The sequence below is a fragment of the Callospermophilus lateralis genome, chromosome 16 (genome assembly GCF_048772815.1).
Source record: "Callospermophilus lateralis isolate mCalLat2 chromosome 16, mCalLat2.hap1, whole genome shotgun sequence".
In the NCBI taxonomy this organism is placed as follows: Eukaryota; Metazoa; Chordata; class Mammalia; order Rodentia; family Sciuridae; genus Callospermophilus; species Callospermophilus lateralis.
Window position 1 is genome coordinate 29638621 of NC_135320.1, and position 144179 is coordinate 29782799.

Consider the following 144179-nt stretch of genomic DNA (forward strand, 5'->3'; position numbering starts at 1 on the left):
ACAAAAGGGAGATGAATATATGCCCAGTGATGATGCATAGATATTCACATCCTCCTCATAAATGTTATTAATAACAATAGTTTTCAGTAGACTAAAAAAATGTGTATCTATGTAATGTTTTATTTATAAAGACTGGAAATTAATATCTGTTTTGGAATAAAAATGCAACACACACACACACACACACACACACACACACACACACACACACGACTTTCCTTGGGTGTATCTGCTCCCAGACTTTCTTTCTTCCTGTTCCCTGGTTCTGTCTCCATTCCTTTGACTCTTTGCTTGGTGCATTTGCTGACCCTAACCAAAGCCAGTCAACCTCCTTGTTCCACTGACATGGCTCACACACAGATTTGCAGGCATTAGAGGTTATTGGTTGGAGCCACAAGTACCCATGGTGGTCATGAGAGTATGTCATCTGCATCAACTTTCCCACAAGGGAGCAGAAGATATGGAGAAATAAAATCTACGAATAAGCATATTATATTTTTTAAAAAGTGAAAATATATAGTTGATCCTAGACTCCTGAAACTCAGAGTACTGTCCTTGAACCACCAGCACTGGTATCACATGGGAGTTTGTTAGAAATGCAGAATCACAGATCTAAAACCAAACTACTGAAACTGAATCTGTGTGTACATTAATGTTCTAGAATTATTTCTCTAGAACCATGTTTGATTAAAACTCCAGTGCTTACGACAGCGTTAGAAGTGAAAGCTAGAACACCTAAGTTTGCATCCTGTCTCTACCACCTACCCATCATCTGAGCTATTCTTTCTTAACCTAACCTCTTAGAGACTCAGTGTTCTTGTCTATAAAATGGGAATGGAAACAATACTACTGCAATAGACTGTTAATTGAATAAATGCAGTATTCAGTTTTGCAATGCAAAACCTAGGGCCTCATGCTTACTAGGCAAACACTCTACCACTGAACTATATCCCCAGCCCTTGCTAATCAAAATAATTATAGAATGCTGAGAATAGTGGCTGATATGCAGCAGTAAAGTACCATATAAGTGTTGGTTAAATAAATGTTTATAAAACTTAGCATAACATAATCAAAAAGTTTTAGATTTTTTTTTTTATGGAGTAAATTTGTGGAAAACATTTCTATGGTTCATTTGACTTCACATCCTCACTCACCACTTCCCTACACCTACTCTGGCCTGCCTCTGGGCCTTGTATATTTCTTTACTTTGTGCTTGTTGACCCTGTAATGTGATTATTTGTTTATTGCTCTGCCTTCTACACTAGACTTTGACCTTCAGGGATGAGGAAGAAAGCTTAGTATTTTGGTCCCCCTCCAATTTGGCCACAAGAAGATGATCAACAAATGCTTATAACCCCTGGCAACACCCCCCACCTCCCCACCCCCAAAATAATGAGCAGGCCTGGCATGGTGGTGTGCACCTATAAACCCAGCACCTCAGAAGACTGAGGCAGGAGGATCTCAAGTTCAAAGTAAGTCTCAGCAACTTAGTGAGGCCCTAGGCAATTTAGAGAGACCCTTTCTCTAGATAAAATATTAAAAGAAGGGCTGGGGATGTGGCTAAGTGGTTAAGCACACTGGGTTCAATCTCCAGTACCAGGAAAAAAAAAAAAAGGGCAGATATTTGGTTTATCACTGTTTCCTTATCTTTCTTAAGGCCCAGATGTTTCTTTGTTTTTCTTATGCATTCTTCACTTTATATTGTTAGAGACCAGAATATGTCATGTGACTGCAAAGGAATTTAAGACATACCATTCCAAACCATAGCACTTGGTATGTTGATCATTTTAAGCAGAAGACACTTGAGAAATAGCAAATGCACTGAGAAGCTTTCTCTGAACTCTTATCTGCTTAAAGACACTGTCCCAAATTAAATCAATTGTCTATAATCAACCCTGGGGAGTTTTGTGAACCAGGGATCAACTCCGTTCACAGGAGAGGACACCAGAGGTCAACACCTCACTAAAAAAAGGTTAGTCACACTATTCTATCTCCTATCTTCAAAAGGCCCACTCATTCTTTCCTAAAAATCATATGCTTCTCCTAAGTGGGTTACATCCCCTCTCCTTTCCTCTATTAATATAGCACATAAGCTCTCAAATCTCATTTTTTTGGGGGGGGGTGGTATTCACTTTTTTTTCCACCTGGAATCTCCCATGCATGTAATGTCAAAAATTAGGGCTGGGGATGTGGCTCAAGCCGTAGCGTGCTCACCTGGCATGCGTGCGGCCCGGGTTCAATCCTCAGCACCACATACAAACAAAGATGTTGTGTCCGCCAAATACTAAAAAAAATAAATAAATATTAAAAAAGTTCTCTCTCTATCTCCCTCTCTCCCACTTTCTCTTTTAAAAAAAAAAATTAAGTGGGTGTGCCTTTTCTCCCATTAAACCTGCCCATTGCCAGTCTGTCTCATAGACCTAGCTCTCAAACTTAGGAGGGCAGAGGGAAAACTTTTCTTCCCATATGATATCATTTCATCATCATCGATCAATATTTATGAAGAGCCCACATTTGTTTCTGTATATATTTCTTGGTTTACCAAATATGTCTTTATATTATTTATATCATGTTTGAAAGTAGTACTTAGTAGTCTTGAGAATAAACACATAGCAGATTTCTACAAGATAATAAGTCCAGGGAGGACTCTTTGCTGTAAGTTAGTTTGGCTTCTGCATGCTTCACTGAGAGTAAGATGTGAATTCCCTCAGCTGTAGCCCCTTTGGTCATATGTTACAGCTTGTGATAGATCCTGGGTATTTGGACCTAATTAAGGCATACAATCTTGACTTTAAATTATCAACAAACTATTAATAAACTAGCTGTAGGAAAAGATTGGTTTAATATCAGAAAATCAATTAATATGATATAACATATTACATTAAAAAGAAAAACTATATGTTCATCTAATAGATACAGAAATTTTTAAAATAAAATCTACTACCCTTTCATGATAAAAAAAAAACAACACTAAAAACACTAGGAAGAGAAGGGAACTTCTTCAAATTGATAAAGAGGATCTATGAAAAAGCATCAGCCAAGATCCCATTGAATGTTAAAAGACCGAGAAAAATGTTCTAAAATTAGCAGGGCACAGAGTGGCACAAGCCCATAACCCCAGCAACTGGGGAGGCTGAGGCAGGAGGATTGCTGAGTTCAAGGCCAGCCTCAAAAACTTAGTGAGGCGCTAAACAACTTTGTAAGACCCTGTATCAAAATAAAAAATAAAAAGGGCTGGAGATGTAGCTCAGTAGTAAAGCACACCTAGGTTCAATCCCCAGTACAAAAAACAAAAATCCCAAATTATATTATAGTGATGATTGCAAAACTCTGTAAATATAGAAAATCATTGAATTGTACACATTCAAACATGTAAAATTTTGTGTTAAATAAATTATACTTCAATGTTACTATTAAAAAGGCATTGTAATTTTAAAAAAATGACATGTTATAAATGGTAGCTAACCTTCTTCTGAGCACTGAGGATATGCTGAGTAGTGTACTAAACTCTTTAAATATGTTATTTCCATAATCACACATAAGGTAACGTAACATTGTTCCTATCCTTATCTTATCGATGAGAAAATGTGTGCTTAGAAAGCTTAAGTAATCACCAAGGTTACATAGCTAGCAAGTGCTAAAGCTGGGATTTGGTCTTAAATATCATCTGACTACAAGCTACAGTGGGAGCAAAGGGGAGAGACTTTCCAAATTACTGCTATTGAACACATGTTCATATTATTAAGTGTTTATGACATTAAATTCTGTGAACTTTTATAGGATTGCTTCCCTTGGCATTGGGTGGGGGGAGTTGAATTTGTAAGAAAATGCTTACCTGAGTCCTAAAATGTTCCAGAAATAGGCTGAGCTGAAAAATGGACTCAGGCTTGGGGAGGTCACACACCTGTTCACTCACCTTGCAGCAACGATAACAATATTCTATCAAGTCATCATCAACACACATATCCTAAGCAGGAGGGGGAATCAGTAGATCGACAATTACTAAAAGGAAACATGAGTGACAAAGGGGGATTTTGACTAAACTGTCCTTCCAGGATTTTTGTTGAACATAGCCCAGGGTGATCACCTGGTGGTCAGGGGAGGATGAGGAAACCAATCTGATATCAAGGGTAGGAAATTCTTGCTGAATCATCTTATCAGATTTTTCACTAAAACTGAATTTTATAAGGAAATACATAGATAGCCTAGGAGAAGTTTTAGAAGCCTGGTCAAAAAAAGAATCTTCATCACTATCTATGAGACATTTCAAAGGGAAAATAGAATAAGCTCAGAATAATTTTAAAGTGATTCTAAAAAAAATTAGGTGCATGGAAAGTACATTTTTATTTGAGTCAACAGTTTTTGTAAACTTTATTTTTGTTAGAATCGTGATTGTTAAATTCTCCAAATGACTTCTAAAATGATATAGTAAGTCACAGACTGTATCACAACAACAATAGGTGCTTATAAAAAGGACATGGAGCCTTGTATATATCTTTTGTAAAAATGTAGGGAGTCACAGAAATGAATTACATCAAGTTTTGAGATGTGCATGAAATCAGCACTAGTAGATACTGAGGATCTTCTCTGTCCTTTAGGGCAGACTTAGGAGGAAGCTAAAGAAACGTAGGCTCAGGGCCCATCATTTTCAATGTGTCCTTTGCAAGAAATTTGAAGGGGCTCTGGTAATATTATGTTATTAATTTTATATTCTTTTTTTTTTTGAGGAGAGTAATTTTATTGAAGTATAACATTACATTTTTAAAAGTCGATAATTTTGCATTATTCTTCTCCACCTCCCTAATTGTTTCAAACTGTACAGTGTGTACCTTGCCTTCTCTCCACCTGCCTCCCACTTGGGATTCAGTCCCTCCCATCTCAACTGTGGAGGCAGATGCAGTTTACTGAACATCTCCTTGAGGCCTGAGTGGTTTGGGAGCATCTTGTTTGCACTTTGATAAAGACATAAATGTGAATTCCCTCAGGTGTTGCCCCTTTGGACATATGTTACAGCCTGTGTTAGGTCCTGGGTATTTGGACCTAATTAAGGCATACAATCTTGTCTTTAAATTATCAACAAACTATTAATAAACTAGCTATAGGAAAAGATTGGTTTATATCAGAAAATCAATTAATATAATATGACATATTACATTAAATGACATGATTATTGCTTCTTCAGGCTGACATAATGAGCTCAAATTCTCAACACTAAATTTAAAAGGCAGATAGATATAAAGCTATTATTTGTGCTTTTAATAAAAAGGTACATGATGGAGGTGTTGACACAAAACAACAACTCTGCTTTAAAAGAAAATAGTTTATTCTGAGCCAAATATGAATTATGAATGACTCATTCCACCATGGAAGAAGTTATATGTACTTTTATAGGCATAGGGGAACAAAGGAAGTCATAAATCAAAATACAAATGGTGGGGACATTAGGTAAGTGGGTTACAGCAAAGGGTGGAAACATTTTCCATAATTTTCAGATACAATAGGATTCTTAGGCTTAGGGTTGGTGGAGGCAGAAGTCTGCTAAGGTTAGTGATACTTTCCACAAGTTTTACCTAATAGTCATGGGGAAGCTAGGGCAGATACAGAGGTTGAAAGTAAATGATTATTCAAGGGACTAAGACAGCTCAAGATAATTTTGGTTCTTGATCTTCAACATTCCATCTCTCCACAATCACCAAGGTCTGGTTGTCCAAGTTCAGTCTGCGGAATCTTTAATATAGATGTGGCTTCTTCAGAGAACCTCAGTTCACAGGGGAAACTGGGCTACATATCATCTATGAAGAAAGGAGCTAAATCTTTGGTTTCACCATAGACTCAAAATATCAGTAGTGATCATGTGGTTATTCAAAAGCTGTAGAGTTAGGATGTGTGCAGTCAACGGGCAGAATGGAGGGTTCACAGAGCTTAGACTATATCTTGTGCATTAAACTGTGTTCTGGGAACACTGTTTTGTTAGTGGTAGAGCATCATTTTCAAAAAGGTAAAATTACAAAAATAAGTTGGACTTGTGTCCAATATTTGATTTGACTCACTATTTTAAATCCACTTAAAATGAGACTTTTGACTTACTGAGGTTTTATTCTCTGCCACATAAAATTCATTTGAATTGTCACCAATAGAAATCCTTTTGCATAGCTACAGGCAGAAAACATTTGCACTCTTTTCCATTTTCTATAACTTAAACCCTATTTCTATAGTTTTAGCATTGCCTAGTCTGTCAAAAGCAATCTAGAAAGTCATACCCTATAGAATTAGATAACCCCCAGAGGGGCTACTAACAATGTCCTGAAATTCCCTGAAAGGAAAACAGGAATTACTTTGGCCCACTTCCAAATGTTAGACCAATTTTTCTTTAGGAAAGATGTTACTGAAGAAGACAAGGTTCAGCAGAGGGTAACTAGGTCAGCAGAAGCTCTTGAAATCACGTGTTATATGGGCACATTATAGGACTGGTGGGGTTATTTTCAGTCTGGCAAAGACAAAACACATTGATGACATTGGTTCAAGTTATAAAATATCAAAGAATTACCATGAAGCGAAGGGCTATGCTTATTCTGTGTATTTCTAAATGTTAGAACCAGGTTAAAGGTAGGTAGGGTGGGGTACAGTGGGAGTGGGGGGTGGAAAGTTAACCAAAGCAGATTTTAACAAGGAAAGTCTTGTTCAGAAATGAAAGTGCTGATTTGTGGGTCCCCTGTGATGAAAAAAAAATCCAAGAAAAAATTATGAAATTTTCTGTAGAAATGTTGTGGAGGTGATTTTTATATTTTTATGAAGTTTGGAGTAGGGAAACATTGTCCTATAGAAATATAATGTAACTTACAACTTTATAAGCTGATCATAATATGTGTAAATTTACTGTTATAACTTTAAATGTTCTTGTAGACAGATTAATCAAGTTAAAAAAAACAATTAAGTTGATTTTAATAATATATCTTGTTTAGCCTCATTTATCCAAATCACCATTTCAACGTGTGAGCAATACAAAAACAATGAAATTTTCTATATTCTTTTTGTTTATACTGCTAACAAAAATTACAGGACACTGTTATTTTGGACTAAGCTCCTGTGTAGGACCCAAACAGACCAGACTAAAAATCAAAATGGAGTTAACCATGCTAAAGTTCTAAAATTCTTCATTGTCAAACTGCCACTAATTTTTCATCTGACCTCCTTAGAATCTAGGGAGGGAAGGAAAGAGAAAGAGAGAAGAGATGAGGGTGGGGGTGGGGGGGAGAGAGAGAGAGAGAGAGAGAGAGAGAGAGAGAGAGAGAGAGAGAGAGAGAGAGAGAGGAGAAAATAGTCAAATTTCCCAAACGAGCCAGTTTTAACTGGCATAATAATAAAATTCCCTCTGCTTTAATGCTTACAAAACAAAAATCAAAACAACAGCAACAACAACAAAACAAAAACAAAAAACAAACAACAACAAAAAACAAACCTGAAGTAACCTGATGTTAAGGAACCAATTATTTTGCTATTCTCTTGTTTCTCTGACCCCACCTTAAATGGAAACAATCAATCTGCTTTGTGTTCATTGTTTCTTTCTTCTTTAGTTCTTTTCTGTCTATAATACCAACTTTTTCTGCTCACTCTATTATAGCACTTACTCTCTCTTATGAGTCAAGTATCCAACGATCCTAGAATCAAATTAAGGGCTGGGGATGTGGCTCAAGCGGTAGCGTGCTTGCCTGGCATGCGTGCGGCCCAGGTTCAATCCTCAGCACCACATACAAACAAAGATGTTGTGTCTGCCGAATACTGAAAAAAAAAAAGAAAAAAGAAAATAAATATAGAATCAAATCAAACCAATGGAGATCTTTAAATAAATTTGTTGTAATTTTGTCTTTGACATACTAAATTTCTGAGATCCACTGTTATCTTATACTTGCCAGCATGTCTCAATTTGGACTGGCCACATTGCGAATGCCTCGTAATGACATGTGGCCACTGGTGGTTCAGTACTGGACAGCACAGGTCTAGATCACTTGTTCTCAAATTGAGATTGCTAAATTGCTGGATTTAGAAGCTGATTTCCCGAGTCTGGGATGGTGCCCAAGGATTTGCATTTCTAATAATTTTTTTAGCTGATATTGACTCTGCTGGTCCAGGCACCATAATTTAAAAACCATTGATTTAGACAAACCTAAGGTACTTACCCATAAGGAAAGAACTGCTTCTTTATAAAATAAATGTATAATTTTGGCTTTTGTCACTCAGTTGTTTTGCTTTTTTTTAAACCAAGGATTGAACTCATGGGCACTAAGCCACATCCCCAGTCCTATTTTTTGTATTTTTATTTAGAGACAGAGTCTCACTGACTTGTTTAGTGCCTCACTGTTGCTGAGGCTGGCTATGAACTCGCAATCCTCTGCCTCAGCCTCTCGAGCCGCTGGGATTGCAGGCGTTCGCCACCAAGCCTGGCTTGTCACTCAGTTTGTGAGATAATGGTCCTCACACAGTGAATTGAGATTTCTGGGGTTGACTCCAAAGGATCCTGTCCTTCTCAGTCTTTAATGAATGTTTCTTCCATATCATGATCTTATTCCTGATCTCCCAATATTTTATTTGCATTTGACTTTCAACAGAAGCAGGTCTATATGTTTCACTGAGCATATATGGAAATTAATGTAAGAATAAATCAAAGGGGGTGTTTAAGATCTTGCGTTCTTATAAAGAGCATTTGATGGTGGCACACACACTTTCTCCTGTGTTAAACACAGAGGTATTAATAGTCCTATGTTTTCTTTCATTTCTGTCAGCTACTGAACTCATGAATTTATTTATACTGTTCCTTATAAATTTGTCATAATCTCTTTAAAGTTTACTAATTGCATAAACTACTTTTCATTTTTCTTAAAACTATACCTTTTAATCTCCAAGAGAAGCTTTCATAAATTTGTTATTTCAGGACTTGGAAAGCCTCATTAATATCCAATGTACTGACACCACATTATTTTCCAAATAGAAATGTGAACACATATCTCCTTGTATTCTATTAGGACCTTAAATGCCCTGCAAACATCCATGTATTAAAAACCTTGGCACTGTGGCATTATTGAGAGGTATCTAATGGAGGTATCTAATGGAAGTCGGTTAGGTCATTGGAGGTGTGCCCTTGAAGAGGATACTGGGACCTCAGCCCTCTCTGGTCTCTGTTTTGCTTCTTCATTGCCCTGAGATGAACAGTTTTCCTTTGCCACAGTTTCTGTCATGATATAGGGTGCCACCCTGGTCCCAAAGCAACTGTGCCAACTGACCATGAATTGAAACTTCTGAAATCGTGACACAAAATCAACCTTTTCTCCTTTTAAATTGATTTAGCTCAGGTATTTATTATTGCCAGTAGAAAGCTGACACATGTCTGCATCTGGCAAGGTTGTAGGAGTAGGGCTGCCCAATCCCTTTGAGGCCAAAATACCAGCAGCTTGTGTCCTATATGCCAGACATGGAGTTACAGTGTCATGTTTGCTCTGCTGGGTTTTGATCTTGCCTGGATCTGATTCCTCCTTGCTATTTTTCAATTCCTCCCTTTTGGCCCTGGGATACTCACCCTGAAGTCTTGTTGGAAGTATTTAACATATCGACTGATTTTTAAAGTGGTTTACAGCTAAGAATCTGTCTTGCATCTCAGAGGAGACTTTAGGCTTGGATAAAATTGTTCAGCAATGCTGGGACAATTAAGCCTTTGGGGACTCTCAGAGATGGACTGAATGCATTTGCACTGTGAGATGGATGTGAGCCTTTGGGGGACAGTGGCAGAATGTTATAGTTTGGATCTGGAGTGTTCCCCAAAGTTGCACATGTTAAAGGCTCAGTCCTCAGCCTGTGGCACTATTGGGAAGTGGTGGAAATGTGAGGAAGTGGAGTCTAAGGGGAGGAAGTGAGGTCACTGAGGGTGTACCCTTGAAGGGGATATTAGAACCCTGGCCCCTCCCTCACTCTTTCTTTGTGCTTTCTGGCCACCACAAAGTGGACATCTTTGCTTCACCACATACTCCCCACCATGATGTTCTGCCTCACTGGAGATCCAACGCAATGTGACCAAGAGACAATGAACTTCTGAAACTATGAGCCAAAATGAGTTCTTTTCTCCTTATAAGGTTGATTATCTCAGGGATTTTGTTGAAGCAACAGAAAGCTAACTAAGACTGATTAGTTCACCTTGGGAATTTTAGTTAGGGTTTTGCTTGTTGGTGTTTATCTATTGGATACACTACCAAAACCTACTTTCTTTGCACAAGTTATTTTGGTTTAGTTCCATAAAAATCATCTGTTAGTACCAAAGCAGTTATGGGGATATATATGTATATGTGTCGATATATAAAGAGATAGAAAGAGAGGGAATGGGTGGGGGAGGGAAGGAAGGGAGGGAAAGAAGGAGAGAGATGGGGGAGGGGGGCAGGGAGGGAAGGAAGGGAGGGGGAGAGAGGGGAGACAGTTGGAGAGAAAGATGGGGGTGGGGTGGGTGGAAGTGTGTTTCAGTCTACGGGAAAAGGAGACAGGCCTGGATATTCTTCATAGCCAAGAGGACAAAAGGTTCTTTTCAGTTGATTGGAAGAAAGACAGATCTTTATTTTCATGTAACCAAGAAACAAAAGTTTCTTCTTTGCAGCACGTTCTGGAACACAGCAGGGGCCATTTCCCACAGTTATCAAAGGCACAAGGTTTCCATCAACTCCAAATATGGATGGGCTTGGATTCACAAGTGGCCAGGAGCACAAGGTCCTCATCAGGCTTCTGCTACAGGGAGGAAGGTGATTCAAGTTGGACGAATTCCCAAGTAGGACAAGAGTTAATGGTTTAAAAATAGAAAATATAGAAAGTTTCAAAATGTTAATTAAAAATTTCTTATAATTATACTTGCCATTAAAAAAAGGATGAATTCATATCCATCGTGAGCTAGAAACACCATGTAAGAATGGGACTGTGTATTCTAAAATATATTGCATGCAAAACAATGTATTTCAGTTATTTTTGTTCAAATGCTATCTAAACAATTCTTAGGAAACCCAGAATTTTCATTCTAGAGAGTCAGATTAGAGTTTCCAAAAGATTTGTTACAGGGTTATTTTTTTAAGATTAAGATCTGGTTATGCGAATTAGTTGATAAACATTTATTGGGGGGTTGGAAACATAGCTCAGTGGTAGAGTGCTTGCTTCACACATGCAAAGCCCTGAGTTCAGTTCCCAGCATCGCCCAAAACAAAACAAAACAAAACAGAAAAATAAAAAAACAAAAAACACTTATTGAATGTCAACAATGGGGATTTAAGGATGAATAAAATGTAATCATTTTCTTTAGGGAATTTATACTCAAGTGCTAGAGAAAGTCATGTAAGCAATGATTATGATGGAACTTCTTCAAGTATAGCAAGCCACCTGCAGACTGTGGGAGTTTGGGAAGGCTTTGCAAGGAGAAATAATTTGAATTGTTGTGTAGGCCCTGAGTGGCCAAGGTAGGCTGTGGAGGGGAAGAGGAGGATTAGAGTGACAAGAGTTCTGTCCATGGGCTCAAGGAACACTGTGTGCAATACACATAGTTGGAAATAATATGGTATGGGACCAACAAGCATTTGGTTTTGGAGTTATAGAGGAGGCAGGTTCAAGCCAATTGAGATCAATCGTGTGTGTGGAACATGGGAATTTTGAGAGTATGGGACTTTCAAAATGGAGAGAACTGAAGGGAGGGATATAAGTTAGTATGTAATCATAGTAGTCAGAGCAAGAAATGATGAATTCTAATTTCTAGCATCCTGATTCTCTCTGTGTATCAAGAGGAACTTAATACTTTTTGAATGTCAAATTTCTTTTTGAAAAACAGATTTTAGTTTGTTAATCATTGATCAACATCAATTTATTTTTCAAGTTTCCTTTCTCTTCCTCCTCCTTCTCTCTCTCTCTTTTCAGGGCTAGAGATCAAACCAATGACCTTATATGTGCTAGGCATGTGCTCTACCATGAACAACAAATACCCCTGCCATGCAGCTCTTTATGGATTGTCCATCATGCTCTGGAGTCACAGAACTCTATCACTGGAATAAAGGAAGTCCTGTGATCTTCGAAGCTAGCACACTTGTTTCTGTCATGTTGGGTAACTCACACACACTCTCTGAATTTCATTTTTCTCATCTTTAAAATGGAGATAATACATCATCGAGTTGGGAGGATTGAGTAAATTAACCCAACAGTGCCTGAAATGTGTTCATCACTGCTTGGTCCATAACCCCTGCCTGGGTACAATGTGTGTTTTTTCCACTCAGTACATCTGAAATTCTTAAGTGGTGGACAATTCTTGTTTTGTACAGTTTGAGCAATCTTACAAATGCACAAATAATGAAGACATTCCTGAATATGAGACAGTAATAATAACAACCCAGGAAGTATTCTAACTAATAATAATAAAGTTAACTCAAACATAATCATTTGAGAAAATATATAGGCCATATGTACAGTTAGTTTCTTATAATAATTACATTATGTGAGTTTTTATTAAATGCCAGATAGAGTCAGTTTTGCTATAACATTACATATATACTTCTAAAAGCCGTTATGCTATGCAAAATTGGCAATAACTACTATAGGGTTTATGAAGAAAATAGATTTAGTGGTTCAGTAACTCAAAATTTTATCATTAACACCCCCCCCCCCACAAACATACAGAGGAATCTAATAAAATTCCATCAGTATGGTACAGAATAGAGGACACAGAGACAAACCCACATAAATATGGTTGTGTTATGTTAGACAAAAGTGACAAAAATATTCACTGGAGAAAAGAAGTGGTGCTGGTAAAACCAGAAATCCATATGTAGCAAAATGAAAAAACCTCTTTCTCTCACCCTGTACAAAAATCAATTCAAAGTAGACCAAAGACTTAGGCACCAGACCAGAGATCCTGTGCCTAATAGAAGAAAAAATAGGCCCAAATCTTCACCATGGCAGCCTAGGATCTGACTTCTTTAACTAGACTTCTAAAGCACAAGAATTCATAAAGGGATGGATTCAAATTAAAAAGCTCCTCTCAGCAAAGGAAACAATTAATAAAATGAGGAGCGAGCCTACAATTGGGAGAAAATCTTTACCACATGCACCTCCGACAAAGCATTAATCTCTAAGATACATAAAGAACTCAAAAAACTTAACACCAAAACAAAACAACAACAAAAAACCCCCAAATAACCCAATCAATAAATGGGCTAAGGAACTGAACACTTCACAGAAGAAGTACAATTGATCAACAAATATATGAAAAAGTGTTCAACATCTCTAATAATTAGAGAAATGCAAATCAAAACTACTCTAAGATTTCATCTCACTCCTGTCAGAATGGCAATCATCAAGAATACAGGCAATAATATTGGCAAGGATGTGGTAAAAAAGGTACACTCATACATTGCTGGTGGAACTGCAAATTGGTATAACCACTTTGGAAAGCAGTATGGAGATTCCTCAAAAAATTGGGAATGGAACTACCATTTGATCCAGCTATCCCCCTCCTTGGTTTATACCCAAAGGATTTAAAATCAGTGTATTATAGTGATGCAGCCACATTAATGTTTATAGTAGCTCAATTCACAATAGCTAGACACAATAGCTAGACTCAATAGATGAATGGATAAAGAAAATGTGGTATATATATACTCAATGGAATAATACTCAGCTTTAAAGAAGAGTAAAATTATGGCATTTCCCAGTAAATGGTTGGAGTTGGAGAATATCATGCTAAGAGAAATAAGCCAATCCCACAAAACCAAAGGCTGAATGTTTTCTCTAATATGTGGATGCTAATTCACAATAAGGCAGGGGCACTAGGGAAGAATAGCGTTACCTTAGATTAGGTAGAAGGAAGTGATGGGAGGGGAGGAGAGGGGAAATGGGGATAGGAAAGATAGTAGAATGAAACAGACATTATTAAAGTATGTATACATGTGACTGGATGACCAATATGACTCTGCAACATGTTCTCAGAAAAAAAAGAAATTATATCCCATCTATGTATGATATATCAAAGTGCGTAAATGTGTTCTACTGTCATGTATAACTAATTAAAACAAATTAAAAAAAATAAAAAGGGGTGGGGATGTAGCTCAGTGGTAGAATACTGCTGTGTTCAATCCTGAACCAACATTTAAAAATGTTATTAGTAATAACTTAGTAGTAAAATTATTAAAATTTGCTATTCTGTATTATAAAAAATGCCATCAGTTTTTTTTTTACATACATTTAATGGTTAAAAGAATCATAAATGATCAGATAAGTATGGCATTTTAACTTGGTGCTCAATTGTGAAAGTGGAGAGGTCCACAGCTTGGGCGTTGTGAAGGGATGGCAGGAGGGTTGCCTGCAACCTGATGGGAAGTGAAACACCAGGTGAGGACAGAGGTGACTTGCAGTACCTGAACTGAGGTAGTTGTGGCTATTTGAACTGGGCTCAGTTCAATTGGTTGTGGTTTTCTATTTGTTTCCTTTGTATTTTTACATGTGAAAGTGGCATAAATAAACACAGAAGCCCTAATGTGCTCAAATTGTTCTCTAATATGTTAATTTCATGGGAACTAATTAGCATTTTCAAAACAAGCATTCTAATGAATCTGACTGTACTATTCCAGGTGCTTTATCTATTAATTTATTTAATCCTCCCAATAGTCTTTTTGATTTGGTGCAATTACTGTCCTCATTTTATTAATGAGAAAATTGAGGAAAAAAAAGTTTTGATAAAGATCAGAACTTACTACGCAACAAAGCTATTATACTCTTTCTAATGTATTATATTATGTTAATGATGATAATACATTTAATAAATGTTTCCACCAGATTTTAAAGTTGGATATATTTTGGAAAGTTCCACTTTAAATAATTCTTAATATGTGATAATCATTGTATTTTATTTAAAGTTTTCATGTTGTAGTTACAGTTTATTTTTCTGACATCTTCTCTAGCAAGGTGGGGAATATAAAGTTATTGTATTGTTTCTTACAGATTCTTAAATAGAGGTCCAGTTGAAAATAGCATAGTTAGTCTTGCTTAGTGCTTAATATATTTAGCATCAAGCTCACCCTTCTCTTCCATCACGATAATGATGCTAAAAATAATGACCAGCAAAGTCTAATCAGGGGGTTCCAATCATTCTGTAAACATGCTGTGCTCCAGTAGCATTTAAAATGTTTATTGCTTTGTGTATTCCATTAGTGTTCCTGGTTCCTTCTCATTACACAAACTCTTTATGGAATAGAAATATTTAACCTAAAACATCTTGAATGCTTTTCATTTTTTAAGGAGTAGCCTTTTAGGTATTTTGCAATTCATGTCCCACGGAGATTTGGTAACAAATGTGAGAAATGAATGAATAACTACTGACACCTTGAATGGACTTTTTGGTACAATGGAGACTAATACCTGCCTCTCAGGTGCAAGGTTTTTGGGGGGCCATGGAATGAGATCTGACTTTGGAGCTGGTCAGAGATACATTCAGGACTTACCTCCTCCCTTTATTAGCTGTGTGACCTTGGTCCATTAATTCTCTAAGTTTCAGTTTCTTTAGCCATGAAAATTTACCTTTACTCATATTTTATGAATTAATGAGCTAAATCATGCTGTGCACATAATACATAATAGTGATTTAATAAATTACTTGCCAATGTAAAAACACCTCAGCCTATTGTTATTGTTTGGATGTGACGTGTTCACCAAAAGCTCACGAGTGAGACAATACAAAAGGGTTCAGGGGAGAAATGATTGTGTTGTGAGAGTCTTAACCCAATTAGTAAATTAATTTCCTGATAAGGATTAACTGAGTGGTAACTGAAGTGTTACAGTGTGGCTGGAGGAGGTGGGGCATTGGGGGACATGGCTTTGGGGTATGTATTAGTATCTGGCTAGTGGAATCTCTCTTTCTACTTCTGGATAACCCTTCGAGCTGCTTCCCTCTGCCACACTCTTCTGCCATGATGTTCTGCCTCACTTTGAGCCCCGAGGAATGGAGTTGGCCTTCTCTAGACCACTGAAACCGTAAATCCTCAAATAAACTTTTCCTCCTTTAAAATTGTTCTGGTCAGGTCCTTTAGTCACAGCAGCAAAATAACTGACTAAAATATCTAACAAGAGATCAAATCCTGGGTTGCTGGTCTGAGCAGGACAAGCCTGAGAGTGTAGATAAGGTGTGGACAAGTAACCTTGTGATGCTCAAATAAGCAGGGTCTGAAGGACTGAGGGGGCGAGGTCGGGCCATAGCATGCAGGGAGGGACTAGGGCATGCTTGCAGAGGAGGGTTGGTTTGAGAGCAAATCTCTTCAAAAGGGGCTTCTGTTCCTAAGCAGAGTCTTAAAGTTATACAAAGAATACAGACAGTGTCCCCTAATGTAAGCTATGGACTTTAATTAACAATAATGTACCAATATTGGCTCATTAATTGTAACAAATGCATCACATTAATATTAATAACTGGGAAAACTGGAATGAGGAGAGAAGGTATAGGAGAGCTCTCAGTGCTTTCTGCTTAATTTTTTCTGTAACAACAAATTGCTTTAAAAACTAGAAAAGAAAAAGAAAGTCTATTTTTTTTTAAAAAAGTTTTGGTCATGTTCTTTCCAACTTAGCCTCCTTTATTCTTTCTTTTTAGAACTCTCTGACTGCAGCTGTCAAAACTGGTCCAAAGAGGGTGGAATGAGATGGACACCATTACCCTAAGTACATGTATGAAGCCAAGAATGGTGTGAATATACTTTGTATTCAACCAGAGATATGAAAAATTGTGCTGTATATGTGTAATATGAAGTGTAATACATTTTTCTGTCATATATAACAAATTAGAGTAAAAAAAAAAAACTGGTCCAATCTATCCCTGGGCTTGCTTGGAGGAAGGGTGCTGTAGGGCTGGAGTGTGCTTTTGGATTGGTGATTGGTTCCCCACAGTGTTTCCATAAGCCACCCTCTCCTGGTGATAGAGTCCAGCGCATTGGCTCATTTCACCCACTTGAGCTCAGAGCTCAGGGTTTGGTGGCTCAGAGCATAGACTACGAGTCAGACCAATCTCAGATCACCCACTGCTTCTCTCTAAGGCAGTAGATAAGTCTGAGCCTTCATTTTCTCCTCTGATATTGGATGCTATTATTGAGCCTCTTGTGAGAATTAAAGGAAATCATCTGTGGGAAGTATTTGTCATGGTACCTGGTACATAGTAAATAATTGCTTTAGTTATCTGTGCTGCATAACAAAACAAATTAGCTTAAAACACTGATTTGTTATTCCTCATGATTTTGTAGACTAGGAATTCAGGGATGACCCAGATGGGCATCTTTTTTCTCTCTCACAGAATGGTAGCTGGGCTCACTCACTTGGCTGCATTCAGCTGATGGTTAGACTGCTGGAAGATCTTACATGGCTGTGTCTCCATCCTCTCTTTGTGCCTTCTCTCTCCCTGTGGCTGGCCTGGGCTTTCTCACAGCATGGTGGTCTTGGGGTGGAAGGATTTCTTATATGATGACTGGTTTCTGAGGGAAAAGAAGTGACCAGCCCTCTCAAAGGCTCAGTCTGAAACTGGCATATGATCACTCTTCTATATATATAGTCTATTGGACAAAACATGTCATAAAACCAGCCCTGATTCAAGAAGAACAGTACATGCCTATTTGAAGAATTATGGCAGCCATCTTTGGAAGTGATCATAGTGTTCAAGTTATTATTTCCTTGGGATTTGGTTTATTATTTTTCACAAAAGGACAGAGTGAAGAGTTTCAGTTCCTGTGGGAACTGAAGAATGGGTGTGGCTAAAGGGCCATTCTAACTTGGCCATGGCATCTTAAAATCAAAAAAGCCTCTGCATATTTAGAGTATTGCTGTTTTGCCAATAATGTATATTCATTTATGCAGATCATCTACTTTGCAATTTATTTCATGTCCTGAGATTATTTAGAGATGGTTTAACAAAATATTACTAAAACAAACTACAGATACTACTTTTGTCATTTCCCCATTTTATTAACACCATAGGAAAAAAGAAAAGAAATTTGATTTCAAAAGTGAACCTACACTGGCTGCTGTATCCAAGTTATTGTTGTTTGCTTTTCCTTGGGAGTGGAAGGTCCACTTCCTTACCTTCCTTCCTTCCCCCTCTGTGGGCAAAGGAGTACTTGCTTATCTTTCAAGACGGCTCACGTGTCACTTCCTTTATGAAGATCCTATTGACACGCCAGCCACCAGGTAAACTTGACCACTCCCTTTCTGAGGCCCCACTGCACCCTGAAAGCTTCCACCTAGTAACCATAACTTTCACTGCACTCATATATTTTTAAAGGCTAATCAGGTCACTGAAAGGCTGGTGACGTAAGCAAACTAATTCCTAAGTGCCTACCTGTGTTGCATGAAGGATACAAAGAGAAAAAAAAGATGAACCCCTTGCTCTTGGGGAGTTCATTGTCTATTAGAGAAGGTAATCAGGAAATTTGTTTTTAAAATATAATCTTAATTTCAGGGCTAGAGATCTGTGTATTATGCAAGCATTAGGAAGAGGCACTTTAACCAGCAGGGTAGGGCTTTTGTTTAGCAAAAGGCTCCCAGAGAAAGTTTTGTTTGCAATAATCATATGTTTATCAGTCACTGGTGTTGTGATCTCAAACATTCCAACATTAGTACCAGTCATTTTGGCACTGAAGGGGGTGAGTATAGGCCTCAGGCATAACTTTTACTTCTTAGAGAAGTAGTGAGAACTGTGACCAATTTTCCCTTAGAGGTGACAGGGATTTTTTATGGATGAGGGCTTTCCCATTCTTGTAGGAAACTATGATAATCCTAGTCAGGATAAGGATTTCTAAGAAGTTTTCAAGGTGAACATAAGGGCATTGTTTTAGACTGTTTAGTTTTAAAAAAGATAGACACAAAAAAAATTTGAGCAAATATAAATTACCTTCCAACTCATCTTTACCTGATGGGCTTACTGTAATAGCTTTTACTAGGTTTTGCTGCTGTAACAAATGGCCCCCAAGTCTCAGTGGTTTACAAAAAAGGTTTATATCTCACTGACATTACACATCAACTTCTAGTTGGCTATGGCTTTTATCTATGATCATGTTCATTCCAGGGATTTAGATGAAAGAATAGTGCTTTTCTTGGACTGGGTATTTTAAGGGAGCAAACAAAATGCTGAAAACACAATAATTCCTAAAGCTTTCTGCTAAAGAAAATGACATATGCTACTTCTACTCATATTTAGTTGGTCAAAGAAGGTCATATGACCAAGTAGCAAAGGGGCAGCAAATGTGAGGAATAACACCATAGCAATACAGCCCTAAGATTATAAGCTGATGTTTCTGAAGACAAAGAAAGACTAAGAAGTTGTCAAACAAAAGAAGGTTTATAACCAACTAAAGAAATTTAAAAGAAAGAATCAACACTTCTTTTCTTATGAACAAAGTTTGAAATCTTCAGAAATGGAAAGTATACCAAGGAAAATTTTGATGTCTTTCCTTCAAAACCAAACCAACAACAACAACAACAAGAACAAGAAAACCAGATGAATGAACAATGAAGGGAGTGTTTTGCATTGGGTGTAAACCTATAGAGGGACACATTTTTACTGTGTCTGAATTGGTTTTGGCAGATCACAGAAGGCATTTAATGGAGAACATGGATTCACATTGAGCACTTTCATGATCTAGCATCATTGTTCATGCCTGGAGTGTTCTGTACTCATTTATTGCCAACTCAAATTCTACTCATCTTTTTACATTTGCCTAAATGTCATCTTTTCTAGGAAACCCTCTGGATCTTTCCCATCTTTCTTAGATTTAGTCGTACTTGCATCTCTATTTAACACATTTCACATGTCTTATGTTGTAGTTAATTATTTACACCCACTTCCCACTCATCCAGAGAACTGAATTCTTCGAGGGTAGAAACAGTGTTTTATTCAGTTTGGGGTCTCTGCAGTGTCTAGTGCAGAGCAGTGCACAGGAAGGAATACAGTCATCCATTTATGGTTGAAGTTTGTGAATTACAATCCGGACAGAACGCATTTGACATGCACAGGTTAGCTCTGCCCTCTAGGTGTTCCCAGAACATAAGGTGCAAATAGAGAGAGGAAGGTAATCATTGTTTATGATTATTCGAGGGCCAAACTTACTACTAGGAGAAGAAAGCCTTGGTAAGGTAGGTTATGGTGAGAAAAGATTGGGAGGAGGGTGCCGTGTAGGTTATCAGGTGCTGTGAATCACTCTTAGTACCTCTGTTCCTTTGATATCTAGATTAGTTTGTCCTTTTAGGTATTTCTATTATATTCTCTTAGTATAATGCTAATTAGTTATATAGGACTTAGTTCTAAGAAATTGTTCTACTGATGCAGTTTGACCTTAGTTATATAAACACTAAAAGTAATATGAGAATAATTTACAGGATCAAATATGATATTACATTGTGAGGGATTAAAAACCATACAAGGGGATATGTAGAATACTTACATTCATAATATAGAGCATGAATATTTTTAGATTCTCTGATATTGGATTTAGATGTGCTTGTTCTATTTTGTAAATCCAAGAATTGGCCTATATCTTTGATCTGTGTGTTTAGGTTTTATGGTGACAGACATTTTATAATAACTAGAAATAGAAATTCCATCTTTGGTGGTAATATAGTACAGGGACCTAAGGAGAGAAGGTCTTAAGGTGCTGTTAATTAGCAGAAATCTGAAGCACACAGTCTCAAAGCAATTAAGATTGTTAATTGAATATTTGGATGCAGTGTAGAGTAGCTCATATGTGGCTGGACAGAGTATCCTGTGCTTGCTTATAGGAGCAACATTACACAAACGATGCTAGAAAGTCCAGAAAGAACAAATATGTGCCAACAAATATTTGTTCAGTAGACAACTGCAGTTTTGAATGGCAATGCATTGCCAGCTATATGCAAAATTGTCTATTAGCTGCAAAATTCAATATTAACAATTTAATATTTCAGCCTATTCTTTGTAAATATTAGGTGATTTTTCTGTCTCTTGGTTTGGTAAGCATCTTTATGTTTATGCGATACTTTCTTTAAATGTAATTGGTGGTTACACAATGGTTACAATATCACATCTATGTACACTTGAGGAAAAAAGGAAATTATTATTGCTGTATAAACTCAGATTGGTAAAGTGATTTTATTTGTGAGGTCCTCCTTTATATGGGGTTCATTAGCTGTACGGTTTGATTAATGGGTGAACATATTTCTAAAAAGAAACTCGAAACAAGTTCAACATTGCAAAAAATGTAAAGAAAAATAAGTGAAATCTTTTAAAAGAACTTCCATGGAAAGTGGTTAATAGTTTTGGTAGTACTCACTAGTTTTAATAGCTATGTCTTTAGGGTAGACTTTGGCTAATCTCAGGCTTATTGACTTGCAAAAAAGAGAGAGACTGTACAATGAAGAAGCCCCAGAAGACAGTGAATGAAGATTGGATTTAGTTTCAGAATGATTTGATCCTGTGAATGAGAACAGCTTTAGTGTTTGCAGTAAGGGGAAAGAGAAATTACACAAATGTTTGAAATCTTAAAAGCTAAAGTTGGCAAGCAGTTTTCACTTACTTTACTGAACTTTCCAGAAAGTGGTAGAATTGATTGATTTGAGTTCTTCTCACTTTCAGACCCAACCCACTTTCTGGAGAGGTTTGAAATAGGCTTGTGATGTGACTTTTTTTTGTTTTGTTTGACATTTAGGATTAAACCCAGGGGCACTCAACCCATGAGCCATATATATTCCCAGCCCCCCAGCTTTTAAAAAAAATTTATTTAGCCTTTTTTTTTTTTTTTTTTTTTTTAAAGTGAAGGTGCTGAGCAGGCATTGAAGGACAGGAGCACAGAATCCAAACATTCCCCAGATCAATCATCTCTATCCTTTTGAAAAATTAAGATTTCATAAGGATAGCATGATTTAGAACAAAGACTATTCAAATTACTAATAGACATTTTGGCGTGTGCATGGGGGCATATGAAAAACAAATTGTACTTAAGGCTAGAATCTGAGCTTATTAGGCATATAAATCTAAAAATGTGGAGTCAACCAGTTTAGGGTTTACCACCGAATAGGGTACTGGAAAAGGGGGCTGAAATCATTAAGCATGTTCAAAAGGTAACAATGTGACCGCTTTGGATCAGGAAAGTTCCTGTTATGCAATGTGTGCATTTCATTATTTACACGATTTCACTAAGTGATTGGGAGCTGTGTACACAGCAAGGTGAGCCTGTAGCAGCCGAGACTCCAAAGCTACAAGCACTTCACTAGTTTTGCCTTTGAAATAATACTTTTACATGCACAATTTCCCTCCAAGAATATCTTCGTTTCGACATTAAAACTATCTATTTTTTTTCCTGAAATGTTTTTAGGAATCCCAACTATCTCAGAAAAATTTCCACGTTCGCTTTCACTGTGTTCTAAGGATGAATTAAAAAGTAAATGCTGAGTAATAAAAAGATTCTGGGGGAGAAATTCTTTTTTTAAAAAAAAATTTTGTTAAGGGGTCTTTCAGTTGTCATTTCTTCCCTCCATCTTTCTCCTCTCCAAATCTCTTTTGGTATTTCCTAGAGTAAAGATGAAATAAATAAATGGAGAGAGCGTGTGTTCCAGGCCAGGGTGTGGGGTCCCGAGGGCTGACTTTAGGAGATTCGCGGGGGCTTTGAAAAGAAGACACGGGGGTGGTGCGGACCACCTCGTGGAGAGGACGTGGGGTGCCCATATTGCTTCTGTGCTTTCGTCCGTAGTCCCTAAGTCCTGTTTCCTGCAGTTCGCTCTGTGGGTCCCCAGGCCATTGAGCGAAGGGGGCGGATCCTCGCGTGCAGACACGCCCCAGCCGGGTTTATAAATCGCCGATCGTTTGCTTCCAGTCCTGCCGCGCTTCCCCGTCTGCACCCAGAGTCCAGGCGCGCTGCGCGGCTGGTTGCTGCAAATCCCGGGCCGGCTGTACGACCGCCCGCCCCGCACCCGCGGACACTCTCTTGCACGCGCTCCCACGTCCACGGCGGCGCGCACACACTCACACCACGCTGCACCCTCGCGCGCGCACAAACACTCCCACGCGCACCTCGGAGCGCTGGTCCTGCCCAGGCGTAGTCACCTGTGGAGAGAGGTCTGAGACACCCGGGACTTTCTTATGGCTGACCTGAGCTTCATCGAAGATACCGTCGCCTTCCCAGAGAAGGAGGAGGATGAAGAGGAAGAGGAGGAGGGCGTGGAGTGGGGCTACGAGGAAGGTAACCCATTACGCGTCTGGGTGTCGGGCACGGGTCGGCGCGTTAGTGTCCCGCGGAGCGCGTGGCTCTGCGCCCTACGGTTGTCGCGCGCGTCCACACTTTCTCACAGGGACACTGCCGTCTTTCAGGGCTAGAGGCGCTTCAGGGAGGCGTGCCCGCCGCCTGCGTTCTCCCGCCGCCCGCCCAGGTTCGTGACCTGGGAGGGTGTAGGTGTTTGGTCTTCTTGCCCCGTGATGGTTCGCACTTGCTGCTGCCAGGCAGCCGGGACTTAAAAGAGTAGCCAAGAAGAGTCACGGTACATGTTAATATTTTGAGATGGCAGTGAAACTATTTATTGCTTTGTAGTCTTTTCATGACGGATAGTAACAACGCTCAAGTCTTTAGAAAACTTAGTCCTAAGTTTCAAACTGGATCTGTGGGCTTAGGAGAAGGGGTTGACTTTTTATTAAAGAGAAATTTAGTTTCCCAAATTTATCCCCGAAGACGTAGGGTTCTCAATAGCTCACCTTTAGTACTGATGTTTACTACATATACTGAAATGTAGAATGTACAGTTTTAATTGTAAAATATTTGGAAGGAGTACATTTATGTGTATCTACTTATCCTTATGCACAGTTCACTGAGTTTGCATTTCTGATAAGACAGTGATAGTTCTTGGCTCTCACTAAGCCTATTGAAAGTTCCAGGTTATTTCCTAAGTCCTGAACTAAAGAGTCCAGAAATATTTTTCGTGGTATTTTTTAAATAGTCACTTAGAGATGACTTTAATTTTCTAGAGCCATTAATTATTATATCTATGTAGACAAAATACAGATTGTCTTAACAAATTCATTAGTTAAGGATTTTGTATGTGTATTTGATAATATCAGCTCATTTATATGAGTGCAAAAATTCACATACATCATATTTCATTGGTAGAGATGTGGTAGTCAAAACCCTCTTCATAACATCAAAAGTTAAAAGACTTTAAACTAGTTTTCACACGTTAAATTTTACTTTAACTTACTTTTTTTCTTTTTTCTTAACCTGTTCCTGATTTTTTTTTTCTTTTCATTGTGTCCTTAGGTGTTGAGTGGGGCTTGGTGTTTCCTGATGCTAACGGGGAATACCAGTCTCCTATTAACCTAAATTCAAGAGAAGCTAGGTATGATCCCTCCCTGCTGGATGTCCGCCTCTCTCCAAATTATGTGGTCTGCCGGGACTGTGAAGTCACCAATGATGGACATACTATTCAGGTTATTCTGAAGTCCAAATCAGGTATTTTAGAAAACATATTCATGCCCTCTTGAAACTAGAAGTCATTAGGAAGCTGTAGACTCTGATTTAACCTGTATGTTAACGGTACAGCCAACAAAGCTCTATTTTCAGGAGATCTTTTTATACCATAAAATACATTTTTTGGGGGGTATTCTGAAACAATTCTGAAAGGCTAAAAGGGTGAAATTATGAAGATTTCACTTGTTAGTATTTTTTTTCATGTAATATAACTAGAATTTAGTTTTGTGAACTTTGTGAAATATAAGGGAAAGTGTACCAATTATATTTTGTTCTAAATTGTCAATTAGCTGAAATCATTTAGATTTCTGAAGATAGAACTCATTGACATAATCTGGCACTGGAGATAGACTTTGCAAATTAATTGTCTCTATTAAACTAATATTAATTAATAGCACTAAAAATCCTCAAAAAACTAAAAATATTTAAGTGGCAAATGAAGCTCTTGCTTTCATTTATTTTTAAAATTCCCTCCATACCTGAACCTCTTTGAGATGAATCTGAAATATTTTGTGGAAAAAGAGTAGTTTTCAAGGAAATCAGTTTTGAGTATAAACAGATTTGTTTAAAAATTAGCATTAATGTCATTTTTTATAGTGAAAAAATAATTATCTTTCCCTCTTGGAAAGAATGTAAAATTAGAGTATTTTGAAATATTAGGACATGCTTGATAATCAGAAATTGTGTTTAAATTAGTTTCAAATCAACAAATTTGATACTTTAAGCCATAAAATGTTTAGGTTTATTATTAGGTATGGCAGGTATTGATTTCCAACTATAGATTTTTTATTGATTATGAATGTTTCTGAGGTTTAAGTTAGAACCCATGAGAGAGTCGTAGATCCACATAGTCTTCCCTGTTGTTTTGATAGTCAAGATGGGGCATCACCCTAAGAGATCCTTCGTTTTGTATATATTTCGTCATGAGACATAGAAAAACTTAAGTCAGAATTTTTTTATCTATTTCGGAACAGTATATATTATTCTTAAGTATATGGTAAAGTTATTGAATGCTGACTGTTCTGGCATATAAAAACACTTTAAGGTAGTACATGTGTATGATATGATGTGTTGATTGCCTACCATCTGAATGGGATATCCATTTGTACTTCTGCAAATAAATGTTTATAGATTCATACAACAAAAAGGTTAGGCACCATGATGAGTGTTGGTTGTATACAAATGTATAAGAACGTTCTTGAGGCGTCATGGTGAAAACATAGTTGTTAACAGTTCTAATGTAAACATGATGTGACTCTTTTGTAAAATATTGAAGCATAGAGAATGTACAAATGCCACATTGAAATGAGTGTGAAAATAAAAAATCGAGGATTGAACACAGAGGTGCTTCACCACTGAGCTATATCCTCACCCAATTTTTAAAAAAATATTTATTTTTTAGCTGTAGTTGGACACAATAACTTTATTTTATTTATTTATTTATTTTTTTGTGGTGCTGAGAATCGAACTCAGGGCCTCCCTCGCATGTGCTAGGCGAGTGCTCTACTGCTGACCCACAACCCCAGTCCCTCTCCATCTCTTTTTATGTTTTATTTTGAGTCAGGGGACAGGGCTTTACTAAGTTGCTGAGGCTGGCCTCAAACTTGGGCTTCTCTTAGCTTCCTGAGTTGCTGAGATCATAGATGTGCACCCCTACACCTGACAGGACTTGCCATTTTCTTTTTTTCTTTCTTTTTCCAAAAAATATTTATTTTTTAGTTGTAGTTGGATGCAGTACTTTTATTTTATTTATTTTTATGTGGTGCTGAGGATCGAACCCAGGGCCTCCCATGTGCTAATCAGGCGCTCTGCCACTCAGTGCTCTACCACTGAGTGCTCTACCACTGAGTCCCAGCCTGTACTTGGGATTTTCTTAAGGTGCCTTCACGATCTTGATCTTACTTCTTTACTTCATTCCCATGTAGAGACGTCAGGCTATGTCTCCACCATCTAGCCATGAGATGTTTCTTTCTCACCTACCTCTATTTTCCTTTCCTCCTTCCCAGGTTCTCTACCCTGTCCACTGAGGAAGAACTCTGTATTTCTGTCTAGGCTGATGTGGATGCACTTATTCTCTTCCTCCTTGGAGACCATCCTCCTTTAGATGCTCTGTCACCTTCCTGCCTACTTTAATGATTTCTTCCTCATGGTTTCTTCCCTTCCCTGCAAACTCAAAAAAAAAATTAACTAAAAATTTATTTCTTGACCAGTAGATTACTTTTTTGCTAGAGTATTTAAACTTCTTAAAGAAAATGTAAGTCCTTTCTCTTTACCTGTCATTTATTCATTTAAATTTTTTTAATCAAAATGGAATACAGACATATTTAAATAGCCAAATATTAGTATAGTTCTGTCTGCCTCTGCTAGTGCCCCAACCCTCCCCACTGCAACTTCTTTTCTCTAGTGACAATTGCTTTGAACCTTTTTAGTTGTTTCTCGTGAAGTTACCTTTCTCTTTCCTAATAACGTGGTTATCCTGTTGTGCTCTGGTGTTTAGGATATTTTTGAATGCCCTGCCATGGTAGATGAAGTCAATTCACTTATTACTCTTTCCTCTTGTAATTTCACTACCCCTATTGTCCTCATATACTTCAATTGTATTTATATTTAAATCAGTGCTCAGTGGTTTTATTATTATTTACAGCTAAGACTATATTCTGTTTCCTTTATCAAACAATGTATATATTTTTTTTTCATGGAGTTAATGTGTTTTTGTTCCTTTATTTATTTATTTATCATAAATTCATTTTCAAACTTTGTCCTTTCTTCTGCTCCTTGTTGTTCTTCCTCTTTGAACTGCTGGCTTCTCAGGCTCCTTTAAGGCCATCACTTGTACTACTAGGACCTCGTACCTTCGAAGTCCCTTTCTTTCCTTTGTTGGATCCCATGTTTCCTGAAGGCTGCGTCATCCGTCATCCTCTTTTGGGGTTGCTCTGTCATTTCAGGGGATTTCTTGGTCTGTTCCCTCCTATGTTCATCTTCCAGGAACTTCCTGAGAAAAAGGGCACATCAAGGGCAAATGATTGGATGCTTTGTGTATCTGCAAAGGTGTCATTATTATACCTCATGCTCCATTGCATTTGCCTGGGATGGTGCTGGTTTGGGAAATATTTTTTGGTGTCATTTGATGTTGGACATCATCACTCCATTGCCTTCTGGCTTCTAGTCCTGCAGTGGAAAGATCTAGTGCCATCTGCTTTTCGACTTCAGTCGTATGGTGTTTTTTTTTTTTTAGTGTTTAGTGTGGTGTGGTTTTTTGGTCCCCTCCTCCCGACTCTGTGCTGGGTTCCTTTTGAGTCCTTTCAACCAGAATAATTGTATCTTTTATTTCTCAGAAATTTTCTTATATTTCTTGTATCATCATTTCATGGATACATTTTAGTTTTTTTCTTTTTCCATGTGTTTATTCCTACCTTTCTCTTTACCTTTTTCATCTGCTAGATTTCCCCAATTTATACCTTTCAGTTTTTCTGTTAACTTTTATTTATTTTTTTTTTGGTTCTCATTTTTAACTTCTAAAAATAGGTGCTGATTTTAGGGAAAAAATATTTAGATTTTTAAAATCTGGTATCCAGTATTTCATGAATGTGAGTTCTTTCTTCATCCTTTTCTGTATTGCTCCTTTCCTGAGTCCAAAGTGTGTCTGTTCATTGTGGGTTCCTTCTTCTGTTTGTTCTTGTCCTTCTCTTTTATTTTGGAAGTGCTCATCAAACATCTAGTGATTTTGGTTCTTTGTTCATATTTAAGAATGAGTTTTAAAAAGTGATCTGTAAGGGCTGGGGTTGTGGCTCAGTGATAGAGCACTCACATCGCAGGTGCGGGGCCCTGAGTTTGGTCCTCAGCACCACATAAAAATAAATACACAAAATAAAGGTATTGTGTCCAACTGCAACTAAAAAATAAATATTAAAAAAAAGTGGTCTCTAAACTCTGCGCGTATAAGCAGGGATTGAGGTGTGTGTTGACTTCTTGGTAATGCGATCAGGCAAGGACCTGCCCATGTGGAGAAGGTTTTGTAGATTCTCACACTTTCTAGGAATTTATCTGCCTTTTGCTTGTGTTTTGTATTGGGGGATGACTCACACCTGACTGCCCACATTCTGACTGTTGGCCCAGACAGGAGAGTGGCACTGTTTGGCATGTTGACATTTGCTTCATCCTTTGTCAGGGAAGGTGAATGGTAGCTGCCTGGCCCTGGGGAATGAGATCCGGAGGCCTGACTGCTTTTTTAAAAGAATTTAAATCTACCTTCTGGTTTTTTCTTTCCTATTCTGTACCTCCACATCCTGAAATCCCTAATGCCTGTACTTCTCGATTCTTTCCTGGTGTCTTACTCCATTTGGCTGCTATAACAAAAGACCTCAGACTTGTCTGGGAAGTTTAAGATCAAGGTGCAGGTGAATTCGGTGTCTGGAGAGGGCCTACTCTTTGCTCCATAGATGACACTTTTTGGCTGTGTCTTCATGTGGCAGACAGACAAAAAGGGATGAATGGTTCCCTGGAACCCCTGTAAGGCACTAATCCCATTCATGAGCACAGAACCCTCATGACCTGATTACCTCCTGATCACTCTAGCTTTAAAGCTGTTGTGTTCTGGAGAGGGCACAAGCATCTAACCATAGCAACCAGATTCTGTGATAGACTTGTCCACTTCTTGTGGGCTTCCCCTTCTTACAGCTTTTGTTTTGCTCAATCATTTATCTTTTAGGACATTTAACAGCTCCCTGGAGTTTTTGTTTGTTTGTTTGTTCAGTTTTCGTTTTCTGCATTTGTGTGCTGTTCTCTCTACTCTTGTTCATTTTACTACTGCAAATTTTCACTCTTTTAGTTTAGTGAGGATGGAGAAGGGAGGGAAGATAAATGATGGAGTACAATCCTCCTTGTCTAACTGGAGATCTGGAGATGCCCCCTTCAAATGCAGTGCACTGTCTTTTTAAATTAAAAAAATGCATTTTATATGCACAGTTTTTTTTTAAAATTAAGGCCAAATTTGTATGCCCCACTGTGCTGAAACCTGAGACTGTCAGTGGCCTGGGATCCTTAGATTTTTCCTTTTCCTTCCTCCCTCTCACCTTAGCTCTTTTCCTCCTTTCTTCCCTTCCTTTTTCTCCTTCCCTCCTCCTTTGGTCTTTGTGTTCATCTGAAAAAAATTATAGAGAATTACCCAAAAGGGTTACAACAATTGTAGCATATTTTAAACGCGTATACTTGCCAAAGTAAAGCTTGGTTTGGAGATATGATCTTACTTTAAATTTGAGGCATTTCATGAGCATGTGCTTGCTGCTTCATCCAACTACCCATAGTTCTGCTGGAACTTCTCACACTAAGGTCACCGGTGACCTTATTGTTCCCTAAATCCAATGGGCACCTCAATATTCTTGCAGTGCGTTCGTTACCTCTGCTGCCTTTGAAATTTTTGGAACTCCTCTCATGTTGGTAGCTGCGAAACACACTGTCCTGACCTTTCTTAGTTTTGATCGCCTCTTTTCTGCCAGGTCTTCATCCTCTATGATCCTTAAATAATAGGGTTCCTCAGGATTTGCTCCTTGACCTTCTTCTCTTCTTATGTTGCATGCACTCCATAAGCAGCACTCCCATACAGAGTGTGTGCTACTTTATCCAGACAGCCAATGCATTTAGGAAAGGGTCTGCAGTTACAGATTCTCCATGTGAAACAGGTCCCGGGAGGGCAGTCAATCAATCTCCCTTCTCAAACCGTCTGGCAAGGTTTGGGAACATCAGCTTGAACAGCTTAGGGACGGAAATTCATTTTGCATTTGAGCAATTCCAAAACTCAGAAAATTCTGTCATCTTTCCTGTTGCTTTCTATTTTAGGACTCTGGACCTACATAGAATAAATATAATTGTATTTCCACACAAAATTCATTAAAGTACTGACCATTGTCATGGTACCACACAGTTGCCACCTTTTTCCCTTGAAGACATTTATTTTGATCATTCAACTGATATGATAGTCCTTCATCCCTCAAAAATTATTAATAGTAGTTAAAAATGGACTTGTCTCTAAGAGCTAGACAGACACTATAAATGTCAGCAGCCAGGCAGGAGAAGATTGAAAATAGCTACTGACTTTCTGCTTCATCTGTGATGTTGGGAGTCAGCATGGCCAGGAGAAGACTGTGGGAAACGGGCAAGCTTCGGAGAGCATGCCTGGTTTTCCAGGTGTTTGATTGCCAGGAGAAGCTGGAGATGTGTACCTGTCTTGCATGTTTCTTGGTTTCCTATGGCCCTGAAGGTTGGAGCTTGCAATCTTTGTTTCACCATATGCAAGGCGTTATATTACTTTAGGTAAGGTAAACCTAAATCATACCCCATACCTATCCTCTGGGAGGTTACACTGGAAGGTCATGGAAGATAGGTATACAGGGAAAGATGATTTTGAGTGGGAAGGATCAGGGAATGGTTTGTGGAGAAGGTAATATTTGAAATGGGTGAAGAGCATATGGACATGGTGGGAGGAAGAGACAGCATGCAGAAGAGACATGAACGTGGGAAGGGTCCAGATCTGGACCGTGTGAGGAAAGGAAGATCCTTTAGTACAGCTAGGAGGGAAGATTCATGGTAGAGGGAAATGGTAAAGGTAATGGGAAATGTAATAGAGAGGGTGTGTTGAAGCACATTCATGAGGGGCCCTGAACAGACTCTAAAGAGTACAATATATTTTTTTTTCCTGTAGAATAAACTCACAATTAACATGTTGCTTTAGGAAAATTAATGTGACAGTATGAAATGAAATGGTATCTGAGAGAGATTGGGAGCTAGTTTCAAGTTCAGTGCAAGAGACTGAATTACCCAAGACCGAAGCCATCACGTGGAAAAGGAGGGGTGACAGAGATTTCTGAGGTGCAGTTCAGGGAACTCCAGGAATTAGCCATGTGGAAAAAGGAGAGGAAAGAATCGTTAGAGGTGTCTGCCTGTTGTTCTTGCCACCTTGCCTTTACCCCCACACTGGGCATATTTTAAGACAGCCGAGTCCCTCTCAATGTGGAGTTGAACCAAGCATTGTGTTCTGGGGGTGACCTGACCACACCACTGGTCCTGTTATCTCCTGGAATGGGGAGAAGTTTATTAAGGCTGCTCTATGTGTCATTTTATTTCTCAGTAGGACAGGTGAATCATTGTATGCAGGAATCTTAACATTTAAGGTTCATAGACAAATTAAAGTTGAACATATTAATGGTATGAACAGTAGCATAAATACAAATATATAGTTCTAAAAATATAAAAATTATAGTAATCCTTACTTATTGATGAGTGATATGTTCCAAGACCCTCAGTAGATGCCTGAAATGGATTATACCAAATTCTACATATACTATTTATTTCTATCTTATATACCTATGATAAAGTTTAATTGATAAATTAGGTATAGTAAGAGATTAACAGCTTTAAATTATAATAAAATAGAACTATTACAAAAATATACTGTAATAACAGGTATGTGAATGAATCTCTCTTTCTAGAATTTTCCGTTCAGTATTTTCAAGTTGTGTTTGACCATGGGTAACTGATACCACAGAAAATGAAGCAGCTGATGATTGTTACTGGTGTATATATTTCTAGCCTGAATGATTAGATACTTAGGTAGTGAGAAGGTGGGGGACTGCCCAGGCCTGTGCAGTAGCATGTGATTCCATCTGACTATTAGGAGTATGTTAAAGTAATGACATTTTTAATGGGCCATCAGTATGGGAGAATTTGCTGTTCAGGAAAGGTCATTTTTTCCCTTTGTGGAAACTTATTATAGAAACTTTAATTAGGAAATTTTACTTCTGGGTCTTTTACAATTCTCAATACTAATTTTAGGCTAGATGATAATTATTAATCACACCCTTCCCCCAAAACAAGACACCTTTTTATGGAGTTTCTTAGCAACCTTGCTGATGCAAAGATGAAGTTGTCAAAGATACTTTGACATTGTTTTTGCTGAAGAGGTTCTGTATTTTTTATTTATATGAGAGGTCAGGGTTAAATTTCTTTGTGACTATCTTATTTATTTGGAGAACTTGAATTGCCTGGACAGTTGCTTTAATCTGCTTCACTTTTCCCAGTGTGACCAACTGACCTACTATCCATGCTATTGCTATGATTTCTATTTTTTTTTTTTTTAATGCTGGGGAACAAATGGAAGGTCTCATGAATGCGATCTCATGAATGCAAGGAAAATACTTTAATACTGAGCCACACCTTTAGCCCTGATCTCTGCCTTTAAGAGCTTGAATATATGTATATGTGTACATATACATGTATGTGTATATGTGTGGATACACATACATATATTGAACAGCAAGTAGTTTGTTGGTAAGTACACGTTTTCAATAGCTGTCATCAATTCACTTGAATAGGAGACAGTAATTAAGTCATAAAAATAAATGCTTACCAGTCATCAGAAAATCTGTGGCCACTTAGGCTGTCACATGGAAATCCAGAATCGCTCAGAGTTCAAATCTTAAAGAAGTACCCTTCTCTTGTTCATCCAGGTATAGTAGGTTTGTAGAACCTGGATTTTGTAGAATTCTGTAGATTATCACCTTCTAATTAAATATTGCCCATTGGTGCATAATTATGGTTTTTAATGAAATCTGATGGACTAGTAGTGAGGATTTTGTCTTCTTTCAAACAAATCATTCTTTTACCAATGTTTGATTTTGGGTCACTTGGGCTTTTTGCAATCACAGTAGCATCTCTTTGGATACCATAACAATATTGGCTAAGATTTTCTGCAGGACAGTTTTTGGATTTTGAATTGTAGGGCCCATTGATGGTCTGGAGCACATTACAACACCACCAGCATATTCAATTCTCATGGGCTCATAAAGCCATGTTAAATAGTATAGCCAACAAGTTGAAAGGTGTTGCCCACAATACTATGAAGCACAGTTCTATGTCATTTCTGCCATCATTTGGCAATAGGTTTGTTCCACAACACATTCAGTTTTTAGGGTAGTTGCAGGGTTTACAGAAAAACAATCTAAAGCATGTTTAAAGCCTGTGTGGGTGATCCATGGTTTCTAGACTCCTCTGACCCCAAAGAATCCTGGGAGATCCTTACACAAGATTCAGACAGGCCTTTCTCTGAGAGCAGAAGATATTTATTCTTTATATGAAATAGAAATATATACTAAAAAATGAGAAGAGTAAAAAATATTGATCTTTGCTTTAAAGACTTAAAATGCTAAAAGCAAATATTTCTTTTGGAATGTTTAAGAGCTTGAATATATGTGTGTATACATATACGTGTATGTGTGTATGTGTGGATACACATACATATATTTTACCTGAGGTTATAAAATCTTTAGACCTATTAAGAATAAAGTGTTTGAGCCTTTGGGTCCTTCAAGGGATGTGTCAGGGACCCGCTGGCCTTTCTCCTCTGGTTGCAGTCTGGATCTAGCAGACTTCGTCTCCTGGCCCTGCCATCTTCACCTGGGCCGCAGCAGCAGCTTTCTCACCGGTGAGGCTTGCCCTTTGGTATTCTGATGTGTGTGCAGACCCTGGAGTCGTATTTCACCATGCAAAGACAGTCATGTTAGTTCCTTGCACAGAAGCCCTGGATGGTTCCCTGCAGGATTAATTCCAGCTCCTAGGCTGCAAATCTCCTTCTGGGGTCCATGTTATGAACCTGCCTCTGACTGTTGGTTACCTCTCTTTTTATTTTTTCTTGGAACAAAGTTATGCTGTTTCACATCACTAAGCCTTTCTAAGCCTCTTTGCTTCAGTTGCACTTTTCCACTTAGCATAGCTATCGTCGTCTTCAGAAAGTCTCCCCAACTTCCTGATCCCCATTTGTTTTTGACTTGGCTGGGCTCCCTCTTACTACCTGTCCACGTTCCTTTCCTGTCCCTGATGCCTCCTATTTGGACTACTAAGTGTGATTTCTTCAGCAGTTTGAATGCTTGGCTAGTACTAAGACTGGATCCCTTTACTTTGTATATTCAGTGGTCAGCACAGGACCAGGAATGGAGTTATCTTGTGTCAAGTTCAAGTGAAATGAGCATCAGCCTTCAAATTATCTGGTAAATTTGTTTTTCAAAAAGGATCATAGAAGCTTAGATTTAGGTAAATATACATACACCAAGTCTTTTTGTGATTCTCACATTTTGCAGGAGATTCTTCTGGGAAACTTCTCTTTTTAAGTCTCATAAGCTTAATAGCCATGCTGTTAAAGAGCATTTAAGAAAATGAGGTAGTAGCGAAGACATCAATTTATTACATAATTCTTTTCACAAATTTGTTATTTTAAGGATATTTAGCATGTTGTTTCATTGTACTTTTATTGAGTCTAATGTTAACGTAACTAATAAGTAGCCATATAGTAACCAAATATCATTCAGCAAAATTTGATATTCATTCATGTAGGAAAAGAGCACCCCTTTTGGTATGACTGGTTTCTTTATAAAAAAAGATGTAAGCTATACAGAGAGAGAATAATACTTTAAGAGGATGTTGCCAAATGGATAAAAGTGAGCTGCAATTTATTTTTAGTCTACAAACAATCACTCTTGGGGGATGAACAGGTAGTGCTTTTACCTGGCACCTCATAAAACTCTGAATTCCATATTTGTCCTTTTTTTTAAATGGCTTTGTACAGCCACATGATTTTAATGTGATTTAACTTTGGATTATTCATCTGTAGCAAATGAAAGATACCCAGAGCCTGATTCCTGGCTGAAAGCCACCTCATTGTCCCCTCTCTCTGGAGGACCAGGTCTGGGCAAAGAGCTTCCCTTCTCTTCAGCCTCATAGAATGTAAGATCCATAAGGATCTGTTGTTTCGTTGAAATTTTATTGAACATAATAACTTTGCAACTAATAAACTTGTCATGTAGAGACCGAATAATATGCAGGGAAATTTGATCTTCATAAATTGTTGAGTTTACATTTCAATAGAATGTAAGAACCATGAGGTCAGGGATTTTGTATGTGTATCATTGTATCATGTATCAGTGTGTGATTCATGCAGTGCTTGGCACAGTATAGTAGTTGATCAGGAAACATTTATAAATGACCCCTCTTGGGGCTTTGAACTTCTCCCTATCAAAACATGGATCTGTGTAGCCTGAATTTCCAGATATTTCAAATAAAAGCCTTATCTCCCTGCTTTAAACGCCTTATGGCTTTTAAAGAATTATTGGGCATTGGGAAGTCAGATGGGAAATATATTTTTGTAAGGTGGATCTCTTTTGGGTTCCCTGAAATCACTGTTAGGATTAGCTATAACTTCCATTTCCCTAAGAAAGTACTAGGATAACGCTCTCTAACAGTTAGTTTCAGAGAGAGATTGAGAGCTAGAGAGAGAGCATGTGCTTGAGTATATGGGGTGAAGATTTTTTTTAATCCTCTTTCCCATTTCATGTGTGCTTCATTTGATGACACTTTTTTCTTTCTATGCAACATGGAGCTGGGCCTCCTCTAAGAGAGTTTTATTGCTGCCTTTTAAAAGTAGAGGGTTACAGAACTCACTGGCTGAAGCCCCAGCATTGTCATTGCTGTCTGTGATGAAGGGAAGGGTGTATTTTCTCCTTCTGCTGACGTGGGCTGGGATGCCTTGTGAATCAGGAAAATCCTCTCCCTCTTTGTTTTTGTTCTTTCTGGGTTGGGTTGTAATATAATGTGTGGAGGGTAGACTTATGGTCTCCTTCCTGATTTTTCTTAAGACCAAGTTTGGACAGCTATGGCAAAGGAGGAAGTGAGAAAATTGTTCAGAATATGTGGCATCTATTTGAAGTAAAAACATTTCACACATTTTTAAGTCCACATAATGTGATGTTTATTGAAGAGGAAGATGGAGTGAGCCTGCACCGTAGCTATGAATGTGTAAACCTTTTTGATCCATGTATTTAGATATTTTTTGGGTTGTCTTGGAAAATAAGATGAAATGTAGTTCTCAAAGTAGGAGCTGCAGTTCAGAAATCTAGGCTTCCAGGATTCATTTTTAGTTCACACTTACGGATACTATCTCTATGTCACCCCAGGACGCAGGCCAGGGGATTCCAGCTTGGGTCTTGGTCCTGGGCTTGATAACACTGACGCCTTGGTCTTGGTCCTGGGGATGATAACACTGACGCCTAGGGCTTGTCATGTGACCTAAAGAAGGCCAAGCATGAGCAAGAAGACTGAAATCCTGTGAGGTGACCTGATGCTGATGGCCATACACCTTGCTTTTGTCTACTTGAAAAATTAAAATCAATTTTTCTTATGGATACTGTTTTCGTTTCTTGTTCAAGCTGCTAGAAAGCTAAGAACCAAAATTTTAGGGTCTTGTTAATAAGGAGTTCATGTCCTTCATTTTCTTTCTTTCTTTTTCTTTTTTGTGGTGGTGGGGGTATCGGGGATTGAATCAATGGCACTTGACCACAGAGCCGCATCTCCAGCCCTATTTTGTATTTTATTCAGAGACAGGGTCTCACTGAGTTGCTTAGCACCTCACTTTTGCTGAGGCTGGCTTTGAACCTGCCATCTTCCTGTGTCCACCTCCTGAGCCACTGGGATTACAGGTGCATGCAGCATGCCTGGCATGTTCTTCATTCTCTATGATAGATTTCTCCATCTATTCTCAGTTTGCCTCTTTATTTCCCTCTGTTTTTTCTACATAACTTACACTTTCTGGCTCTGTTTTTTGTATGTGGATATAATCAACCTTAAATTCTGTTTATAATAAGGCAGAAACTAAGAACCAACCAAACAAATAAATATCTCTTCATCAGTTTGCTTTTTCATCCATTGAATTTGGGGATGAACAGCTGTTCCTCAAGGTCAAGGCTCTTTTTTTTTTTTTTTTTTTTCCTTCTCAGAGGCAACTCAAGTGTGAATAATAATCTGTTTCAAAGATCCTACTTCTAGGGTGGTGGTGGTGAAGTTTGTCAGCTCTTTGACCAAAAGTAACCTAAAATTCTTAGCTACTACTGTTTAGAATTGGGACTAGCTAGAGGAAACTTGCCCAGAATTAAACCCCCTTTATTTGTGTTGGAATTGGCCTATGTGTTTGTAATAAACTTTATTTCAAGATTTTACATATGATATTAGGGAGTGTTTAGCTAAATTATGTTTTCAAAACATGTTGTCATGCAAATATGCTTTTCATTATCATTTGATGTGCCTTTTTTGGGATAAAATTCTGAAACATATCCAGAAATGAGAAATAGGGATAGGGTCCCATAGAACTGTTGTTAATATTTTGCATATTTTTTATGGTTTATCAATATTTAATTTGCATTTGTTGTCTATATGATAATGAATGGTTATCTGTTTTATAAATATGATTTCATTATCAATTGACTTAATGCTTATTCTCTTCAAGAATCTTTTTTTTTTTTTTTTTTATTTGTATGTGGTGCTGAGGATCGAACCCAGCTCTGTGCGCATGCCAGGCGAGCATGCTACCGCTTGAGCCACATCCCCAGCCCTCTTCATGAATCATTTTGTTAACCTATACCTATTCTCTAAATAAACGCCTGCCAGTGCTGATCAGTGATGTGCAAGTGTGGTTTAATTTATTGATAGGTCTGTAGCAAATTATTGGAGACTCAGATCATCTTCTTGTCTCCTGACCAGAGCTAAGCTTAAGTCTCAGGAAGTTTGTCTTTCCTTCTCTGCTCCTGGACTGAAAACACCATGAGAAGTTAAAATATACATATTATTACCAAGTTTTTTAGGGATTTTGTTTGTCTCCTGTATCTGAATGAGCATTTCGAGAATTTTAGACCAACCCAAATATTATAAATTTGCTTCAGAGTTGTGATATATTTCTCATTTTTTCTTTGTAAATTTAATCTATAGAGCTCATAAGAGCTTTTTGGCCAAACAAATACTAACAACAAAACCTGAAAAACCTCTAGTGATTATAATGCTGTGCTAAAAAAATTTGTGGTGTAATTCAATAAAATTTATTTTTCAGTTCTCTCAGGAGGACCTTTGCCTCAAGGGCATGAATTTGAACTGTACGAAGTTAGATTTCACTGGGGGAGAGAAAACCAGCGTGGTTCCGAGCACACGGTTAATTTCAAGGCTTTTCCCATGGAGGTAAGAACGATGATCATTGTGTAAAAGTCTTGTTGTTCAGAAAAGTATTCAGTAACCAAAGAATGGTTAAGTATAAATGTAGGTGCATAGCTCTTGAATTTTGTCAGTTTATATTAAGAAAAAAAAAAACACTTAACAAGATATAAGCTTGGGGCAGCAATTGAAGCTCCTTACCTGCTTTACTGGGCTTGGAGTGTGCAGGTGAGCAGCTGGCCATAACAGTGATCCATGCTAGAATTCTTACTGTTGTAGACATTCTGTGGTCTCGGCAAATTCATTTGGTCACTTTTGTAGCTCTGGGAAGGTAATGAGCTAGAAACACATAACTGTTGGAAGAAACTCAAGAATAATTAAAACTCTAGTTTATTTAAAATTGCTCCCTGAGCTTTTGGGGACAGGGAGATGTAAGAGAGTGATTCTTTTGTCTAGTCTTCCCTCCCCCACTTAACCTTCTTAGTTGACTCCTGCGCTGTCTTAGTACCCAGTGTCATGTTCCTTCTTCCCTAGGCAGAATTTACCTCCCACTCTTTGTGTACTAGATAGATCATGGTAGGTCAGTGCCATGCGCTGATCCCGTGGACTGGCACCTGTCATGTCCGCTGTGTCTTTCTTGTTGACTGAGGACTTCTGAGGAGGATCATTTCTCTCTCATTCCCCTGTTGACTGTGTCATTTAGGCCACTGTCATTTAGGCATATCATAGATAAGCAGTCCGTGTTGGTGAGGTTGAGAGGATGTCCCTGTTGGTCCAGGTCTGATTGATGTTTCTTCTTATAAGGAACCTCAATTTCCTCCAGGAAATTGCCCTTCAGTGGTATGCACAAGTGTGTTTTCCTTTCTTCCCATCTACCTGCCTTCCTTACCTTCCTTACTCCTCTCTTTCCTCCTCCCTCCCATTTCCCCTCCTCTTTTGCTCTTTCCTGTGTGATCTATTCTATTTCTAAGGCTTTGATTCTCAACTATATCAACTCCAGATTTTATCTTGTTCCAGAGTCCTATAGTCAACCGTCTAGGGGTTTTTTGACTTGGATGCCTAGTAGAGATGATAGATTAAAACGATATAACCCTTAATAATAATAAAAAAGATTATATTGTGGGGACTGCAGGCATGCCAGTCTTCTGTTATTCCCATCTGAACATATGCTTAATATTAAATATGGAATTGCTCACGACCAGATAGCAGGTGCAGTATTGCCTCTGTGACTGGAAATCACTAATGTACAATTTTGTATAAATGATATGTGTATATTAAAGGATTAGATTGGAGTGTTTCTGAGCATTAGTGTAATGATAATTTTTACAAATCCCTTTGAAGCTCAGGATATCCATTTTATTAAAGAGGCCCAAGTCTTAAAAGTGAAATGTGAGATGTTTTAAGGATGGAGGGGAAGAAAACTGCATTGAGGTCTGTTGAAATTGAAGGCAGAGAGAGGACTCTGAGAGGGGACAGCTCCTGGGGGGGCCTGAGTGCTGAAGGTATTGATGGTCTTGTAGGGAGCTGCCCTCTTGGTTGCCAAGAAATGTTCTCTCATTTCTGCTGTCTTAAAACAACTCTTGTGTCACCTCTTCCTACTGCCCTGTCCTCAGCCAACCTCAGAAGGAAATGCTTACACCAGAACACATCAGAGGAAAGGGTTCATTTGAACCTCCTGGGTGGTGGAGGGCCAGGGGGCTGGCCAGACAAGCCCTGTCCTCTTTCTTTGGGTTTCAAAGGACATTTCATGATTTCGTACCAGTCAGTCCTCAAATAATCCATGAGTTCAGGGGGAGATGGGCACGATGGGGTAGGTAGGAACTTCTGGATGAGGATTCGGTGCCTTTGCTTGTGACATAGTTTCCAGCCTTGAGAAAGTTTAATTAGATTAGGGGAGTCAGTGACCTGTGCTCTTGGCTGTGTTGTGAGAGAGAATTTCCGGACCAAATGTTCAGACTGGTCTGGCTACTGGGTGGCATTTTAACTGCTCCAGACCATTAAGCACAGGTAATGGATTGTTTTGAGTGAAGATTAAATTCTGGTAGTGAGGCTTTGTGTAGAAATATTTATATTTAGGATAATGGAATTCTGACTGTAATTTTTCCCAAATAGGTAATGAGTAATATTTATATTCTTTGTTATCCCAGATAATCCTTGATATAATCCCAGATACTTTTATCAGTCATCTGACATTTGTTTTAGGGCTGTAACTGATTGAATGCATAAATGTTGTGAGGGTACAGAATTAGAGGGAGATTCCTGCAAACCAGTTTTTTTTTTTTTAATTTTTAGTTTTTTTGAGGCTGTGAATTCTGAGCTGGGTTTTAAGGAGTATAGAGCTCTCGTGTTGTAAAGATAGAGAAAGGGACTCCAGGTGCAAGAACATTCCAGGATTGATAATGAATTAGCAAATACAGGGTTGTTTAGATAGCTGACTGCTGATCACCTGGTCTTGAACAGCCACCCAGGATCACCTTAAACACAAGAATGTGGTCAACAGAATGGTGAAGAGTGAGATTCCGACTAGGTATCTTTTTGAGCTCATGAGATTTCTCAATTTTTTTTTTTTTTTTTGGAAATTTCCAAAAAAAAAAAAAAAAAATGGAACTTTATTTTACTTATTTATATACGGTGCTGAGAATCCAACCCAGTGTCTCACACATGCTAGCATGCTTAGACAAGTGCTCTACCACTGAGCCATAACCCCAGCCCAGGTTTTTTTTTTTTTTTTTTTTTTTTGTAGAGTGTCCATAAAATAAAATATTTACATTTTAAGACCAGCTTTAATGCCAGAACCACATACACATTTGCTTATTTCCCTTTTAGTTGATTTCACTTATAATTGAATGGCTGTTTTATTAAACAAATAGTATAAACAAATATTTATCATGCCTGTGACCTGTAGTATATAGAACAGCTTTTAACAGAAATCTATCAACCTCTTTCCCCTTGACTTTTTAAAATTACTAGCTGAATGTATAATAACAACTCTGAATGCATTTTCCGCTACCTGGAGTCAGCACCAACATTGCTTCAAAAGTTAGCGCAGTTTGTGACTTCTGACCCTTTCAGTGCAGCTCTTTCAAGAACAAGATGGACAAAGCCCATGTGTGTGCTTCACTTTCTAGAGATTTATGGTTTTCAGCAACACACATGCTTCTACAGCCCTCTGACACTTCTCATTAGGCTCTCATCTTCAAGCTGAATTCTGTTATGAATTCCTTAGGTTTATGCCTAACTCTCGGTCCCTTAAAAAGAGAAAAAAAAAATGCCATGTTTTCTATCCTGGTACCTGAAAACATGGTGGACATACACATGTTAAATATTTTCTTACAAATGTCTGGGTTGTATTTACCAGCTGGAATTTTTTTTCCTTAATGTGTGTGTATTTTGCCTTTTGTTTGTTGATTTAAGACAAGTTTGAGATCAACTAAAACTGATTCTTATCTGTTTTGCTGGCCATGGGTAATTATTTTTTTGGACATCATTAGATATCTTAGCTTGTGAGGTTCAACTTCAGTATTATGAACTTGGCCATTTCCCCCTCACTGGTGTGCTCTGTGCATCTACTTTTCCACTGGAGTTATTTATTCCATTCACATAAATTTTTATTCTACATCTGGACCTTCAGGGTATTCACATCCTGCATTTAGACCGTATTTCTGTACTTTGTGGACACTGTCATTTCTTTGCTGCTTCAAAGTAGCCCAGCTCTGTGGTTTGCATAATTCTTCATAAATGATGACCAGTCTTTTTTTTTTCAATAAAACTATTCAATATAGAAACATATCACATTTAGTTTACATTAATATTATTTTCCTTCACATGTTTATTTCATATATTGCATGTGGGAAAATAAAGTTCATCTTTAATAAACAGACCAAAAAAATAAAAACCACCTCTATTCAAAAAAAATCAGGCTGCAAAACTGATTTGGTTGAGGTGATGTAGTTTGTCAATCATGATGACCATTCTGTATACTTAAAGAGCAACTCTCATAACTTTAGGGGGGAGTGCATTCCACATATTTTGATTTTATAATGGGTCAATACATTTTTTTTAAACTTGGGGAAAGACCAGTGGTATGGCTAGATTTTAATGTTTTCTCAGTAAGAATATTGCTCACCCTCTGCTGTTCCCATTATTTGATAAAAGGAGGATCTTTAATAGCCAAATGTAGGAAGGACATGGTCTCAGAATAAATCATCAACTGGATATTGGATAAGTTAAGCTTTTGAAAAAGTCATGATATTTCTGTTTTGCTCCTTTTACTACAATGGATAGTGGTTTATTAGGGACAGAAAAGTAATCCTAGCCACACTAGATCATGTGTGGGAAGTGACTTTCTTGCTCTATGGGCCCAAAAGTCTGGGTTTAAGAGTGACTCACCCAGCAAGAGATTCAGCTCTGTTGCAGGATACTGGCTTATCTTTATTTATATTGTATTGAGAGAGTTGCTATTGCTCTTTGTCCTCTGAAAGCCCTCAGAGATAAACAAGCCACATACCAGCTGTTTGTGGGAGATTGAGTGCATTAGGTAAATAGAAAAAAAAAAAAAAGAAGAAGAAGAAGGTCTCCTTGTGCAGAGCAGGGTCTTTTGATTGTGAAGAGTCCAAGCCTTGGTGGCAAATTAGGTAAAAAAAATAATGAAGACCATATTTCATATGAGAGTTCATCATAAACATTCCATTGCCTCTCCCCACTCTGCACTCTCCCCTAAGTGTGCCAGCTTCCCAAATGTTCTACATTTCTTTTCTTCTTCTCAGGCAAGTGGGAGTGTCTACCTTAAAAGTGTTCTTTTGGTACAAATGACCTGGTCTTTAGGGTTGCTGCCTCCCAGATCATTTGCATATTCACCAGAAAGAGACACATTTTTTTTTTCTTTTTTGCTTATTTTACTGCCCTGAGGAGATTCCACAAATAGTTTACCTGGTTAATTCTAAATTTCGGACCTTTTCAAAGTTATTCTACTTCTAGTAATGTCTCAAGTAGAACTTCTGGTTTACGAATCTTTTCTAAAAGAGATCCTTCCATTGACTTTCCAAGGAAATGTCATAGGAAAACTTTATGAGATAGAATATGATGAGAATGAGACATATAAGATAACATGATATAAGCATTTTAGATTTAAAAGGAACTTTCCAGATCGCCTTGTCCAAGTACCTATTTAGCACAGGAGAAATCTGAGGATAAAAACTTCAGGCCTCATAGAACAACTTGTAGAAAACCAGGATGTATGGTCTGATTGAAGAGGAGTGCAGGATGGTTAATTATGTATTCCATTTAAGGAAGAAGTACCTCTACTAGTGCTCTTTTTTGCTAATGGATCAGATGAACACAAACAACACAACAGGCTCCATCCCCAGCCCACTGCCCCTGTGAGGGGCTATTATGTCTGCAGGTGCCCCAAATGCAGAGGGGGCTTAACCTTGCACAGAAGGGCAATAGTGACACAGACTTTGTGGAGGAACCCCAGGGTATGATGTCACTAAGGTGGGCGCCCTGCTGCTCCCTGAGAACTGGTTGTCTAGTCTCGCCTGCTTTACCCAAGTGCTTACCCAGGTCTGGAGAGGGAGGCTATTAGCTCAGAGTCACACCCCTCAGAAATAGAGGTCCATGAACTGACTTCTGTCCAAGAACATTTTCTTTTTTAATTTTTTAGTGCCAATTTTTACTGGGAAACTCGATTCTAGTTTGAGTTTTTATTTGTACCTGTAGTTATTATTTTGGAATGAAGTTACTTTAGGAGCAAAGAGCGATTGACATTCAGAGGAAGTAAGATTGATGCTAAAGGAAACAATTTGCAATTTGAACATTCAACTTCTCTGGGCAGTTTTATTATTTTCACCCAAAGAGGAACATCAGTTTTTAAATATAATAATAATTATGATTATTTTTGTTGGTACCCTGGAGTATCCCACTAGGCTGTGGGATTGAACCTTGTGGCTAAGCAGAGGAAGGAATTAGAACCTTGGGCTGTGACCTCTCCAGTGGCCATAGTTGCGGAAACTCTCTCTCTCCTCTTGGCAGGAAAAAGAAAATGAAGAACAAAAAACAAATTTTATGTTTCCTGAATTCTAATGAACACTTGCAATTTTACTACATAAAAATCATGGCTCCTGCTTTGATTCAGCATGTTTACTTTTTAATTTATTAAAATGAATTTTGTGCAGAAACCTAACAGTTTACTGAATAGAAAATAAATTATGATGTTAAGCAAATAAAAATGTTCTTTTAGCTATACCACGTGACAGGGCAGTCTGCCATCCCTACTCAGAGAGACATGGGGATGAGGCCTGTTTGACCTTTGCACAAAGGTCACTTTGCAGTCACCTTTGATTTTTAAAAATATTTTTTTTTTTGTAGTTGTAGATGGACAGAATGCCTTTATTTTGTTTATTTTTATGTGGTGCTGAGGATCGAACCCAGTGCCTCATGCATGCTAGGCAAGTGCTCTGTCTCTGAGCTTCAGCCCCAGTCCCTCACTTTTGAGTTTTGCATTTGTTGGTATTTCCTGGGTAGATCATTCTTTGTCATCACTTGAAGATACACAAAAGGTTATTTTGACAAACTAAATTTGAAAGAAGTGTTTTTATTACAATTGGTTTTATAACAAAAGGCAAAATCGTACTAAAATTAAAAATTAGGTACTACAGGTGAATAGGATATTAATTAATGCATGGGTAATTATATACTTGGGTTCTAACAGATCTAAATTCTACCATAAAATATCTAATCTCCCAGTATACTTTCAGGTCATAAGCATACCCTGATTGGAATATACAGTCTGTACCTTGTGGCTGTCTCCAAACTCAAACCCATCTATTCATCCTTTTGTCTGTCTATCCATCTGTTCATCCCTCCTTCCCTCCTTCTCTTCCTCCTTTTGTCCCTCCATTCATCCAGTAGACAGTGTGTAATTACAGCCCACTGTTCAGGCCCTTGACTAAGGAGACAGTGATGTGATTTGTCCCCTCTTCCCCTTTTTCCTAAATGGTTGTCTTGAGAAGATGTATTTGAGTGATTCTGTGTTCTAACCTGTCTATGGAATATGCAAATTGTGGTCACCAGAAGTTAATAACAGGGAGATTTGAAGAGATTTATTAGAACATAAATGTGTCATTAGAGATGCAAATGATTGTCAACCACATGAAATATTTGTCAGCTGGGATGTCAAAGGTACTGTGTGAGGTGTAACCCACTCATGGGTACTTGTTGGCTAGATTAACTTCAAGTAACCTAATGGTCAGAACCAGTGAGCCAGGATAGGAACAGCATGATAACAGGGAAGTATTAAGAAAGATGCGGTTCTGGAATGCCCCCAGTGAATGCCGGATCAGTGTAAGTATCTCAGTGAGAACAGCATGGTAGCGAGTTAGAAAACCTGGATTTGATCCAGGCTCTGCAGTCTTGGGCAATCTAGTAACTCTCTCTGATTTCGACATGCCTTCCTAAATAAAGGGCTAGAATTTAGCTAAGGTGGGCGGAGTCAACCCTTCTGTTTCTTATGACAAGGAAGAGATGGGGAACATCAAAGGGGAGATTATGGTTGTGATGATAAAAAAAAAAAACATGGGAAGATGTTCTGAAGGGATATACAAAAACTTTTTTTGCTACAAATAAGAAATGTGGAGAATCTGAATGGAGAAAACAGTGTGAAGTTTTTTTTTCTTTTCCTCCCCCTTTAGTTAAATATATTATCTTTTAAAAACTGATATATGGTTTTGCCTGATTATTTTTCCTGACATCTTTTCATTATAATTATTATGTATGCATATGCAATAGAAGTTTTATTATCAGCTTATTACATAGTGAAAGTAAAGTATATGCTGCTTTGAGAAAGATAATTGAATAACTGTATAAAACTTCTAATGGAACCAAATGATGTTAGGATATTTTTAACTCTGTAAGACCTTAGCCACTATAACAGCCATGTGAGGTTTTTTTTTTTTTTTTTTTTTTTTTCTTAGTGTTTAAGAATGACATCTTACACCTGTGACTTACGGCAGGGTGACGCAGTGGTAGAGTGCCTGCCCAGCCTGCACAAGGCCCTGGGTTTGACCTTAGCACTGTGGGATGGGAGTTGGTTCAGGGATGTAGGTGTTCCTTCTTGTTAATGCTTTGATGTGCTCGAATATACCTTTTCTTTGAGCTTTGTAGGGCTCCACACAACAAAAGTGCATTGTAGAATCCTAGAGCAACATACCATACGTTCTCAGGGAAAATGCTGGACTTTGCTGGGACGAAGTTCCATAGGTGGCAGCCTGTGCTGGTGAGATAAATTGTTAGATATGCCTCCTGATTCCCCTTATCTATGATTTTTGCCATCTGACTTATCTTCAGATCTTAGTGGCTTAACATCAATTTCTTCATCGATACATAAGGACAATAAAATTGTTCCTACCCTTATGAAACCTAGGGAGACGCTATAAAATTAATAATGTAACATTGGGAATACCATATACCACATTTCTCATATGGTGGTGGAAAAATGTTGTTTTTAAACAAAATCCAGTTTGCACTAAACAGTGCTTTCTAAAAGCATTTTATGGGCATATTTAGGTATATTGGGTATAAAATGTGTAACAGGGTAATAGGGTTATTTTATTTTATTTTTTAGAAGCCTTGAAAGAAATAGAAAAAAAGAAATTGGGATTTTTTAAATTGTTGAATATAAATACATTATTAAGCGTAGAAGGAAGACATTTATTCTAAGACTTGACAAACGAAGGGCAGGCCTCTTTTATCCATTAATGCCTGTACTTGAGGACCCAAAGGCAAATAAATTCTCTGAACCCAGCTTAACGAATCACTTGCCCTCTGGATGAATGAACTTATTCAGTGGAACTGATTTATTTGGCTCCAGCATAATGTATTGCCCGTGGATATTCCTTGGGAACTGTACGTTGGTGAGTTCTCTGAGGAGACTCAATAAAGAAACCCCTTCTCCTTAGCCCGCATTCTGAACAAATTAGGAAATAAGCCATAACTAGAGTCCTCAGATGGAGAGCAGAACACCACCTTTGTTGTGGGTAGGACTGTGTGGGAGACAGCTCTGTGTGAGAGAGGACAGGGTCTCCCCAGCACCCGATGGTTGCGCCCATAGTCATAGTCCATGGGGTGGGTGGTATCCCAAGTAGGATTCATGAGTCTTCTCCCTAGGAATAGCTTGGATTTCACAAGAGTTACAAATAAAAGGAAAAGAGGGAGAGGTTGTTTGAAGGAGGAGAGAGGAAGGCCTGCTTTGTTTAGGGGAAATTCCTCTTTATAGAAACCTGGAATAGGGAAGAGATATTTCCTGTTAATGACACTCTTAAAAATTTCCTCCTTACCCTTTTGTTTTGGGTACTAGGGATTGAAGCCAGGAGTGCTATCCCACTGAGCTACATCCCCAGCCCTTTTTATTTTTTTATTTTGAGACAGGGTCTCTCTAAATTGCTTAGGGCCTCACTAAGTTGCTGAGGCCAGTTAGAACCATGATCCTCCTGTCTCAGCCTCCTGAGTTTCGGGGCTCACAGGCATGCACCACTGTGCACAAGACACTAGCAAGAGGACAATGAATCAGGAAATGAAATACCATTTTTTTTTTTTTTTAATTGCAGCTGGGGTCTCATCTCAATTATCTGAGACCATACACATCCCTTCTTACTTGCACTCTTGTACCCAAGAGTCACACAGTTTTCCACTTTCCAAAAAGATTTGGGGGTGGGAAGATCGAGCAGGGGTTTTGAATTACAAAAGTGTTTAGATCCTTTATTTCTCATTTCTTAAGTGGGATTTTTGCTCAATTTGTCACCCCAGCCGGGGCCAATCACTGTTTGAACCAGGGAAATACCTAAGAGTAGTTTATAGACAATTTACTTTTCAACCGCTGTGTAACCCTACTTCAGCACTTAAATCACTAATCCTCTTCTAAATTTGGGTTGCACAGCACTTGAAATATTCAGCAATGATTTTATAAAACAAATATCAGCTTGTCCACCTTGTTATGGAGAACAAATATTACAGATTTTAATCAGTGGTCATTGTTCCTAATTAACTTCATCAGCCCTGACTGCTTTGTTTAATGGTGTTCCTGCCCTTGCTTTTTTTCTCCTTAATTTAGGGCTCTCTGCATTAAAGGGTCCTGTGAATGGCGACAGCATGGGGCATAGTGGAGTAAGGGCCACACCACTGACAATGGTGCCTTGCCTTCCTCAGCTGAGCTCTATCTGGCGGCTGCTTCTCTCATAGCTCTTTCTTTCCAGAGACTATTTGCCCCACAATCAAATGAGAAGAAAAATATTGCTGAATTTCGAGTGTGTTAAGGAAGGAAGATGGTAGAGGGGAATACACCATTCAGTTACAGATGTTTAGGTTTCTTTGTTTTAAGCCACACCTTAGGAGAAACATGAAGTGTAAGAAAACAGCGTTTGTTTTTGATGACTCCAAAGTCTGTTTGGAGAGATGGAAGTAAGACGTGTGGGAAAATTGGGACTGAGCAGTTAAATGAAAGTGTGAATCAGTTCAACATGTGTTTAGCAAACCGCTGCTGTGTATTTGCTGTCATGCCTCATGGTGAGGGTGGGTGTGACATGGAATGAGAAGTCCATACTCCCTACAGGGAGACAGACCTATGAACAGACCTGAAAAAGGCCTCGGGGGATAGGATTATCAAGGGGAACAGGGATTATGGAATGGTAGATTGCTGTTAGGCTCAGAAAGCAAGGGACTTGGGGGCTGAGCATTGATTCTGGAGCAGGAGTTCGATGGATAAACTAGGCTGGGGAGGCCATTCCACAATGAGAGAGAAGCATGAGCCAGGGCAGAAATTCTGCACTCCTCACAGTGTGTGGGAAGGGGCACTGGGGTCTTGTGGAGCTTGGCTGGGGAGATATTACTCCTGCCTGAGGGTTAGACTTCATCTTCTGGAGGCAACACCAGGAACTGCTAGCACATTTTTTTAAAATTCTTTTTAATAGTACTAGTGATTGAACCCAGGGTGCTTAACCACTGAGCTACATCTCTAGCTGCTAGCAAGTAGATTGTCAAGTGCTATAATCCAGTGTGACAAAATTGGAATGGGTTGGGGGGAAAGCATACAAAAAAGAAGAGGTGGATGTGAGAGACAGGGCAGAGGATAGATGCATAGGGCCGGATGAGGGAGAAGTGGAACTTATATAATGGAATATTACTGGAATGGAATTATTAGAATAATGATAGAATTACAAGCTGAGTATCCCTTATCCAGAGTGCTTGCGACCAGAAGTATTTCAGGTTTTTTAAAAAAAACAATAATATTTGTATATGCATAGAGTGATATGTTGGAGATGGTACCCAAGTTTAAACATGAGATTCATTTATGTTTCATAAACACCTTATGCATATAACCCGAAGGTGTTTTGTATAATAATTTAAATAATGTGCATGAAACAAAGGCTCATGGTGTGGAATTTTCCACTTGAGTCATGCTGTTGCTCACAAAGTTTTGGATGATTTTGGAGTATATTTTGATTTCACAGTTTTGAATTAGGGATATTCAACTTATAGTAGGAAAAAAATGAAAAGGAATCAGAATGCATATAGGTACCATGATGTCCACAGAGTGGACAGGGGTGTCATCTCACCCTGTTACAGTCCACATTTTGCTTTCCCACACTTTCATATTACATAAAGAACAATTATAGTTGGGTAAATTTGTAAAGCTGCCCTCATCTGAAAGTCAGGTGGAGAGATAAGAATGTGTGAAGCTATACTGAGCCTTAAATAATTTGAGTCTTAATCAGAACAGTGCTAATCTCTCTCCATCCCACAGAAGAGTGAATTAAACTAATGATTACTAGATTTCAGCTTTTATTTATTGTTAATTGGAGTTGATTTGAATTCTTAGGGGGGAAAATTCAGCTTTGGAATTACCATTCCCTTTTTAGTCCAGTGGTCTTAATTTTACTGATTTTCACAGGGTAATATGTATTTCTGCTCAGGTTTCCTAGGCAACATGCAGCAGAAACTCTCTTATCTGGTGGTGTTTTCTGAAGACCTTTGTGTTGAGATCCACGCTCCCTGAAATTGCCTCAGCTTGCCATTGTCAGTTGCTGTTCCTACAATCTCTTTTGTTGTCGTCCACTTCCCGTTGCCTATGGTATTTTTCAACATATATGTTCCTATCCTGTCAGTATGCCCGGTGTTCTCATAGCTTTCTGTATTTTTATAAATTAAAAAAAAATGGTAGAAAATAGGTCTCAAGTTTATTGACTCTGAAAGCAACAAATAAAGATGTATCCAATTACATGGATAATCTGCATTTACATATATCTAAATTTTTATAAAGATTTAATTTTGAATTTGATGTGAAAACCAGTTTTGTGTCAAATAACACAGATTTCTTTTTTTTTTAAAGATTATTAGAATTTGGGCTGGGATTGTGGCTCAGTGGTAGAGTGCTCACTTGGCACATGTGAGACTCTGGATTTGATCCTCAGACTCACATAAAAATAAATGAATAAAGGTATTGTGTTCAACTACAACTAAAAAATAAATATTAAAAAAGATTATTAGAATTTGTTTTACTGGCATTATTGATGTGGGGTGAGCTGAAAGCTTTTGGAGTACTAAACTTTTGCTTCTTGATTTCAGTTAAATTTGATTTCTCCTTACAGGAAGAATTATACTTGTGGAGTCTAATTTCCGAAGCATCTAGATTGTGTCTGTTATTGAATGAACATTGTCTTCTGTGAGGCAAAGATTTGAGAGAATTTCAGATGAATTCTCTCCCAACTTTCTTTTCTTGAAGGATTGGGAGAAGATAATGGGTGTAAAATTGGGATGACCAAATGCTATATGTTGTTTTCAGAATGGATTTCAGTGAGCATGTGTGTAGTGTTAGGCATTAGTTGAGATTTTCGAGTGTGAAGCTTGGGAGCATTGTGTGTTGTTGAATGACATGGATATTCCAGGAGGCAGAGGGAATTGGAGGAAAGTTAGTCAAACACAGTCATGCTGAAGTTCAGATTGATAGCGACTTTTATGTAATTAACCTCAGATGTAAATTCTAGTGATTTTTAAATTCAGGAGTTTGCTTTGACTTCTATTAGAATTTTAGTTCCTGGCATGCCGTGAGCTCTAATGAAATACAAGCAAGTGGGTAAAAGAAAGGATGAGAACACTTTGGACATAGTGCCGGGTGCTGAGGATGCAAAGAAGACAGAAGTGTCCTCCCAACTAAAGGACTTTGTGCTTGCCATCTTTTGTATCTGGAATGTTTTCTCCCCAGTAGTCACAAGGTTTGCTCCTTCAGCATCTTTAGGTCTCTGTTCAAAAGTTGCATAATCATTGAGGCAAACCTTAATTTCCCTAAACCTTCTTGGAGTCTGTATCCCCCCTCTCTGTTTTATTTTTTTCCATAACCTTTTATAGTAATTTAATGGTACATAAATAGAAATATAACTACATATAAGTATATACAGTTACATAGTTGCTTATATTTATGCTACACGTTATAAACCTAGCAGCTATTTTATAGTAGTCTATTGTAACTGGAGTTTAGGGTATCTGGAAACTAAGTAGCTGGAGATAAAATGGAAGAATAGCAGGTTGAGGACAAATAGTGGAAGCTTCTGAATGTCAGATTTCTGACATTCTGTGGTCAGATGTAGGTTATGTAGGTGGGGTTTGACCAGGAGCTGTGGGGGTATTGCTGCTCAGCATTTCACAGGATAGACTTTCTCATACGTTAAATATTTATTGAGTCCCTATGTTCTAGGGAATTTAGGAACTGGGAACACATCAATAAAGAAAGAGGTAAAAATCGCTTCTCTTGTATCACTTTCTTCTGGTAAATTGCAATGAATTTCTGTGATCAGAAGAGGTGATGCCCTTTAGGAAATCGTTGCAAAAGGCCAGGTGTGATGGTTCATATGGCCTCAGTTGGGATGATGGCTTTGACAAGGAAGAGAAGGGAACATGAGAAGCAATGTGCAAAGAGAAGCTCTGTAGCTTTCAGAGGGTCTTGGTAGTTAAACTACCAAGATCAGGTAAAGAGAAGCTCTTCTAAGATGAGATCCTTGGGAGATAGAAGAATCTTGGTGCTCTTAAGGAATGCCAGAAGGGGGTCTATTTTGATGGTAAATGATTGTAGCATATGATTTGAAATGTTTTGGATTTGATGGTTGCCATTCATCCCATGGAAATGCCCAGGAACAGACTGGAATTGTAGATTTGTAACTCAAAAGAGAGGTCAGAGACTGGGATTTATTGAAGCAACTAATATTTACTCATTTATATATTTAAATCTGGCTCTAGGTAATACACAGCATCTTTTCTTCATCCAGTGTCATGAGGTAACAGTTGAAACTTTAATTTGGTGTCATAACATCAGTGCTTATCAGTCTCAAAGGAATATGTACTGTTCCCATGGTAGGTTAATCATGTGGTCAATACTTTATCAAAGGGAAATTATATTCCTGATCCTGCATAATGGCTATTTTATGTCCTTAGTTTCCATATTATGATTGTGGCTGTAATAGTAGCATATGTTGTCCTTATCCACATCAATAATCAATCCATTTTTGAAACTTATGAAGCTGCTCCCAATAATAAACTACTGCTAATAAAATTTACTGCTTGATTATTAGGAAATGTTGATGCAAGTGAAAGAGGTTTGTATTAGATTTACACTCTTAAAAATCTCCTTAGTTGATGATATATTTTATGGTTTTCAATAACTGACTTAACATTCCTGATGTCTTTTCTTTAAATATTTTGAAGTAATGGTAGAAAATGGTAGTAAAGGTAGAAACTGCCTCGTAGAATATCTTTGAGAAAAGCTCTAAATCAGAGCAAAAGGAGCTGGATCTCCTTGTCTACTCTTAGATACCACTTTGTTTTCAATAGATGCTACCTTTTGTCTATCAGAAGACCTTGTTTAGATTGTAATGTATTCTTTTATTTATGAAGTTATTAATGCTATGTATGGATATAAGATTTGGTATAAGTAACTTAGACATGGAGTACTTTTGCTCATCATTTTACATCTCTTGCAGGACTATGTAGTTCTCAGGTAAGTAATGGAAGACCTAACTGGAAAATAATTAGGACTACTTCTCTCCACATTAGAACTCCTAAAGAGCAATTCAAGGTTGGTTAATTCAAGTTCCTCAGCCATATTTCCAAAGGCCCAGTTTTTTTTTTTTCTTTTCTGTTTTTCTCCTAAGCTAATTCAGTGCTTTGGCTTTTCCCATTTGATTTGTTTACTTGTGGTTGCAAGATGACTTCATCACCTGTAAACATCAAATCCTGACAAATTAGTGATTAAAGATGATGAGAGGAAGGACTTTTTTTTCTCTTGCATTTTTATAGTAGGTAGCTTTGTTGAGATATCATTTATACGCTATGGTTTTAGTGTATTTCCAGCATTTTGCTTCCATTACCATACTTTCTTTACCCCCCAAAGAAATAGCCCATTTCCATTCCCTCTCCTTCAGCCCGAGGTAATTACTAACCTGCTTTCTGTCTCTCTGGATTTGCCTGTTCTAGACACTTCCTATAAATGGAATCATGTGTTATATGGTCTTTTATGACCGCATCCTTTCACTTAGTGTAAAGCTTTCAAGGTTCATTCCTCTATGTTGGGACCTGTATTAGCACTCGGTTCCTTTGTATTCTTGGAGAGCATTGTGTCACATGAGTACATCATGTTTTACTGATTCATCCATCAGTTTTTGGATATTTGATTTATTTCTGCCTTTTGACTTTGATGAATAATGTAGCTGTGAACATTGAGCACACGTTTTTGGGTGGATGGATGCTTTCATTTCTCCTAGATGTGCACTCTCAGAAATGGAATTTCTGGGTCATATGATAATGTATGTTTAATATTTTAGAAATTGTTAATCTGTTTTCCATGGTGACTGTGCCAGTTTCCAATCCCAGCAGCAGTGTATGAAGGCTCCAGTTTTTCCAAATCCTAATTGCTTGTCTTTTTTGGTTGTAGCCACTCTAGTAGCTCTGCAGTGATATCTCATGTTGGTTTTGACTTGCATTTCCCTAATAACTAACTATGTCGAGCATATTTTCATGTGTTTATTGGCAATTTATATATATTTCTATTCAAAAACTTTGCTTATTTTTAAAAAACAATTGGGATGGTAATGTAGTTCTGTGGAAGAGTGCTTACCTAGCATAAATGAGGCCCTGGATTCAATCTCCAGCACCCCATACATAAATAAATAGAAATAAAAAATTGAGTTATTTGTCTTATGATTGAGTTATAAGAATTCTTTATTCTGGATACAAGTCTCTTATCAGACATATAGTGTGCAAACATTTTCTCTTATTCTGTCCACTACCTTTTCACTTTCTTGATGGTATTAACTTAAAATGTGAAAGTTTTTATTTTGATAACTTCCAAATTACTCAATTTTGGAACCATCTTTATTTTAAAAATTTTTTTTAAATAGACACAACATTTTTTATACCTTTATTTTATTCATTTTTATGTGGTGCTAAGGATCAAAACCAGTGCCTCGCACATGCTAGGCAAACGTTCTACCACTCAGCCACAACCACAGCCCTATCTTTGTTTTTTAAAGTTAAATTTTTATAAATTTTAAATTTGAGTTAAATTTTTGATTATAAATAAATTTGGGCACAGAAAATTCCCTAAATTATAAACATTCAATTAAATTTTACAAAGTAAATATACTTCTGAAACCACTATTCGGCCTGAACACAGTCTATATCCCAGCCACTCCCTCCCAGCTCCTTCAAGGTCAATTACAATCTTGAGTTCTAGCATCATTGATAAGTTTTGCCTCTTTGAAGGTTTTATGTGAATTGAATCACATAGTACACATTATTTTGTGTCTGGCCTTTTGTCATTTAGTATTGTGTTTATAGATTCATTTATGTTGTGATATGTGCTTTTCATTTGTTAATTTTCATATGTAACTATTTTTAGTATGTGAATTTTCCACAGTATATTTTTTTCTGCAGTTGATAACATTTAGACTGCCTTCAGGTCCTATCTACTAGAATAGAGTTTCTCTGAATATTCAGGTCTTTTAATGAATATATATCCCAAACTGGAGCCTAGGTTATGAAATATTTCAGTGCAAATAGTTAACCCAAGAGTTTGCACTGAATCACATTACTAATAGCATTATGAATCTTCTTAAGAATTAAGAATCATTTCCCCCAAAGTCCTTACTCCATTTCCCACAGAATTTCCCTTATATGTCATTAGCCAGAATTTCGGTACTTGCGGATTCTTTACACAATCATTTCAAGGAAAATGACGAGGCTGTAATAGTGTGGCTTCATCAGGACCCACCCTGCAGGGCTGAGAAGGGGTCTAGCATTCTGTACACACTTTTCTGCTGGTTATATCAAATGCAGTTGGGGTTGTGGTAGCATGAAGGTCAGAGGATGGGAGGGGACAGTGGGTAGAAGTGTGTGCTGGAAGAAGGAATATCCAGATTAGATATTTATCTGCAAATTAGATGCATTTCTGCAAAAGTGACTTTACCAAGTAGAGCTTCTGTAATTATTTTGAAAACTACCTGATCTTTGGTTTCAGGTTAGTAAACAAGAGTAAATGCTCAATCAATATTTTCTATAATAATTAACTTTTATTTATTTATTTATTTATTGGTATTAAAGATTGAACCTGGGGTGGTTAACCACTGAACCACTTCCCCAGCCCTTTTTATTTTTTATTTTGAGATAGGGTCTCAGTAAGTTGCTTAGGGCTTCATTAAATTGCTGAGGCTGATTTTGAACTTGTGATCCTCCGGCTTCAGCCTCTAGAGCCACTGGGATTACAGGTATGCACCACCATGCCTGGCTACATTTTTCTTATTTTAATTTTTCTAACATTCTATTTCTTTTTAAGCCTGCCATTATAAGTTGGATATATGCCCATGTACAGTAGAGTAGTCTTCATTTTTATATTCTTAACTTATGAAAATGTACCTTGTAGTGGTCGACAAACAGTGGTTATCATTTTCCTCTAGAAATAATGCTTTTTAAAACACTTTCATTCTTGGAGCTGGGGTTGTGGCTCAGTGGTAGAGTGCTCACCTAGCACATGCGAGGCCCTGGGTTTGATCCTTAGCACCACATAAAAATAAGTAAATAAAATAAAGGCATTATGTTCAACTACACCTAAAAATAAATAAATAAATAAACAAATAAAAGACTTTCATTCTTTTAAAAATCTTAACCACATATTTATATACAGAGTTATGAAAAATTGTGCTGTATATGGGTAATAATGAGTGTAATGCATTCCACTATTGTCATATATTTACAAAAATAATAAATAATAAAAAGTAAAAAAAAATCTTAACCACATATTAATTAAAAATTTCTAATACTGCATTACATAAAAGCAAAGATAAAGTCACTCAGAATTATCTTCTGAGTTACGTTACAGTAAAGCAAGGATGGTCCTTGATTTTCTAAGAGCTCATCTCTATGACTATATATGCCAAGATACTGCATTGCTCATTGATATATTTCATTTGTCTAAAGCCAAGGTGCAATATATAATAAAAACTTTTGGAAAACAATACATTCATGCACTGCTTAATGATGGGAACACATTCTGAGAAATACATGGGCATGTGGGCCATTTTGTTATTATGTGAGCTTGATAGCGTGTGATTGCACATACCCAAGTGGAAGGTCTAGGCCAGTCACTAGACATGGCCTCTCCCTGCAGTCAGGAGACACAGCAGACATGGGATGTGTGAGGTTGCTGCTGGTGTAACACAGCATACAGTTTTACGGTGAACTTTTAAAAATATAAGTAGGTGGAGTGCATGGCAACATAATGAGAACTATAGCATAGAAAATGCATGCATTCGTAACAGTTGTTTATTGTCATCATCAAGTATTATGGGCTGCCCACAACTGTATGTGCCTCACCTTTATGTCTGGCTGGTGGGTTTGTTTACACCAGCATCACCACAAAGGTGTGAGCAGTGCGTAGTGCTGTAATATTATGAGGGCCATGACATCGCTAAACAATAGGAACTTTCAGCGCTGCAGTCACACATGCTGTCCATTGTTGATGAAAATGTCATTCTGGGGTGCACAACCGTAATTTTGTTATTTAAATTTATGTAGGGTTTATGAGAATGGTTTGGATGGCTAAGATAATAAAGGGATCCACTAGGGCAGCATATGTACTAGGTAGTCAGCCAGGACTGCAAAGACCAGGGAAATGGAGAAGTGCAGTGCCGACCCAGCCCAACTGGAGGAAGCAGGCCTGGGGCAGGCAGGATCGGGTGTGCGTGCAGAACGCTTCCTGACCCCTGTTCCCATATCTGCCCTCTGAACATTCAAAGCACTTGTGTTGATGATGATGACGATTCATTTTGGATTATGTACAAGATGCAGTCATCTTGTTTTAGAAGTGTTCCTGTCCAGCCCTCCACATCAGTATGAACTGTATAAAATTGAAAGGTACCACCACAAAAACGTAGGTAAAATTTCCTATCTGAATTGTGCCTTTTCTGGTTCACGCCCATTGATGCCTTTCCTGTTCCTAGTTGACCTCGATTTTACCCGAGCTGTTTGGGTACAGGTTCCTGCTCAATCAAGGAAAGTGCTGCTTTGGCTAGTCATCACATTTAACAGGAACTGGACTGTGTTTTAGGTCAGTAGTATGTTAAAGTACAGTTTCTTAGAATGTCCATTAAAATAACTCGATTAGTTTTGGGTTGCCTAAAGCACTGTAGGAGCAGGAGTGTCTTAGCAAATCTCAGGGAAGCACAGTCCCCTTTAATTAACACTGGGAGTACCCATAAGAGTGGTTTATGGTGAGTTTACTGAAGAATGATTCTTTGTGCAACTCTTGAGCAACAAGTAAGTTGGATTAGTTTGTTGTGATTTTAAAGTAGTTACCAAACTTACATAAATAAGGAAGTACTTTGTGGGAAATGCATAGGTATATATTTTTACAGAGCTTTTTGTCTTTCAGATCAGGGTAGCCCCCCTCAGTTTCATGTAGTTGTAGGGAGAGAAAGAAAAAAATCTCTATTCCAGGGGATTTTTTTTTTTTTTTTTGTAAAATTCTACACATGTTGCTTTATACACTTTTACTTGTTCACCCGGTCAGAGTTCACTCTTATTACAATATTTTTGAAGATACAAGGGTTTATATTATTGGAAAGTTTCATATTCCTTGTATTCTCTCATGGCCATGGGGTTAGTGCAAGATGAATTCCCCAGGGAACTGTGGGAACAGCATTAATGCTTATGTGCCAGGCACATGCCACATCTTATTTAATCTCTTCTTGGTAAGATATTTTAATGTCTGTTTTTCAGCTGGATAATCAGGTCAAGAGGCATTAAATAAGTTGCCTAAGGTTACTTAGGTAATGGCTGAGACCTGGACCAACTATTATTCTCTTTCCTCTACACTCTTCTCATATTTCTGATAAAATGGTTCTGAGCTTTGCTTTAGATAATTTCAATTCAAAAAGTGAAAGCCCCTGAGTATGCTATGTTAATGGACAAATACCTTTCCAGGTACAGTGAGAACTAAATTAAAATGAAATGTTTTCTTTTTTTTCAACATTTTTAAGATAAGTGCACTTTTTTGTAAGTTGTAATATTTTGACTATTGCAATTTGGTTTTAAAAATACTGTTTCAGTATTTTAAAAATACCTGAAAATCAGGTTATTAGGAATTGCATGAGGTCTAAACCTTACTTTTTTGGAGTGAGAAAACCAACAATGATATTTCATAAAGAAATCAAGTATTGTTGGATTTTAAAATCCAATTAAAATTGCTTTATATGCATTCTTATTACTAAAAAAAGAGCTTATTACTGTAATTATGACCCACATACCTGAAACAGTATAAAATAAACCATATTTGACCCCCCTAAAGACCACATAGAGACATTGTTTGGTGTATAGCATGTTGAGGGATTAGACTGTACCATGCAGGCAGGATTCTGAGGAGCAGATTTGCACTGTGTAACTGCAAGGTAGAGAATGCACTTAAGAAATGATTTGGAGGAAGGAGACTAGCTAAGAGAGTTAGGCAGCAAGTCTAGTGATAGATTATGGATATCTAAGCTAGAGGATTGGGACTAAGCCAAGTGGGTGAATTTGGGAGATTTTATGGAGGTAGACACAGCTCTTGATTGATTGTAAGGGAAGATGATGAAAGAGATTTCTGATTTGGGTTCCATCACTGAAACTGGGAAGCAAAGGAGACAGGCTGAGAGGGGTAATGGAGGGAATTCAGCTGTGGAATGCCAACTATAAAATATCCCTCTGGAGATATATATATCTATATGTATGTATGTATGTATCTATCTATCTAGATATATTTGGGTGGAGTATCAGGGATTGAACTCAGGGGCACTCAACCACTGAGCCACATCCCCAGCCCTATTTTGTATTTTATTTAGAGACAGGGTCTCACCGAGTTGCTTTGGTCCTCGCTTTTGCTGAGGCTGGCTTTGAACCTGCGATCCTCCTGTCTCAGCCTCCCCAGTTGCTGGGATTATAGATATGCACTACCATGCCTGACCCTTTGGAGATATTTTATTAAGCAGTTTAATTAAGGGAGTTAGACTGAAGCAGGGATTTTGGTAAAAGGTGTTGATTTTGGAATCATGGGCATCTTGGTGACAATTGAAGACATGCAAAGTAATAAGAATATGCTCAGTGAGAAGGGGAGAGAAGAGGTAGAAGATGGAACTCTGACAGAAGCACAGTTGAGGGGGTGGGGGAAGAGAGCCATGGAGGAGTCTAAGACAGGAGAGGGAAACCAGGGAGTGGACACCCTGGAGCCCAGAGGTGTGAGATGGACACCGGGAGTGTAGATACTACAGAGGAGGCAAGTATGCTGGGCTGGCACTGTGACTTTGCAGGCAGATGACCCTGGTGAACATGGTGAGTGGCGATGAGAGAGCAATTACAGTGGATCCAGTCTGTCCAATTTCCAGGAGGAAATGGACATGGAGGAGGTGGTGATGGGGAATACAAGAAGTTCTTGATGTCTGCTGTGCAGAGAAGTTAGTAGGAGAGTATATGAGGTCAAGGCAGTGTGTGTGTGTGTGTGTGTGTGTGTGTGTGTGTATTTTGGGTAAGAAACATCTATTCACGTTTAAATGGTGATCAGAAGACACTTTCAGAGAGAGCGACATCAGGCCGAAGACTCAGAAGAGAGAAGAACTGATGGACCAAAGACCCTTAAGTGGGCAGCAACAGAATGGAGCAGAGAGCAGAGGCTGGTGTTGGGAGGAAAGGATGGCAGGAGGTTCTGGTGGGAAGCAGAGATGGATCATTCTGGTGGCTTAGTTTTCTCTGAGCTTTAAATGGCCTTGGTATTAGAGTATTAGTGATGAGCATGAGCCTACCTGGTGGTAGGTTTGGGGTGCTAGATTTTAGGATGGCTTCAGCTGGCACTGGGTTTTATGATTGTTGGAAATCCACACCTGAGGGAAGGGCTCCATCCTTGCAGGTTTTTAAAGCTCTCCCCATCACCGCTTCCTGGAGGCATTTGAAGTTTTGATTTTGAAGAAGGTGGCAAGCATCATTAGTCATCTCTACGTTTTAAGAAAGTAAGTTAGTTGACACAGCCTCATGAGGAAATACCTGAGGAAGATAAGTGAGTGCACCTCTGTCTTCAAGGACCAAGCTCAGGATGATACGACCCTGCCTGCCCGTTATGGTTTGAATCTGGAATTCCCCAAGAGCTCATGTATTGGAAGCATGGTCCCCCATGTAGCAATGTTCAGAGGTGAAAAGATTTAATGAATAGCTGTTACCTCGTCAGTGGATTAATCCATTTGATGAATTAATAATTTGCCCGAACCACTGTGTGCTACCTGTACAGGTAGGCATGGCTGGAGGGTGTGCTCTTGAACTATATCTGTCCTTGGTCTCCCCCCTTCTCCTCCTCCTCCTCTTCCTCCTCCTCCCTCTTCTTCTTCTTTCTCCCTCCTCACCCCTCCTTCCTGGCTGCCATGAGCTGAGCAGCTTTCCTATGTCACTCCTTCTGCCATGATATTCTGCCACATCTTGGCCCAGAGCAATGAAGTCAGCTGACTGAACCTCTGAAACCTTGAGCCAAAATAAACTTTACCTCCCCTTAGTTATTCTTGCCAGGTATTTAAGTCACTGTGGCGAAAAACAGATTAACACACTAACCTTTCTACTGTCATTTCCTGCTTTCTCCACTCCAATTAAGTTCTGTCCAGCACACATTCTGTATAACCCAATATAATCTCTGTATTTCCAGAGAATATTCCTTGCCCTTGCAGTGTCTTACTTGATACATACTCTGGTCTGTCTTTTGTAGCTGAGTCTCAAAGAGATCCCACGTAGATTTCCTAGGAACTGGTAGCCAGAGTGTCTGCTCACCCTGGGTATGCCCTTGGCATCTGGCACAGTCTTTCTGGATTTCTGGTCTTCCTCTTGTTGCACAATCTCCAGACCTTCTCCTAGTTTTTCTTGTCTCTACAGAGAACTTTGTTTGTCATTCAGCTATGCTTTGAGTAAACATTCATTCTGTGAATTCCATTCTTCTCACTTTTCCTTGATGCTCATTGTTGGGGATGAAGTAGCATAGAGGAGGTGTTCAAATCCCAACTCTTGTCACTTCATAGCTTTTTGACCCTGAGAAGGTTATTTTATATTTTGTACCTTTATGACCTTCTGTCTTGTTAAAGAAATGACTGTCTTAGGTTATTTTCTGTTGCTGTAACAGAATGCCTGAGACTGAGTAATTTATAAAGAAAAGAGTGTAAGTAGCTCACATTTCTGGATGCTGGGAAGTCTAAGAACATGGCATTGGCATCTGCTCAGCTTCTTGTAAGTCCTTTGTGGCAGGTTACAACATAACAGGAGTCAAAAGGCCAAGTGAATATTTGTGAAGAGGCAAAGTACAAGGTGAGCCCTGGCTTTGTAACAACCTGCTCTTGCAGTAGCTCACCCAATCTTAGCAGAAGGAGAGCTCACTACTGAAAGAGTTAACCCAATCCATGAGCAAGTCATTAATCCCTCTTGTAGACCTGGTCCTCTTTTATAGGCCCCACCTCCTAACCACCACCACTGTAGCAATCAGATTTCAAAATGCATTTCGGAGCAGACAAACCATGAGAGTGATATTCATAGATGCTACCATTAGAGAGATGTTAATGAGGATTGAATGAAGTCATGATTGTAAAGAACGGTGCCTGGCAGAGAACGCAGTATCAGTGCTCATTAAATCAGTACAAATACCCACAGCATCCTCCCTCATTTTTACTGCATACTCACCCTTTTACTCATCTTTTTCTTCCACTGTGCTATAATACTTATTTTTGCTTATGCATACCCTGGATCCTTTTTCAAAAATTATTTGAGGTCTCTGTATTTCTGATGTTGAAAGGAATAATCTCTAAAATCCTAGATACTGTTGGTGCTCAATAAATGCATAGAGGAAAGCTGCCGTTATTTAAGAACTCTTGTCAAATGTGATTCTCATTTGGGGTGGGAAGAGAGGACTCGCAGCCATTATTCACTGATTCACTACACAAAACCAGCAGGTCCAATCCTATAAATGGCTTACTATCTACAACCCCAAGACCCTAAAGTTAGCTGGGTACAGTTAGTCCATTCAACCAAGGGTAAATGGATTAGGTTACAGCTCTCACGATCGAATCATTTCACCTTTGAACATTCCCACATTAATACAGGAGCTTTAGGGGGATACCTCATAGCCAAACCGTAACACTGATCTTATATTAAATATAAAATATTTGAAAATTACCTTTATTTGACTCATAACACTCCTCCAACAAGGCTTTCTGAATCTTTCATAATGAATTTCCTAAAGGAAGGTTCATTTTCGGGAGAAGAGCCTTCTAGTTAATGATGCCCACAGAAGGCACAATATTAAAGTAAACAAAAGGAAATTAATCAGCATACAGAGAGGACATGATTCTGCTTTGAAAGAAAATCTTTCATTTCCTAAAACTAGTGCCTATTTAATTGAAAAGTCTACACCCTAAGAATACTACAGATACCCTTTTTTAAACTAATATATTAATGGATGAAGTTGTTCTGAAACACTCTAACACATTCTCCCATTTCTCTTTTGCCTAGGTAAGACGATACATAATTAAGTTTAGGCAAACATAACAAGTAGGTGACAGCTAGAGATAGAATTTCAAATAATTCATTTTCCATTCCATGCTTTAGAGCACTTTGTCACTGTTCTATCTGTCTACACCTTGAATGTCCTTCTCTGAATAATAGCTGCATAATATATTGACAATGATATCTTAAAGTGCAGCAGCACCTGAAGATAATATGCACTAAATCTCGATTTATCTCCAGATGAATGGGCTGCTTCACATAATTAAGAGTGAATTGGAGAGAAATGTCACTTTCTTTGTTAACTGTTTTCCAGTTATTTAATGCTCCAATTTGTTATTCAAACATTTCACTTCCAATTTCCTTTTCTTTTTTTATTTCAATGCTTAATATCTTCTTTCTTTCTCTCTCCAGTATCAGAGGGATGAGATGCAATATTTTTTTTTCTTTGTAAAAAAAGGTTCTATAGCTCTCCGTGCCTAGCAGGTGTGCAGCCCTGGGTTTGATCCCCCCACCCCTCCTCAAACTAATTGTACAGATCTTCCCGAGTGCATTGAGATTGCATGTTTTGGATGTGGTAGAGCAAGGGTGAGTGAGATGACTTGGCTTCTGAAACTCATGATCTGTTGGGACACCAGCTACCATTCTCCATAGTTGAATTTCTTTGGCTCTGAGGAAGACAGGCAAATCAGGACACAGAAATCATAACCTAGCTTTGATGGCTCCTTTTCCTCTTCGAATCTTTTCTGCATAGTGGCCTAGCTCAGAGGAAAATTTTTAATGACTGCAGATTGTGAGTAAAAGTGGCATTTCCGGTTTAATTATTTCAGAGTTCATAGGTTGCCTTGAATGCTTATGATTTTTCTAAATTTACAGCAGCACGTGATTCAGGGTTTAACTTTGGTCCATTTAAAGAATAGATGAAAACAATAGTAAAAGTCAAAAGTGCACTTGGCTTAAGCTTAGGCATTTTGATTTTTCTTAATTTTGAAAAAGTCAATTAGCGCTCACTTCAACTGCCTTCTGATTTCTGGTTTCTGATAATCTGGCCCACCTTCTAGGATGAGTGGCCTTGCCTTACTTTTATCCTGATGCCCTTGCGTTCTGCCTCTGTGCTTTCCATTGATTTGAAACTGTTTTCTCAGTAGTCTTAAAAATAATACTTGCAAAGTCTTTTTCTGTCCTTGTGTTCCTCTGCTGCTTTGCAGCTATTGTAGCTTTATTCTAGAGAGTCTCTTCGCGGTTGTCCCGTTAGCACTCTGATTTTGAGTTTCCTCCTGTGCATTTGTTATTTCCCTTTCCTTCATCTCATCATGTTCCATGTTCAGACGTTCATGGCTCATGGCACATCTCACAAAGTGGCCCACAGGTGGACTGATGCTATAAGCTACATCTCTCTAGGGACATCTGCAACCTGCACCTTTAGCCTCTCCTTCTCAAGCAGCTCTAGTTCTGTCTCTCTCCTGAGTGGGTGTTTTAGTCAGCCTTTTTGCTGCTGTGACTAAAGGACCTGGTCAGAACAACTGCAGAGGAGGAAAAGTTTATTTGGGGGCTCACGGTTTCAGAGGTCTCAATCCATAGACAGAAGGCTCCATTCCCCAGAGTTTGAGGTGAGGCAGAATATCATGGTAGGAAGAGTGTGGGGGAGGAAGCCAGCTCATATGATGATCAGAAGGGGGAGAGAGAGAGAGAGACAGACAGACAGACAGATACTGACTCCACTCTTCAGATGCAAAAACCTCATAACAATGCCCCCACTGAACCACTTCCTCTAGCCACACCCCACCTGCCTCTAGTTACCACCCAGTTAATCCTATCAGGTATTAATTCACTCAATCATTTCTCCTCCAAACCTTCTTCCTTTGTCTCACATATGAGATTTTTGGGGTACAACACATCTAAACCATAACAGTGGGGGCTGCAGGTTTAAACTCTTATCTAAAAGTGAACTCTCCTTACTTTAATGTGATTTTGGTAGAAATTCAAGTTATCCCATTTTTCCTCTGCTGTTTCCTTCATGGATATCTATTCTGTATCTCCCATCACCCTCCATCCCCCACCCCTCATAGCTAATGTCCACTTTGCAACCTTTCTGTCCCTGTAATGCCTGTGAAGGCCTAGGGGCATTTGTACAGGTGTTAGGACAGGGTGGGGAATGGTATTCCCAACCGAATGGGGGAAGTTGTGGTGAGCATTTGGGACCAATTTAGGAAGGGAAGGATGGGGTTAGAGACAGTCAAGCCTGTTATGGTAGGAAATAAAGGGAAGTAGAGATTTTTGAACAGAGGAAATGTGGTGGAAGCTGGTTTCAAGAGAGATTAGTTGAGCTTTATAATGCAAATGACCAGAGGGCCTGGGAAGGCCTTGTTGAGTGGGAGGTAAAGGGTGGGCGAGGTCTCAAGCCTGGGAGGTCTTCTAAGAGTCAGGGAGAGGGCACCTTTGAAGGGAATTGATGTCAGTTCTAGAAATATTTAGCTTGAGGTGACAAGAAGACATCTGAAAGGAAATGTCATTAAGCATTTGCAGATAGGAGATTTCACCAAACTTGTATGACTGCATAGTGCTAGGGAAAGAAATTCGTGAGTCATAATTGCCTTTTCAGTTTTTACTACTTTTTTCATTCCTCATGATTCATTCTTTTGTACTTTAATGCTGTCATGTTATTTATGTTAATAATAAACCTCATTTATCTTGAAGATAGCTTTCTGTTAAGCTGCCACAAAATCTTCAAACTTATTTTTCTCAGTGACAAATAAATGATTATAAGGCTATGGCTTGTCACAGTTTCATAACTTTGGACAAATTTATCTATTGCTGTGAGTTAAGTATATTAAGATTAACGTTTCCCAGGTACTAATGGTAAAGCCACATAATCAATGGCAGGAAATTTGAATTTGTGAGCCTTATAGCAAAAGCTCAGCCAAAGATTTTCTTGGAAACTGTCAAGAGGCACTTTGCAGTAGTTATTCTATGGTGGTATTATTATTATTATTGTTGTTGTTGTTAGAGGCACTTTGCAGTAGTTATTCTATGGTGGTATTATTATTATTATTGTTGTTGTTGTTGTTGTTGTTGTAGTAGCAGTACTATGGATTGAACCCAGGGGCTTACATGCTAAGCAAGTGCTCTACCACTGAACTATATTCCCAGCCTTTTTTATTTTGAGACACATCTTACTAAGTTTCTGAGTCTGGAACTTGTGATCCTCCTGCCTCAGTCTTCCAAGTCCTGGGATTACAGGAGTGTACATCATGCCTGTCTGGTCTGATTTTTAATAGAAAGGCACTGTGACTGGTTATCCCAATGTTAGCAACACCATTGCTTCTTTGTAACACGTTCCTCATGGTGAAGCTGGGGTTAGATGAGGAGGGTGGAGAGAGAGGTGGTAAGGAGTGAGGAAAAATGTGGCTGATTTAGAGAAAACCCCTTTTTCTTTGACAGGCCCATTTTGGAAGGAAGCCAAAATGTCTGCCTTTTGAGAGAAAGTCACTGGGGAGTATGGGCCCTGCTGATGGTTCAGTTGTAGAAATCTCACTCCCCATTTCTCAACCACTGCTATTGCAGGAGTCAGCAGCCCTTCGGTACCTGCTATACTCAGTGTTCACAGGCTCCTGCTGGCCGTGGTGAAGCAGAGTCCTGTCTGGGGGTATCTTTGGTTCTGTGGCCCCTAAAGCAGTTAGGTAGTCCTGCACAGTGGGCTGTGTCCAGGTAGAGACGGTGATAACACCATCCAATCCTTGGACTCCTTAGCAACAGCAAGCAGCGTGGGCATGCTTGGCTAGCCCCTTTTCCTCCTCACGTTGCATCCCCCTGCTTGCATTTCTTGGCTGGCTACAGACAGCTAATGCTATTGTGAGCAAAATGTCATAGGAATATAGGGATAAAGAGAGTACTGGAGGAAAACAAGCAGGGCGTGAACAGTCTGAGCTTATGAGATGCTGCTCTCCTTGTGCTACAGAGATGGATGTTCAAAGGAGGTAGTGACTCTGAAGTTCACAGAGCTAAAGAGTTGTGGAAGTGAAATGAGAATCAGGGACCCGTGACTCCTAGCTTGGAGGTCTTCTGTGAGCACGCAGTGCCTCTGAGAATCACCAGTGGATCTGTGGAGGTGTGCAGTGTGGCCGCCTCTGCACTCAGCTGTGCCCTAGCTCAGCCACGCCCCAGAGCCAGTCTGCACGGTTGGGCTTTGAAGCTGGTCCTCTGAGGCCCCTTGGCTGGTAATAGCCAACTGCTTGGAGACGGTTGGGAAGACTGCTTCCCTCCCTTGGACTTTGCTTCATTGTTTTCTGAACCATATCCTTGGTATCGTATGCTTTTCCGTTCCCATGTATTTGTGTCCATGTGTTCTTGTTTAACCATTTCCATTGGAATAAACTTTGGAGCAGATAGCCTTACTATGACTATATTTCAAAATAATATGTCCCTGCATTAATATGTATAGAGCAATCCCCTATTTCAAAAGGGGATATTTTTCATGACTTTCGGTAAATGTCTGAAGCTACAGATAGTACCAAACCCTGTCTATATTATGTTTTTTTTTCTATACATGCATACCTGTGATAAAGTTTAATTTATGAATTAGGCAGAGTTAGAGATTAATAAAAGCTAATAAAAGAACAACTATAATAATATACTATTTATTTAAAACTCATGAATTTTTTTTCCTTTGACTTATTCATTGAATATTTTGACTGCAGGTATCTAACTGAGGAAAGTAACAATATTGGTGGTGGGAGGTGGGGGGCCACTCTTATACATATTATGTGTTTTGTGAAGCAAAGGAAAATTGAAATAAAAGGCATCTCATAGAAATAAAGTAGAAGGTCTGACATGTTCCTTCTGATCATTTGAGGGATTTTTGTCCCCTGATTCTTCAGTCTAGTCTTAGGGAAATAATGACCAAATGTTCACTTTAATTGTTAGGGGCCTTTGCCTCTCTTCCTTTATTATTAGCCTTCTTCTGGGTTGGACCTGCATTTGCCACCAAATGCAGGGTCTGAAGCGGCCCCAAAGAGGGGGACCTCTGCTCAGGATGGCCAGGCCCTTGACATAGATTATAGAAGATAATTTCAGGTGGAGGCACAAACAGATTTATTATGAAAGAAAGGAGGATGCATCCACAGGAGAACATGGGCCATCTCAAGAGAGCAGTGCTGTGGTGTCTTGGGCTCTTCTTAGAAAGGAAGCTTGGGGAGGGGTGTGCATGGGAAGTATCCAGGATGAGCTGCATCAAAGACCTGCCATCCTGAGATAAGAATGACATTAGTCTGGTGATCATAGATGGTTTATAGTGACCTGGCAATTCTCAGGATCCTTAAGTTGACATCGTCTCCATTATCTGATCAATAGATAACATTGGGTAAGAACCCTGGGTTTCTGTTCGTTCAGTCTATCCTAAAAACACATGTATTCATGGGCTTATTACAGTGCACAGGAAAGTGACAATATTGGTGGCGGGAGGTGGGGGACGGCCGGTCTCTTGTCAGGGACAGACTTAGACATGTGCTCAGAGTTCTTTGTATGCCCTTGTGATTTTCCTATCTCAGTGGCTCTACTTTATGGAACAGAACAAATACTAACAAAAGGCAAAATGGGATAAGATTATAGGAACAAGGAAGGGGCTACAGGAGAACAGAAGTAGATTTGGATAATCCAAGGTTTTGTAAGTGGGTCAATTTCTAGTAACTTTAAGATTGTGAGTGAAGATTTGTAGATTTCCCAGCAATTTGGAAGTGACGGTCTGGGGAAAAACTAGGTTTGACAGTGAAGATATGAAGAACTTCAGCACAAGGCTTTCAGATTAAAGTTATAGTCTCCTCCTCCTTCCTTTTTCCTTCTTTCTACCTATATTTATTTTCTTTTATCCTACTTCACATGGGTCTTCATACATTTTTATTTACACAAACTGTATTAGTCAGGGTGCTTCAGGGAAACAGGAAGGTTGGGGGAGGAATAAAAAAGATTGGGATTTAAATTAAGGAGCTGGTCCGTTTGATTTTATGGCTGAGGCTGGAAATCCATGCAAAAGTTGTTGTTGCAGTTTGAAGGCTGGAAAGTCTGGGGGAATTTTGATCTTGTATTCTGGAGACAGAATTCTCTCTTCTCTGAGGGACCTCAGTCTTTGCTGCTAAGGCCTTCAACTGATTGGATGAGGTTTACCCATAAAATGGATTACAGTCAACTTTACTCAGTCTGTTGACTTACATGCTAATCATATCTAAAAACGAACTTCGCAGCAACATCTAGACTGGTATTCTATAGCCTAGCCACGTTGACACGTAACATTTATCATCCCATATCCCTGTCTTAGTTTTTCAACTGATACTCTCTGGCAGCTGCCTAGCTTATATTCTGACCTCCAATCCATCCCCCATTCTCCAAAAAGAAACTTTGAAAGGAAGGAGGTTATTATGGGGAAGCTTGACTAATACTAAGCAGCATAAGTAATGATACTCACTGCAATCGTATATTGCTTTAGTGTTTTCCAAAATCGAATGATGACAGAATCAAAGCTTTGAGCACCCTGACCTTTCTACTTTTGAAGCGTCATCTCTTGTCAGGGACAGACTTAGACATGTGCTCAGAGTTCTTTGTATGCCCTTGTGATTTTCCTACCTCAGTGGCTTTACTTTATGGAACAGAACCAATACTAAACAAAAGGCAAAATGGGATAAGATTATAGGAACAAGGAAGGGGCAACAGGAGAACAGAAGTAGATTTGGATAATCCAAGGTTTTGAGATTTGAGGAGTGGTGGGGGGAAAAACAAGCTTGCTCTATTTATTTATTTATTTATTTATTTATTTATTTTGGTTTGTTAATGTGTTGTTTCAGAAAAGGAAAAAAAATAACCCATGATATTGCTATGAGAAGGAAGAAAAATGTCAGTTTGAGTTTTGTCATCTGTTGGGAAAAACAAAAAACACAACAACTCAACCTTGGGCCTAGACCTTCTTTGTTGATTTAATGAAAGCAGTCAGTTCTTATCTGTATCACAAGGACTTCTGTGCTATTGTTGCTGCCAGAGAAGGAAATAATAAAGTTAGTCTTTTATTATTAATTGAGAAGTCATAGGACATTGTTATCTTGAAGGCGGTGCCTTGACAGTTAGCATTTACTGTTTGCTTCCAGACCCTGTGAGCTTTCCAGGCAGCCTGGTCTTGGTGTGTTCTTTTCCAGGATTGCCGGACTTTATTATCTCCCTCTAGTGGTCAGTTTTATAATCTCAGATTCTATTTGGACAAATTTAGCAGTGAAAACAAATCAAAGTTTTGACAGTCTGTGTGATAATTAAAAAAAAATTAGATTCTAAATACATAAATATTGAGTTTTATCTATGTCTTTTTAAATTAAGAACTAGTTTTTAAATGTGGTACAAAGTTTTAAGGTGGTAAGGAATTAGCTTGATGAAAAGGTGTACTAGTGAAGATGGTATTCTAGGCACAAGGTTTTAGCGAGCTGCTGTCATACCAAGAATCTCTGGGGCCACTTGATTTTTTTAGTGTGGGAACTAGACTTGGCTTCTTGCAAGTGTTTGTTTATCACTGCTGTAGGAACAAGTGCATATTCTAGATCAGCGTGAAAGCTACAAAGCTGTATGAGGATAGGAGGAAGAGACCCTGAGCATTGATTATCCTTTCTTCATAGATAAAATTTTATCCCAACTGTAGGAAATGAACTTCTTTTGGAGATTTACATCGGTATTATTTTACTATGGAATACTTGAACAAAGGACAGTACTTAAATTTTTTTTTCTATCATATGTTATCTCAGGATAGTTGAAATAATTTACTAGAACTCGAGAGTGGCTTTGCACATTTCCTGATGGAAATACTGTGGGTTGGTGATACAGTGTTTGATTATGTGAGTACCAGTCCTTTGAGTGAGTAGTGTTTGTGTCCAGACCTGGAGTTTTGTTTCTTTGAGCTCCAGAGGGAATGTCATTTAAGGAAAGACACTAACTCTCTGTGAAATCGGTGAGTCTCCCTCACTGAGCTTCTCCTAAGTCAGGACTAAAACTGAGAACTCAAGAGGCGGTGACCTGTTGCTTCTGTTCAGAGAGGCAAAGGAGGGGATTCCTCCAGAGACCTCCTGTGGAGGCACTAGCCTGTGTGCATTGGTGACCCCCTGTTGCATAGGAGACCTTGTAGATGTAGTGCAGTCGGTGATGTGGTTTTGTTTTTCTGAAGAGAAGGACGTTAGAAGTGACCTGTGCATTGTTGCCTCCAGCTCCATCTGATCCACTGGAACTCCACTCTGTTTGGCAGCATCGATGAGGCTGTGGGGAAGCCGCACGGAATCGCCATCATCGCCTTGTTCGTTCAGGTAAATGGTCTGCAGTGGTTATTGTGCTGTTCACAGCTGCTGCTTTCTAAGTCATTTTGCAAGATGGTTTTCCATTCTCTCCCAGTTTTATTACTTTGAGGTGAAATTAAACACCTTTACAGAGAACACCAATAATGTAAAAATAGAAAACTTGATCTTTGGAGTTCATGAGCGTTCAGCCATATTCCTTGATAGAAAAGAGTTCATTTATTTATTAGAAATTTTCTACAGGGTGGGCATTCAGCATCTTTGGAGAAATGATTTTGAAAATGTCTCCTGAAGGCAGAATTCATTTTATTTATGAAAAAGCATTTCAGAAAATGTTTTTAGACTCTAGCTTACTGCAAAATCTAAGAAAAATCAATAATATAATCATGTAGTGGATTACTTTAGCTCTTCATTATTAATAATTTTCACTTGAAGATGATTTGAAATTCTTTATAGAAAACACTGATAAAATAAGACTGCAAACGATGGAAGATTTAGCTAACATAAATTTTAGATTTGAGCTGTGTGGTGGGCAAAGATTGTGTATAAATTTAGCCAAACATACAAAAATGGACCATATGTTCACACCAATAAAATTTTAATCCAGTTTTTACCGAGGTGAATCTTTTTAATTTTCTCTTATCATCTATGATAAAAGATTCAGAGGTAAAAGGGATCATGGAAATTTTAGACATCCCTTGACCACCGATCTTAAGAGACATCAAGGCTCAGAGAGCCTTGTATTTAGTCATACAACAATGTATTCTGCCAATCAGCACCAGAACTCAGAGTTCCAACTGTGTATGGTTGCAGGTTGCCTCTTATATAAACTGGATTACAGCAGTAATATTAATGCTATGGTTTTTAGTTACTTAATTTTCCAAAAAGAGTTGAGCCTTGAGTCCTTTCAAATATGCTTTCTTGTAGCATATTTACCAAGAATGTTATTAATTACAACAATTTTTTATTATACATCTACAGTTTTTCTTTACTGATGTTTGAAAGTAGTCATCCAGCTTTAGCCTCTTAATATTTTAAAACCAGTCTTGAAAGCATGACCCGTGCCATAGTACTTAAAAGCAAACCTTTCCCTTTTAAGAGTAATATTTTTTACTGCTTACTTCATCACTTTTCCCACAGGCATAGCCCTATATTCATTCTGTTTTATTTCTATGTTATATAAATAGAGTAGAATTACAAAATACCAATGAAAAATATTTGTACTAATACATTTTGATAATCTTTAGTCTTTGAAGACATAATTTTAAAAGGTCACTTTGGTAACCTAAAAAGTTAGTACAGGAACATATTGGAGATGTCGAGGCAGTAGAAGGCAATATCTTATTATTAAAGAATCAGAATAAAACACAAAGTGAATGCAGATAAACAACAGTCATATACAGAAGGGCTATGTCACCATCCTGGAGGCCTTGCATGCTGGGTCTTGCTCTCCATAGGCTTCCTAGGAGGAAAGGTTCAGGTTATCTATGTGAAAACACTTTTCCCAGGAGAGAGCAATGTTACAGAATCTGTGAGAACAAACTTTCACATTATAGGAAGGACACATCCAGTTTCAGACCAAGCAGAGGGGTGGAGCCAGATTCTACCACAGGGGCTGGGCTGGCACTGGAGCCAGAGCAGCAGAGGACTGGAGGGAGGGTGTTGGCAGCAGTGAGAGTGACCAGCAAAAGGTGGACAGGGTCATTTTAATATTGGTGATTTTGATATTGCAGTTCTTTGTTTTTATTTTGAGGAAGAAGAACTAGTGCAGATATAGAGTTAAAAAATATATTGGTAAGAGAAGGGATGGCTGTAGCAGAAAAGTCCTGGAGGAGATGGGAGGTCCTAGGGGAGATGGGAGGTCCTGGGGTGGAGAGCTGATATAGCTGGCCTAACTTGGACAGGAGGGGACCGATCTACCCCTTCTCTGAAATAGAGGGCTAGGAAAAAGGATGGCACAACAGGGGCCAGTGTGTAGGTGCGGATAGGCAGCAAATTAGGGGGCTCTTGCCTGATGACTTTCATTATTTCTGAAACATGCAAAGCAAAATTATTTACAGAGCAAGGGAAACGTTGAGTGTGGGGTTGGGCTTTGAAATATCCAGAGGGGGTTCATATAGGCATGGCAGTGAGTGAGGGAAACCCACCTGAGGCAGAATGTCAGTGTTGTCCAGGACAGTGTTTGGTAGACTGGTCGGTATCCAGGGAGAGGAGTAGCGCTTCCTAGCAAACTGTTGTGTTGATCCTTTGCAGAGCAGATGACTTGGGAGAAAGGGATTGAAGGACCCAGAGTGGTGGAAGAGATGCCATTCAGTCTGCCCAGGAGGGCAAGGGATACAAAGCCAAGAGGGGCCTGAGAGCTTGGGCTCCTAAAGATCAGTAAAAGGAAAGAGAGGGAACGAAGAGACGAGAGCTCAATGGATGGGGAAGTTCCATCAGACAGTGGACTTGAAGTTTTCAGAATGAGAGCCATTGCAGGGTGCAGTCTTGGAATTGGTTTGCTGAGGTGAAGTGTCGCTGAAGGCCACGGACTCATGGGGTGAAGAGACTTAGGCCAAGGAGGAGAGAGCCCTCCAGGATGACAGGAGGAGGTGATGCCTAGGAGAGAGTGACCCCATGCATCAGTAAGTGACGAGCGGGGCATGAGAACGTCAAAAGAGGACAGTCCACTCAGAGAAGGTCAGCCTTGTGCATGTAGGTCAGAGATACTAAACTGAAGGGCACTGACCATAGTCTCCATCCTGGGAGACTGCCCGGTTTTTATGGAAAGGCCTGAGAGCTATACCTTGGACACACACAGGGGGTTCTCATAGACCAGGAGGTGGTAGGAGAGCTTGTCAGTGACATAGCCATCCTGAGTCCAGGGAGCACAGTGGGAAATAAGGCAAGAGTGAGGCAGAAATGGAAAAAAAAATAGATGGAACAGGGCTTCAATTCCAGGAGAGGAGGCTCACGAGAGTGGTTTGCATTTTTGGTGGTGGTGAAAGATGGCAAAGAGGAGAAGTAAGAAAGTGACAGATCTCACAGTCCTGGAGGATTCACCGGATTGTGTTGGCACAGGAGCTGCTGCAGGATTTTAGCAGTTGGGTGTGGAGACTGTCATGTGTACTTGGATTTTGGTGGTTATGACTTTTTCACATATGAATTTATTTGGTAAAGAAGGAAAGTGACCGAGCAACAGCTGGAGTTTGTTGCAGGGTATAAAGTTTTGCTTGTAAAGTGAAGAATCTTCATGAATAGAAAGGCCATGAATAGTTATGAAGTGCCACTATATGTGAAATCTGTTTGATGCTCTACAACATCCCGCAGGTTAAGCAGGATAACGAGTGACATGATCTTCAACCCTATCACTTTATCCTTCCCACTTATGGGTGACAAAGGACATAGAAGTTAAGTATATGTACACACACATTTTTTTCTGTCTTTTCTTTTTATTTTGGCACTGGGGATTGAACCCAGGGGTACGCAACCACTGAACCACATCCCCAACCCATTATTATTATTATTATTATTATTATTTTTGTATTTTATTTAGAGAGAGGGTCTCAGTGAGTTGCTTCGGGCCTCGCTAAATTGCTCAGGCTGGCTTTGAACTCATGATCCTCCTGTCTCAGACTCCCCAGCTGCTGGGATTACAGGCATGCACCACTGTGCCTGGTGAGGTTAAGCACATTTGCCCAAAGTCACATAGCCAAAAAGTGGCAGGGTCATGATAAGAATCCAGGTAGTCTAACACAAGGGAGCTCACTTATGACAACTGTTATGTGACCTTACAGTACTCAGATTGGAATCTTCTCAAAGAGTTCATGGTCTGGCAGGAGCTGCATGAAGTGAAAATAGACCACAGCCAAATGTGCAGGCATCCAAATGTTGCCTCCGAGTTAAACCAGTAAGATGAGGAGGGTCCATTTCTTCTGAAGATGGGGTGAAGGCTTTTGCCCAAGATCCAGCCTTCTACACTCATGGGGACATTTTTCTTTTCTTTTTCTTCTTCTTCTTCTTTTTTTAACTTCATGAAATTTATTTTCTGTTTTTAGAACCTATTTCAGGAATTGCAAACACTTCAAAAATAATGGAAATCTGATTACACTGAACAGATTGACCTATCTTATGCTAGGCTTTTCTTGTCTTTTTTTTCCCCCTAGCATATTTTGCAGTTGGTTGATATTGAGAAAAATAGAAAATGTGTGCATGTTGAAAGTTAGTCCAGCTTTTCATAGGTCATTCTTCAAAAATGTATGTGGAAGAGAAGAAGCTGAGGGATAGCAGTGATTGTTACCTAAGGTGATAAGTGATCTCTGCTATTACTTTCTCCATTGTCTTGGACCACTGAAAGCTTTGGAAGTGTGAATCAGCTGGCACTTTAGATTTGCAAAGTTAACATCAAGGACATTAAATATCAAAAAAAAAAAAATAGTTCAAATCTCAAATTTCTTTGGAGTACTTTGTATACCAAGGATATGTGTTATTTCATAATAGAAAGCTATTGAAAGCATATTCTTAAGATTAAATAAAATGATGGCTATAACAATTATGATCGGTGGTAATTAAGAAATGTCTTGATTTTGGTAACTTTAATATAGGACATCACATACCTGCTCTTCAGAAAAAAAAATTCAGCTTTGGGAAATATTTATAATAATGATCTATAAACACCAGAGGCAAGAATGCAAGAGTTTGGATATGCACTGAGTAGTTTTAATTAAAATATATGCTTGACACTTTTATATAATAGTCTTGTTTAATTTAGTATTTGAATTATGGCACAATGAGTGACACCTATGCATAGAAATATGAAGCCGAACGGGTTCTTGGGTGTCATAGCTACTACTTTCTTGTACTAGCTGTTACAACTTTAAATACCTTAAGTAGATATTGACCTGGCCATAAAAGGAAAGGTCATTTAATCCCCCAGAAAGGACATGCAGGTGGGTTGGAACCTCACTTCTGGTTACTATTTTGAATAAAAGTAAAAACTTTTAAAATATTGTGTTTGTGGTTTATGCTTTATACATTTCAGATAGGGAAGGAACATGTTGGGCTCAAGGCTGTGACTGAGATCCTCCAGGATATTCAATATAAGGTAAGTTGTTCTTTAAAACAGAAACTCTCATGTCTAAGAGGCCCCTGGACCAACTCTTGATAATTCTCTAGAACCCACAGGACTCAGAAAAGCTGTTCTATTCATGGGATAGGACAGTGCAAGGTTACAGTTCAAATCTAAGTGAAGGGCAGAGGCACATGTGGGCTGAAGTTCAGGGGGAACCTGAAGAAGCTTCCAAGTATCACCTCCCAAGGAGGTCTCATGGGGATGCCCCAGTTCTCCCAGCAACCAAGTGTCAGGTGCATATTATGCTGCCAACCTGGGAAGCCCATCTGAGTCCTGGAATCTAGGGCTTTTATTAGGGGTTGGTCATGCAAGCATGAAGGGCTTACCTAACCACTTCAGCTCATCAAACTCCAGGCTTCCTCCCCACACCCTAGGAAAACCAGGCATCCACAAATTACATGGGCAGTACAAACCTGCCAAGTGCAGCTTGGCCCAAGGCCCAGGCATCATTAGGAGTTCACCATAAATACAGCAAGACCCAGGCCCTCAGGTCTCTTATGGGGTAGAATATCCCAAGGGCCCAGGAGTTATCTACTAAGAGCTAACCAAGGGCTAATACTAAAGACAGGATGTGCAGAGTTTGGGCAGCCTTGGCCTACTGAGTTAACCCTTACTGTTTACTTATTATAGGAAAGCATTATAAATGAAACCAATGCAATTTTTGGAACCAGACTTCAAAGTATGTATGTTAAGTAATAACAACAACAATAATAATAGTAGTAATAGAAGTACACATAATCCATATGATAATATCCCAGAGAAGGCGACTTAGATCAATATGACCCTGTAATGTCATGACACACAGCATTGCTGGGAAGTTAAGCTCTGTTTGAAACAGGACCTTCTATGCCTGTGCTGAGTTGAATGTCAGTAATCTTGGGCCAGGTAGTAGTTTAGTCCTGTTTGGCCACTGGAGATACAGAGCAGGCATTGAGCTTGCTTGACTTAGGGGTTCCAAGTACCCAGTGACAATTATGAGATCAGTCTGAGAATCAAGTGTGACTGTGGTTCTCCACCAGCATGGGGAAGGAACAGGTCGTCCTGAAGGCTGTGATAAAGAGCCTCCAAGACATTCAAAATGAGGTAAGGCTATATGTAAAATAAAATAGAAAGACTGGTTGTATAAGAGATCTCTGAGACCACCTCCAGGGCCTCTTGAATCAGGGAGAATTTCACTTAAGTTCCACTGGGTGGGCTCTTAAGGAACCCAGCTACTGATGGAGTCCACACTAGTCAAAAGAAAACAAGTATAAAGAGGGCGAGGACACTTTTTGAACTGATATTTTCCAGTAGAAATGCACTGAGGAAATCTCTCTCATTTATTTAGCTAACAGGACATCAATCTTTATGGAATACAGAATCTGGGGTAGGACAAAGAAGGCTGGATTCCTTAAAGTATAAAATAATCCCATGAAGAAGGGAAGAGGCTTCTACAATGTTGTTTGTGTATTAATAGACAGAAATCCAACTGTCCTCCTGCCTCTGAGGCCTAAGCATTTGAATGACGCAATTTAAAATAAGGATCATAAGTGTCAACTGTTGAATAAGGGTGCAGATATTTCCCTTAAAATTTAAATCTTGCTTTGAAAAAAGTTGTTTGGAATAGAATATTCATATCTGAATTTCATCTCTCACATTCTGGATGAGAAGATCACCCAGAATAGTTCTTAGAGTTGAATTTTCAAACGCACATGGGACAAAATGACAAGTTGGGTGCCAGATTGTAATGCCCAAGAGGTTAGGAACTGTGTTCCAAACAGGCAAGAGGAAAGTTTCTGAGCCAGGGCTCTGTGTTTTATACCAAGTCTTGGGTATGAGTGTGATAGAAGCAGAAAAAGTAGTTGATATGGGACAGATGGACACCAATTGTAAACTCCACATGAGGAATCACAGGGCAATCGGAACTGCAATAGCAAAGAAAATAGCCACAGACACAGGGTAGAAATGTCTTGTTTACATCTCAATCTTGTTCTGATGAGAAAGCAGAATGATACACCTACAAATCTAGGGGACCCAATGAGGCCATTCAGAAAAGACTTCAATCTAGAATTTTAGTTCGAATAATATTTTTATTTTTTTTAAATTAGAAATTTTACATTGACATGGAGTAAATTTTTTTCCCCCAGGGGAAGTCCAAGACAATACCCTGCTTTAATCCTAACACTTTATTACCAGGTAAGCAATTTTTTTTTTTTTTGTTACTGCTCATTGAACCAAAGAGTGCCTTACCACTGAGCCACATCCCCAGTCCTTTTTATTTTGGCATAGGGTCTCGCAGAGTTGCGTAGGGCCTTGCTACATTGCTGAGGCTGGCCTTGAATTTGTGATCCTCCTTCGTTAGCCTCCTGAGTTGCTGAGATTATAGGCATTGTCACCATGCCTGACCATAAAATGAATTTTAATTATGAATATAACTATACTATTTTTCTCAGAATATATATATATATGTGTGTGTGTGTGTGTGTGTGTGTGTGTGTGTGTGTGTGTAGTTATATATATGGTTATATATGGTTATTTATATGTATAATTATATCTTATTAGTTAATAAAGTTTATTTGCAATTGATATTCTCTGTAGTAAATACTAGTTTCAGATTTCTCCAAATATAGGAGTAGAGACTTGAAACAATAAAAAAAACATTGCTACTAGTTCCACTCATCCATGAAGAACTTCCTTATGTCTGTCATCTGTAAAAATTGATACCTTTTGTGTAAAGTGCCTGCATGATAAAAGAACCTTGATGAACCTTGATATTCTTCTAAGATTGGTCAGTACTTATTAATCTCTAGAGTGAAATAAACTTTGTATCTAATTTCATAAGGTTACTTTATTGTAGTAATACTTTTATCTAGACATTATTCCAATTGTGCTTATGCACACAGGTAATAATTATGCACAAAATATGCACAATGAAACTTGGATTTCAAGGTGATTTTGTATTAAATTTCAGTCTTCACATTTCTCTGCCTAAATTATATTCTGTTTCATAGTGTTTCAAACAAAACCAGATAATTTATTTTGTCCTGCTTTCTACATTTAATTGCTCTACAACCAGCCAATTTCTGTCAAATCTAAACATTTTCCCATTATATTTAATCATGAATTCCTCTAATGCAAAGCTAAATAATTTAATGAGAATGAAATATTTCCTTCTATATTATGGTTTTAATATTTTGCTGTTGAAGAAACAATATGAACAAGGCTAGAACCACGGTTAGAAACATAGGCTTTAGCCAGACTGCATGGATTCAAGTCTGGTTCTGTCGGTTATTAGCTGAGTGACCCTAGGAAAATTCCTAACCTGTGGTTCAGTTTCCCCATCTGAGAAATTGGACTAACAGAAGAATCTGGAGTATTAATTTGATGTGAAGATTAAATGAATGAATGTTACAATGCTCAGAATAGTACCTGCCATGTAGTTCAATAAGTATTAGGTAGGAGTGCTGGGGCTGTAGCTCAGTGGCAAAGCACTTTCCTAGTATGTGTGAGGCACTGGGTTCAATCCTCAGCACCACATACAAACAAAATAAAGGCATTCTGTCCATCTATAACTACAAAAAAAATTCAAAGTATTAGATGTGAATCTATGAAGTAAATCCTCTAAAATGAAAATAGAAACATGGCTGTTTTCTTCCTAGATTAATTAAACCTGATAGACACATATAGTAATTTGCTGATAAAAATCACTATAAACATTCATCATGTTTTTCATTAGTTATTTTCTTGATGATGATTAGTTTAAGAACATGTATGTGAGGCTCTGACTTAAAACTGTTATGCCCTTCTGAGAAGCATCATGGGGAGATTTGTATTTCTGAACACTGCTGTTGGAGTCTTCCAGATCATTGTCAATTAACCTGCCTTTTCCTGACACGTCCACGTGGTCACACAGACCCTCTGCTGCGGGACTACTGGGTGTACGAAGGCTCTCTCACCATCCCGCCTTGCAGCGAAGGTGTTACCTGGATACTATTCCGATACCCTTTAACTATATCCCAGCTACAGGTGAGCACACTCTTAAATCTCTCAGAGTGAAGTTCTGCGTTAAAGGTTAGATATTGTTTCTGTAAAAGGAAAATGTCTGTATTATGTTTTTGCTCCCTTTAGATCAGTCATACCTTTTCAGATGAAAGTTAAATGTCTCAAGCCAGTGAAAGCAGTGGAAAGGTCAAAGAAGAACAAAAATCCAGCACTCATTCATAGATAATAAAGTATTTTAAAAGTTAGTTTTTACAGAGTAAACAGAAGTCACTGAAAGAGCCAAACTTTTGATTAGTTATTCCTTTATGATGTTTTCTCAGGTGTGGAGAGGAGAAAGTTCTGGAATAAAGTGAGAATGCTGATTATTTCTGTCAGCTCCTTTTCACTCCTTCCCTGACAGTAACAGGAGCCTTCTATATGTGGAGAGGCTAAGAAGCCAAAAGAATGCCTTGAAATGTTCTAGATTGTTCTATGGCTTTACTTTGGGTTATCCACTGAGGCCTTGAAACTCTATTAAAGGTGCTCCCTAATGCGTACTGGTGCAGTGTGGCACACCTGTAATCCTGCTATTTGGGAGGCTGAGATGGAAGGATCCTTTGAACCAGAAGTTCAAGACCAGCATGGACAACACTGCAAGATGTTATCTCTAAATAAATAAATAAATACATAGATGCAGTGCATAGTGGATGGGAACACCCAAGTGAATTGCCACTGGGATGTGAGCTGGTTGAACATGAGGCAACATCATTATAAGGAATTTGAACAATGATTTTGAAGGGACTGGGAATATAGCTTAGTAGTAAAACAATGCCTAGCATGGGTTCGTTCCTCAGCACCAAAACACAAAACAAACAACAAAAACCAATGATTGTGATATTATTACAAGAAAGTTGCTTTAAATATGTTATGGTTTAGATGTGAAGTGTCCCCCCAAAGCTCACATGTGAGACAATGCAAGAAGGTTCAGAGGAGAAATGATGGGGTTATTAGAGTCTTAACCCAGTCAGTGGATTAATCCCCCTGATAGGGATTAACTGAGTAGTAACTGAAGTGGTAGGGTGTCACTGGAGGAGGTGGGTATTAGGGCATGGCTTTGGAGTATATATATTTGTATCTGGCAAGTGGAGACTCTTTCTCTGCTTCCTGATCACCACGTGAGCTCCTTCCCTCTTCCACACTCTTCTGCCGTAATATTGAACTCAAATCCTGCCTCACCTTGAACTCTGAGAAATGGAGCCAGCCTCTTATGGATGGAGACCTCTGAAACCATGAGCCTCTAATAAACCTTTCCTCCTCTAAAATTGTTCTGGTAAGTCACAGCGGTGAAAAAGCCGATTAAAACAAAATATCTCATGTCCTCCAGAGACCCATCCAATGGACATATTCTAGAAAGCTATTTTCACTTTATGATCAAGCTCAAAAAGGCAATACTTAGAACAAACTAAGTTTTCTTTAGTAACATTTTACAAATTTTTGATATCTTACTTCATTTTTAGAAGTTAAGAAGCTCAAGTTTCCTGCCAGCTCATTCAGGTCTCTTTTTATTTGTCCTTAAATCTTTAAAATTCTTTTTTGAGCATTTTATAGTTTTTCTTCTTTTCTAGGGATTAATTTTAAAAGTTCCCCATCCAGCCTTTCCTCTCCATACTCACCATTATCTTATGGACTTTTGTCACATAACTTCTGAGTCTTCATATTTTCCACATGACAAATCCTGATTCCTTTATTTATTTATTCATCTATTTGTTATTATATGAAACGTATTCCTGAGTGCCAGCTTGGCATAGAGGATACAGAGATTAAAGCAGATTAAAGTTTTCACTTTCAAAAACTTTACCACAGAGTTGGGGAGGAAAATAGTCATATAGGTAATCATAATTATAGTAAGTAAGGTGGAAGAAACCCAACCCAGACTGAGAGGTTTAGGGAATAATTCCTGAAAAATATTAGAAAGTTAGTCTGGTGAAAGAGAATGAAGAAGTTAGAAATTTGAGTTTAATAGTAAGAATAGAGAGTTGTGCTAATGATGTCTAGATTTGAGATTTCAAAGCAAAGATGGTAGCTCTTAAAACAGATAAAACTCAAGATTTCAGTGACGTACTGTGGATATCTATTTCACATGAACATTTCAACATATATGTTACTGATTCACACAGAAGAGTCCTTTTTTTGTGCAGCCATTCAGGAATCCAGGGTGAAGGAAGTTCATCCACATTCAGTGCCTTCCTCTCAGAGGTGCTCTTGGAAGGGGCTCTTAGCCAGCAGGAAGAGTGTAAGATCTCAAGAGAGAATATTCAAGGGCTGGTCCTAAAAAATGGTGAACTCCCCTTATGCTTACTTTCTGTTGGCTACAACTAGTCACATGACCACACCTACCTGGGGGAAGGCTGGGAATTGCATTTTTATGTCATGTTCAGGAAGAATGAATCCAGTGATCAAATCAGCTACTGATTGCTGCCACCATGGCTGGGGTTGAGTATTAGTGGACATTGCCAGCTGGTGAAAAGCATCTGCGAAGACTTGGAGCCAACAGAAAGCAGAGGGCATCTGGGGAGTGCCCATAGTTAGCCTGAGGGCCTGTTCATTAGAGGAGGTTGGAGAAGAGAGCAGGGGCCTGACTTTTGCATCCAGCTTGGTGTTATATTGTGGAAAGGTGAACTTCACCTGAAGGTACTCTAGAATCCCTGGAATGCAGCAAGGAGGAGACATGACCAAGTGTCAATTTTGAGAAACATTTCTGTAGCTGCAGGATGACGGTGTGGATCTGAGTTACCATGGTGGCAGTGAAATGAAGGGAAGGGAATAGCTTTAGAAATAATAAGGAAGTAGAATCAAAACTTGGTGGCTGATGACATAGGAAGGGTTTGTGAGGAGGAGAGATCCCTCTGTTATTCTCTGGATGTGGCTTGGTGAATATTAGGTGTCACTTTTCAGCATAACATGGAATCAAAGAACAGATTCTATGGAGAACTGTGAGCTCATGGTTGTAGACATCTATACATGGTGGGTGAAGCGCTAAGTGTGGAAGAGGAGACCCTTCAGGAAGAGAAAAGAGGTGATCCTGGGAACTGCAGACTGGCAGGGTACCAGGGGTCTGCTTTGTAAGAGGTGTCCCAGAGAATGGCTTGCGAAGCAGGAAAGTCAGGAGGCAGATGGGACATCTGGAGGGAGTAAAAAGATCATGAGTAGCAGATTCTGCACACACAGCAGTTAAGGGCTGAAATGCATGAATTGGGCTTAGCCCCAGGGAGAAGTGTTAGACCTAGAAATGATATAGGTCAGCTGAGTTTCTATAGTGACATTTGTTCAGCTTTACTTTGTTGAGGGGAAATTCTATAATACTAGTTCAAATCTTTTAGTGAGAAATAAATACTTTTTCTCTGTGACTACAAGTTTCATTTTATTGAAAGTTGGTTGGGTCTAACCTTGTTGAGCCTCAAAAATTCTTTGTTCCTCTTAGACCTCTGTGAACGATTCCTTACTGGTATAGCACTGGGGATGTTCATGCTGAACTCCTGAGAATGCTAACCGAAGTCCCGTGGACAGGATATAATATTTTACTACCTTGTTGACCCATGGGCTATTCTGAGATCAGGGATAAACCATTGTTCCTTTAGGTCTCTGGCTTCAAAGAGAACATCGGTCTGTTATGCTTTTGAATAAAGGCAATGACCTAAGTCTAACCATATCTTCCTTAAGGGGAGCCAAAGTCAAAGGAATGTGTATTAGAGAGAAAAATCTCTACTGCCTTTGAAAATGGATGACTTTCCAATTAGCTGTAATCATTCAAGAAAAATGATTTAGGTGCTCTTAGCACATGGCACCATTGCAACATCTTTTTAGAGGGCCAGAGTGTTAAATATAGACAGTGTGCACACACAGAGAGACACAGGTTGATGTATATTAAAATGCAATTTAGAGTGATTTAGAAAAACAGTATGATCTCGGGAGAGTGTAAATCAGCCTGTCCTTGACTCAAAAGGCTTCCCTTGGTGCTGCTGCTCATATCATTTCAGAAAAAGCAAGGCAAAAACTCAAGAGGTCCAGAGAGGGCAATGAAAATGAGAGGAACCAAAGGGAGAGGGTGTGATTTTAGAGTCTAGATCAAGAAAAGTTGAGACGCCTTATAATATTGTACTTAAAGGGGGAGGAGAGGCAGGAGGCAGACAGGGAATGTGTGAGAGAGAAAAAAAGAGCTAGCAGAGCGAGAGTGAGAGAAAGAGGAAGGGAGGGAGAGAAAGGGAGGGAGAATATATGGAATATGTGTGTGAGAGAAAATATATGAAATATTATAAAATAATATATATACATATATATATATATATATATATATATATATATATATATACATATATATAATAACAAAAAGAATAGTACATGGTAGGTGGAGTCTCTACCTAGCTGAATAAACTGAGAAAAACATAAAACCTTGCATTGAATTAAAGGAAAATGTCTCCTATATCATGGGTTAATGTGTAATTAAGCTGCTGAATGTTGTTCCGGAGGCAGTCGGTGTCTTGAAATGCATCATCTGCTGTAAGATAATAGTGTGTGCACTAATGACACTGAAGAGGGGGCTCTGGGTCATGATGCTTCCTATTAAATGTGCAGCAGCTTGGATTCAAGGAGGGGGAGACTTCTGCTGAAGTACAGTGTTGATAATTAAGCCCCGAGTTAAGGGTTTACATTGTCCTGAGCACCCTGAGTCTAGAATCCAGGACTGGAAGACCTTGCTTAGTTGAATTTTTCATTATTCCTGATTTGCATTCAATATACTCGGGTGGGAAAACATGACTGGATGGATTTGAATGAATGTTATTTTCTTCTTTCTAAGATCTATAACCATTAAATAAATTTAAGATAAATAATGGTCTAAGGATGAGGAAATCAAAGTAGAAATAAACAAACATTTTCTTTTACAAATGGATTGTTGCTTGGAAATGAGATGCCATGATTAAAATAAAAATACCCAAACTTCGTCAAATCTGACAACAGAAATTGTAAGACACATCCTGATTTCTCAGCCATGGAAATGTGCACCAATATTCATCCCAGAATTGATAGAACGTCATTACGTTTTTCTCTCCTTTTCCTGCATTTCCCTCCTACTTATCCATTTCAGTTTCTTAGCTTATCTGTATTCTCCTATTAGCTGTCTGTCTCTGATTTTTCTCTTTCATTCTAAAGTAATACCAGTGCAATGAAGGAACATGAATGTGTTTACTGTTTTTCACAACATGGGCATATGTCTCTTGGAACTTTGTAAACAATTGTTTTTTTTTCTTTTCAGTCTTGCCTTCTCTTTATCCCTTCCCCATTCCATAATTCTATAGGTTGAAACATGGGTCTTTTCATGGCCTTGAGAGTCCAAGTTAGGACACTTATGTTCCTGGTCTGTGGGTTGGGCTCTAAGCCTCTTCTTTTTTTCTTTCCTTTTTTAAAATTTTATTTTATTTTTGGTGCTGGGGATCAAGCCAGGCCTTGCACATGCTGAGCACACACTCCACCACTGAGCCATGCACCCAGCACTGTCTTGTCAGCCACCACCAGAGCCTTCAAGGTCCTGCTCCCAGTGACCTAAAACTTCCCACTAAGCCTCATCTCTTAAATTTTCCTCCACCCTCCAATAGTGCCAAGCTGGAGACCAGGCCTTTAATATGTGGGTCTTTCAGGAATATTCCAGAACTGAACTATAGCAATCATAGACTGGGTGATTTTTAATGAATTTGTTTGACTTGTAATTCTGGAGGTTGTGAAGACCAGGAGTATGGCACACACATCTGGTGAAGGTCTTTGTGGAGAGCAGAAGACAACGGAGGGTGGGAGCAAGAGAGAGCTGAGCTTACTTTTGTAAGAAACCCACTCTCACAATTACTAACTCTTTCCCATATTAACAGCATTAATCCATTTGTGGGGGAGAGTTCTCATGACCTGATCACTTCTTATTAGACCCTACCTCCTGCACAACATAAGGAAACATATTATTCTAGTTCATTTGTTTTCATTATTAATAAAGAAAAATGGGAACACTGACATTTTTGTTAAAGTATTTTATTAGTATGATTGACCTACAAAAGCTATACGTATTAAATATAAATCGCACACAAATATATGCATTAGGTGAATTTGGAAATAAGTAAATATACCCATGAAACCATTGCCACCATCAAGGCCATAGACATGTCTGTTAGCTTCCTTCCATATTCTGTATAATGGTGGTGGTGGTGGTGGTGATGATGATGATGATGTGTTTCTTTGGTAAGATCGCTTAATGTAATATCTATTCCCTTAGCACTTTTCAAGTATATAATACAAAAAAAGTATATAATACAGTATTGTTAGCTGGAGGCATTATGTTATATAGTATATCTCAAGAATTTGCTTATTTTTGCATACCTGAAACTTTGTACCTTTAACTATCTCCTCCCCATTTCTGCCTCCTTATATCTCTGGAAACCACCATTCTTCTTTTCTGCTTTCATGAGTTTGACTGTTTTAGGTTCCACATATAAGTGATATCCTAAGTATCTGTCTTCCTGTGTCTGACTTATTTCTCCTTCTGGAAATAAAATCCAGAGCCAAAGGAATTGAAGTCATATCTTAAAGAGGCATCTGCACTCCCCTGTTTATTGCAGCCAAGACATGGAAATAACCAAATGCCCATAGAGAGAAGAATGCCTGGAGGATACTGATTTTCTGTATTTCCTTTTTAATAAGATGACACATAAAATATGGTCATAACAACTTGGTACCGCTTATAAGTTAATTTGTGTCAAACTATGAACCCTGGGAATTAACCCATTGAATGCATTCATAAAGAAAGCTGTTTTAAAGCTGAACAGGAGTGAGTAATCTGATTTGTTAGTGAAGGTTGAACAAATGTCTTAGATCTGCTGGAGTGCCTCTCTGATTCAGACAATAGTGATTGTTCAATCTAATACCTTTAGAAGACTTCTTCCTGTAGTGTTGGACCGCTGTCCAATTTCTCTTTCAAATTGGTTAAAAACAAATACCGTATTGTAATAGAGAAACCTTAAAAATCAATGCAATTGCATGTTCAAATAGATATAATATTGATGTTTTCTGCAGTGCCCTGACAGTTGAGTTTGTTGGAGACTCTTATCCTGAGATATGATCCTCATCATTTGGCTCAGTCCCTCCTTTCTTAGTGGGCTAATGCAGCATGCACTTGAAACCATTTGAAGGGACTAAAGGGGTTTGAAGGGTGGTTACTTCAGAAAAATTGCCATTTCAGAAAGATGCGTTTTTGCCACCATCCTTGTTGATGTTTGAATCCTTCAAAGCATGGCTGTGATCAGAGAACAGCATTTCTTGTGGAATCGTTTTCTTAGCAAGCAGTGATTTGAGGCTGACTGTTGATTTAGATCTGCTTTTCCTGAAGTAGTTTTCACAGAGTGTGCCTCAGGCCAAGCCCTGGGGCTTGAAGAATGTGACTTCTGTTAAAAATATGTAAATATAAAACTCACCTAACTTTAAAGTAAGCTTCAAAGTCAATAAAAATGGAGTCTTTTGTATAGCACATTAGGGAGTTAGGTGTCTAGTCCACATTGTTCATCAGTGACCGTGTCTATGGTCGGCTCCATAGATTCTGGCTACAGGTGTAACTTACAATTGTGTATAAAGTGAATGCTAAAAGAGATGACTTTACATTTTCTCAGTGAATTGGTTTATTATCAATTGTAGCTAACTATCTCAAAATGCTAACGGTTAGACTTCAAAAGAACTTGTTGTGGTAAGAGGGCTAATATTTATCCAATATTTTCTATGTCTTTGAAACTATTCCAATGATTTTCATGAATTTTCTTACTTGTTATGCTATCTTTGTGAATTTTTAAAATTTTAATTACCATTGCACATATGTGGAAACTGAGGCTTGAGGAGGTAATGTCATGTGGTCATTTGGGTCACAAGTGGCAGAACCAGGACAGGAATCAGCCTGTGAATATAAAACCCATACAGGATTCCCTGACTGAGGAGGTTCCTTTCTACTCCACACTTAGGAAAACTTTTAAGGAGAATGCACAAAATTACAGGGAATTCTCATGAAGATCAGTTCTAGAAATTTCCCAGCTGTCACATGTAGTGGGTGCTGCCTACATTCCTACTTGAAGACCCTGAGAAGATCTAGTGAAAGCATATTATGTAGATGAAATAGCAACTGACACTGCTGTGTAAATACAGCCCCTAGGCATTATAGAAAAATTAAACAGGACAATCCCAGTTGGGTCACCCTTACTTATCCTACCTTGGGAAATCAATCAGTATTTGGAGACATGGAAAAAGGAAACATCAGAAGTCAGCTTTGTAACTTGGTATCTGATCTAACAATTTTTTTCCACATCTCTGTGTCTCAACATGTATGTGAATAGGTGGAATTAGAATCTTGTGGAATTCAACTTTTTTGGAGTCATGGAGCCTCACCTTTAGAAACTGCACATATACAATTTTTATTATCATTTAGGGGTTTCATGGTCTCCCTGAAGTCTAGACTTCTTTTTAGATCCCCTGAATTAGTTAATCTCATTCATTTCTTTTCTCTTTATGAAGGGAAGAATTATTTGGGCTTTGTCATATTAAGGACCTTTATAGAATACAATCTTGTGATACCCAGTTGGTGAACTTTTGGTGGATTGATGCTATTCAAATCACATTTGCTCAATACCTTGGGATGGTCACGTATAACTAATAGAAAAATTAATAAAAATTAAGATCAAATAGAAAAATCAATACCTTGGGATGTGTGCAGGATACAGGTTATACAGATTTGAGTAGAATTTCTAAAGAGGTGGCCGTGGAGCTGGGATAAAAGCAGGTGGACTTGGAATTGTCTGACTTCTGCTACCAACTGATTGCGAGATCTTGTTAACCTCTAAAGCCTCAGTTTCTCCATTCTGTGTAAAGAATGAAGAATGGCTGTTTTATGTGACATAAAGCAGTTCAGTGAAGTAAAGGATGATGAGCCCTGCAGGTAACAAATGATTGGAAATGAACCTGGGGAATGCTCATCACATTTTTGTTGCTATAATACTTCTCAGAGAATTCTGTCTGGCAGGCTGCAGGTTATTAGGAGGCTCAGACCTGGCAAGTCAAAGAAACTATAGTGCCTCTAATGGTTCCCTCAGGAATCTTCAAATCTCTTCACATATCACAGGTGAACCACAGGCCTCCGAGAAGGCAATCAGAGGAAGGGAGATGAAGTTGGAGATTGCTATTGCTAAGAAAGGAAGTTGGGCTTAAACTTTTAGAAGCTTGGAGTATTCTTTGGATCTGTGTCCTCTAAAGATCTAGATAAGCAGCAAAGTATTTTGATGAAGAAATCCTCTAATTCACTTAATAAATCTAATATCTAATCAGTGTTGACGGGCAGTTACATCAGAATGTGTTAATTTAAAATATACTAAGGGGAGCATTTAAGACTGTTTACACATTTGCTCACCATGTGGTGTTGCGGACAGGCATAAATGCTTTTTTCACATTCACGAAGGTAGTGTTTCCAGGGCTACTGGAGTTGTCTGAATACCTCTATCTTTAATTCTATTGTCTTCTTGTACAGGGACTTTTTCTAATGTCTGTTTTCAGGTCTGGAAGAATTAATTCTGTTTTTCTCTTTTTGAAGTTTAATTTTCTCTTTTATGTCACTGTAATTTATGCATATTCTAAGTCATTTGTGAAACCCCAGTTTCGTTAATGTCTGATCAATGATGAGCCTGTTTTGTTCTGCTTTTGGTTTTCAGATAGAAGAATTCCGCAGGCTGAGGACACATGTTAAGGGTGCAGAACTTGTGGAAGGCTGCGATGGGATTTTGGGAGACAACTTTCGACCCACTCAACCACTTAGCGACAGAGTCATAAGAGCTGCATTTCAGTAACCAGAGAGCAGGAACAAGCCCATCTTCATCAGGGTATGTGCAGATTGAGAAGGAAAATGAGGTGCACAGTTACCTAAACCCAGCATCCCGAAGTCCCTCTTGCGGTTAACCTGCTAATTTAGTAATAAAACAAGTACACTTGATCTTAATAAAATTTAGGACATATTCTTATGCCTCATTAGCAACAAATCAGGTAGTTATTTTAATTTCATGCAATGTGCATGAAACCTATGAGTCTCATATTTTCCCACCAGAGCAGCCATTAATTCCATTTTACTTTAAATATTGGTTTTCACTGGAAAAGCACATGAGAAGAACAGGGCTATGCCAGGAGCTCTTCAGTAACTCACTATGTTGCCTCCTCCTGAAACCATAGCCATCTCTCTGTACTCTCCATGATGGAGGAGCACAAAGGAAGGGACTAGAAAAGCATGCGAGCCTCTACATTGATCCTCTTGTCAAATGCAGATCTGACTGTCTTATTTGTTGGGTTATATAGGGCAGATGTAGCATGAACTGAAATACTGTCCTATTTAAGTCCTTTTTATCTGCTCAAGAAGCATGTGTTAATCTTCTGGAAAGGTAAATGTTTTATAATCTACATATGTTAATATATTGAATTGCCAGTATATATATTCCTTACCCATTAGGAGCTAACAAAACAACATCACAAACATGGAAAGGAAAATACACAAAGATGACTATGTGCTGGACTATTTCTTTACCTTGTGTGTTGCCTTAGCATCTGGGTATAGTGCAGCAGGCCCCTGCTTCCCCTGAGAGGAGGTATCTGCTGGAATGATGCTTAGGGAGGCAGGACTAGGCCTAGATAGACAGTGTGGTGAACTGTTGAAGGTGTGGACTTCCAAAACCATGTCCAGAGGAACTTTGGACTGGGGAGTCATGCATGAGTAGAAATCTCTCTCCTCAAGGAGCTGAAAGTTTCACGAACTGGACAAAGCACATGGGGATTTTCAAAGGGGGTCATTTCGTCCATGTGTTGCCCAAGAATTTTTCTTGCCTTTCTATTATCCCTATACAGTACTCTATTCACCCTGCCTTTTATCTTTGGTGTGTGAGCTTTGCCAACTGACTTCCTCGCTACCCCAAGGCCTTGCTCCAATACCATTCTCACCAGATATCTCTGCTTCTTTCTTTGATCACACCTCGCATTGCATATTCTTTCTTCCTTGCAGCTATTTGTGTAAATATTATTATTCTCTCTTATTTCAAGCTTCTTAAGGGCTGAAATGCATTTATTTTACTATGAATCAGGTGAATTAGAAGTTCCTTAGGACTCTGCAGGTTGTATCCAAGCTCACCCCCTTTCCATCCTGCATTTTCCTTTTCTGAGTTCCTCTTTCTAATTTTGGACTTGGTCAGGGTTGGGTAAATTTACCTTTGGTAAGAATGAAAAGAAATTTTCAGTAATACATATATGATAATGAGAAAAATATAAGGGTGCTTTAGGCTAAAGCTTGTAATGGAGGATAGTCAATCAGAAGTCATTATTGAGCACCTACTGTATGACTAGGTATTACAAAGCTGAGAAGGAAAGACATGGTCTCTGCTCTCATGGTGCCCAGGATCATAAATTGTAAACTGTAATGAATTCCATGAATGAGAATAACAAAGCAATGTGGGGAAAGAACTGCCAGATGGGGGAATAATTTTTTTTTTTGACAAAGATCCCAAGGTAGTGCTCAGGGGAAAAGAAGTAAGAATTTGATGCATTGTGGTGTCTGAAAGAAAGCCCTGTGAGTCTGGCATGTAGAAATCAAAGGTGTGAAACCAGCAAAGCACAAATCCCAGACAGTCCTGTCAGCCACATTAAGACATCTTTATTTCGTTATTGATGAATTTGAACTCATGTATAGTTTTAAAGGTTGGTCCTACCTGGAAAATTGAATGAATTTGATTACAGTGGGCCAGGGCAGGAGTAGAAAGATATTTTACAAGTCCATTGAGTAGCCAAGGTGATAGACATGGAGGCTCAGACCCTAGAGTAGAAGCAACAGAGGTGGAGGGATGTTAATTTATAGGAAATAGAAATTGTAGGTGGTATCTGGTGATGTATTGGGAGAAGGTGCAAGGAAATGGAAATGTGAAAGAAAACTGCTGAGGTTTGGGGCTTAAGGAAGTGAGTGAGTTAAGAGTGCTGTTGAGTGACAGTTGGAAACCTGGGGAAATAGTTCCTCTTGGGGTTAGAAATATACAATTGAGTTGGAGCACATTGAGAGAGAGGGATGCCCGTCTTTCACAACAGTGAGCTTGTTGTGATTGTTAGAATTTCAAGAGTAGAGACCAGAAAAGTGTTCTGGGCTGAAATATAAATGTATTTAGCACAGAGATGATTTATCTCTCTATGAATGTGTATATATGATATTCTAATGGATCTGGTGGGATTAGCTCATTAAATGTTCATAAAAACTTGTGTGAGGCTTTTCAGAGGTGTTAATTTAACCAAGATGCAGAAGTTAGGTCATTTCCCAGAGTAATACAGTTCTTGAGCAGCAAAATCTGGAAGCCTGACCCATGTAGCTTGACTTGGCAGGACAAGTTTTCTTAACCAGAACATGGACAGAGGTCAAAGAGGGCCCTCAAACAGTGGTCAGAGCAGCATAACAATGAAGGACGCATGCTGCTTCAGGCCGAAGGTGATAGGAGGGAGGTGTTGGAGGCACCAAATCCTGGCCACACTTGACAATTTAGTGGAAGGCTGCAGCCATGGAGGACCTAAGAGGGAAAGAGGCCTCTTTATTTCGTTTTATTTTGGGAAGAACAAAACAAATACCATAACTTGTCTATCATGGTACAGAAGGAACATGTAGATAGGAAAATGCTATTTCTTGTAGGGGTTAATTCTACTGGTGAAGCCGCTGGAGGAGTCTCAGCATACGGGAAGACTTGTTTTTATTGAGGGAATAGACACATTCTATGCTGGAACAGGAGGGAGGAAGGAAGTGATGGTTTAATGATTGAATGTGTTCATGGGATGATGTTATTTTTTAATGAGAAATGGGATAGTGGCAGGGAGGTCTTAGCAGGCTGGTGAACAGTGAACTTGTGAATTTCTCCAGTCCAGAGTTGATTTCTCACTGTAAATGTCTGTAACTGTAAATGACTCTTTTGATGGAATAAGATTATTGCCTTCAATGTTTGATCCATATCAGGTCCTACTCCAGAGTTGTCTCTCTCTAAATATCTTAATAACCATCACCATTTAATTTCTCTTTCACAACACACATATACACTTAAATGTTGTTTATGAGATTATGTATGTTATAGATAATGCATTTTATGAGAATGGACTAATGTATAATTTTTTCAAAAATTTGAATTAGTTGCAATTTACATTTTTTAAAAGACAGATGAATTTAAGTTCATATCTTAGTGACGTGAGATTAATTAAAAGGGGTAATTTCCCCCACTCAAACTTGCAAGAATGGCATAGGAATTCTTTCTAATGGGGCTCCAATTCTGATTTCATCCTTTTATGAATACATTGTTTTTATCCTTTTATCTTGAAATGTGTAATACAAATCTAGTCATAGTTCTACATAAAACTTATACTGGGAAATCAGACTTATGGATATGTGCTTTTTATTTGATATTTAATAATGCCCTAAGGCAGGTAATTCAAATTTTTATTAAAGTGAAATGATTTGACACTCAGACTTTGAATTTAATGCATGAATGTTTCATTTAAGCTCTTGGAACTAAAAAGGGGAAAAAATTCCATAGTAGTTAGCTCTTCTCTAAAAAAATGTTTAAAATATTTTAGATTTATTTTAGCTCTGTTTTACTGAAATAACTTTAGTTTTTGGACATAAAATGACAGGGCTTATTTTATTTTTTGCATGAATGTCTGGACATCTGGAGAGCTTTGATAACCAAGATTTACGAACAATCTGAGACTTTTTAATATTACCATTTAAGAAGTATGAACTGTGGTTTTGTACTTGTTAAAAGAATTAGCAAGTAGTTGGCCAGTGTGCTAAAAATTCTTTAGTTCAGCAGTGGTAGTTTAGTATTTTTGGGAGCCACTTGCTATTAAATGATTCTTTATTCAATGAATTTTTATATGACGCAGAAAAACCAAATCATAACAACAACCAACAAATAGTAACACCAAACTTTATGACTGGTTTACAAGTTATACTCGGTATTATAATATTGGTAGTAATCTTGTGACAAAGTAGTTTCTATTGGCCTATTTATTTCATTAAATATTGGTCCATTTTAAAGGCAATTCTGATGTTTAAAAAACTATTTCATCTATGACTCAAACATCATTAAACAGTGCACATGCTCACAAGAACTCTATTGAAATATAATTTTTTACTTTAAAAAAAACAAACCAATGCTACAAGTCTCTCTAAATAGTTTGCTTTTCCCCCCTTAAAAGAGGAAAAATAAATTTGCTCCAAATAAATTAGGAGAAAAGAAGAAGAAGGAAAAGAAAGAAGGAAAGAAATTGGCATGTGCAAATATATCCCTTGGTCAAAATTGTCCTCTTTTTTCTTTCTTGGTCTTTGAAGTCTGGGTCTTGATTGTGTTGCATTCTTCCCTATAAATACTTTTGCAGTTAGTACTACTGTCTTCTAAACTTGAATAAAGCTATATGTAGTGTCAATTTCATGTTCTCTTTTACAACCTAAAAGAGCTATATGTCAGAAAAGAAGAAAGCATTATGGGAAAGGAGGGGGCTGTGTGGGGAAAGTGAAAATGTCAATTCTAAATAGTTAGTAAAAGCTGTTAACCTTCTGGGATAAATGAAAAGCCCAAAGCCACCTTTTCAGTCAGTAGAACTTAGACTTTCCTCACTGTAGTCATCTAATATGATGCACACTACATTAGGGTGAGAATCGAAAGCTCTACAGATATAGCTGCTTTTTATTTACAGAATCATATAGATAGATGCCCTCAAAATGGAATGTATTTCGTAAGTGATCACAAAATGAGTTGAGTAAAATGCTAAAGCACCAAGGATACTCAAATGATCTAGTATGCTTTGATTATGTGATATAAAATTATTATTAACCCAGGAATGAAAAACATCAAAGCTGCCAAGGCTGTCTTCAGAATTACTGAACAAGGAAAATGATTTCTGCTTTGAAATATCTCTTTTCCATTTTAGTTTTAGAAGTGTTTAATTTATTATGGATGAAAATTCCAAATTGATTTGACTTTTTCTTGTCTGATGGATTCAAACAAAATTGTGTTTGAAAAGAAGAGGAGGACATTCTGCAGTCATGTACCAATGTGTAAAGTTAAGCATTAATATATCTTGATGCCTTAAATGTAGTAGATTTCATGATTTTCTTCCTAAAGAGTATATATATTTTCCATAAGAAAACCACTGTGGCCAATTTATGTCATCTAAACATGTTCTGTTATGTCTTTTACCCATGTAGACACTCGAGGTATTTATTGATATAAAAAATGACTTTCAAGTATCAGCAAAGAGGATTTGGTGTAGCTAAAGAAAGAATTTACTTTTAGAGGCTACATGGAGGACTTTTTAAAATAGAGAGATGGATTGAATCTCAGATTCAACTTTCAAGGAACACTGTGACATTGAATGCTTCGAGTTCCTGGATGGTTTAGGTGGGAGCCTATATGGACAGGAGGATGCTCTGAGAGGCCTCCCAAGGTGCCTTTGACTGCTGGCTTGTGTGATGAGTATGCTTCTGTCTCTGTTCACTTTATCATGGAAAAGAAATACGAGATAGAATAGGCAGCAGGTAAATGAAGAAGAAAATGAAATGAATGCTTTCTTATGAATAAGGTTGTCTTAGTCTCCAACTGGAAGAGATAAAGCTAAAAGATTGATTTGAAGAAATTACCAAAAAAATGCTTAAAGCAAGTGTGGAAATCATTGGAAATGATGTACAATTATATGAGTGTAAGGAGATGTTTCTTTTTAGATAATGAATCTGGTTTTAAAAAATATTTCTGTACCTTCTAAAATGTAGGATATTATAGGAACAACAGTTATCAAAAAGAACCTATATGACAGCATTCCATTAGGATCAAGAACCTTAAAAATGAAAGTAGAGGGAAAATGAAACCAAAGTAGGATTAATACTTAGATTGATACTTTTTACAATTAGAAAAACTCAAAAGTACCTAAAAATCTAATTCAGATTATGATAAGGAATTGACTATTAAAAATTAGATTGTTATTAGGCAGATATAAAGAGTTCATAGCAGACTATAAAAGATGAAACAGAAATCTCTGCTGTTTCAGTTATATAAGAATTGTGACTATTAGGGGGCAATTATCATTTTATTTAATTTTCAGTAACATTTTATCTGACCTGCAGCTTTCTGTTTGTAAGTTTCTCATTCTTTTTTATTTCTCTGAATTCTTGGCATTTGACAGAATTTGCCTGTCTGCCTTATTAGGTCACTCTAGGAACTTACCATTCTAATGTGCTCCTTTCTGTCTTTTGACTATTTAAATCCTATTTAGATTTGAAGGACCAGGTTTTATCTCCATGACATGTTTTCCAGGTTAACTGGCCTGCCTTCTTTTTACTTAGAGTTTATTTATTTATACCATATTAGTTTAGTTCTTAATTCTTTTCGGTCTCCTAATAATGTACTTGACAATAAGTGTTAGTCCCACTTACTCCACTACACTGTAAATTTCTAGAGTCAAATAAGTTTTTAAAGTATGGTTATCAAGCTTTCTTCATGAAAGACTTCTTAGATCCTTTAATAGGCCAGGTTCCCAGAGAGTCTGGTATTCAGCACTGTACAAATTTATTAAACTAGAGAGCTATACAAGGATGCAGGATGTATTTTGGTAAATGAGTGGCAATCCATAGTGTCTGCTGTGATTTTGGAAGACTTGACGTGGAGAAGCGTAGGCAGAGCAGATGTGAGACCAGAGTCTCTAAGTACTCTTGCCTCTTCTTCACAGACCCTCAGTGAACAAAGGGCAGATACAGAATATATCTTGAGATTTGGCTAAGCTAATTTGGACACAGTATGAAGTAAGGGTAAATTAAAAGATTTGTGATTATTCTACACTTTAGTTAAAACCTAAAACCCTTCATAAAGACCTTCCAGTAGTAATAGTCATCTATTTTCAGTAGTGGGACTGTGCCAAGCTCAATGTGAGGTGGCTCAAACATGTGTCATCTCACCTCCCAGCAACTCTTTAGGATGGGCATTTCTTTTCAAAAATCTTTTCAATAAAGAAACTAAGATCCAGAAAGTTATCTTCAACCAATAAAATTAATAGAAACACTCACTGAAAAGTGATGTGCTTGAAACTACATGCACCTGTTGTCCTTGTATCAGTGAACCCTGATCTGTCTAATCAGCTTCCAAGGAGGTGATTATATTTCCTTTATAGACCAATGTGAAATTTCAAATTCCCAGTTTAGGAAATAATGAAGTAAACTTAGTTGACCAATCTAGAACCTAATTGAGTATTTTACAAAGCGTAAATATTTGTTAATTAAACGAAAGTACATACTTTCTTCTGTGAACTTTATATTTAACTTTGAATCATTTGGAGATGGTGAGTTGCATTGTGATTGTATGTATATTGTTCCTTGCATTTATTAGATATTATCATTTAATGACATGACAAAATAAGTGCCCATGTTTTTTTTGCTAATCAACGGTGAGCATCTTTTTAAAAACTGTTTTATTTGTTCTTTTTAGTTATATATGACAATAGAATGTATTTTGACATATCATACATACATGAAGTATAACTTCCCATTTTTGTGGTTGTACAGCATGTGGAGTTACACTGGTCATCTATTTATATATGAACATAGGAAAATTGTGTCTGGATTTATTCTGCTGTCTTTCCCATTCCCATCCCCTTTCCTTTTCCCCCAGTTCAGCAGACCTCCCCAGCCCATTGTGAGTCACCATCTGCATATCAGAACATTTAGCATTTTGTTTTTTGGGATTGGCTTACTTCACTTAGCATGACAGCCTCCAGTTCCATCCATTTACTGGAAAATTACATAATTTCATTTTTCTTTATGGCTGATATTCCATTGTGTATATATACCACATTTTCTTTATCCGTCATCTGTTGAAGGACACTTAGGATGGTTCTATAACTTAGCTATTATGAATTGAACTGCTATAAACATTGATGTGGCTGCATCACTATAATATATGATTTAAGTCCTCTGGGTATGTGCTGAGGAGTAGGATACCTGGGTCAAATAGTGGTTCCATTCCAAGTTTTCTGAGGAATCTCTTATATTGTTTTCCAGAGTGATTGCACCAATTTGCAGTCCCATTGATTAGCATCTAAAGGGCACTAAATATCAAGGACATTTCCAGATTTCATCTTACTGGATCTCTCAGCAGCCTCTGATATTGACTTCTTGTCATATTTTGTCCATAACACCAATTTTCTTTTTATTTTTCTACCTAGACCATCTTTGTATCCCCTACCTGAATGTAGGAGGCCACTTAATATTGTGGTCTTTGGGGTTCTAATGTCTCTCTGGGTGAACTTGTTCACACAGCTTCAGTCACTACTAAATGTATGTGACTTACTCCTTTCTATACCTAGCCGAGGTATCTCAGTTAAGTTCTAGAATTGACTCTCCAACTGTCTGTATAACTTTCTTTTTGGGTATGTCAAATGCATCTCAAACCTAACACATGCAAGATGGAATTTATGGTCTTCTTTCACAGACCCTCTTCCAGTTTACTTTGAAATCCGAGTCACGCGTGACCCCTTGCTTGCTCACTTCTCCAGCATTCCCACTTTATCATCCATGTCTGCACATTTGCCTCCTGACATCTCCCAAAGCCATCTGTGAGTCTCCATTTTCACCATCAGGACCCATAAAGTTAGCATCATCTCATCTAGACGATTGCATGTCTTCTATATGAGACAATTAAAGAACAGTTTATAAAAAGACATGGATGAGGGCTGGGGTTGTGACTCAGTGATAGAGTGCTCACCTAGCAAGTGTGAGGCACTGGGTTTGATCCTCAGCACCACATAAAAATGAAATAAAGGTATCGTGTGTTCACCTACAACTAGAAAATAAATACAAAAAAAAAAAAAAAGACATGGATGACATACAGCACTCAAATTTGTCTGCCAGCTCTGGTTAGTTGCTATTAGCTCTCTGGAGAGTATTGTAAGGGATTCTGAATCCACATGTGAACACAGGGGGAAAGGGTGATGTGACCAAAAGGCAGTCTCTGCCGTGGGTGGGAATGGGTATTGCTATTGCCATCAGTAATGTAAGATCGTCTTATTGGCATCTGATTTTAAATGTCTTAGGTATGAAGTATGAATGAGTTTTGGAAAATTGACCTGTATTAGATCTAATGGTATGTAGCCAGCCATTAGCAGTTACCCAAGGAAATACAGAAATATGGCAAAAATGACTCAAGTTCCCCAACTACCCTTGTCAGTCTTTTCTTCTTTGTGTACAGGTTATGATCCTAATGTTTATGTGTAGTAAATTACTTTCATATAGCAAAGCTTAGAGAATCTGAAATCTCAGAATGGAAAAGAAATAGCATGAGGGTGAAGGAATTGACCCAGACCTCTTTATTAGGGATGGAAGCCCTCTCCTGAAGAAGGAAAAGGGTGAATTCAGTATCTGCCATTGAGGTTTCTATAACAAAATAAACTGCCTGGCTTCTAAACAAGAAAAAATGTGTTTCTCCAGCTTGGAGGCTGGGAAGTCAACTTCAGGATACAGTGCCACAGTTCAGTGCCTGGCAAGGGCCCACTTCTTGGTTCATAGAATGGTGCCTTGTCACTGTGTCCTCATCTGGAGGAAGGAGCTAGCTTGTTCTCTGGGGTCTCTTTTATCAGGGAGCTAATGCTAATCATGAGGGCCCTACTAAAGATATTATCACCTCTCAAAGCTGTTACCTCCTGACTCTAACACCTGGGGATTAGAACTTCAGCATATGAATTTGAGATGAAATAAGCATTCAGACCATACCAGTAAGTTAAAGAAGAAACCTCACATGACATGACCCTCAGATGAGAAGCATGCTGGGAATCAAACCCAGGGCTTCGTACATGCTGGGCAAGTGTGCTAGTACTGAGTTATATCTCCAGCTAAAAATATTTTTAACAAAATCATACCAAACTTTTTATTTAGCTATAGGTTTTAATAATAAAACTATAGGTTTTATTATTGTTATATTAGTTACATATAAGTCTGCTTCATTCTTTTGGCTACTTCAATTTTATTTAAACATTTTAGTTAAAATGTGTTTTGATAATATACGAAGCTAAAATAATTTAGCTAATGCCCAATTCTTGAGACAGAATCTGAAATATTTGTTAGACTATATGGAGGCATCTTCAATCAAGAAATTTGCCATTAAGTAATACCTTCTCCAAATACTTTATTTGTTAAAATGATTGTTAAAACCATTCTGGTTTTGTATGGGTCTGTTTTCCATTATAGTGCTTCTTAAAACAAACCTTTTCAACATTTCTGAATTTCTTGTTGTTTTGAATTCCTGTTGTTCATTCTTTTATGAGTTTTATTTGAAACTCGGAAAGGTCTTTAGGGCTTTTCTACAGAAAGTATTTTCAGAGACATCTTAGAAGCATGGTGTTGAATTGGATTTCAAGAAATTCTTTAATCTAGTCTTTTGCCTGAAGAGGTCTTCAACTAAATTATTCTAGAGGTTTACTCCCCACACCTAGTGGTGGTGGGGGGAGAAGCAAATAAAATATCTGTTCTCTGAGAATACCTATTTCAGCATTTCCTTACTTCTGTATAATACAAAAATGATTTTAATAAAACCCTCATGAAATACTCTTACTATTCAGTGTTGGAAGGCTATTTTGATGGTAATATTCTTATTTTCTGTAGATAACTATTTTTGATGAATATAATTGGTTATATTTCAAGTAATAGTTTTTTTCCTTCTGTTAGCAGTATGTAGAAAATTCCACCAACCTTTATGCAGCAGAGAAACTCATGTAATTTTTTTTTGCAGATATGAATGTTCATTCTGATTTTAGTATAAGTACAACCAATAGTTCTCTAATGGTATCTTTTCTTTCAAGAATGATTATATTCAGTGGGTCCCAGCAATAAAATTACTATAATGGGGAATAAAGATTGTAAGTAAGAATAACAATGTTATTAATCATTGAAATTAGTCATTTATGGCACATTACTGTACCTGAAATATTTCTGTAGGAAACAAGACTAAAACCCACATTTACTTATAATTAGACACAATACAAACCTTCTCTCATTATAATAGTTGCCCAAATCCCAATTCAACTTAATTTCATTGACTTTGATTTCTGGACTAAAGCATTAAGCTTGAACTAGTGAAAAATGTGTAATATGTGCATTCAATTAAGAAGTAATTAGATACTCAATCACCCTTACAACACACCAGGGATTAGGAAAGAAGGAAGAAAAATGTGACTCGCTGTAGTGTATAAAACAGTTTTGTTAATTAGTTTAGTGCTAATTGAGATTGAGAAAGTGTCAGAGTATCACATGAGCTTACTTCTGAATAACTTTAAAAGCTAATTTTAGTGTTATATAATATGTTTTTTTTCTTTAATTTTTATTGTTGGTTGTTCAAAACATTACATAGTTCTTGACATCATATTTCACACTTTGATTCAAGTGGGTTATGAACTCCCATTTTTACCCCGTATACAGATTGCAGCATCACATCGGTTACACATCCACTGTTTTACATATTGCTATACTAGTGTCTGTTGTATTCTGCTGCCTTTCCTATCCTCTACTATCCCCCATCCCCTCCCCTCCCATCTTCTCTCTCTACCCCATCTACTGTAATTCATTTCTCCCCCTTGTTTTTTTTTGTTTTGTTTTTTCCCCTTTCCCCTCACTTCCTCTTGTATGTAATTTTGTATAACCAATACACAAATTACTAAGTTACGTGATTTGGCCCTAAAGATTGGGCCACAGTTTATATACATGAGCTAGTGAATGGTATGCATACAGAAGGAAGAGACACTATACTGTACTTTATCTCATTTAATCCTCATAATGGTCCTGTGAGGCTTCTACTTTTATTTTCATTTTAGAAAGTCAAGTAACTTGCTCAAGGTCACAGCCAGTAAAGTGCAAATCAAGGTCACAGACATAGGTAGGTCTAACTCTAAACACTGCATGTACCTTTTTCACTATGTCACATTTCAAAATAACAGAGAGCAAAAAATATACACTTCTTTGTATATCTCAGCTTCCTTATCTGGAAATAAGATTTCTGGGAACAAAAGACCATACATGCTTTCACTTTCTGATAATATGTTGCTGATACTTCTATGAAAGGTATACTGATCTGTGTTTTCAGCATTGATTGAATACTTTATAAAAAGTATTTGAACCAACACTTGTCAATCATTCAGGATACTTTCTACCTCTTTATCGTTTTCTTCTTACCCTTCCACTTACTGAAATGTATTCATGTCATCAATTGAAATTGCTGTGCTAAAAGTTTCCTTTGATTTTTCTTTGTTCTTTGTTCCCGTGTCTTCAAATATAATACCAGTTCATGGTGGAAAATACACATGGTACAGAACAAAATGAATCAGCAGCACACATCTCTGAAACACTCCCCTCAGGGAGAGCCCTCACCAGCACCCAGTGTTCTGGTGCACATGGAAGCCCTGGCAGGGATGGGCAAATGTCTCCACTTCCATTCTCAATTATCATTCCACCATTCAAGAGCTGTGTGACTTTGGAGAAGTTAGTAATGTCTTTAAGTCTCTCTCTCTCTCTCTCTCTCTTTTTAATCACTTAAAAAAAAGGTCATGATAGTGTCTATCTCAGAGAAGATACAATAATATAAAGCAAATAAAGTGCTTAATGTGATTTGGGTCTGCAGTGTAAGTACCCAATAAACATTATCTTTATCATTTTTTTTTGTGCATTTGATCTGCATGTGTGGGGGGGAGAGGGAGGGAGAAATGGCTGTGTATATATAATATATATAATATTCCTTATGAGGTTATACTGTGCATGCTGTCTTTCTGTTGATGTGAGCATATATCCATTAATGTCATGAAATAACTTTTAAGTAGTTACTCAGCATACGTTAAAGCATGCATAAAGATTTATTGAGCTGTTCCTCTATTACTATACATTTTAAGGTCATTCCCAGTGTAATGCTATTATCAATAATACTTTAGTTAACATACCCACTATTTCCTTTAAAAATTCTTATTACTAAGATTACCAGATCCATGTTTTATTGTAACATGTATGCAAATTGCTCTACACACAAGTTGAATCAATTTATGTTCCCACTAACAGTGCACCAAACCCTTCTCTTCATTTCACTAGTGTTAATATTTTGAATCTTTTCATCATTGCCAACCTGATTATGAGTCCTTCACACTGTAAGTCCTGACTTATTCCTGAAGTCTTTCTTTTCTTCCATTAATCTGTATGCTCATGATCGTGAACCACAAGGTTGGTGGCATTAGTGTCTCTTTCAGTGCTGGGTAGGAAAAGACCCCTTACAATATTTTATGCAGAATTTTTTCATATGTAATTTTCCCAGATGAAGTATAGAACATTTTATCCAAGGATAGAAGTAAAGAACAAAAGAGAGGGTAAGAAAAAGAGAATGAAGGTAAAACAGAAGAAATAAAAAGAATCCTGCTAAAATTTGTCATTCGCATTGCATATAATTTGAGGGAATTGGTATGTTTATAATGTTGACTCAGTGAAGCAACAATGCATAGATCTTTGTTTACTACAGGATTTTAAAGTAATCTATACATTTAGTCATTTTCTCTTCTCTCTGAACTTACTCTGGATGGCCTGTTGGGCTCTGGAGTCAGCCTGGGGGGTGGCTTGGCAAGGAACAGAACCTCAGCTTGCTGCTCCCTCATTGGGAAACTAGTCTTTCAGCCTTATTTTTTTCAAATATGAAGTGGAGACACTAAGAATCATAACTTCCTAGGGATGTTGTAAGGATTAAATGAGATATGATAAAATGTACAACACAGCGTTAAGCAGAGGGCTAGCATTCATTAACTTTGAAATATCACTATTATTAATCTCATCATTGACTTTGACTAGTGTCCTTTTTCATTGTGTTTTTACATTGGTTAGTATTATTTTCATTTTCTTTTTTATTGTGGTTCTGAGAATTGAACCCAGAGCCCTGTGCCTGCAAAGCAAACAGTCTACCAACTGAGCTATATCCCCAGCCCCTATTTTTTAAAATATTTTTTAGTTGTATATGGATACAATACATTTATTTTATTTTTATTTTTATGTGGTGCCTTGGATAGAACCCAGTGCCTTGCACATGCTAGGCAAGCGTTCTACCACTGAGCCACAACCTCAGTACCCCAAGCCCCTATTTTAATTTATTTTCATATTTTGTCCCTGGCTTTCTTTTGAAAGTAGGTTTCTGTTGATTATTTTGAGTTTTCTAGATAGACCATGATAACACCTGTAAATAATGACAATTTTATCTCCTCCTTTCTCATTTGCATAACTTACTTCATTGCACCCCTGAGTCCTTGCAGAATAATGTTGAATAAGTAACTGTGTTTTCTGGAACCCTTCTCCTGTTTCTGATAAGCTTTGATTTCTAGTTCCAGTGGTTTGTTTTTTAGTCTATTTCCTTTGTATCTTCAAAAGCATTTGGCACTATCCATCTCTTCCTTTCTCTTTCTTCTCTCTTTATTTTTCTTCTTATGTTTGGATGCTGTTATTAGTAGGTACATTGAAAAAGGTGGCTACATGCCCTTGCTTTTAATAGAAGGGCATTTATTTTTAACCTTCTACGGGCTGTGTGACAGTATTCTAGGGACTCTGAAAATATAGACAGAAGCAGACATAGACTTTCTCCTGAAGGAGCTTCCAGCCTAGTGTTGGATCTATAGATTCATAGTTAAATAGGTCTATAGCTGCTCAGGTCCATGGCTAAATCCAAACCTGAGCAGCATGTGCCGACTGCCCCAAGGAATTGTCCATAGTTCAGGAGAAAGAGTACACTCTAAAAGAGAGCCCTTATTTGGCATATTACTATCCTAAAAGCTTCTTATTTTGGAAATGTGATCCTGAATTGTTGTACTTAAAGAGGGATGCTTTGAATGGGTTGTTTGTTAGCTGATCTGGACTTCCCAGACAACATGAGCCTGTGACCTGCAGCTGCCTCTGGGGGTAGGATGTGTGTGCACATGTGCTTTTTTATTTTTAGTAGCTTTTCAGGAAATTCCCCAGTAGGGGTTTGATTTGCACTCATTCCCTAGGGTCTCTTCATAGAAGATAATTTAAGGTTCAAAACAGTCGTATGAAAGATGACATCTGTTATAATTGCACTGAAATAGCTGATGACTTAGAAGACTCCTTAGGATGTAGCCATCCTTTAAGGTCATCATTATGAACAATGATCATTGCATAATAGAAATTTTCATTTATATTTAAGCTTTCATGTTTAGAGTTAGATAAATGGGGATTTGGAAGAATTTCCAAAGTGATGAATGTAAACCTTTGTTTTTCAAAATGTCATTTTCTTTTTTTCCTTCCCTCTTCCTCCTCCTCCTCCTCCCCCTCCTCCTCCTCTTTTCTTCTTTTCTTTTTCCAGTACTGAGGATCAAACCCAGGGCCTCATATGTGTTAGGCAAGTGCCCTATAATTGAGCTACGTCCCCAGCCCCTAAAGTGTCATTTCTTTAGATGTTTTACCTAATACATTTATATTCTAGTTTCCATGTATTTCAATTATTGGAGAAACTTCAGAAAATACACAGAATGCATGAAAAGGAACTTCTGGTATAAATAATGATCATCCATTTAATATAGACAATTAATTTTGTTTCTAATAAAACCTGCATTAGAATAACAGGAAAGAGATTTTTAGGTACACAAACCCACAAGGATGGAGAAAGCAAGAGGGGAGACAGAAGTGTCCGTATCTTGGAATCCGGAAGCAGATGGTTGTGTGGTAATGGATGAAGCAGATGTGAGGAACAAGCCTGTTACTCTGATAGGATCGCTCCAAGTCCCAGGAATTGGCAACAGGTATCTCTAGACGTTGGAATGAAAGGAGGCTCACATCCCCTGTATTGGTTAAGAGCTGTTTCAGAAGCAGTTACTTCTTCAAATCCCCTCTCAAGGCCTGGCAGATGTCTGGAGATACTCTTCCTCAGGGGAGAATGAAAAGAATCTCTGTATGAAAGAATATAGGCACAATTGAAACTCGTAAGACATCAACACCACCATCCCCGCCAGAAATAAAAGGGTCAATTAGTAATTTCCTCAGAATTCATGCTCCCTTCCTCTCCACTTGGCCTTCAATACTACTTCCCATACAGAAAACTGGAGAGACCTTCTGTGCAGGATCTGATCAATCAAAGGGCCAAAAGAGCCCCATCAGATTCATCCTGTGGTGAACTTATGACAGACAGGCCTTCCCAGGGCCCTTCATTGTTGCAGTTGTTCTTCTCTCTTAGATATGAGTAGTTAAGAATTGTTTGCAGAGTGTCTGTACTATGAAATACCCAAATTAGAAAAAAGGCAAGTTTAAAGAAATAAATACTTAACAGGAAGCAGAAGACTTCAAAATGTCCTATTTTCAGAGAGGTGAGGAAAGAAATAGCAACCATATAGAAAGAATAGGAGGTTTTTGGGGGGGAAGAGGGAGGTAATAGAGATTGGACCCAGGGGTGCTTAACCACTGAGCCACATCCCCAAGCTTTCTTATTTTTTGAGACAGAGTCTCACTGAGTTGCTTAGGGCCTCACTAAGTTGCTGAGGCTGGCCTCAAACTTGTGATCCTTCTGAGTTGCTGGGATTGCAGGCATGCACCACTGTGTCTAGCAAGATGATTAAAAAAATATATTCATGAAACAAAAAGCTTTCAGAATTTGAAAACATGGCAGCACATTTAAGCACTTTACTACAAAATCTTAAAAAATTTGTAATGTTTTAGTATACAGGGAAGGCTAAATGATGGACCATAGTAGAGAATAAGGAGAAGTAGAGGATTAATCAATGTGATTTATTATTAATAGGGAAACTAGAAAGAAAACACAAAATGAAGGAGAGGAACACAGCAACAGAATCAATCAAAACATTTTTTTTTCAGAACTTGGGGACGTAAATTTACAGATAAAATAGACCCAGAGGCTTTCTAGCACAGTAGATCAAAATATACCCATATCAAGGCACCACCATTGTGATATTTCAGAACACTGAGAGAGAAATTAGGAGAAAAAATAGGTAAATATCAAGGAACTAGAATTTGACTTGTGAGCAGAAAAGCTAAAGGAAAAAGTCAGTGATCATGACCCTCAGAAATCTGCAGAAAAGTCTAAAGCACCTAAGGAATTCCTTGCCGAAACTCCCCATCAAGGGTGTAAACAGCATAGTCATTTTCAGATATCAGGGTCATCAAAAACTTATTTCTCAAGAAGCTACTAGATGTGTCTCACCAAAGTGAAGAAGTGAGCCAAGGAAAAAATGTCATATCCAGAAAACAGGAAATCCAGCAAAGCAGAAAGGCCAGGGGGAATGTCCAAGATGATGGTGGAGCAATCCATGGGCATGGAGGGCATTAAGATGTGAACTAGGGAGAATGCTCTAGATCAGCTTTCTCCCATGATACGATGCTGGGTTTGTCTTAACTCGAGAGTCAGGCACTTGGTAAGTAGTTTTGGTTTGAATCAGAAAACTAGATATAAAAACCCAAGATATTCAAAACTAGATATAAAAACCCAAGATACTTATTCATTCTGACATAAACAAAACATCTTTCATGGAAGGGAATTTGAATGAAGACATGTAATTCAGTTCTAATAATATTATATTAGAACTGAATTACATGTCTTCATTCAAATTAATAATAATAAAAACTGAATATATTTTTCTCAAAACAAAAACAACCATATTTATTTCATGTGTTCATTTGTCACATAATTCTCAGATAAGGATTAGGTAAACAAGATTATAAACTAGACTTATTTATAAACATAACAAGTCTCAACAAAAATGACTGCATAACTATTTGGAGGAGGGGGTGACGGGAAGGGTTTATGTGTGTCTGGAGTGGAGTGTGTGTAAGGGTGCATGCACACGTGGTAAGGGAAGCTGACAGGAGGGAATGAGGGCAGATCTTCAACCTCCACAGGGAAAGTCGGTATATAATATGAAAACAAATTGAATGGTAGTCAACAACCATGCCGTTTGGCTCTAGGGTATCAATAAAATAATCAGAGAAAAGAGTAGAGTAATATGAAATTGGTTGACACATGGGATTGGGAAAAGATAGTCTTTATAGCAAACATATTAGAACTATTTAAACGTTTAAACTATGTATAATTTTGACACAAAAAAAATCAAAAGTTCAAGCAGGAGTACTTGCTACTGTTTTCCACTTTTCTACACACCACTCACACACACACACACACACACACACACACACACACACACACACACACGTTTTCTTGGAGTGCCTGCTTTGGATAAGATGTTGTGCTGGGTCTTAACAACGCAGATGAGACCACACATATTTCTATCACATGGAAACTGTGGGAAGTAAATTTCAAACAAATGACATGGGAAATAATGAGCCATACTTCACATATTATACTCAGCATATTATACCTATTGTCATATTCTCACACACTCCCTAGGTAGTACTTATTATTATTTGGGGATCCGAAGGGTCATGGGCATTGCCTAAAATCTTTCAGCAACTTGGTGGAGGATCTGAAATTTGAACAGGGTTTCCCTGGTTCCAAATCCATACCCTAGAATGTGATCTATTGAAGTGTATTTCCAGGTAACCTATACCTGCAGTAAATGACATCAAGTGTACATTTGGGAGGAGAACTAATAGAAAGATCATTCTCAGAAAGTCTTGGCATTGGGGAGTGTCATTTTCTCTGTTTAAACAATATTAGAGTGTGAAAACTCAACATCATAGTGTATTATTTTTAGTTTCCGCTGTGAGAGAAATTTGAGGTGAGCAAGTAACCAAATTCACCAGCAGATTATACACCCAGGTAAATTAGAATTCCTTTAGCATACCCTGGGAACCCCCTGAATCATGTCCTTGAGCTTCGAAAATGAAAGGGACATAAGTGCGCATGTGTATCTTTTGACCTGTAGGTGTGAGCTAAGTGTTAAAATGTTGCCTCTTTGGGAAGACCTGATCTTGGTGGTTAGAATAACTGCACATTTGCCCACCCATCTCTTCACTGATATTTTGGACCCTGGTAGCTTAAGTTTTGAAAGTTTGGATATAGTCTTAAAATGAAATTATGTTTCATAACTTAGAAAATGTACCTCTAGACCAGCCATTCTCAGGTGAGCTCTGCAGTGCACTGGCCCACCAGGGTTATGTGTTAAATCAGGAGGGAATGGCCATGTGTGTCTGCAGATTTCCAGATAGAATATCCTCCCTGTGGATATTTACAGTGCACATTAGCAGATTACAGACTGCAGTGGTTTTGAATTAACTCTACTTTACCAGAGTCTCCAGTTTTGTTTTTGTTTTTTGGGGAGGGGGTAGCAGGGATTGAACTCAGGGGCACTCGACCACCTAGCCACATCCCCAGCCCTATTTTGTATTTTATTTAGAGACAGGGTCTCACTGAGTGCTTAGCACCTCCCTTTTGCTGAGGTGGGCTTTGAACACGCGATCTTCTTGCTTCAGCCTCCTGAGCTTCCTGAGCTGCTGGGATCACAGGTGCATGCTATTGCACCTGGTGATTCCGTGGTACATGGATTCACTTTTTTCAATCAACTTCTTGTGTTATATGGAACACATTTTGGGAAATACTGGGCTCAGGACTATGTACTTTTTGCAGAAAATTCATATAGTGTGACTTTCAGGCTCCACTTACCTCTGAAATGCAGTGATTTTATAATTTGATTATCATTTTTATATCATTTTATAATTTGTGGACTTGTAAAAATATATACACAATGTCCTCTTTTACCTTTGAAAACCTCTCTTTGAGGCTCAATCTTACAGATCTGATTCCAGGAGACAAAGCTGGGAAGAGGTTGGTCAAAGTTTACAAACTTTCATTTAGAAGGAGACAATATTGTATTCTTGAAAAATGCTAAGAGAATAGATTTTAAGTGTTTTCACCAAAAAATGACAACTATGTGAGGTAATACATTAATTTGGTTGATTTAGCCATTCCATTATGTACACAAACACATTCATACCTATATATTTCAAAATGTTGTATAAGATAAATATATACAATTTTACCCTTTAATTAAAAAAATAAATTCTTAAAATTTCTTAAAAGATTTCATCAAGACTTGCTATCCTATTTGAAATGTGTTTTGGAAATATATACCCAAGATTATAAATATTTTCTGAGAGATTATTTTAGAAGCTATACATATACACATACACTTATGTACATGTGAACAAGCAAATCCACAGATACACATCCTAAAATACTTCAGTGTATTGTGATTTATTAAGGAAGCCATTTGTTTCCACTTCTCTATTGTGAATATCCTTTCACATAAAATCTTTGTATGATTGGATGATTTTATCTGTATTGTAACTTGCCAGGAGTATAATCCCAGGTGAAAAAGTATATGCTTTGGAATTTCATAAGGTGCTTATTGTCTAAAAGTTTGGACCCGTTTACATGAGGCATCTGTAGAAGTGTCATGTTCCCACTCTCATTGCTGGTGATGCAAGTAGAATGTTGGTGAACTAAAATCTTAGCCAATGTCCTTTCCTTAAGTAGGAAGCATGTTATTCATGATCTCAAAAAGTGCTGGTGTCTTATAAGTTACTTATTATTTGTCCATGTATTTAATTGAATTTTAAAGTTTGTAGACAAAGAAGTGGTCTTTGTGCTCTTGGATTACCATTATATGTGATTCTTATACATGAATTTAATGGCAGTGATTTAAAACCTTATTTTTACTTAATAGATATGCAAAGCAATTTTTATAAAATAGTTCAAACATTAATTTATTTATTTTGGTAGAAAATATTAGTTTCTGTGAAATTTTGTACCCATTAATCTGTCATAGAAATAAAATCATGGTGAACTTCGTGGAAAAAAATGCAGAGATAATGAACTTGAACATCAAGATTTTTTAAAAATTTCTTATAAATTTGTTAGCTTTTCCTCTCTATGATTGGACTGTAGAAAGACTTTTCAGTCTGCTGTGGAGGAATGTCTCTAACATAATTGATTCATTCTTTTTGCCTACAGGAGGAAGACAATGGTCCTATGGTGCCCTTGGATGAGAAATGGAAACTTTTGAGCTGCAGCTTCAGTTTATCCTCAAAGCCTGCATTGTTTGTCTTCCTCTAATCCAGTTTTGATGGACATCTATGACAGTTTCCTGTACAATGCTGTAATGAAATATTAGAAATGGCTGTACATTCAAAAGAAATCCCATATTATATCCACATCACTGCTGCTAGTATTCATATTTTTGCACATACTGTTTATTGCTAATGTGTAGAAGGAATGAAACTAGTTTTCAGAGTTGTTATTAATATGAATATATATTATGTATTAATATTGAGACAGGAAAAATACATTACCAGCGTTAGCAGTCATTCATTTCCTGTCTCCAACAGAAAATTCACTCATTCAAAGATGAGTATAATTCTTGGCAATAAAATAAGAATTATGATCAAGAACAGCCTAGAGCTTCAAAATGCATTGTAAAAAATTAGTACAAATCATGTCTCATATTATTTTTCAATACTCATACCACAATATCAGACTGGTTGTCATGGAAAATATTTTGGGAATTAGTTCAGCATCATACCTTATACATTACATTCTTAAAGGATTTAATTGAACATGTGAATGCAGTCATATTTATTTGACATATCTGAAGCTGTGGTTTCTAAGAATTTGAGAAAAGTATAAGAAACATGATTTTAAAAAGGTGGGTACAGTGTACTAGGGATAGCTTTATTTTCCACAAACAGAAATACAAATTTAATAGTATCCAGTATTAACTTAGTGCTTTACACTTTGTTTTTTCAGAGTGTTTTGTTCTGTGGATTTCACCTCTTTGTTATGTTAAAAACATTTCTTTCAAAAATGAGCAGCAATATTCTTGTTTTAATTCATTTTAAGTACTACTAGTAAATTGAAGTATATACTTAGTTGCAGTTAAATGTGATAGAATTAGATAATTTATGTAAAGAAGTAGAGTGCCTGATAAAAAGCAAGTACTCAATAAATATTTGTTGTTGTTATAATTGTTGTAAAATGAATGACTTCAATAACAGCTCCAACTTGAAGGCACTTTGTGATATAAAATGTCTAAGTTAGAAAGGTATAGAATAACTATGAGTTCAGAGGTTTTAGATGTGTTGGGTAGAGGTGGTATTAATAGGAGCATTAATACAAATAAAAATCATACCAGCTGGATGCCATGGCGCATGCCTGTAATCCCAGTGGCTCAGGAGGCTGAGGTAGGATGATCAGAAGTTCAAAGTCAGCCTTAGCAACCTATCCAGGCCCTGAGCAATCTAGTGAGACCCTGTCTCAAAAAAAAAAAAAAAAAAAAAAAAAAAAACAACAACAACAAAAAAAACCAAATGGGCTGGGTATCTGGTTCAGTGTGGTTAAGCAACCCAGTGTTCAATCCCTTGTACAAAACGAGCAAATAAAACCAGATTTCACTGAGAATGGAAGCGAGAAAGGTTCTTCATGGAGTAGTGGTCAGGAGCAGAAAGGACTAGAGCCACAGCAATGAGGAGAGCAGAACTTGCAAAGGGCTGGGATATCTCTGTAGCCCTTGACCACAGTAGGGCAGCAGTAGGAGAGCACGTGTAGATGGACAGAATATCTATTTATTTATTTTTGTGTGGTGTTGAGGATTGAACTCAGTGACTCACGTGCAAGAAAAGCACTTTAGCACTGAGCGACAGCCCCAGCCCTGGATACTTGCTTTTTGTAATTCTTGATATTCAACATGAGGAGTTAGACAAGCTTTTTTTAAAAAAAAATTGTGGTATAAACATTTACATCTTACAGACAAGTACTTTTACCACACATGTGCAAACGTGGGCTGCGGAAGGTAGCCTCCTGTGTAATTAACTTCTGAAGACTAAATCTGAAGCCCTTTTATGACCAGTCATGTGGTGCTACTCTTTCTCCTTTGGTAGACCCTCTTCAAGACCTGGGAGAAAACAGTACAGAGATGCTGGTCTCTTGTGCTCCTAAACAGCCAGGGTCTGTGCTTGAACTTAACTTCTCAGGCTTCCTACAGTCTCCTGCCATATCTCTTTGAAATATACAATATAGACAAACATAACATAAGTGACTTCCATGGCGATATCTAGGTTCCCATATTTCATTCTCCAGGATGTTTTTCTTTTCTTTTCTGTTCTGTTCTTTTCTTTCCTTCCCTCCCTCCCTCCCTCCCTTCCTTCCTGCAGGGGGGAAGCAATCAAATTTATTTTCTGTGAATTTCTGAAATGCACTATTTGATTCAGATGGTGAGATTGTGTGGAGGGTTAGTATTGTTTAATATGGAAAACCTTTTACATCCCAATTGCATACCTCAGACTCAGAATACCAGTATTTGTAGGAAGGGCTTTGAAAGGGCAATTTGTCTGTCAACAAAACTGTAAATACTGATTTCTCTTTTGTTTTGACCCTAGGTGGGCAAAGAAAAGTAAAAGCTATGCAATGGGACTTGAAACAGGAGAGGGAGCTTCTCAGAGCAAAAGGGGAGGTAATTAGCTGGGAATAATTGACAAATTTCACACATCTTGAAATTTGACTTAGGGTGGGTTTTGTTCACAAAAACAGCAAAAGCTTTTCATATAGCTTTCAGATATCACCTGCATCTGCATGTGTAAAGTAATATTGTTCTCAGAAGTTTTGTCAGGTAAGATAATTTGAGTCATCTTATTTTTGTTGTTGATCAGCCTACCTAAAGGCTTACCAATTTTGTTGACTTTTCCAAAGAACCAAAATTTGATTTGGTTGGCTTAATCTATTGCATGTCTATTCTCTGTTTTCTTAATCTTGGCTCTAATCTTTATTTTTTCATTTTCTTACTTAATGTTTGCCTTGGTTTTATGTGTTTTTCCAGTATCTTGAGGGGGAAGGTTAGATTATTGATTAGAGGTTTTATTTTTTAATTAAGGTGTTTATAGTTATACATTTTCCTTAAGCATTTCTTTGTCTGCATCCTGTGAGTTTTGGTATGTTGTTTTGTTCATCATTTCTTTTTTTGCCCAGGGCCTTACCTATAGTTCAGTATGCTGTCTTTCTATTTTCATTCATTTCAAGTATTATCTAATTCTTTTTTTTTTTTTTTTTGGCAGTAGGGAATAATTTGTCTTATGGTTTATTTTTGACCCAATGTTGGGAGTGTATTGTTTAATTTCTGCATATTTACAAATTCCTAAAGCTTTGTTATTGATTTATATTTTTTTCTATTGTGATTCTGGTCTTGAATATCAGGATGGGGTCCTTTTCCCCTTGATATTGAAGATTAAACATCTGAGAAGTGCCAAGGCAAGAGTAGAAAGCAAATTTTATTTAAGAATAGAAGACAGAGTGGGGAGGTGGGAGGGAGAGAGAGAGAACAGAGAGAGAGTGGCTCCTGAGAGGAGCCTGGACCCAGAGGGGGTGACTGTGGGAATGGTGGTGTCTTACCCCTAGATTTTAGGTTTCCTTTCTTCTCATGACCCCTCCTCCTCTTATCTTGTCTACATGGCCACAGGCAGGAAAGAAAGTAGCCCTAGGGGATAATCCCAGGTGTTGGAAAGTGTGATCCTTGCCCCCCCCCCCCCAGGTGTTAGCAACTGGTCAGTGAGGAAATGCTGTCTACCCCTTTCATTTTCTTTGATAACCAGCTACCTGTCCTTTGCCCCTGTCTCAGTAGTCAGAGAACATACTTCATATAATCTTGATTTTGTTAAATTTATTAAAGCTTCTCGTGTGCCCTAGCATGTGGTTTGTCCTAGAGAACACTAAGTGTGCACTTACGAAAACTGCATATTCTACTGTTGTGGGATCATATGTTCTATAGATGTCTGTTAGATCTAGCTGTTTGATAGGGTTGTTCAGGCCTTCTATTTCTTTGTTAATCTTCTGCCTATTTCAGTTTAATATTGAATGTAGAGAATCAAAGTCTCTATTATTGATGAATCATCTATTTCTCCCTTCAGTTCTGTCATTTTTTTTTTCCTTCATGCATTTTGGGTTTTGGGTCTCTGTTTTGGAAATGTGTGTGTGTGTGTGTGTGTGTGTGTGTGTGTGTGTGTGTGTTTACAATTGTTACATCTTTTTGATGGAATTATTTTTTATCATTATTATAAAATATCCATCTTTTCTCTGGTAACACTTTCACTTTAATATATACTTTGTCATATACTATTATAGCCACTCCCTTTCTTATAGTTGCTATTCACAGGATACGTTTTTAAAATTCAGATTATTTATATTTTTGAATCTAAATTGTGTCCATGTAGTCAGTTTACAGTTGGATCATTTTTTTAAAAATTCAGTCTTACACTGTCTCTGCTTTTTGGTTTATTTAACCCATTTACATTTAATGTTAATTTGTTTGATAGTTGGATTTATGTCTATCATTTTGCCTTTTGTTTTTAGCATGTCTTTTTTTTTTTTGTTATTATTCCTCTGTTCCTCCTCTACTGATTTTTTTACATTAAATGAATATTTTTCAAGCATAAGGATTCAATTACTTTTATGACATTTTTCACTTTTTGAGTTTATTTTCTTAGTGATTGCTCTAGGGCTTTTCATGGACATGCTAATTTATCAGAATCTACTTCCAATTTATATAAACTTGGTTACAGTGAGCTACTTAGTTACCTCTTAAATAGTTCTATTGTTCCTTCCTTTTTTGTGCTATATTGTTGTACATATATATTTACATATATATGTATGTGGGTATGCGTATCAAATTCAATAATGGATTTTATGATTATTACTGTACATAATTATATGCATATTAAATAAGTTACACAAAGAAAGGAGAGTAGGCATATGTGTATAGAGCTTTTTGTATTAGTCTTCTTGTTTATTGCTTCTGGTCTTCATTTGGTTCTGTGCATTGAGGTAACCCTCTGTAGTTGTTTTCTTGCTCTAGTACTGCTTTGCTCTCAGCTACCTTCTTTATGCTGCTATTGTTAAATACATCTGTATATGTTTTGGTCTAATGGTATAATTGTATCATATTGCTTTATACAACTTTTTTTTTTAAAATAAGAAGTAAGAAATGTGAATTTACTCTTTTATAATTACCTAATTAGATTTACTTTTGTTGTTGTTATTGAGAACTCAGATTAGTGTCTGGGATCACTTGGCTTCAGGCCAAAGTCTTCCTTTTGTATTTCTTAAAGGACAAGTCTGCTAGCAAGAGGCCCTCACATGGAATGGCTCCATTTTTACCTTTATTTGTGGAACTTGGTTTTGCTGGGTGTAAGATTCTTGATTAACAACCTTTGGTTTTTGATATGACATCTCGCTGCCTTCTGGCCTCCATTGTGTCGGCTCAGATATCATCTTCTAAACTCAATGGAGCTCCCTTCCACATAACAAATCATTTTTTTTTTTTTTTTTTGCCTCCATCAGAATTTTCCTTTTCCCGCAGCATTCTTACTATGACAGGTTGATGTGTGAATCTGTTTATAGTACTTGGGGTTTTCTGAACTTCTTAGATGTGTATGCTAATGTTTTTCATCAAATTGGAAGAGTTTGGGCCATTGTTTCTTGGAATAACTTTCTTCTACATCTCTCTCTCTTCCACTCACATTAATATTAATGCACTTAAAGGACTCCCATATTTCTCTGAACTTCTGCATTCTTTCTGATCTTTCCCTTCTTCACCTCCCGGGGGTAGTTTCTGTTGTTGTTTCCTTGTTTATTTTCTTAGTGACTTAGATGTACTATTTTTTTATTAAGTCTACTTCTCCTGCAATGTGAAGCCTATGATGTGGTTCCTCAGAGACCATATTCCTAGACATGTTCACAGTCACCCTGAGTTGATGGTATTTTAATGTGTGTTTTCCTTGGCTATCGAAAGTACCTGTTAGATTCTGCCAGTTGCTCCTGGCTGCTGTATTGTTTTGGCAGTGCCTTGAGACATAACTTGTTCTATATCTGATTCAATGCAATCTGAGCCTCTTTTCAGGGGTAGCTTTGAGGCCTGTCTTTAAGGTTTGTTCTAGCCACCTGAGCGGGGTGGTAGTGGTAGTTGTTTTTGTTGTTCTTTTTTTCTCATCTTCCTCCTCCTCATTGCTTACTCCTTTCTCCTTTCTCCTTTTCTGTTTCCTCTTCTTTTTCCCTCCCCTCCCCTTCCCTCCCTTTCCTTCCTCCCTTCCTTTGCTGCATTATAGTCATATTTGTATTTGTTGTTACGTATTTGTACATGCACACAATGTAATTTGGTCAGTATCATTCCCCAGCACTTTCCCTCTCCTTCCCACCTCCTGGTTCCTCTCCTTTACTGATTTCCTTTTGATTTTCATGAGATCCCCTGCCCACTTCTTTTTCTTTATCTTCTCTAGCTTCCACATAGGAGAGAAAACATGACTCTTGACCTTCTGAGTTTGACTTACTTTGCTTAACATGATGGTCTCAAGTTCCATCCATTTTCCTGAAAATGACATAAATTTTATTCTTCTTATGGGCTAAATAAAACTCCATCATGTATGTATACCACATAATCTTCATCCATTCATTTATTGATGGACACTTAGGCTGGTTTCACCATTTGACAAGATGGCAGACGAGAGGAAGGATGCATTTCTAGTTCCACTCGGGGGTTCTTCTTAATGGTCTTTTCCTGGCTTTCCCTTGATAAATTAGCTGATCTAGAGCTTACTTTGTTGCTCTAGTATAGCTAACAGCCTCCACCTAATTAATTGCCACAGAAATCTTCATTGTTTCTCAGTGCATCTTTGGGCTTGAATTTAACACACTTTTTTACTAATAAAGCCAGGCTTTTGCATAGAGCTGTGGTGCTCTATGTTCTTATCTACTGTCTCTTGCCCAGTGAAAAATCTTTGAGCCACAGTTCCAGAGCTGTGGTTAGGAATGGTGGCTTGCTTTTCATGGAATGGCATTCTTCCCAGCAAACAGGGAGAGGGGTGGGGATAGTAGCCTCAGGACTTTGTGACTTGCTGTTCCCATGTGGAATCTCTACCATATGAGTCAGGATCAGGGTGTTCCAGGTGCCAGTATTTTCAACCTGCTGTATAGATTGGTCATACTCCACCCCCCACCTCCCACCCCCACAAAGAGGTTTAATCGCACTGAATTGTGATAGGGAAAGAAAGGAGTGGGTTTGTGGATCAAATTTCAAATCAAACACCTTCATTCTTGTTACTGAGATTTAGCAGATTTTCTGGGATAAATGTTTCTCCATTTGTTGCACGCCCTTAAGGACATTTTCCAGACAACCAACACACACACACACACACACACACACACACACACACACACACACACATATGCACTTGCTTGTACTCACATGCACACACATTTAATAATTCCTACCAGTTGTGGTGGATTCACTAGGGAGCAGTCTGCAGAGTTCCTCACATTGCCAACCTGCCATCCTGGATGTAATTCTGGGGCATTTAAGATGGTATGTTACTTATAATGTCAGACTATTGGTTCCTTTTTGAAATTTTCACCTGAATAAGTGTATATTTTAAAAATTTGTGTCAAGCGTCATCATTACAGTTGAAGGTAGGTTCACACACTTTTCATCATTTAAAGTCTAAAAGGGAACGTTTCTTAAAATAACAATGAAGTCAACATAACCATATCAGTCATTAACTTATTGCATTAATTACTCTGAAATTATGTTTTTCCATTTTGTTTCCATTTTGCCTAATTAACTAAAAGTGATTAATTAGTACACGATGGTAAATGATGTTTGAGTCATAACTCTACAACCAACAACAAGATGGCACATGAATAGAGAGACACCCAGGAAACCTCACTTTCTTTCTTTTTTTTTTATTGTTTGTTCAAAACATTACAATGCTCTTGACATATCGTATTTCATACATTTGATTCAAGTGGGTTATGAACTCCCATTTTTACCACGTGTACAGATTGCAGAATCACATTAGTTACACATCCATGGGAAACCTCACTTTCCTTAGAATGCTATTCATGTCCTTCTATTAGTATATTAATATAAGCAAATATTGAGATGATAAAAAGCAACCTTTGTTGGTTAAATGCAGTGCATTGTCTTGGGTCAAAGTAGAGAGTATTATGATAAAGATAAGGCATTTCACAGCAATGATGTAATGTAGCCCTAAGGATATGCACAAAGAAAGATGTTTTGTCTCTTTTTCTGTGTTCCCTTCCTTTCTCTAGAGTTATTTACGGTGGTGCTTTTGTATGAAAGTACACCTGACACTCACAGCAATGGTCAGGTGGAGAGTTGAAGCTGACTCTTGAAAGGTTTTTCAGAGAGACAAAAGGAACACAGAAGAAAGTGTTTTAAATGGTAAACCTTGTGCTGAATCAGATTTTGTTTTAATACAGTACACAGAGGTTTTAAACCTCAAGTTATACAAGAAAGATCCTTTAAGAATGTACCATTGAGTTTGAAGAAACTTTTCCATTTCAAAAGGCTGAATGAATCTTCAAAATGTGTTACCCACTACTGGAGTTTTAGTGAATCAATAGAACTCAAAAGTCTTAGAGCTGCTCCAAAGACTTAGTTTTACTTCCTTTGGGCCTGATTTATTTCCAGGATAACTCTATCACATAATTCCTTTGATAAAGTTTAATTGCTTTCAAATTATATTGGAATTCAGTCAGCCTCAATAGGAATTTTTCTGTGAACTTATATTAGAATCTGGTCAAAAGGGATTTTTTTTTTCAAAATGCAGATGGAACTCTTCATACATTATAGGAAAAAATTTTTTTCTTTGATACCAGGAAGATGCTTCTTTCTGGCATACAGAAAATTTATGCTATTATTACAACACAGGACTGGGATGAAAATCGACCCCTTGCCATTTCAGTCACATTAAATAAATTTCCTTGCAAATATGTTGTTGAACAAATCTCATTTGAATGAAATAGTCTTCATAAACTCCCCCCTCATAATGCACATGATTTCTTTTTCCTTTTTTTCCTACTTAATTATAGAAATTATCTTCATATGAAATAGTCACAAATATTAAAGAAACATTTGGAACTCCTCTAAAAAATTCACACTCAAGTCCAGTGAAATCTCTTTAGGATGATTTTGAAGAAAGGAATCTGCTTCCATTCTCACGCTCTTAGGCATGAAGGCCAGCCTCATGCATGTTCAGTAACAGGCAGTTGTTTGGGAGAAAACAAAAAGATATTAAGAAAAGTCTAATTCTACAGATTTTTATTTTCTGAGTCCACAGTTCCTGAACAGAGGTCATATTGTGAGTAAACTGGTCTCCCCAAGAAGAGGAATTCATGCTTGTAGAACACAAGGAAATGATTTTTTTTTTAACTTATACAAGTGTGAGCAAATGTACTAAGTGGCACTGCTGTGGGATACAAGTAACAGGTGAGCAGTTAACTCTGAGGAAGGGCACATCTCACATAGGTTAGGGCTGGATTCCTGGTAGTGTTGCACAAAGCTATGCATTTGAAGCATTTTGTGGTCATTGAATATGCCTATTATTTCTCAATGCAAATTTGATCCTTGGGCTCCAGCCTTGCATTCCTCTGATCTCACAGTGTCTGCGAAAAGATTGTTGGGTCCATTACTATCAACTGAGAGATATTTGGGAAGAGAATATATTTTCAGTACTATCTATATAGGCCATACTTATTTTTACCTCTCTATGCATTTATATTTATCAAATATATCCTTATCATAATCATGCTATTACAAAATTAGTTCAAAGGGGGCAGGCAATTTTTGAGCCCAATTTGATTTCCTTTCATTATTTCTTAATCACCTTTTTAAAAAACCGGCCAGATGAGATGACAGAATTGACTTCTGGCATTTCTTAATTCTATCCTCTGATTTATTTAAGTGAAACCTTCCTTGGGTCTCAATTTCTTCATCTTTAACTGCAAGACAGGAATCTTGAGATTGTTTGTTTTAATTTTAGAACTCATGGGCATGTCTAAGTATATACTGTTATTCTTCCATCACTCATAGGAATATCCAAAACGTGAGAGAAGCCCCTTTTCCACAGTTCTGTTTTAATGACTTACAAAATAGCTCATTCACTCATTTTACAAGTGTCTATCAAACACATAAAAGTTTCAGGCACTGTGTTAGGCAGTAGTAATTGTCAACCAAAAAGGCAAGTTGAGGCACACTGAGTACGAGAACAAAGTTTATTTTAACTAAAGTGAGGATGGATGCCTACTGGACAAAAAGCTCAAGTTTTAGTTGCCCAGAATAAGCTAAAGTTTAAAGATTGGAACTAAATACATCATGAGACTTTGGGATCCAGGAGGGCATGACTGCTGACCCATAACCCATGTTCACAGTCCTGATAGGAGATTGCTGACCCCTTTCTTTTATTTATGTATTCACAGTATAGCAATGCGAGATAAGAGCACAAGCCTGACCCTTGCAGAATTGAGAGACATCAAATGGGTAGGCTGCCTGGGCGACCTCAGCTGGCCAACCCACGCCCTGCTCTTTCTGGAAACTGTAGCATACATTATCCTGTAGTCATCTTCTCGCACCCCAGGATCCAGTGCCAAAAATAGCCTATTTTTTGAAATTTTTTTTATCTTCCCAGATATCATTTCAGATCCAAGTTGATGGACAAGGATGACCTCAGCTTTTCATTCTTAGGTCAACACCAAGAAGTGGGTTTTCTCTAACTGGTAATATCAATATGTTGAAATAGCAAACATGAAAACTCTCATGCCACTGACTAAGATATGAAGACTAAAGAACTGCTCAGTGCTTTGACTGCATCCCTTGCGTGGCTTGTATTAATCCTCTAATAAGCATAGAGCTGTCTGGTTGTATGCCAGGTGATGGCCGGCATGTCCACATCTTCACTGATAAGGGAAATGCTGTCATGCACACCAGTGACGCAGAGCCCTGGGCTGTTGGAATCGGTGCCCAAGGTCCCAAGGACAGCCATAACTTGTTTCTCTTCTTTCTCACTCACTTGTTTCTTTTTACCAGGAGAAACATTCCGGGGCTAATCTATTCCACCAAGGGACTTCAGCACAGACCGTCATGAACCCCTTTGTAGTTTATGTTCTGTTAGAATGTGCTCATTCCTCTCTCAGGAATCCCACTCCCCAAGACAGTCTCACCTGAGCTGCTTCTCACCTCTTTTCCTTCCCACACAAAACCACTCTAAGATTTCATCTCACTCCAGTCAGAATGGCAGCTATTGTAAGTGTTGGAGAGGATGTGGGGAAAAAGGTATACTCATACACTGCTGGTGGGACTGAAGATTGGTGCAGCCAATATGGAAAGCACTATGGAGATTTCTTGGAAAATTGGGAATGGAACCACCATTTGACCCAGCTATCCCTCTCCTCGGTCTATACCCAAAGGACTTAAAAACAGCATACTACAGGGACACAGCCACATCAATGTTTATAGCAGCACAATTCACAATAGCTAAACTGTGGAACCAACCTAGATGTCCTTCAATAGATTAATGGATAAAGAAAATGTGGCATATATACACAATGGAATATTACCCAACAATAAAAGAGAATAAAATCATGGCATTTGCAGGTAAATGGATGGAGTTAGAGAAGATAATGCTAAGTGAAGTTAGCCAATCCCAAAAAAACAAATGCTGAATGTTTTCTTTGATTTAGGGAGGCTGATTCATAGTGGGATAGGGAGCGGGAGCATGGGAAGAATAGATGAATTCTAGATAGGGCAGAGGGGTTGGAGGGGAAGTGAGGGGGCATGGGGTTATTAATGATGGTGGAATGTGATGATCATTATTATCCAAAGTACAGGTATGAAGACACGAGTTGGTGTGACTATACTGTGTATACAACCAGAGATATGAAAAAATGTTCTCTATGTGTAATAAGAATTGTAATGCATTCTGCTGTCATATATAAATAAAAAAATAAATTTAAAAAAAGCAATTGAATTCCTCACGCAGGTTCAACCTAGAACAAGTGACTGAATAGGGACATTCTTGAAGGAAGATGATGAAATAATTCATCCAGGATGGGCGAAACTGTGAAATGAGAAGTAAATACAACTGACTGTGTTTTGCATGCTGTTGTTTATTGAGTCAGACAATTAAAAGAGTTAACCATGCCTGATTCTTCTACAGTTAGGCAGAGGGACTAACTTAAAAGTACAATTTTCTCTCCTTCTTTGGAGGGACTCCTTGTAAAGATGCAAATGTAAGCAGCTAGGCTGTTTTTTTGCTTGGGCAAAGGGTGCAGCAGGAACTTTTGTGGTCTTTGTCAAGGCTACCTATCCTCTGGCAAAAATAGCTTTGGTTGAGGGGTCGAAGCTATTTGCACAAGGGACTATAATTCTTCTGGGAGGGAGGGAACTAAGAATCTTAACCAAGTTTTAAAATTTAAAGGGAAGCCACAAGAGTTTGCTCCTGACAAAGCAATGTACCCCCACGGAGGACCTGGCACACCTGTTGGCCCCTGATGAATGCTGATATCTAAGAGCTGTTGGTTAGGACTGGTCCAGCAATTGGGGGCGCTGAGGATGGAATCTTATCAGGGTCTGTTTTTCCCCCCTAGCTTTGGATAACTATGCTGAATATGAGTAACTCTCAGGGCCTGGTGCCCTCCGAACTAAACTCTGGATGATTGGACAGCTTCAGGAGGAGACAGAGAGAGAGAGAGAGAGAGAGAGACAGACAGACAGACAGACAGATGGTGGGGTGGGGAGAGGAAGAGAGAGAAAGACATGGAATAGCCTTCTGGCAAAGTGCTTAGATTTCCTATAAATAAGTTTATGTTGAGGTGATACCAGAAATTGTGTTGTGCTCTTGGCTCTTATATTCCTGTATGAAGAGATGTCAAGCAAGACGTGAGACTTGGTAGAATTATAGCAAAGTTTACTAGAAGGAAAAGAAGAAAGGCAAAAAAGATACTTTCAAAGGAGAAAGTGGGTCCTCTCACAAAGGAGAGGGACAACTCATTTCCTTTATCCCAGCTTTTACTGGTGTAGGAGGAAGACGACTAGAAGGTCCCACCCATGAGTCACCTCTCAGCTCTGGATTGACTACTACATTAGCTAACAACCTAGGGGCAGATCTTGATCATCTTGGCCTGGCTGACAGGTCCTAAGTGGAATTGGTTTTACAGAATTTGTGACTGGTTGGTTCTAGTCTTAATCATCCTACTTCCCTTGGCCTGGGAATCTCTGGTCTGTGTTGATTGTGCAGGGTCTTGCTTAAGATTTCTTAGCAATTATGCCTTTTGAGCACATATATCCTTGCCCTTTGGTTCTCACCCCCTAATTTTATCTATCTTCCTTCTGTTGTAAGTGGAATAGTTTATAGGGCTGAGATCAGACAATGGTCCTGAAATAGCTCTCTTTTTAGACCTTGAAGGGCCACTGAGGCAGGACTGTTGATGAACTAATTTGCTCCTAAGTATTTTCTTAAACTCCTGACCCTCTGTTTATATCTAACTAACAGAGGTATGAGTCCTTCATTAAAATAAGAGTCCTGTCACCATTTTTGATGCCCAAGCAGGTAAAGAAAGGCATACCTATTATTTACAACAAACTATAAAGAAGTTAACAGTGGACTGGGTTACAGTTCCCCAATTCTTCCTCACTGAGGAAGTATCACTAGCCCTTAAGCAATGTGGATGAGGAATCATGTGGTTCTCTCTCGATTCCTTCCTTTTTTTTCATGTTGTTTTCTTCTATACCAACTGTTTGGGGATTCTGTGTTTTTCCTCATGATAATTTTCCCCTCAGACCATTCTTCGTTTCTTGCTATAGTAATTGCTCAAGTGCAGATTTTAGTCTTTTTCAATAGATATCTCCCCATTTCAGTAGATTGTTTTTTTTTCTCTCTCGTGTTTCCTTTATAATGTTCTGTGACATGATAGTGACTCAGGGACCTCTTAATGAAAATGGCAGCAGGAAGCCTCGGCTCTCTGCTGCTCTGTGTCCTGTTGACTGTAAGTGTGTTCTCTGCGGTAGCTTCTTTTCTCTTGTGATGCTGACCTTCTTCACAGTGTAATGACTGATGGCACGTGAATCACTTATCTGATTAGAGAGAGTCATTTTCTGCTTAGATCCAATTGGAATAATCTCCCTAATTCCCTTACAACCCACCAAACTTCTTAGGTAGTAACATAGAACCCGGGTGATGTGGGCATTATATTTTAACCAATTAATTCCCAGATTTGTGTATGCTATATAATTTTTTAGGATAAAAATTCCTAGGCTTTCTTTTCACAAGTGGAAATATAATTTTTTTTTCAAGAGACATTTAGATAAGAAAAAATGAAATCATTTTGAAGGTAAGTGAACTCCTACCGTGGACTTCCTGTATCAACACTCATGTTTTTTGCTTCTAATATATATATGTATATTAGAAGCAAATATATATATATATATTTATTATACCAGGGATTGAACTCAGGGGTGCTTAACCACTGAGCCACATCTCTACTCCTTTGTATGTTTTATTTAGAGACGGGGTCTAGCCAAGTTGCTCAGGGGCTCACCAAGTTGCTGATGCTGGCTTTAAACTTGTGATCCTTCTGCCTCAGCCTCCGGAGCCACTGGGATTACAAGTGTCCACTGCCATGCCCGGCTGTCTTTTGCTTCAATAGTCAGTGTTTAACCTTCTGTTGCCTTTTCATTGCCCACATTCATTAGGCATCTCCTAGGGCCAAATGAGTGGACAATAGAAAGATCCTCTACTGCTCACCTTCGCTATGGATCACGTTTTCATGATGGAGCTTCAAAGGCAAATGAATGCAATGCATGGAGTCTTTGCCTCATCTTGGGGTGTGCAGAAAACCTCTGAAACCACCCCTCCCCCCACCCAGAGGCAGAGTTTTTGGCTACTTCTTAGTTGTCACACAAATATACAACTTCCCCAAGTTTTCACCTGTTAACACTCTAGCAAAGTAAGATAGATAGTCTTTTAATGATATGAACCGTAGGCTACTGTATTCAAGCTAGTTCCAGTACATTAAGATTTTAATAGTATTGTTTCAACCGGATTTTAGATAAAGTGCTTTCACTTCTTAAAAATAAAAATTGACAATTACTAAATGATTGAATTCACAGTTAGGAAATGGGCAGGGCTCATTGCAGCAGCACATTGAGTACAGAATTAAGTGACAAGGAGACTTAAGGGTCACTTAGGGACTAAAAATCTCATTCAGTTACACAATGGACAAGTCTGTCCTTGGACAGGATATTGGTTTGTGGGAGTGATTTAGAATATAAGTGTGAATTAACAATAGTTCCTTTAATTCTTTTCCCCAGCAATCTTAATTTATCACACCCTTTTGGATTACTGCCTTATTTTATGTTCCTTTATAAATTTATACCACAAAAATCCATTATAGTATTACAATTGAGAAATTTTCTCACTGTCTCACTGTCTTCCAGAAAATTCTTACTGAGTTCTTACTGTGTGTCAATCACTGTATTGGAAAATTCAATACACGTCCTAAACACACCTGATTATAATACAGAGTATGTTCTAAAAACCATATAAGTGGCATAAATTATGTGTTTAAGAAAAAGAAGAAAATCATCTTGAGGTGATCAGGGAAGGCTTCATGGAAGAGGTGACACAAAACTTGAGGATTAAAGAGGGTAGCTGAAAAAGCAGGTGTGGAGAAAAGAAAAAAGAAAAAATGTGCATACCAGTGTGAGGAAAGGTGTGAGGTGTGAGGAGGCCTGGTACGGATTCAGTAAATGGATCATGTTAGCTGAACCTTAATAGAATGGAGAAAGGTTAGAATAAATGGCCAGGTGAAATGTAACTTTGAGAGTTACATTTTTTTAATTTGAAACTTTATCTATTTACAGGAGATAATGAACACACTTTGCAAGTTAATGAGCATTTAAGTAGCAGACACAGTAACAGACACTGGAGATATTGGAAGATAAATAGGACTTCCTCCAAATAGAGACAGCAACAAGGCCTGGCAGAGGTTTGAAAGTGGGGTAGATGTTTTCCAGAGATGGGCTGCACACATCATTCATGGTGGACTAGCATGGAGAAAAGCTGAGGGTGGGCAGTCGTGTCTCCCAGAGGTGTGGGCAGTCTAGAGAGAGATCAGGGCGAAGAAGCAAATGGAAAAGGTGCCTGCTCTGCCTCCTGACCCGAGCTGGTGTCCAAGCCTCCTCCTCCTCTTTATTCTATGCTTTTCTCCTCTTCATAAAGGACTCATCAGGCATTTAGATAAGTCCAGATGTACAGAAGCCGCTCACTCTCAGCTTACCTTTAAGGGAGAATTATTTTTTAAATTGTTACAATGTTTCTGAGACTAAGAAATATTTTCTAAAAAAATCTCTCAGGCTGTAAGAAACATATTTCAGAAATTTTCTCTTTTGTTCTGTCTCCTATGCCACCCTGGATCTTTTTATTTTTTTATTTTTTATTTTTTTTAAATTTATTGTTTAGTTGTAGTTTGACACAATACCTTTATTTTATTTATTTTTACATGGTGCTGGGGATTAAACCCAGGGCCTCGCACGTGCTAGGCAAGCACTCTACCGCTAAGCCACAACCCTAGCCCTGCCACCCTGGATCTTGATTGTAAATTGTCCTTCAGAAAACTTTGTGTCCATGTCTGATCTTCCCAGGTGACATTTAAACCCCTCAGGGTAGCTAAGAATTAGTTTTCCATCTCTGACAGTTCTCACAGCATCTTGTTTCTCCATACACCTTTGTTGTCTGGCAGATTTTCTAATGAGATAAAAGATTTTGAACTTATGACAAGACACAAACAAATCCCAGTAACAACTTAATACGAATATATTTATCTTCTGGAACTGTAAGACATGACGTGTGCGTTCCCCCCACCTTTTCTGGACAATCATTGCTGAATCCATCATTTCATAGTAAGAATATTTTAAAATCTGGAAGTTATCCAGCAGGTTCTTGGCCTTCAATGTTATCCTAAAACAACATCACCATTTTTAGCTTGAGGACAGCACAGTTGTTCTGGGTCATACACTCAGGATGGGAGTGTCTTCTTGAGAGAAGCTAAAGGATGTGTGGTTGTCTTATCGGCTTCTGGTCTTGTTTCTGGTTCTAAAAGTGTTCTCCAGAAGGATGCAAGGGTCAACTGGAACACACCCAATGCTCTCCTCAGCTCTTCCTGAACATCCCTTATAACCTTGTAGATCTCCATTGTCTCCAGGACTGCACAAGCTTATCCAGATAGTGTGAAGCAAATCTAAAGACATTTAGATTGTCTAAACCGGTAAACGGGTCTCTATAAAGCAAAGCCCAGGTAGTGGGTGCTTGGTGCTCCTCTGCCCTTGCTTGCATAGCTGGGATGACAGCTGATTGCAGGGATTCCCGGAAATAGGGCTCCACCCTCTGATGGAGGGTTACCTACTCTTGCAGACCAGGGCTAGACCATGCGTGTCCACAAACAGCATTACCCACCACCTCAGAGTGTCTTCCATTACTCTTTTCCTTTTATTTTTTTAAGCAACACCTTTTTTGACTATTTGCATTTCTTTAAAACATTGATTCATTCTGTTTCAGGGCATCACGAGTGATCTTTCTTTTAATGTAAGCTAATGTTGTTTCTCCTTTTGACGGGGATTTGTCTTCAGAATTAATTTCAGTCATTTATTCTCTCTTTATCTTTAGTAATTCACACAAACATGACTTTGAAAGACTAGTTTTGAGGAGTCCTTGGATCTTAAAAACACTATTTTTTTTCCTGTTCCCTAATCATGAAACATTATGAAGTTATATGTTTTTTTCTCATTTAGAATTTAACATGAAAAAAGTGTTTCTTTATATGTTAAATACAGGAGGAAAAGAGATATCAGGATTACTTTGTTGTGTCCACGTATTTCAGTGGTTTTTCTGTAGTCTTTACAAATACAAGAGCAGTACTATTATTTTTTTTTTCTTTTACTTTGAACCTACCCGAGAAAAGATAGAGCCTCAAGTAGTTTTTCAATTAGCTAGATCTTTCTTTTTACAAGAAAGCTTCCAACCAGAGTTTTGCGGGAAAATCTCCTCCCTTCATGTTGGAGTGATAAACCGTGCCTGGTGCAAGGTACTGCTTTTCTGCGACATCTTTTTCTGCACAAGTGTTCTGAAGTGACTCCGATGGATGGACTGTCTTAAAAGGACAGCCTACTGTTATTCGTAATCCCAGTACTGCAGCAGTGGGCATAGCTTTTTCCATCTTTGTGTGAATCGTCACTCAAGCATTTAAAAACATGGAGTCCGGTTCTTTCAGTGTGAAGCACTCCTATTAATGTTAATGAAAGTCACACATTTATCTCAAAGTCAGAAAGGATGCCTTACCTTTCCCCCAGGAATCCTAGATTATAAAGAAAGATCTATCTTTCTTTCTTCTTCTTTTTTTTTTTTTTTTTTTGTAGTGGAGCAGAATGGAATAATGCAGCCTAGGCAGAATCTGGCAACATTTAAACTAAAGCTCTCCATTTGTTGACGCTAGAAGAATACTTTAGCCTCCTCGTAACATAAATGGAAATGCTTCCATCTATCCTTGATACTTTTCAGATTTGTCTTTCACTTTGAAAATAAAGTAAAAATCCTTTTGATTTTTAAAAGATAAAACAGATTTTTTTTTTTTTTAAATACATTCACAAGCACTCATTTCCTCACTAATTCAAATCAAGAGTCCTTACAGGGTAGGACCTGAGAAAAGGAGAGGAGATGAAACAGAATAGATGAAAGATAAGATATAGTAACCGCATAATGGTCCTGTCCCGTGTTTTAAGGAAGCATATTCCATCATTATTATTGAGCTAAACTGCCTCTGATGTTGGTTGACTGAGTGCACTGAAGATGTTTTATTTTCAAAGTATTAGCAAGATCAATTACCAAATCCTTACCACCAATAGTAAGAGAAAGCAGTGGACCATAGAGCAAGAATTTCAATTTTGTGTTTCAGATTTCTATGTCAGTCTACAATGGTGAATCCCATTCACTTTGAGAGTTTTGGTAGTTCAGCATTTTGCTCAAAAAAATATGGAAGCTATATGCATATCATAGGAAGGATATGGGTTTGGGGATTTAAAACACAGGCTCAAGTTTATTGAGTCAGCACAATTCATATGCTATACTTTCAAGGGCTCAGTCTTCTATTTATGAAATTTTGTATACAGAATGAGTTTTTCTGAACTTTGGTATTGTGAACATCTCTCACATTAAGTCTGCCCACCAATTTCTTTTAGGAACAACTTCTCTCCTACTTAACAAGACTGTCAATATGTTACTTCCTCCATCATGTGACTCAGGCTGAGAAATCCAAATATTTGACTGAAATGGCCACAGTGATTAGTTTGAGGTGGGACACTTGTTTCAAATCAGGCTCATCTGGGAAATTTTCTGGAGCTTCCTAGAAAAATGAGATAGTGAACTCTTTTCCAGGATCATAAATTATAAGGATATCATTAATTCAGAACTTTCAGATACACACTTATAAGAATAAATTTCAACTCACAGAGAGGGAAACTCACAGGGCTAGAGAGCAAAAAGCCCACATGAGCACTCTGAAAACAAGTTTCCAATCACTGGGTCTAAACTAACCTAGATCCAGCTTTGGACATTTAGTTATGTGGGATCAAATATTTTTTCTCTTTTGCTTTTTGTTGTTTGGTTTTGCTGTTTTGTTTAGACTAGTTCAAGTCCTGGAAAGAATGCTTTGGAAATAAAGGCTTTGTAAAGTATTTTTTAAAAATCTGTCTTACCTTTTAAGTGGTAAAATTGGAATTATAATAGCTTTTTGGTTAAGAAGGTGTTGTGATGATTGAGAGTGTAGGTGAAAGGGAAATACACTTTATGTGTGATGTGCATCGCTGGGCATGGGTGAAGGACAGGGTATGGTCCCACTGGATTGAGGTGAAAAATGGGAGCGTGAGCGTTCTGTTTAAGGTCTTCCATGATCTAGGGAGGTTATTGTTTCTTAAGATGAATCTTGGTTTTCTTTAAGGAACCATTATTCCATGTAAATTATACTAACAGGAAAGTTATACTAACAAGAAATAAATGAAACCTTTATAGTCACTAGTATCCATTCATTCAACAAATATATATGAGTCTGTATATTAGGTGCTGGAGATACAGCTGTGAATATACTAGATGGATTTCTGCTCCCATCGTGCTTACATTTTAATAAAAATGCAAGACCCTAACCAAAATACACTCAGAGTGGATTTTGGGTCAGTCTTTAGTATCTGAGAAATATGAATAAGAATGTCAATTCCTTTACTTAGCTGCTTATGTTCCTGGTAGGAAAACACTAAGAGGTTAAGAGCCAGGTAAATTGATTTCCTTTCTTCAGTTACATAAATGTACATTTGAACCACATATGCCCTGATCTTTCTTTTCATTAAATTTGACACCATGAGAAGATGTGTGTGTGTGTGTGTGTGTGTGTGTATGTGTGTGTGTATGTGTGTGTGTGCCCTCTGTATTCAACAACTGCAGAGTGAAGATATTAATTGAACATGTACACACCTTTTTCTTGTCATATTCCCTAAACAATATAACAACTATTTACATGACATTTGTATTATATTAGGTATTATAAGAGTATTTAAAATGTACAGGAGAATGTTATAGGTTATATGCAAATACTATACCATTTTATATAAGATTTTGAATATCCTTAGATTTGGGTATCTGAGAAGGATCCTGGAACTAATCCCTTCTGGATACAGAGGCATGACTCTGTGTGTGTGTGTGTGTGTGTGTGTGTGTGTGTGTACGTGCACACTCACCCTCATATTACCAGGAAGAATCTTGCTTGGAACGATGAAAAATAACCTTCTTTCACAAAAATACATCAAGTGAGTTACTGAAAGGTTAAGACTTCACCTTAGGTCCTGTGTTGAGTTTGACTTTAACTGTGTTTCACTCATTCTAGCATTGGGTACCTAATACAGTTTGCAAAAAGCATTCTAGTATATTTAGGGGAAGGATGTAAGCTTTGGAATCAACGATATTGATTACAGTCCCAGCTCTGTTATTTGGCATGTGGAAAAGAAGCTTTCGTGGTGCATTTTTAAGGTCTATAAAAGACTTCCTAAACTTACACTGTGTATTTCTGTAGTTACTCTTTCCCTTTTCATTCTAATCATCTCCCATCCAAAGTCAAAGTCTCTTTAGAACCTACAGAATGGGAGAAGATCTTTGCCATCTGCTCCTTGGATAGAGTATTAATATCCAAAATATATAAAGAACTCAAAAACTTAAACCCTCCAAATAATTAATAAATGGGCAAAAGTACTAAACACACACTTCTCAAAAGAAGAGATAAAAATGGCCAACAAATATATGAAAAAAAGTTCAACATCTCTAGCAATTAGGTAAATGAGCATAATTGAGTTTCATTGAGTTTTATCTCATTCCTGTCAAAATGACAATTTTCAAAAATAAAAATAATAAAAAGTATTGGGAGGACTTAAAGAAGGAGGTACATTCATACATTGTTGGGAAGGATTGTAAATTAGTGAAACCACTCTGGAAAGCATTAAGGAGATTCCTCCAAAAACTAGGAATGGAACCACCATAGATTCAGCTTTCCCAGTTCTCAGTATATATACAAGATTTAAAATCAGCATACTACAGTGACATGGCCACATCTATGTTTATAGCAGCACAATTCATAATAGCCAAGCCATGAAACCAACCTAGGTACCCTTAAACAAATGAATGGATAAAGAAAATGTGGCATATATACACAATGGAGTATTACTCAGCCATAAAGAAGAATGAAATTATGTCATTTGCCAGAAAATGGATGAAATTGGAGACTATCATGTTAAGTGAAATAAGCCAGATCCAGAAAGCCAAAGGATGAATGTTTTCACTGATATGCAGAAGCTAGTCCAAAATAAAAGAAAAAAAAAGAGAAAAGAAATGGAGGTGAGGGAGATTTGATCAAAATAGAATAAAGATCAATAAAGAAAGGGTTTTGAGGGGACAGATGGGATAAAGGAAAAACAGTGGAGTGAATCTGACCTAACTTTCCTATGTACATATAAAATACACCATAGTGAGTCTCACCATATGCATATCTACAAGATACTAATTAAAAAATATATATAAGTTAATAGCAGAAAGATCAGTAGAGGAGAGGAAATAGAACAGGGGGAAGGGAATCACTGGGGACTGAATTACAGTAAATTATATTCTATGCCTTTATAATCACTTCAGAATGAACCCTATTATCATGTAAAACAAATATGAACCAATAAAAAGTGAAAAAATGTTCTGTCTAGGAGACGGTTTATATAATCTGATGGGAAGGGGGTGGGAGTCCACACAACTATCTTAAGAGGGCTGTGCAATCAGAGATACTTAAAAAATTGCCTCTAAGTCATATATATGCCTTGTATGCTACTATTTTTAATATAAAGATATAATACTGAATTAACAATTAAATCAGCTCATTTAGAAATATTGCCTCATTCAAAAGAGCTTTGTGTAGTTATTTCAATCACTGGATGAAAATGTATAAGTCATGTCGTGTAATTTGCTGGATTTGCTTAAACTTCAAAGGGAGATCTCAAAAAAAATCATGAATATTCAAAAATATTTTTCCCTATTTATTTTGCTCTTATTATTTTGACCTCTTTCTAACACTTTGCTTCCTCTTCCTTTTTCCTTCCCACTTTTTTGTCTCTCTGTATAGGATTCTAAGTCCAAAGTCTTCATTGGTTAATACTGAATAGTAAACTGAAAAAAATATCGGACCTTGTTTTTTTTCCCCTTGACTTTTCTTTCCAAGAGTGAAATTCAGGTTTGTAAGTTGTGAGTACTTCCATACTGTGCCACTAAAATATCCTTTCAAGATATTTTTTAAAATTCTCTCATCTGAGATTCTCCTTGGGGGTTCACAAGGTACACTTCAGTCTGTCAGTTCTGTTAAACCTACATCTAGATTCATAACAGTGTCCACTCCAGAGACTCCAGGCTATGAAATGCATTGAAATCCCTCCTGATCCCAGCTCCAGACATAGGTCACATGAGGTCACATTCACTCTGCTTGAATCTGATCATGATCCCAGACCCAGGCCATCACACATCCAAACTACTAAAAGTAGGTGCTAAGCTCCTTCTTTGAGCATATTTTTATTTTATCCTCATTTAGTAAGTTTTAGATTTTAAATCTATAAAACTTATCATATTTAAATAAATTTTACAAGTTTAAAATTTTAGGAAGTTAAAATAGCAATAATAATAAAAAGTGAGAAACCCTCATTTCCCCACCACCAAGAATTAACTGTAAAATAAAATGTTGTATTTGCTTACCCTGTTTGCTAATAAAGGGAAATATTTTTCCTACCATTATCAGTTAGACCGCCTAATCCATTCTTCAGAGGGAAATCTGAAAATGGTGTACCACTTTTCAGTTCATTTAAATGCATATGCATTTTATTTACTCATTTATTATTATCTAATTATCATTTTATCTTGTTTTTTTACACAACTTTTTTTTATATTTATACATGCAATATCATATCTTATGGCTACAATTTGTTTATTTTCTACTTGATGGTAATTTAGATTGCTTCCATACAAAGTGATCATAATCTTTTACATATGACAACACTTCAAACTTTTATAGATTTAAAAATTCTGTATTACAGGGAAGATTATGATACAATGTTAGAACTTGAAAATTCTTCCCATCATAGGGTTAACTTTTTGCAAACACTGTCTTCAATTTTTTTTTTTTTTAGCATTGATGATATTGTTTTGTTTTGCGAAGAGTTCAAAGTCTCTTTCTCCTTATTTCCTTCAATTACCCTAACGCTGTCTTCTACCCTTCCCCACAGGTCTCCTCAGACAACATCCTATTCCATTAACACCTTAACCAGCCCAGTGACTCAGAGGATGTACACACATATTACTTTCCTGTGGCACTTTCCTCAGAAATAGCAAAAATATATCTGATGGAGGGAAAGAATCACAGAGAAAGATCTATTCTTTAAAATGCCAACTATCAGGCTGATACGAATGACTCAGATTCAAGAAGTGACAAGTAATGTATTGTCATTTGGAAATAGAAATTGCTAATCTTTAACCCCTGACCACCCAGACCATCACAGATAAGATTTCCTAATTATTTCCCAAATGGGGGCAGCAGGCCATCCGCAGCACACTATGCACATTCATTTTTCCATCAAGTGTCAGACCTCATCATTGAATATTTTATGATGGTAGCCAGGTAATTAAGCAGATATTTGAAGGAGCAAAAGGGGTAATAGAGGTAAGTGACAGGGTAGGGAGGAGAGAGGAAGCATTGGATACTCACAGGTTTTGTTATAGAATTTGATGAGATTAAAAATTCCTAGACACAAATAGATAAGGTATTTGCATTTATACATACACATAACTTTTAGATTTCACCGCACTATTTAAAATCTGGTGTGTGAAGAAGAAACTAAGGCTTGCGTGAGTCCACATTGGTTTAACGAGTGGCAAGATGGTATTGGAATGCCTGTCAGCTGCCCTGAGTTTGGTGCCTCTTTGAGTAACTACAAGGACCAGAGCAAGTCAGGAGCTGAAGGGGTGAAAATAAATACTTGGCTTTTCTATGCAGGTTGTTAAGTGCCATTAAGTCAATGAACAAGGTAGTCTGTAGTAGAGAGTGTCATGGCTTGTGGGAGTTTGTAATTAGAGTCAAAATGGCATCTTAGCTGTGTGACCATGGGTCAGCATCCCCATATCCCTATCAGTAATTAGCTATCACTATACACATATGAACGCACAGGGTTCTTGAATTTCACCAGTGTCAAATATCACCTTCCTTTCTATTAGCTTCTTTTTCCTTCAGAACTCTAACAAGTAGCAAATGTATTGATTGAAGTTTCAGACACAAAAATTAGTGCTATTTAGTGGTTGGGTACATGAAAAAATTCAGGCATAATCTTTGCCAAGAACACATTTACAAAATAGTAGGCATGATACTTATAATCTCTCTTACAGAGAGACTTTGCTAGATGGAAAAAAAATCATTTATGGCCATTATTATATCTTGGAAATAAATACCTAGTAGTGTATGTTTTTTAAGTAGGTTTAAACATAGATGGTATTTGCGCTATTAATTACTAAGGAAATGTTAAAAAAAAAAAGACATTGCAGGACTCCTACTTTTATCCATGAAAGATGAAATGCTTTGGGGGTTGCTTTCTTCCCATAAAACCTGGGAAACTGGACTGTGATCCATGAGAGAAAAAAACAACAGAATGGGCCCCAGTATTGCTGAGAGACAGTTTCCAGGCTGTGGTGTAGGGAAGGGGAACCCAAGTGGAGCTGGTTGTTTGGTGACTGGAGAAGATAGAGATTGTCGTTTGGGGAGGTATGAGAAGGCACAGTTTGTGGGCAGAATACCAGAGATAAAGGACAGAAAGGGAACTGCACAGACAGAGAGCTTCAGAGATTTACACATGATTCGCTTTGAATCTTTGGCTAAAAACTCATCAGCTCATTCAGGGGTTATAAACCAGTGAATGAGTCACCAGAAAGCTTTGGGTCCAACAATTTGAGGATCTTGTGTAAGAGTGGAGATTGTTCAATTCTGGCTAGGCCACGGGAAGAAACCCTTGTGCTGTAGAGTTCTCAGATGGGTGACACCTATCTTACCACTAAATTAGCCCTAGGGTAAAGTCTACTGTGAACTCACTCTAATAAACCTCAACAGCAAGCCTTGAAGAGGTCAATATGATGTGCAAGTAAGAGTGCCACAGAAAGTCAAATGCTCATTAAAGTGAATTGCAAAATTCAACACTCAATAAACATTCCTGATGTCCAATAAATCATAAAAAAATTCCTCTGCTTGCCAATAAGCAGCAAAATTTATCCACAAAACCAGGATGAAAGTTCATCAGTATAAAAGAACCCAAAATGACAGAGATGAAAGAATTAGGGCACAAGGATTTTAAAATGACTATTAAATAATTTCAAGGATATAAAAGCAAAAGCATGAATATGATACGGAGAAAAATGGCAGGCATGCTAAAGAAGTGAATAAAACATTGAGAAATGAATAATACAACACCCACAAAGAAAAACAGGGTGAATAAGATTAATAGCAGCTTAGACACTGCAGAAGGAAAGAGGCTAAAGACCAAGCAATAAAAATAATCCCACATGAAGTAGAGAGAGAGAAAGAATAAAATAAATAAATAAACAAACAGTTACAGCTAAATAGGAAGAAGTAGTTCTGAAGTTTTATCACACAGTATAGTGACTAAAATGTATATTTCAAACCAGAAAACATGTTTTGGATATTTCACCACAAAGAATGATCAGTGTTTGAGGTGATGGATATGTATTGGATCATTATACAATGTAAAGATGGATCACAACTTTGAGTTGTACTCCATGAATTTGTGCAATTATTACATGACAACTGACAATTTTAAAAGTGAACAAAATCTCTGACTTTTGGGACAATATCAAGCATGTTTACAACAAACCACAAGAAAGATAAAAATAAAACACAGTATTGCAGTCAGAATTGATCCACACAATAATTTGAAGAGGAGAGTTGAATATAAATAATTATCAACAGGGCACAATGGCACTGGATTACAATCCTCGTGGCTCTGGAGGGTAAGGCAGGAGGATTGTGAGTTCAAAGCCAGCCTCAGCAATGTAGTGATGTCCTGAGCAAATTAGCAAGACCCTGCCTCAAAAGAAAAAATAAAAATGGGCTGGGGATGTGGTTCAGTGGTTAAGCACCCCTGGGTTCAATCCCCAGTATCAAATATACATATAAATTAAATATATGATGATTGATTATAGGGGGTGAAGTAATGAGAGCTTGTCCTGTAAGAAAGAGAACTCTAAAATAAACACAGTGACTGTAGCTGTTAAGGAGCAGTCACTACTCTTGGGACTGAAATAGAGCCTTAGATAGGGCTCCTTCCAGAAGAGATTTGGTCCTTGTTGGAAAGGGCTTAGCTGTGTCTCACTGATAGCAGAAGAGTCAGAGTGCTGCCATGCTGGTAGATCTTCCCTGAAAATATGCCTTATGGAACTTATTCCATATTCTAGTGTTCAGGAAAAGTTGCTCCTGGGGACGTATTCCACTGAAGGTATCGTGGGGGTGGCGGGGGAAGTCGTTGGCATGAAATACTGCTGGCCACCGTGTGCTTCAGGAGTTGGGCACCCAGCAACACAGGTGCTGCTGCTGATCCTGCCACAGAGCACTCCAGAATCACTATGGAAAGCTCCTTCCTACTGCAGTCTCTCTAGGACCCTGTACTGACAAAACTTACAGGATGTGGGCAAAGGAAAAACAGTTAAAGGGTCACGATCAGCAGGTGTGCACACATAACTAAGAGAAAACGCACACACAGTGAAAGGTGTGGCAGAAGGAGGCTCCTTCCCTCAGGACAGCCATGAAGCAGATGGAAAAGGAGTCAAGGGGCTTCAGGAAGCTGAACCCTTCCAGGGCATACCCCAGTGACCCACCTATTCCAGCCACATCCCACATGCCTACCCTTACAACCCAGTCAATGCATTCAAACATGGATGGACAGATTAGGTTACAGTTCTCACAGTTCAATCCCTTTACCTCTGAATATTCCTGGGTTAACACTTGAGTTTGGGGAGGACAGCTTATATCCAAAGCATAACAAGGGGATTATGGGAGTCTTCTCCCTACCCTACCCCCATTTCCTGGCTAATGATGTGACCACTCATTTGGATATGTGCTCCTGGAATTGCCATGTGCTGCCCCCATCAGAGGCCAAACTAATGTACCTCCAGTGAGCTCAATAAACCCTAACTTGTCCGAAATTTACTGCCTCAGGTATTTCCTTGCAATAACATGATGCTGATTAATACAGGCTTCTTCAAGGATCCCTTAGGTTCTAGCCATAGTCCTTTTACCTCATTTATAGCAGCAATTCAATAATTGTATCTTTAAAAAAATTTTTTTATATTCTGCATTTTCTTTCTGTTCTTTTTTTTTTTTTTTTTTGTACCAGGGATTGAACCCAGTGGTGCTTAACCAGTGAGCCATATCCCCAGCCCTTTTTTAATATTTTTAAATTTAGAGGCAGGGTCTCGCTGAGTTGCTTTGGGACCTTTACTAATTTGCTGAGGCTGGCTTTGAACTTGCAATCCTTCTGCCTCAGCCTCCTGAGCTGCTGGAATTTTAGGCATGTGCCTCCATGCTTGGCTATTTTCTGAATTTTCATTGTAATAATTGTATTTTTTTGTTTTATAATTTCTTCTTGGATCTCTTCCAAATATCAATCTTGGTTTTTAATAGTCTACCTTTCACTGATGATAATTTTAAGCTTTGTTTTTATTTATTTGTTTTATTATTAACTTATTAATAGTAGTTGTTTTATACTTTGATGTATTTTGATATATTCACTATCTAGGATTCTTACAGACTTATTTTTATTTTCTGTCATTTCTCCTGATCCTTGTCATAGGCTTTTGTTTTCTTGTATGCTTGGTTACCAATGAACCTGTTGGACATTGAAATTATAGGAAATATTTGAGATTTCAGCTAACATAATCCTCTCCTGAATATCTTTATGGACTTTATAAATTAAGAAATATTGTGGTATTTATCTGAATTAACTAGTGAGGTACAAATCAATGAGATTCCATTTTATTATTGAGACATGTATGTGTAAATTTACCTTAATCTATCTATTCATATCATTAAATTCCTTAATTTGGAGAAGTTTACTTGAATAGAAAGCTAACATTGGACCAGGTATTCATATTCCTGGGTTTTAAAATATTCAATCAAATCTGATATAATTAAAGTCTAATTCTCATTTTGAGATTCTTGTAATGCCACATTTTCAAGAAATCTTAGATTTAACATTCTAAGTCACATGACTCTTAGTTTTACTTAATTAGTATTTATCTATATACTTGAGTTTAAAAACCATGTTTATTTTAAAAAATAATTTTCTATAGATGATTCCTATTTGTTCCCATTACTTTAATGATTGTTGGGAGTGCCGGTAATGGGACAGCAATAGCATTTTCCCACAAGCACAGCTATATAGCTATCACCCTGTAATTGGTCCTGATTCTATTGATGGCATCTATAGAATCAGACAGATTGTGATCAAAGTGGTACAGTCCCTGAGAGCATCACCTACAGCTGCCCGCTGATACCACAGAAAACTGCAGATAAGAGAAATAAGTTTAAAAATTTACTTTGAAGTAATTTAGGTTTATTAGTCATCAAGCATGGAGCTCATAACCTTTTCTAAGAGCTGCAGGTAATTGTGCCTCCTTGAACTCAGGATTAATTCCAACACAAAGAGAAAACCAAATTGCAGTAAGTCACAAGAATTCTTTCTTCCTGACTCCTGTTTTTTGCCAGAGTGTTTTATATCATACTATTTTATTGTCTTTTTTCCAGCTTTATTACCAATAACCATGAACACTTTACAGTTATCTCTCTGATTATAAGATTGTTCCTTTGGGGAAAATGAGGCTTCAAATTATACTATTTTTCCAAATGCTTCCAGAATTGAAAATACAGTATTACTCAACTAAGTAATATACATATCAGCTTACCTAATATTTATTTCTTTGGAGACACCAGAATAAATATTGTCTCCTTATAACTGAATCAACAGATACATTTCTCTTTTGCCTTATGAGACAAAAATAGTACCCAAACTCCAGATATAAGAGCAAAATATATATATGTAAGGGAATTTAAGTTACTTTGAGTCAATCATCCTTTTTTCTACCTAGTACCTCTTTATTTCACTGTATTAGTTCTCCTCCTGGAGACTCTATTGAAATAAAAAAACACAAAGGAGGTAGTGAAGTGGAATTTTCCTTCATTCACATACAAACCCTCCTATATTTTGGCCTACTTTGTGAAGAAACTAATTTAGCTTTTATTTTGTTTTTTTTTTTTTTTTTATTGGAAGAATAGAGGAGTAATTTCTCAGTGCAGTGTTTTTTACAGCCTCCTTTTTTTGGAAAAAAAATTTTTAGTTGTAGATGGACACACAATATCTTTATTTCATTTTTATGTGGTGCTGAGGATCGAACCCAGTGCCTCACACGTGCTAGGTGAGCGCTCTACCACTGAGCCACAACCCAGAGCCTCCTTTTAGAGCCTCCTTTTGTAAAAGAAGAGATAGTCATATCATTTTCCTAGCGGTTTTCTCAAAAATTTAAATATTATTTTTTGTATTCTGTTAGGTTTGTACCCAAGACAGCTTTAATACATTTGTCTTTTCACAGAAGTAATGTTTTAGTCAGATTTTTCACTTCTGTGACCAAAAGGACCTGACCAGAACCACTGTAGGGGAGGAAAGTATACTTGAGGGCTCAATTTCAGAGGTCTTAGTCCATAGAAGGCAGGCTCCATTTCTGGAGGAAGAGGGTGGCAGAGGGAAGCGGCTCACATCACCATCAGAAAGCAGAGGGGGAGACTCCACTCACCAGATAGAAATCTAGACCCCCAAAGCCACACCCACAATGAACCACTTCCTCTAGCCACACTCCACCTGCCTCCAGTCACCAATTAATCCCATCAGGTATTAATCTACTGATTAGGTTAAGGCCCAATCATTTCTCCTCCAAATCTTCTTATATTGTCAAACACATGAGCTTTTGGGGGACACCACATCTAAACCATATCAGGTAGGATCCCTAGAAAGTTCAGAGGGCTGTAAAAGGAGAGGGGAATGAACGAATGGGCAGCCATGTAAGCAAGCCCAGGTTAGGATTGTGTGTTCTTAAGTCTTGCAGGCTCTTTGACTATCTGAGGTCGACTAAGGGTGGAGACAGATCCAGACCTTCAGCCTAGAGTCAGAAGCCCCTACTGAACTTCTTAGCCTGCAAAGCACAACAGACCCAACTCCTGGCTAATGGAGCTGGTCCTCAGGAAGGATTTAAGGTAATGGATTTCTCTCTGGAGCATCCCAAAAGGAAGGCAGCTTTCCTGATACCTTGATTTTAGCCCAGGGAGACTCATTTCAGAATTGTGAATTACAGAATCAACTAGTACACTTGAACATGTCAATGAAATAATTAAAGGGCTGAATTACATACAAGTTATCCATCCTTAAGCTTGGATTTTACTATGTGTTTGTATGGATGAACTAAAACAATGTATATTCATCATGTCGGTATCGAAACCTTTGCTTTTTATCTTGTCTCCTTAGTTCTTTCATGAATACATCCCCTGTTTCCCATGTAGTGTTATTAAAAGCTTTTGTTGTATAGTTTTTGTCTTTGTGGCATCCACTGTGGCTGTGATTGTGATGCCTTTGGTACTTACATCTGGACAAAATATTTCTACTCTCTATTGTGTTAGAGAATAATTAACAAGCAGGAATGCAGAGGTCTACATACTTCATCAGCTCGAAAACTCCACTTACTAATTCTAGTGCAAACCAGTGTAGCATACATGCAGAGGGTCATCTGTGCTGTGTTTGTCACCCTGGCCTTGAACATGGAGGAAGAGGCCACAACCCAGGAGTATGGATGGCTCCTCAAAGCTCGAAAAGGAAAGGTAATAGATTTCTCCCTGGAGCATCCAAAAAGGAAAGCAACTTTCCTGACACCTTGATTTTAGCCCAGTAAGACTCATTTCAGAATTGTGAATTACAGAATCATAGCACAATAAATTTGTGTGTTTTTAAGCTACTAAGTTTGTGGTAATCTGTTGCAGGAGGAATAGAAAACATAACTTTTTTTTTTTTTTTTTTTTTTTTTTGAGGAAAATGCTGGGGATTGAACTTAGGGTCTTTGCTAAGTTGCTGAAGTTGGCTTTGAATTTGCAATCTTCCTGTCTCAGCCTCCCAAGCTGCTGGGATGACAGACGGGCACTGTGGCACCTGGATAACTTACAACATTTTCATCTCACCCTTTTCTTAGCTTGTCGTGAAGTTTAATGATGACATAGAACAAAAAGCATTTATTTAAAATTATTTAAAGTTCATTTACATGTATCATCCTAAGGTCCTGGAACTGCAATTGCTAACACAGAAAGTTTAAGTGACAACAGGAGCAAATTTGTGACAGTTAGAGGTTGTAATATGGTGCAGGAAACTTCTGCCTCTGGAGTGTCCCTGGGTCATTTACATAGAGTATTTTTTAAATTAAAAATAAATTTTAACTGTACAAGTTAAAAAAAGGACTAATGTCAGTGAGGTGCTAGATTCTGGCTTTTATAGGCT

At 37.9% G+C, this 144179-nt stretch overlaps 1 protein-coding gene and 1 pseudogene across 2 annotated transcripts; one reads left to right on the forward strand and one right to left on the reverse strand.

Annotated features, from left to right (window-relative positions):
• Positions 1-22891: 22891 nt before the first annotated feature.
• Positions 22892-113061, forward strand: Ca8 (carbonic anhydrase 8). 2 transcript variants are annotated; one of them, XM_076835881.1, is made up of 9 exons: positions 22892-23240; positions 24306-24497; positions 38434-38558; positions 71843-71938; positions 76947-77009; positions 79163-79211; positions 80929-81041; positions 90773-90940; positions 112100-113061. In XM_076835881.1, the coding sequence occupies exons 1-8, from the start codon at positions 23141-23143 to the stop codon at positions 90905-90907; spliced, it is 873 nt and encodes a 290-aa protein (XP_076691996.1). In that variant the 5' UTR covers positions 22892-23140; the 3' UTR covers positions 90908-90940; positions 112100-113061. The 2 variants fall into 2 exon arrangements, with proteins under 2 accessions (XP_076691996.1, XP_076691997.1); XM_076835882.1 differs by lacking the exons at positions 79163-79211; positions 80929-81041.
• Positions 27354-35296, reverse strand: LOC143382313 (mitochondrial inner membrane protease subunit 1-like; annotated as a pseudogene).
• Positions 113062-144179: the final 31118 nt, after the last annotated feature.

Bases quoted from the DNA above. Each gene is read 5' to 3' on its own strand.
- Ca8 (XM_076835881.1), top strand. From the start codon at position 23,141: ATGGCTGACCTGAGCTTCATCGAAGATACCGTCGCCTTCCCAGAGAAG. The intron at 24,498-38,433 runs GTATTTTAGAAA...TTTATTTTTCAG, and splicing joins TATTCTGAAGTCCAAATCAG to TTCTCTCAGGAGGACCTTTG. The intron at 77,010-79,162 runs GTAAGTTGTTCT...TTTTTCCCCCAG, and splicing joins TCCAGGATATTCAATATAAG to GGGAAGTCCAAGACAATACC.